This window comes from Takifugu rubripes, chromosome 10 (assembly GCF_901000725.2).
Source record: "Takifugu rubripes chromosome 10, fTakRub1.2, whole genome shotgun sequence".
In the NCBI taxonomy this organism is placed as follows: domain Eukaryota; kingdom Metazoa; phylum Chordata; class Actinopteri; order Tetraodontiformes; family Tetraodontidae; genus Takifugu; species Takifugu rubripes.
Window position 1 is genome coordinate 10,287,613 of NC_042294.1, and position 144,179 is coordinate 10,431,791.

General features: G+C 46.5%; 2 protein-coding genes and 1 long non-coding RNA gene across 4 annotated transcripts in view; 1 reads left to right on the plus strand and 2 right to left on the minus strand.

The window, feature by feature from the left end:
- Positions 1-12,886: 12,886 nt before the first annotated feature.
- Positions 12,887-77,264, minus strand: LOC101065437 (cadherin-12). The gene is made up of 12 exons (XM_003968174.2): positions 76,735-77,264; positions 58,732-59,173; positions 45,509-45,803; positions 42,600-42,719; positions 40,582-40,749; positions 38,171-38,358; positions 25,478-25,731; positions 22,480-22,616; positions 19,901-20,022; positions 17,678-17,795; positions 16,023-16,274; positions 12,887-14,105 (listed from the first exon to the last, which is right to left on the minus strand). Exons 2-12 carry the CDS (start codon positions 58,975-58,977, stop codon positions 13,600-13,602), a joined length of 2,406 nt encoding a protein of 801 aa, XP_003968223.1. The 5' UTR covers positions 58,978-59,173; positions 76,735-77,264; the 3' UTR covers positions 12,887-13,599.
- On the plus strand, positions 47,601-97,013 carry LOC115251234 (uncharacterized). Of its 2 annotated transcripts, none has more exons than XR_003889807.1 (3): positions 47,601-47,905; positions 51,196-51,288; positions 95,254-97,013. It is a non-coding gene; the product is annotated as an uncharacterized lncRNA (long non-coding RNA). The 2 variants fall into 2 exon arrangements; XR_003889808.1 differs by lacking the exon at positions 95,254-97,013 and adding an exon at positions 66,815-67,673.
- A 42,651-nt stretch (positions 97,014-139,664) lies between these two features.
- cdh10a (cadherin 10, type 2a (T2-cadherin)) overlaps positions 139,665-144,179 on the minus strand; it is a 17,857-nt gene continuing 13,342 nt past the window's right edge. Inside the window, exons 8-12 of the mRNA XM_003968173.3 lie at positions 144,063-144,179; positions 143,865-143,986; positions 142,859-142,967; positions 142,525-142,776; positions 139,665-140,899 (exon numbers count right to left, since the gene is read on the minus strand). The exon at positions 144,063-144,179 is cut by the window's right edge and continues 20 nt beyond it. Of these exons, the coding sequence (XP_003968222.1) occupies positions 140,409-140,899; positions 142,525-142,776; positions 142,859-142,967; positions 143,865-143,986; positions 144,063-144,179 (1,091 nt within the window). The 3' untranslated portion in view covers positions 139,665-140,408. The remainder of the gene's footprint in view (positions 140,900-142,524; positions 142,777-142,858; positions 142,968-143,864; positions 143,987-144,062) is intronic.

Sequence of the window (144,179 nt, forward strand, 5' to 3'; positions counted from 1 at the left end):
TAGTTAGTTCCTCCATCTGCCGGCAGATCACTTCTCCGGTAAACCAAGCCATTCGTCTTCTGCTTCCAGAGCTCTGACCTGACCTCTGGGGTGAGTTTGTGCTAATCTAGAATGTCGACTGTGAAAACCCTCACAGAATAGAGGACCAGCTGAGGTAATGTCCTGAAAGCAGTTATAAGTGCTGCATTTAAAGGAGAAGAGGAGGCAGTCAATAATGGATTCCAGCTAACAAAGAGGAGGAAGGGAACATTGACATGCATGTTTGCCATCAATTTATTAGCCCAGGAGTGTAGACTCGCGGTGACTCGCCTTGAGTTACCATAATTAGCTGTTTAAAAGCGAATGCAGAAGGCAGCAGCTGCTTCAGACCTTCTGTAGCATCAGACAGGTTGCAGGCTGTACGGAGAAGCTTGTGCAAAATGGTCCCAACATGACAAATTCAACATGAGCGCTCCAAACCTTCTTTCTCGCATCGTTTGGAATCGTTCAGATCGGTTAATCTACGGGCCTGAACTGTTGAGCGGGATCTCGGCAGCGACTGCATGAATATTTAAATGTCATCACAGATGGGAACAAGGTTGGGAGCAGTACCCAAAGAAAGAGAGGCGATTCCTCCTACTGCATTTGTCTCAGAGCTTATTCATTCAAAGACAGTGGTAACTTGTCCAAAGATGAAAAATTGTCGTCTTTGCTCTTTTCTTCAAATCGCAAAGCTGCCGCAGCCCCTTCTTTTTTAACTTTCCATTTTGTTGCGTAAGAAAGTGCTGAGGTCGGTCTGCTTTGTACTGTTGCCTGAGTGGACTTCACAGAAGAGACCCACTGCCCTTGGCACACACTTCCGTCTATAATTACCCCATTTAAAAAGGGCTTTTTTTGGAAAGCAAAGCATGGGGGAGACTGCTGGTAATTGTATCCTTCGCGAGGAGGCCGTCCGTGGGTGGCCTGTGGTGAGTTTCACTGCGATGAGGTGGCTTCCACACAAGACTAATAAGGGGTGACACCGGGTGAAGGTTTTGGAGAGGACGATGATGACACATCAGAAAACGGCTTTACAGTTGGACGAGGCAGCTTTGTTTTGGCTTTCAGCTCCATTCCAAAGCCTTTTCCGTGTTTTCCCTGGCTACTTGTGAGTGTTTGGCAGGGAGACGCACTTAATCACGTTACACCATGAGCCAATATTGGAGACGGATGAAAACTCCACTTTCAGACACAGTCAGGTGGGTGAGGGGATCCCTTCATGACGTCTAAACTTTATTGAGACTCATCTGTGGGACGCCATGAGTGACTTTGCTCCAGCAAACTCTGACTGACAAAAAGATGCTTTTTATTGTCTCAATACAAGACCGGCGCATTGTTTTCTTTTTTCTTTTTTTTTTATTGTCTCCTTACTGCTCCCCAGCCTGTCTTGTCACCGAAATAGGGCAGCAGAAACAGACGCAGTTGCTTTGAACATTCTGACAGGATTTCAGGAGGCATCTTCAGGGAGCCGAAACATAAGAAATTATGTCTCAAGTGTTGGAAGAAAGAAAATCTGTTCAGGAGCGATGAAAGTTTATTGCTCTAGAGCCAGAATGTGACTATTTTCAGCATCTCAGCAGCTGAGTCTCAGTAGATAAATGACACACGGAGACCTTCCCACAAGCATAAACACGGCATCATCGCACTGAGACTGACAGTTTTGACTTAGTGATCATGGCAAGTCGGTGTCATATCAGCAAGTGAAAAACCACTTCCTACGTGCATGCTGTGTGACATCAGTGGTTCTAAACTGTAATTAAAAGCTCAAATTCTTCCTCTTAGAACAAGTCTTATACACAGTCCCAGGGTTGACCCCATTTGTTTCTTGCATGTCATGGTCCTGGGTTTCTGGTATCTTGTTTTTTGTCTCCTTTACTGCTCTCTCTTGTTCTCTCTTCTTCTGTCACTCTCTTTAGGCTCACCCAGGCAGGAAACTGGTGGGAGCGTCTGAACCAGCAGTGGCCAATCTCTAGTCAGCTCTCTTTAAAAGGGCCATCACCAGATTGCTCTGCATGTTTCTGGCTTCCCTGAGAGACCAAGTTACCTGCCCTGGCAGCCCTTTTGTTTTTTTTCCTTCTCCCCTGGAGTTTCCAGTGATCTTTGTTGGCTTTTTGTTTGCCTTTTTTCTTTCCTTCTCCTGTATTTGTAATAAACTCACTTTTATTGACTTAAACACTGTGCGCTTCAGACTTCTTTATTTTGGGTCTGCCCCATTACTTCACGCACATTAAATATTAACAGTGTCAAGAAAACAGCTGAGAAGTGAATATAATTCAGAGTTGCTCAGTATATTTCCAATTGTACTGTTGCTATACGACTATGTTAACCCTCTTCCTGCTAGTGTTTACTGTGGAAATGCACAGTTCTGAAACCTATAGAAGCTCTCACATCTGTGCTTTTGATGCCTGAAACTAAAAGCATGTGATATTTAACGTTATCTTGAAACAAACCTGCCAGAATGAAGGAAGAAGAGGGTCTGTGGTCATTCCAGCATCCCCAGACCTTCATATATCTTTATTTGTTAAACAACTTCCTTAGCCTCGGTTCCTTGTTGGTAATTCTTAAGTGCTCTATTTCATGATGACTTTTGCTATAGTTGACGCAACTAATTGACATCAACTGAATAGTTATCGAGTACGTATCAGTGCCACAATCGTCATAAGTTTAATTGCTTGTTTGAAGCTTCATTGGGGTACGATACTGATTAGAATCCTTTAGATAGGTCAGTCTGTAGGGAGTGGAGAAACTGAGGGTTTCCGATTCAACCCCGGTGTGGGCACGACAAGGAAGGTGTTCTGGTAGTAGGAGGACACTGCAGAGGTACCCTTGAGGAACCCCCACATGCTCACATAGCGATGAGCCCACAACCCATTCAATGGTGTACCCCAGCTTTACCATATGTAGTTGGGATATGCTCCAACACCCCACACACCACTCAAAAGGGATAAATCAGACAAGTAAAGAGTTTTCGCTCGTTCTTTGGCAACTATCCAACTATGGATAGTTAGCTATGGATAATAAATGGATAAAAAAAAAAACCTCACCCAGGTGGAAAGTAAGGTATAAATGTTTTGTCAGGTGCAGGGAGCAGTGTGATCTGATTGGAAATGTTGGGAGGGCGGGAAGCTGGTATCGAAAGTAAAAGACTAGCGGTCACGGATGACCACACTGATCTCCGTATCTTCTAAAGGCAGCCTCGTTCTCTGGGGTCACCTTGTCCAACTGCGTCGCTGCTAGGGACATATATATAATCCGCCGTTTACTCCCATGGGTGCTCTTAAACCAGAGGCTTACAGACATGCAATGCTCAGGTTCCGAACACATGTTCCTGCCAATACACACCTCCAGTTGATGGAGCACAATATAGAACATGATTGTGAGCCAATAAATAAAGTCAAAAAACAAATGCAATCATAATGGCCTTTCTTTGTGCAATTTGTTTTACAGATAATTACACTGCAGCAGCTGACAGGAAGCAGTTGGCACGCTTGCCAACGCTGTGGTTGTATGTGTTTAAAATGAGCGCCTCTGGCACACAAGCAATTTCATTTACAATTGAACGTTTATGTGGAATATTTGTCAGAATAATGAAGTAAAAAATATCCATATTAATATCTGCTTGTTGTCACTGCATTACATTGAAGAAATAGAAGAAAAGCCTGAATAGATGAAGAAAACAAAACACTTTGCTTTAAAATTAGGACTTGGAGTAATTACTGCCGATTCCGCTGACAGGGCGAAACAAAGATCAGTGTTTCTCTCTGACCACTCTCAGGCGCTTGAGCATTAACACCCTCCATTCCTGAAATGTTCTACCCATTTTTTTTTTCCAAAGAATATTTAGCCTCATTTCATTTTCAAAGTTTTGTTTCCTTGGCAACAGCTTAAGCTGATCACGAGTCCCAGGAAGACTTCCATTACATTAAAGACATTTTATTTCATAAACTTGTTTGAAATTAGTTTCAAAGTTAGGTAATGAACTGAAATGACTTTTATATTCCCCCTGCCTTGCAATCACGCCACCACAAATCTCATATGTTGACATTAATGACACACCTTGATGGATTACCATATGTTTTGCATAAATTTGCGGTTCTTACCATAAATGAAATAACTTTGGGGAGACGGAGGTTTCCGCACGCTGGTCCTGGAGAAATATCTCTGCCAGCGTTGAATGATTGAAGTGTTTTTTTGGTTGTCGTCCTTTGATTTGGCTCCAGGATCCTCTAAAGAAGGTCGGGGAAACTTGTTGTCTTGGGAGTGAAACAGTAAAAAGATCACCCCCTCCGATGTGTTTCAAACAGGGTAATGGTGGCCGTTTGTTCACCATCTTCCATCAGAATTCTCCTGTGCAATTATTTGATGACTTGACTGTTGACACACTTCCGTCAACACCTGTAGGGAGGAAATAAGGGGTGAAATTGGTCAGAGTCTGAGCAAGTCGGAGCGACCGGACTGTAAACCGAGGTTGAATCCTTGACTTTATGAAAGTGCCATTGACGTCATCTGCTGCAGATGTTGAAGAACAAAAGTCATTAGAGTCGTCTAAGCGACTGAATGCAAATGTGTGATGCGCGTGGGTTGTTTGCAGAGCAGTCGCAGCCGTTTTTCAATGTAAATAAAATAAATCCCAGCTGTTTTTCCGCAGACATTTCTGAGTGAGAGCCTCGGAGGGTTGCTCCTTCTCCGAAGGAGAAGAGCGGCACGCTCCCTTCTCTTCCCCTTTTTCCTGCCAGGGGCACCGTGCTTGTCATGATATTGGATGATGTGGCTTATAGTGTATCTCCCGGCGAGATTCACTGCCTTTATGTTTGTGTTTCTCGGTTCTTTTACTCAACCTCATTTAGCATTCAAAAAATGTTTCTTTACCCCTTCTGAAGGCCGTGTATGCATGTGTGTGTGTTTAGGTAAGCATTCGTGCACGTTCTTTGCATGCTTTGATGATGGTCTGTCAGTTCTATCTTTCTTTAGCACACAAAAATAGCTTCCCCTCAATTCCTGGAAACAATAAAGCCTCCTTTGTATTTCTGCTTTTATAGCATTACGCTAAAGAAAAAAAAAATTCAATTTGTCATTCTTGCATTTAAACATCATACAAATTTAAAAAGAGGAGCTGCCAAACAGTCGGAGAAATCTGTGATATACTACTGCACTGAAATACTGAATAGAGCTCATAAACTCTTCAGGTTCCTCCTCGTCGTGTCCTTCTTGCCCACATCTGAGCCTGGTACTACTTAGGGTTTCTTCCTGTTATGAGGTAGTTTTTCCTCACCACTATTTCCTCTTGAAGGTCAGGCCTTGGGTTTCTGGATAGACAAATTTGATTGACAGATGCTATGATAAATACAGTGTGTGTGTGCGTGTGTGTGTGTGTGTGTGTGTGTGTGTGTGCATATATAGATGATTGAAAATGAATTGAGTTGAATTGAAGGTAAGATGGCCTTGATCATGCATTCCAAAGATACGGCATCATTAAGAGTCACTCAACCTCACTTTTTATTTTTTGTTGCCTAGAAACAGTGAATGGGTGATTTTCCAGACCTGCCTAACATCAAAGAGGAGATTTTATTTTGAAGTCCAACATCCAGCATTGAGTGGAGAATGAACCGCTAACAACAACACGCTCACGTGTACTCCATTCGAGCTTTACCTCTTGATGCCTCCTTGTTTTTACAGTGCTTTCGTGTCCAGGTTCACTTCAATTAGAATAATGGAGAAAAGTGCGCTGATATAAGAAGCAGATAAAGAATCTTGAACGTTTCAACCCTGTGGAAACCTGCGAGGGTTCTGTTTCTCTACTTTGGTTCTGTTTGTTTGCTGATTTTTCATCGTTGGTCCAGTTTGGAATTAAACGGAATTAAAACTGTTTACCGAGGCAACGCGCATGATTAAAAGTTAATGGTAGCCGGGCAAAGTTACACAGCTCTTCCAACCACCTCAGCGGAGAGAAGAACAGCGTTGTTTACCCAAATAATTCCAGGAGACACGATTCCTCATCCAGTGTGAGCTCGTGTTTCCAGACCTGTCCGCACGGTTCGATCTTTTTCACGTCCAGTAAGAAATGGATCCCACGCACATATTTGATTACACAGAACCTGATATGAATTCAGCTTATAAGTCAGTCTGTCAGAACAAAAATCTATGACTGAATCCAGGAAGGAATGTTCCTTATGTATCAGTCTTCCTCGCCGCCAGATGATTCCAGCTTTGGTGGGACGCTTCCAGGGAAGTGAAGCCCAAATGTTATTAATTTAGTTAAAGTTTGCTAAAATGTGGCAGCTGGGCCGGCTCTTCGTCTCTCCTCTCCCATCCTTCTCTTGGCACTGCTTCTGTTGATCGGTGCATCTCATCGCTGAGAAAATAAGACCCAAACTAATGATTTTCCTCATTTTCTCTCTGAGCCATGTGAGAGCCTGCCGGGCCTGCTTGCTGATGCGTTCTCCATCTTTCCTTGTGGTGCATCACGACGGGCCTTTCACCCATTTGCACCTTAAACAGGCAGTCAACATCACTCTTTATTTTACCTGCATGACTCAAAGTTTCAAATGTTTTAAATGAGTAGGTTTAACATAAAAGCCAAGCATGCAATTTCTCTCCTTTTTATAAAAGTAATTTATGTTGGCATATGTCCTTTCATGCACTATTTATTCCTCCATCTACAAAATATTTCACTTTATATATGAGAATGTAGTTAATCTTCCTCTCTGATGAGCAGATTCCTCTTATTTCGCTGACTCACAGCTGAGGTGGATGACTGGTGCAGAGATTAGCTGCGATATAAGCGCTCGGATTTATTTAGCTTTAACAGATAATTGAGCATAAAAGTTATGTATGATTTAAATTGAAATATATATCGTGGAAACATTTGTGATGGTTTCTGCTCCGTCCTCCCAGAGCTACGTGTCCCAGATGTCTGTCACCCGTCTCTGTCAGCCTTTAGGACCTATGGTTGGCTTGTGTGGATCTTCTGATCTGGCTCCTAAATGATGCTCTAAACTTATGAGCCAATCACTGCTGAGTCTGACTCCTTGTCCCTGGTCCATCGTGCTCAATTTCCACCCCCCTGTAATTGTGGAGCAGCTCTCATTGAACATGTGAGTGATGAATTCAGAGGTTCTTTTGTCCCAGAGCAGTACTAAAATTGGGGCCACGTGTGGCACCTCTCAGCAGTTTCCACGCCGACTGCTTATTTTAGCACTTTTTGAGACCACGGTGGCAAATGCAGAGATAAGCTGTCCAGCGATGAGGACCGAAGCTCTGCGGTGCACATCTTCGACTATGAAGGTCACGCAGATATCAGAACTACACAGGATTTAGATGGAATCATGCAGATCAGATCTAAATCTGCTGCGCTCTCACCTCAGGAGCGCACAGCTTATCGCTTCAGTGTCTGGATAACCCGTAGGTCGACGCGCACAAATTCCACCTGTCTCACACAACTGAAACGTCTGAGGAGACCTTTGCCACTAAAGCAGAACTGAGAGAGAGAAAATCAAGATGGATCAAGAGTCTCCAGTCCAAGAAGGTTGACAGCATCTGTCAGACAAAATGAATTTGATTTTCAAATCAACCCCAGTTGTTTCACTCGTTTTCCATCCGTCAATAACGCTGACAAAAGAGAAGAGATAATTACTATAATCAAACCAAACAATGGACGGCGGGACTCATGTCACTTTTCCACCATCCCGATTATCGGCGACCTCAAAAGCCGAAGCCTGTCCTCTTTAGAATAAATATTGAGGACGATTCATCGGGGTTGTACTACCTCAAACTTCTGTTATCTGTCTTCTTCCATTGAATATCTAATTGCTGAATGTTAAGTTTTATGCCTTTTGAAATGTGAGTCATCACATGTGTGTGGGAAGCAAAAAAAGAGCTCCAAGGAGATTTACAGGGCATATTTGTATAGTAACAGGATCAATGTAGAGTTTGTGAGTATATAAGGCTCAAATTAGAACCACACACACACACACCTTTGCCTGTTTGAGTCTTGTCAGCTGCTCGCCTGAGATGACCCAATTGCCCAATAGCAAAGCAGCACATTTCACTTGTTCCCCACTCATCTTGCTGCTGTCTAATGATTTCCTCTGTCTTTCTTTGTTAACGCTCTTCTCAAGTGGACCCTCGTTCTGGTTTATCAGACCCATCGGCAGCAGTGCTGGAGCTAGGGGGGTATTTAGTTCTGCTCTTTAGACTCACAAAGTCTCCAACGCTGGCATCCAAACGCCTTCAAAGCCCCATCAACTGCTCAGCCTTCAGTGCGTCACACTGAGGAGGATGTGCACATGACGTGGAATTAAAACCGCAACCGAGAGCAAACTCGCTTGTCTTGGTTTCCGCGCGTCGCGTCGCGTCGCTGCAGGTGCTTCAGATAAAACAGCAATTCACATTTTCTTTGACGTGGAAGAGGGGGAAAAAACGACCCAAAAAAGGCGAGTTTGGCTTTGCGGTTCCTTCTGGAAGATAAATCAAAAATCCTCAACTCGCTTTTTTAATCTGGCTATTTTTAGCCTAATTGGGATTTCATTTCCCAGTCTATGGAACAGTGAGATGTCAGGTGATAAGACTCATTTTCCCACCATTTCCAGCAACCAGAGACTGCTACATTTAATAAAATGCTGGAGTTTTTTTATTCGTCAGTGTGCCCAAAACAAATATGTTGCTATCGACAGCGCCAACAATAGCAGGAGAGTGGGGGAAAGAGATTCCCATTCCTGAAATTCTCTAATATATTGATCAAAAGACCAGTTTAATTCCTGCACCCTCTATTAGTGCATTCGAGTGTTGTAATTTGTTTAACTTTACAGATCTGCAGTCAAATCTTCCAGAGAAACCAGGCGGTTTCAGCCTGAATCACTGACGGTGCAGCGATGGAGTGCTGCAGGCAGGAATGCTCTGTTAAATTCAATACTCTCCACACTCTCGCTCTCTGTAGATCCAGATACAAATTAGATGCCACGGCAATGGTTCAAATTTGCGCAGGCGTACCGAGCCCGGATAATAAAACAAACTTTCTCACAGCAGTCCAGGCTCGGAATTTCCCATGGTGAATTTCCCAGTCTCTTGGATCAACATCCACGTGTTTGTCTTTTTTCTGTCCGCTCAGAAGATGCACACAGACGAGGAGCAGTTCGACAGGGTTGAAACCCACCCTTAAAGGAGTGGAATAAGTATAAAACTTACCTGGAATTTCAGCCCGGCGGGAATTAGACTGCAAATGTTTGAAGTCCTTCAACTGCACATTTGATTCTCATGAGGTCGTTTAACCTGTTTTTTAGCGGCTTTAATCGCAGCACTGGGCGTCTCCTGGGACAGCTGGTTTGTGCCTGAGCAAAGCAACGGCAGCCACCACTGGATACACAGGACCCGCTTCTCCGCCGTTAATGAAATGCAGAATCGGATTGTTCTTGGGTTCCTGATTTTATTGTTGGATTTTCCCGTCTTTCATGTCGGCGTCAACATCTCAACATTCGTCTTCAACTCCACCGGATCGTTTCCACAGTCCGCGTGGAAGCTTCCGGTCTGGCACAGTCCGCTCGGAGCGAATTGAAGGGCAGGAATGGTTCATCATTTGTTCCGCTTGGTGGAAGAGAGTTCGGAGAGGTTTCTGTCACGCAGCAACACACGTCTGAAAACCTGCACCCGGTGGAATCCTCAGGTTCGCTATCCACGTGGGCACACGGAAGGGCAGGTCTGTTCTGCTAAAACCCAAAACTGATGCAATCCTGGATTTTAAATTGATTGTGATGGGTTTATTTGCAGCGCAAGGGAATGAGTGACGGCTGCATTGTGCTACAACCCAGCTTATTGTTTCATTCAATGTTTTATGCATCTCTTTCCACTCTCCCGGTTATTGCCTGGAGCAAAAACATCCAGGCCCTTCCTCACTGCACCAGAGTCGGGGAGGATTAATGTCAAGATCAAAACTCATGGCTGAGCATATTCCATTTTGATGCGATCGCAAAAACAGTTAATGTGCTTTTAGAGGAAAGACGTGAGAGCAATGTTCCTACAAATTCTGCTTTATTTGTTCTAATCTATAGATATTGTCCCTCTTCCTCTTGGCTTCAGCTCCTTTTTGTGTTTTTGCTTCATTTTTTTTACAACTTGCCTTTTGGGGAAAACTCCAAAATGCAGTAATGCAGGAAGCGTCTCCCAAAAACATTTGCCTAAGATATTTATAACCCTCTGATCTAGGATGTTTCTGCATTTGTTGAAATCCGGTCCATTTGCTCCCCGGTAGCTCCAGCCCAGGACAGAGGGATTGCGTATTATCGCGAGGATAATTTTTTTGGGGAGGTGGGGGATTTTCACGCATGCTTTTGAAAACTGGACGGATTAAAGTGAAAAAAAGACTCACTTTGCGGCTTAAATTTTATGTAACACCTTCAAAGGCAAAAAGCGGTGTTTTTATTTGTTTGCTGACTTTTTCACCCTGCGTCTCTCCAGCCCGTCTCTGGTGTAACAGTACAGACAGGGTTGGATTTGGAAGCGGGGGCTTTTTGAAAACGTCACTCACCCGTTTGTACCATCGTAGCGACGCACAATACATTTAAAAAGCAATGAAATCGTGGTCGCTAATCCCTTTTGACTGAAACCTGTTTTGACTTTTCTTCCTTACGACCATAAAAAGAGGAGATTAAAGGGTTTGTGTGTGTGTGTGTGTGTGTGTGTGTGTGTGTGTGTCTTCAGCACTGTTTAACACAATGTTGTGTTTACTTACACGAGCCCCCACGGGATTTTTCTCAGCCCTGGCCCCATAATTAGAGTAACAAAGTTTAGTGGTCACAATCTTGCGCACAAAGATCGGCAAATTCTCGCAGCCCAAAAACCTGTCAGCTTAGAGATCAGCTGTGACGGCTTTACACGCGTATAAATGCTCAGAATAATACAAAGTGACTAGTTTTAATTAAAGTGCCCGGATGTGCTTCGCTGTAATCCCAACTTCAGTAGAGAGCAGGACAAGGGTTCATTACAAAGAGGCACAAATATTTGGCTTAAATCCTGGACTGAAAGTCTCCACAACGTGTTTTTTTGAACAGGCGGATGGAGACATCCGAAAAAGAATGAAACAAATTACAGTTGCGGGAGATGACCTGGGAGCCGACACGGGCGAATCAGCGCTGGTGGTGGTTGATCTTTGGCGCATGACCTGACCAATTGGGAACTCCAATATATATACACAGAGTCCAATGAAATAAAAATGCATCATATACTGTATATTGATCTCAGTGTTAGAGGATGCCTCAAAACATCAGGCGATGCTGCATTATAGCATGAAATATTCATTAAACTTTAGGAGGCCTGTATGTTTAGTATCAACAGTAACCTCCCTTTGAGGACTTTCGAGACAGATTACTAACGTTGCTCGCAGGATAACGCCGGATGAACACCTCCACTCCTCCAGGGTCGGATTCAGGCCTGGTTTACTGTCCTATCCTATTTCTGCACATTCAGACACGAAACCCGGCTTGAATCTGGCCCTGGAGGACTGAGGTTGCCCATAAGGTATCCGTCCTGGCTGATCCAGGCATTTAGGATGTGCTTTGTAATCAATCTGCAATAATATTGGGCTGGATGGAATATGTCCAGCGTTACTGATGAGAGAATGTTGCATTTTTACGCAGCGACTGTCGTCGTGTTGCAGGGCTCAGGCGTCGCAATGGCGCCGGACAATGAGGCAGCAGAGAGCTGAAAGCGGTCCAACACAAACACTACCGATACCATCGCCCCCTCTCGCACGTTGGCTCGTGCTGGCGGTTTCCTGTGGGCCGAGATGGTGCCAGTTCTCTCATGTTTATGCATGGGATGTGCCGCTGCTGCTTCGTTCTCACTCAAGTCTCCGTTTGGTCTGTTTCAACCAGCCGACGCGGTGAGTCATGAGCAGCGTAAATGGTTTGTTGTGAAGAGTGCGCGGAAACGTGCCGGACGTCGCTGCTGTGACGGCTATTGCCTCCTCTTACTGAAGATTTCTTCTCTCGACCATCTGTTTTTCATGGAAAAGGGTAAAAAACAAGTTCAACGGTGGAGTTTGCTATTGGTCACTGAAGCAACAATCATGATTCAAAGCGGTTAGCTTAACAATAAAAACGGTGAATAAAAGCGTTTGGAGGAGCGCTCTGCAGAGACGCTGAAAGGGTGTGATATAAAACTGGAATCATAAAAGGGGTTGTTATTAATAGTCAACACAGGTTGCTCCCCCCCCGGAACAAATATATCCCTGTTCTGACCTCCTGCACAGCATCAATGTTTCATGCAGCAGTTTTCTTATCCTCCACCTTTGTGGCTTCAATCGAAACCGCTGGCACATAAACATCACTCAGAGGAAAACATAAATATGGGTCACTTTACTTGAACTCAACCTTTTTTTTCATGTTTTCACGCTGTAATTAGACAACTGGAGACTGCAGGCACGGGCATCAAACAGAGTTTCAGTTCTAGGACTGGTCCAAGTTTGATTGAAAACATCCCTTTTAGTGATCAAACGGCTCGTCGTCTTTCTAATTTCTTCTAATTTCTCCTTTCATGTCAATTCAAAGCCGTTCCCAAGCATCCGCTCCAGCCACGTTGTGAGATACTCAGAGACAGGAAGTGGAACTTTGCGCCCATCCACTGTACATCACTGGTGTTGGCTGAGATCCAGACCTTCCATTATGCCGTCACCAGACCGTGGCGAGGACAGTCTAAGCCTCGCCATTCAACGGCTTGGAAAATTGGCCGTTTTGATCACATACCCCAGTAGGTGCGTGCGATTCTTACATCACAGCCGCCACAAAAGGGAAGTTCCGCCTTCATGAAGTTTCATTTTTCAGGTTTTCGTTCTATGGATTCTACGCCTCCCCAATCAAACTCGCTTCTCTTTTTTTTTGTCCAAGTGTGGTTTATTTAACAAAACCGTGTTTATTACATGAACCAACTGCATTATTTAGCCCTAATGTTTTTACAACTCTAGTACAAGTCTATTCACAGGACCCACCTAACAGAAACTTACATTATCATGTGGGCCTTGATTAATTACAAAATTCATCGAGTGTCTCCAAAAAACAAAAAAAAATCCCATCAAAATAAAAAAATACACATTGATGTCAGAGTGATAAATAGATAAATAGACCAAAAAGAAAGAAACCCCAAACAAATCAGTCAATAAATAGAATAAATAACATTCAAAACATCTTTGGCCAGACTGAGGCCGCTTCTTTGTCTCTGAAGTGTTGACACGGGTCCGCAGGGCTCTGAGGTCGCCCCACCTCCGGGTGCCGGACGGCGGATATGTGGCATGAAACAGCAATTAAAAGTAATTATATTGAGGCACTTTTAAGGATATTATGGGAAATGACATTTCCGTGTGTCTTTCTGAAAGGAAACAGTCGGCGGCGTTCAATTAGATGGCGGCTGATCGGCTGTTTCCTCCTAAACCGTTCGACCTGTAGGCTCCCACGTCTCGTTATTAGGATTTTGGAAAGATGATGAGAAGGATCACGTAAAATTAAAATTATGCATAAACAGAGATGTGCGTGTGTGTTATGGGGGGGGTACCAAGAGTGTTACATATTTGCTTGTTTTTTAGTCTCTGGAAAAACATCAATGCGTCTTGGAGGAGTTTGAGTCTGATTGAGTTTCGGACTCTCCGAAAATCCCTGCCAGGGTCTTAAAGCGGGGCCCCCACTCACTGAGGTAATCATAGCCCTCCTCCACGTCTACGGCGGGGGAGTCGATGGAGCTTAGCGAGTCGGCCACAGAGCCGTTGCCCTCGTAAGCGTAGGTGGCCAAGGAGTCATAGGGCGGGGCCGAGTTGTCCGTGTCGTGCTCTCGCAGGCGCTGGTTGATGAAATCCCGGATGTCGGCGCTGTCCTGAGAAACCGGCGGCCGGGGGCCTCTCTTTATTTCAGGTTTGACATCCCTGCGGTACAGCTTCTCTTCGGCGACCTTGGGGTTGCGGAGCGTCCCCATGTCGAAGGCGTGAGTGTCTTCCTCTCCGCCCCCCTCGTCATCATAGTGGATCACGTTATCTCGGATGTCTTCTTTAGATGACATGAGGGTTTCCTTCTTCTTCTGCCGCCTCAGGCCCACGTAGAGGACCACGATTACTGCGGAGGGAGTCGTGACAGGTCCAGATTAAATCACATTAATCACAAACTCATTTCCATTTAGTCGTGCAGTCCGACTGAGGACTGTTTTTTTGGTCATTAAGATTTAATGAAACGCAGTTCAGTGAAAAAGTTACTGAAACTGTTTGGTGCGACTTCCGGACAAACATCTGATGGGGCATAGACATTTGACACGGATAATTAAGTTCCTTTCAGCAATAATTGGAAAGATTTTGCAGAGTTTTAGATAAAGTTAAAGTCTGAAATGCCAAATAATCTTTTCTTTAACACTTTGGTTGGTTCCATAATGTGTCGCTGCTAACAGTTTCATGCCTGTTCTTTATTTGTATCCATAAAATGCATTTTTTTTAAAGTGTATGTGTCCTTTTTGGAAATTGGAAAGGAGGAACGCCAACAGTCTTTGCAGCGGCATGCATCTTTGTGTTAAAAACAAAGAATTGCACGATCAGGCCCTCCTGAAACTGATTCTGGGTTTTGGTTTCGAGTTCTGTCGGGGGCCACAAACAGCAGCTAAGCCGGCAGTTTCAGCAGCATTTGTGTATTTCGAAGCTGCGCTGGTGAAATGTAGCTGTCCTCCACGTGCCGTGGACACGAAGGGGGCTGCAGAGGCAGCTGGGTACAAACGTGCCGCCGAGAACAAACGCGACGCTGCGGCTCTGCTCCAGCACCAACCACATCGCCGACAGGTTCTTAACCTCTCCATCACTCCCGTATCACGGTGTGATTTTCAACACATTACCATAAATTTCCTCCTCTCCCTTTCCTCCTGCCAGAGCAATCTGTCTCTCCTTGCGTCCCCTCTCTGTCTCCATCGTGAAAAATGCGGCAAGATATTATTTTCCTCCGTATTGAATGCAGGAGGCTGAGTGATGGTCAGGATGAAGCTGAAATCATTCAACGTGAAAGAATCATATAAATATATTCAGGCAGGATGGAGGGAAAGTCTTAAGTAGGTCTCTTCCTCCCATCTTCCCCCCTCCACTCACACGTGATTGTGCCAGCTGATCTACAGAGTGTCAGCTCCCCCTAGTGGCCGAAGCGGTGCCTTTTCTCAGGGCTTCTTCTCCACGGTTTGTCACAGGGTGCAGCCAATCGGTCGCACACAAAGTCTCTGCACTGCTCTGTTTAATTTACCTAATTATCTGTCCTCACAGGGTCATCCTGCCAGCGGCTCCCTGGAAATGCTCCCCATGCTTGTTCTCGCCCTCACAGGGGCGCTGTGACAGTCTGGCATCAGCCTTTGGAGGGTTGATCCAGCTTTGAAGACATTCCCTCCAGATGAGGCGAGTGCACAGCTCTACAGCAGACCGTGACACGCCACTGTATTCATTTTCGTGTCGGCTCAAACGTTCAACAATTGAATTAACTTGACATCAGTAAATTCCTATCAGCATTTGGGAATGAACCTATTGAAAAACAATGAAACTACACTGGACAGAAATGTAAATGAACATCAATTCTCAAGTCCTGGATGCATTTTGAGAGAGGTGATATTTCTTTTACTGCCTGGCATTCATGATCCCGCCGTAAATCTACATTTACGCGCTCGTATCTGCTTAGATGGATTTGAGATTAACGGCAGAGAATTAAAGAGGACTATTGCAGCCGTGACCTTGCATGGAATCATAAAGTCATGGCCACAGCACAGCGAGATTGGATTGAGTTTATAGAGCTAAATGTCATTAAAGCAGAACGTCTCGCTAAATGCTGCGTGCGTACGGGTGCCGTAATGAAATGACAGGAAGTAGACCTGACGCCAGCAGGGGGCGGACCACCTTGTAAGGAGTCAGGGCTCCTGTCGCTAAGGAAGCCGCCGCGGTCTCAATCAGAACCCACATAGGAGCCAGCAAGGACAGTACCACTACCTTTGGCAAGCAAGACAACCTCAGCCCTTACCCAACAGGATGACAATGCAGAGAAGGATGGCGATCAGAGCCCCCGTGCTGAGACCCACGGGGAGAAATATGGCCTCGGCGCTGCAGGTCAGCAGCGCGCCGTCCGATTCACAGCCGCATACTCGGATGGTCAGGGTGCCAGTGCTGCTCTTGGGCGGGTAGCCGTTATCTTCAATGACCACGGGGAGTAAATAGATCTCCTGCAGGCGGCGTCTGAAGCCGCCCCGCTTCGTCACGATTCCGGCTGTGTTGTCTGGAATTTTAAAAAGGAGAAACGCAATCAAAAGGAATCTTTAAAACACAGATTTGAGTTTTTATTATTTCATTTTTCCAGGCGCGAAGATTAAAAGGCTCTTTTAACGTGCACCAGGCCTGTGTAGTTCCTTCATCTATGAAGGTCAGATGCTTTTGTAGCCCCTGGAAGTCTATGAAAGCTTGCATCACTTGGACCATCCTCTTGACTACCCGACGCAGAGCTGGAAGCCAGCCTGCCCAAGCGGGAGCCGTGATCCCGCTACTCGGAACCGGACCACTCCCTGTGCAAAAAAAAAGCACCTGGAAACGCCGCAAAGTGTTTTGTGTCCACCTGCGCCGCGACGCACTGCTATTTGCGTTATCTCTCTCTGTGCAGGCAAGAGGAACAGATTAGCAACGCGAGATAAGGAAGGAAAACAAGCCCCCGCGCGAGGGAAGACAGCGGAAGGTGTCGAGGCGGGGAGCAGAATGGAGGTCGACAGTGTAACGGCCGGAGAGGGGATGTGTCGTGTTGGACTCGCGCGGCCCTGTCCGCTGCAGCGAGACTGTCTGACCCCTGTCAAGCCCAGTTTGCTCCGCCGTCCGCGCAGCGCTGCTTCGTTTTGACAGGTGGGGGTCAGGCGATTTAGCACACCTTGCGTGTTGCGCAACTCCCCCTTCACCCAACCCCCCCCCCCCCCCCCCGATTGTGTCCCCCCTCCTTCTCCCTGCTGTCCGAGACGCCGGCGGCCTGTTTTTTTTTCTTTGTTTTTTTCCTGTCCTGTCTGATCTGACTCTGCATCTGCTGCAGGGGCCCCCGGCCCACAAGCGGATTCAAACTGGGGGCTCACGAATTCATTCATCTCCCTGGACGTCATTCGGCCACGTCCCACTTTTCTCTCAGGTTGGACTTCAAAGAGGCGTCATGTCCTCATAACAACAATATGTATGTGTGTGTGTGTGTGTGTGTGTGTGTGTGTGGAGGGGGGGGGGGGGGGGTGCCCGTGGTTGGCCGACAGGTTGTTTCTGCCCCTGAATCACGCTGGGATTAACCACTTCATTTGATCTGTGTGGTCCCAGCTGTTGACCCTCAGCAGCAGAACGTGACCACACACCTGCGGCTACACGCACAGGCTGAAACAGGCAGCAGAGCCCGTGCACGTGGGCGAGGGGACGGACGTTTGCTCACCCTCGGATTGCTTCAAAACCCTGGTGTGGTCAAAAAATGCAGGGTGTTTTGGTCATAGGTGGGGGAGCCGGGATGCCCTCGGAGTACTGCCATGGTACCATTGAGCAAGGTACCGACGCTCATGAGCTACCAACTCCTCCTGTAACCTGCCTCTGCCCTCATGTTCGATAGTGAGGATTATTATCTCTAACATCTATGCGGGTCTCGTACCCTGTTTAACAAATTTCACTCACTTCCAAAGTCTCGGATTGTGAAATTCCTGTTTTTCCCATCTTCTTTGGGTGATTTGAAGGCGAACTGCTGTCCGGCCGAAGGCAGATCCTGGTCCTTCGCCCCAAATGTCTGAATCACCTGTTGAAATTCAGCAAAAACAAAATGAATGTTGGGGCTGCCGAGGTGAAACACACGCAGCAGCGCATGTGGTCCTGTCAGGAATAAAATAATTGTTCCTGACAGGACCATCTCGAGGAACTGAAGATGTTTGGACATCGACTATTGACACACTTCTCAAACTAATCTACAAAGTGCTTCATTTCCATTTTCTCTTTTCTACAGACCGTCAGCTGGGTTAGCAATGATTAAGCTCGGAGCTTCTTGTCATTGTTCAGAATAAGAGCAGACACAACTGTGATCTATGCTCATTATACCTCAGCTAAGAACCAATCAGAGAATTTCCGTGAATTCGTTTGAAACGAAAGCCTCTGCAGGCGAAGCTCTTCTACCCAAACGTGTGCAATTATCCCCCATTGACCCGAGGGCGTCAACTAATCCGGAAGCGACTGGGCGTTCCGGCTAAAGCGAGGCTGGGAGCTGTCTCTCGGTCGTCCTGGATGCAGCTGCCGAGCACAGGACTGACGGCTTGTTGAAATCGTCCACAGCAGCTCAGCGCGCGGCCTGATGGATGGCGTGTGCCGGAGCTTGTTCAGCAGTCATGAAGAGAAATGGCTTGTTTTACAGCGCAAGGTGCTAAACCTTCCCAACAGCAACAGGCCCCATTTACACCGAATCTCACACTGAACAACTCCCTTTGACCAGAAGGTTGTTAACATTGTCCTGCTGTGTTGGCCCCTAACCAGCGTCTGAGCGATTTGATCCCAGTCACAGATGAACCTCAAATCAGACCTCCTGCGCCCCCCTTGAAGTATTTGAATAAAACTCCCAGACGTGCTGCCATGTTCCCTGCAACAGCTGTGCCTATTGATTTTTCAGCGGCCCAGCTATGGCGGCAGAGAATAAATCAAAAGCTGCACTTGTCAGGAATAACACCCGTGTCCTCACAGAGATGCATGTTTACAAACCAGGCCGGTGTGTGTGTGTGTGTGTGTGTGTGTGTGTGTGTGTGTGTGTGTGTGTGTGTGTGTTGGCAGAATGGAATTACAATATAAATAGTTCCCTTTTTGTCCCTGTCAGGCTTAAACGTCCACATTAATCAGTGCAAACTAGAACAGTGGACTTGATCACAGGCTTAAGAACTGTGGGCTCATTTTTCTATTTCTTCCTCCTATTTTTGAGGTCTTAAAGGCTTCGATTCAAGTGGACCTTTTTGCTGCTCTAAGTGTCCATTAGTGAGAGCTATTATGTCTTCAAATGTCTCTAAGATGCTATCAGCCATATTCTACATGAGGCTGGATAACTGGCGGCTAAATGTAAAGGTAATTATCCCAGCTGGATGTTTTTTTTAAAAAGCAGTTAATAAGACACACACACATACACACACACAAAATTGTCTTGAATGCTCACCGGCTCGTGTCACGACATAAGATGTGACCATGACCTGTGAATTCATTTTAGCCCCCAGATTTCAGCTTTAACTAACTGAGGCTCTGGTTCGGCGTAAAGGGCCTCCCGATTCTCAAAATGAGCCATTTTCAGTGACCTCAGTGGAAGCAGACTCAGGTCGGACCCCGCTGAAATAAACTGGGACTCAAACTAACTTCTTCTTGTCTTGTTGCGGCGGGACGGCCGGTAAATACCACCGGAATTTAGTCAGGAAGACCATGACGCCTTCAAACGTGACACAGACTCCTTGTTTTGATTGGGGGGGGGGGGCTGAGTACCAGCGAGACATCGTCACTGTGATGAGAGCTCTGCAGCCATTTGATCGACTGCCACAGGAGCCGGTCCCTCTCAAACGCCGACTGCATATAGATGCTAGTTAATGGGCTAATTTACAGGCGCAGGTGGTTTACAACACGCGCAGGCAAATTCGCCGCTGCATCTCTAATACATCATCTCAGAGGCTCTTGGTGGCCGATATGCAGAGCAGTGCTGCGTTCCATGATATGGATTTGTTTTCTGTAAAGACACACAGGCACACACACACACACACACACACACTGCGCTCTGAGAAGATACAGAATACATGTTTCGGGTTCAGTTCAGGGTGGCAGTTATCATCTCAACCCATGACGTCATTTAAAATCCTCATTTTAAAAGGGCAAACCTCCCAGTCATACCTGGCCCACTTTGGCGTTTTCACACACGAAGGCTTCGTAAGGATTGGCGAGTTCAGGGGGGAACTCGTTGATGTCCAGCACGTGGATGGTTACGGCCACCCGACTGGTCAGGACTGGACTGTCTGCAGAAGAAAGAGCAGCAGAGAAGGTTCTGTAAATCAACTGGTCCGCTTCCTCCCACCACTGACACCATGCGGACATCGAGAGTACTGCTGGTTTTAGACCCATGAAGGCAGAGGGGTGAAAGCCCTGGTTAGACAGAATTCTGATCAAGCATGTGGGTGCATTAAAAGCACAGGTCACAGGATTTAAGATGCGTTCACTGGTCATAAAAAAGAGGGATCAAGTAAAAAAAAAAAAAAATTTTTAATTAAATAAATAAAAATTTAAAAAAAATATATATATATATTTTATATATGTATGTAGGATGTGAAGCCCATCGGAATTATGACACAAAAGCCCCCGCATTGAGAGCGATGACCAAGATTAGGTGATAGGTGTTTTCAGGAATACAGTCGGAAATGTCTTTCAGAGCCCCAGCAAGGCAAACATTATGGATTTAATGTGAACACACGTGTGTGTGTGTGTGTGTGTGTGTGTGTGTGTGTGTGTGTGTCGCGCGCAAAGGCCGGTGGTTGAAAGGAATACAGGTGAGGGGGCTCATAGAGTCTTTACAGGGGGATTTGGGATAGGCAGCCACAGCTGAGTTAGCAACCATCTCTGACCTTGATGGAAAACACACACACACACACACACACACACACACACACACACACACACACACACACACCAAGGTAAAAGCATGGGATTTGGTGTTTTGCACCAACTGAAAAACAAACACCAACACTCACACTGATTTATTTACTTATTTATTAGGAAATCTAAATGAGTGAGGGCTGGGATTAGGTTTAAACCTTCCGTAAACACCCCGTCTCAGCACAGCTAGACGGACTTTATGAGGAGCGTGTACCTTCTGCGGCCACTAGATGGCGCAACGGCACAGAGGTTGCGCTGAGTGAGCGCGCTCCCTAGCAACTGCTGCTGTGTTTTTTATCATTGAAACAGAAACCTCTGTTGCAACAAATTGCTTGCTTGGTCAGCCAGAAAGTTCCATATCCATTACTGTTTTCTAACTGGATCTTATTTTCTATATACAATTAAACTCATCGTAATAATAATAATAATAATAAAAAAAGGTCCAATCTTTGCAAGCAATTTACAAGAAAACAATAAAATGAGCTACAAAAGAGAGGCAGAAACATTCCTTGTGGAGTTTAATCAACTAAAAAGTGCAAGTGCTGACGGAATAATCAACAAACTCATAAAACAGACTGAATGAGACTGTGGGGCTGTATTGAATTGCTATAAGAAGCAACTGTCATATCCTTCTGCCAAGGTTATTATTGCATTTAATAGATCTCCCCTTTTTTTTCCCAGCAAAGAACAGAAACTGCCAAAAGCAAAGTGTTAATCTAGCCCCGGCTCTCGGTTAGCTCGCCTGCTGCTCTCTACTCCGTCTCAGGAGAGCCGCTCTGATTCTGCTGCATGACTGCAGAGTCTTCCGATGACCGGACGAAGCTCTGAGGTTTCGTGAGTCGTCTGCCACTCAAGTCGGAGCAGAACACACCATGATCTTCGATGTGCTCCATGGAATCGATGGGGAGGGGCGTACAAATGCAAGCCAACAGCAGTGTTACGTGGGACTTCCGTCCCTTCACGCCGACTCATTCGCAATTCAAGAACGTTGGGGTTGTTGCGTTCATGTTCATGATTCTGATTATCAGCAGTCGTAGCTTGGAAGCGAACCAGAGATGGCAGGCCAAAATGGTTAACGCCCCTTTTTCTACTCCCATCATCCTCCTCCCACTCTGCATCCTTTCAGCCCACGCCGCATCATCCTCCACTTCCTTGACATGTCTGCACAAAGGCCACATGCGGAAACACGCGTGCAGGCATTCATTGGAAAGCCAAATTTACATGTCACTGCTTTGACCTTGAGGGGAAGTGAGTAATATCAGTTTCCAAGGCAACAATGAGTCAAGTTTTAACAGCCCATATTTCACAGTCTGTCCTAATGAATATACGGCGTGGGTAATTTTGATTGAGCACCAGCGCGCCTCTGGGATAATGACTTTGACGGTTTTTAGCAGATTTGATGACTTGATGACGATGGATTTGCTTATTTATCCGGAAATCCGCTCCATTTTCCTCATGAACACGTAATTAGCCCGATGACATGTCTTAAAGCCACAGATCTCCACATCCATCCCGCTCTTTCCCCGCTCTGCCCGATGCCCTCTTTGCTTCCGGCGCGACCGATGCATAAAAAATAAACAAATAAATCATCAAATGTGCTAAAAGAGACAGTTAAAATGGAGTCTCAGGGGTTGGGGGAGACACTTTCCTAAAAGCCCCCCCCCCCCTTCTGGAGAGCCCTCATTGTTTATTGTCCCCTGTAAACCGTCCCTACTGAATTGGATTGAGTATTGACTTGAGTAAAAGCATTTTAAATCCTTCACAGGGATTATGAGGACGGTGCCACTGGCGTGAATCAAGATCGATCGCGTCGTCATACTTACTCAGCTTTGTTGCCACGATGGAGATATTATGTTGGGCGATGCTCTCTCTGTCCAGAAGTTCGTTGGTGGAAATGGTCCCCTCCACTGGATCAATGTCAAAGTAGTTGTCCAAGTCGCTCTTCCAGTCAATGGAATACCTAAAAGAAAATGATTGTTGACGAGCACCAGCTGTAAAAATCAGAGGAATAAATCCGCCATCCTCCCTCTGAGCTCACATATACGACTTTGGCGTAAATATGAGTCGCCGTGGCGCTCATTACTCATTTGGAATGGTCATTTCCAGAGAATGTGCTGAGGATGGCATGTGCATTCCAATCCGGGAACGGGCCATGTGTACTCCAGCCGTGCTGAGCCGACGCTTTTCTTGGCCACAAATGGATTTTAGGCACCATTGGAATCGTATCAATCTCTCGCAGCCGATGAACACCGCTGGCGTGGGGGGGGCGTCTGGGGACGGAGGGCACGTCGTGTCTTCGGAAAATCACATCTGCGGCCTCGCAGACATCCCGGCGTTGGGGAGATCTGAGACCAAGCTAGGGGCCGGCGACGGCGCCATTGGACGCCATCTGATCTTAATAAATTTGTGATCTTCAGGGGCAAAACAAAAAATCTGTGTTTTGCTTCTGCTCATTTCCCCGGGAGGGGGGTCAGGGGCTGGGGAGGGCGGGGTTAGTGCCATGCTCGCGGGCGCTTCCGCAGAGCAGATGCTTCGCTTCTCATGGGGCTTGAGTTTGGACATGAACTGTTTCTCCGGGCCACTGTTCTGTTCCGCTATTTGATCTTTAAAGGCAATTTCTCATGAATATTTAGTCGGCTTGTTTTTCGGAGCCTCAGAGTGGACTTGACGGTCTCATTAACAAAATTAAGTCGTTTAAACCCTGAAGTCCCAGAAATATGATGACTTTTGAATCAAATATGTTGCTTGATATGTGTACAGTGTGAAGTCTTTAGTTCCATCCCGCTCCGCTCTCAGATTTGTTGGCTTCTGCCTTTAATGTGGTGTACGACTCGGCCTTGGGGCTGAGCATGATCACATGAATGCAGTTAAATGAGACCCTCATGAAAGTTACAGCCGGACCTCATCAACAATTCAGAGGCAACAGCTCTTGCATTTTTCCTTTTTAATTGGACGTGGTGTTTGAGCATTGCTGTCCTTCAATCTGATGCTGGAGAAACTAGCACGTCTTAAGGAACAAGATAAAAAAAAACAACCCCCGGTAAGCGCAAGTGTAATCTCCAGAAACCGCATCACTGCATTCCAGGGAGAGGGAGAACATCGGAAAATGCTCGCCTCCGGATTGATGCTAAGCTATCAGCGGGAACCACAGATCTAAAGGGTCTTCATCAGCTCAACTTGGGGAACAGCAGATATAAATTTAATTACGCCGCTATCTCTGAACTTTATTCTGTCCAACTGAAGGAAATTTGGCCTCACAGCTGTCTCAAAGCTCGTGCCCGCTCTCATCACGTGCGGGACCATTTTAGGCAGAGACCACCACTTTGTGCATTAAAACTAATTTTAGGGCACTCTATCAAATTGATCATCACTGCAATATTCATGAAGCCCTTTTGTTTCCACGGCTACAGATACGACGGCACTATCTGGAATCGGTTGAGTCTAAAAGTCTAAAAGCATTATTCCCTATGCATGATGGGTCATTGGGTCTATTGTTCTGACGTGAAGAATTCAAGGCAGCTCTCTGAAGGCACACAAATGAACAATGTCAGCCCTGGCGTTGATGAATATTTAAAATGCGTGAGACAAAGTGGAGATCCGGGCGCATAAGCTTTTTTGTTGTACAAATCTCTGCGTCTCCCATTTCGGTTTTCTGCTGGAATAAAATATTCATAATGAAGCAACATCAACCTATACGTGAGGCATTTTTGCCGTGACGATCGGCGCCGGTTCTGTGGAAAGAAGCAGAGATCCCAACGAAGGGCTGCTCATCTATTTTTCAAGAGGTGCTTCTTTTGTCGCTAGCGCCCCCAATAGGTAGCAAATGTGGGGGGTAGCTTTAAAGATGAAAACGGGAGTGAATTAGTAGCATAAACAACTCCTAGATTCACATCTGTGAGAATATTTCATCGACAATTTTGGGACTTCAATGCGCTAAACTCTGCTTCTAGGACGCGTTTGTTGCAGATATCACAGCGCAGATTAAATGCCTGAGAAATGTCTGCAGCGCTGTAGCCCGATGAGATTATGTTTTCACAATAATGAGATTTCTGATCCCAGTCTCTTTGTAAGAGTTTTAAATATACCCACACGTGGCCATTAATAAACCTGGAGTCTCACGACACGATGCTAACAGGATCTTACACCGGGACATCAAACGCGTCATAAAGATTGATTAATTTTCAAACTGATAAGTAAAACTGACAATGGCCACGAGATTAAAGTCAAGATGACGCTGATGAATGGAGACTGGTGATTGATGAATGGATTAGGCTTCTAAAACCTTCAATCACCACCAGGATCACGGACGCTCTCCCTTGAGCTGCTTTATCCTTGCAGGAGTGAGAATGGAGATTTGGTGAAAGCCTCTGAAGATGAAGAGGGCATTCACTTCCTGGTTTGTGTCATTCATTTCTGGTTATACTGAATCACCCCGAAAAGTCAACAAAGAAAAAAAAAAGATTTACATAATTCGTCTTTTAAGGACAGGGATTTCTGAACCCGGGAGTCGAGATCTTACACGGATCCCTTTCGATCCCTTTGTTTCGCCATGAAAGCCCAACTGGCCTTTTCAACAAAGCATAACTGGATCTTCCTGGACGTGTCTCTCAGGGAAGAGAAGTGGGGGGAAAAGGGAGTTTCACAACCTAAACATCCAGAGTAAATAATGTAAATGCTTGCGCCTCTTTTTGGTTTGACTAAAATAGCGCGTTTATGCTTTTATTAGAAAACTGGTTGCTCAGCGGGACAAATACATGTTGACAAACGGCCAAAATAAAACTTGGCTGCAAAGTGGTTCTAGTTCTACAATGAGTATCTCACCTGACAGGGCTGCTGCCGGCATCTAGGTCCTGCGCGGTGACTGCGCCGATGATGGTGCCCACAGGCGTGTCCTCGTACACATCCATCACGTACGAGGGCTTATTGAACACCGGGGGCTCGTCCACATCCAAAACGTTAATCTTCACCGTTGCCGTGTCTTTGAAAGCCCCAAAGCTCTGAAAGCGCGGGTCCAGATGTGCATTGGTGGCATCTACCTTGAAGGTGTACGCCTTCTTGCTTTCATAGTCCAACCCCTGAAACAGAGCAGAGAAATCAACAGGGAAAGGGTTTGAACTCATGTCATTGCTGAAAGTCCCCGCACGAGCTGGTCAGTGGACATGGACATCGGCCATGAATGTCACCCAGCACACTTGAGCATGGAGAGATAAAGCACACCAACGCCCACAGTGGCGTGGATTTCTGATTCCAGTTTCAACGTGGTCATTCAAAAGTACACTCAAATTGCACGTTTGCATATGCTGTGAGGTCTTAGATAAAGAGAGGAAAGGGCACAGGAAGTGCATTAAAGTGCGCCCATACCGAATGCGAATCAGTCAAAGCACCACGATGAAAAGCTGCCATCGTCACTCTAGACTGGACATTAGAATCAGAAGCTCCATCCCAGATCTGAACACAAACGCTGCACAATTAGTGAAGAATGACTCTGACATTCTCACCCTATAATTTGACATGTGCCACATTAAATCCCCGGCCCCTGAAACATCTGTCAGGGATTTGGGATTACAGTTTGAAGCATGTGTGAAATGTTCTGGCAGACTGGATTTTGGGCTGTTTTTGCGAACGTGATGAAGGGCGATTCCCTCTAAATCATTGTTTTTGCCTGTTTTAATGCAGATGTGACAACATTAGAACCCAACGACGTTACCTGGGCCTGGGCTGAGAGGACCTGGACATACTTAAGGGGTGGTGGTGCCTGCGGAGGAGGGAGAAATCCACAACAATCCAGTTTACATGGACTTTAATGTGGAGGTACACCCAGTTTCAACAGCTCTTGACCTGAATAACGTCACATAAAAAGTCAAACTGCACTTACACGGTTCAGCACTACAGCGTTCTCCCCCCTGAACGGTTCGCGTTCTGCCTCACACCTTTGACACATGAGCCCGGACTCAATTAGAAAACTGCGGGGAGGAATCTGCATCCTCACTGCGTTGACTGCCGAGGTGCACGCCTTCGAGAGCATCGACACCCGTGTTCGTACTCCTGCCTGTCTCCTGCTCGCTCATGTGTGACCGACTATACTTGGCGAGCTTGCGGTTGTTTACGCTCTGCTGGACTGGAGTCACGTGAGAGTGAGATTCCTTTTGGTGTATTTTGAAATTGACTAACATGTGTTCACCCCGGCACCAATACTATCTTCCTGCCCCAGGCCTTGTGCTTCCCTGCATGTTACTTGAAAAGGCACCAGTAAAAGTAGCTAGTAAAAGCCTGGCTGAGTGTGAAAGAACCCGGCGAGGTGCGGTGAAGATTGAAGAAGCACCTTTTTTTTGTGAAGCGTTCTTTTTAATCTGTGCAAATTAACTACCTTGGAGTCGAACCAGAAGCGACCAGAGACCGTCCAATCAGGATTTCACAGTTACAGCGGATGCTTCTCAAGCCCTCCGCCTCACCTCCGCGGCTTCACCGCGGGGCTGCTGCAGCAGGTGTAGGCAGGGGCAGAAAAGAAGGGAGCGGTGCGAAGTCAAGCCAATCTGAAAGCAATCATTGACCATCAAGCGCTGTGATTGGGTTGATTACTGCATGCCAGGTGCAACTGGCAGGACACTGCTATACGATTCTTAAACAGGAAATACATCCTGTCCCTTTCCATCTCCTTCAAGGACTGACACCCCTGAAGGCAGTTCCCCAAAGCAACAGCCTGGCATAGGATCTAAATTCACCACAGCCATCAGGCAGAAGCCGGCTCTGGTTACGGTAAGTAGCACAGCGTTGATGCCGGCAAATCAAGAGGCAATCTAAGAACTTCTCAGAGGCCAATTTTGTTTTATTTTTCTCAAACTGTACCTAAATCAGTCTGGGGAGCTGTGCAACGCTGAGCTGGACTGTGCACGTGGGTTCTGGAGGAGGAGGAGAAGGAGGAGGAGGGGGCAATAATCTGGAGGTGGACAGCAGGAGGTGCACACCAGGCCTCATTAGGCAGAGCCTCACTGGGATCAGAAGCACAGCTTTCTGTCTCAACGTGTTCTATCACCATAGCGTGGATGTAATGTAATCCTCTGCAAGGAGAAGACAGGGACGCGTGGCCAGTGGTTGGGGTTAGAGCGATGGCTCAGATCTGGCGTGCACAGCTGGCTCCCCGTGGAGCCAATAAAGGAACGACACGCATAGCTTTCTAAATTTATCACAGATAAACGTGACAAATCTCCAACACGGACTAAAGAAAGTAACTAAAGAGATCACCTATTTATGCTTGTTTACGTTTAGCCTCATTGCTCTGGGTGCGTAATGTGGCGTGACCTTGAAAGCACAAGCAGCAGCGAAATGAAGCTAAAACTAGTGCGTTTCTCTCAAAACTACCACATTTGCAGCCGTCGGCGAATTAGACAGCTGAATCTTGACAGGTATTTCCGCTGAAAACTCACTTCAGAGATAAACGGCTGTCCTTCGCTCGCTGAATCTACTTACTGGATGCTCCTTTGCAGCTGTAATTAGAGAAGACGTGGGGATGAACCATTCTCCTTCATTCTGTCATTCCACACAACAGCAGGGAGATGTTTAAACACCCGATCATATTACTTTAAGACCGTGAGCTCAGGGGATGATGCATTAATAGTATGACAATCGAAGGTCATTAAGCATTTTACTGCACACCATCAACACAGAGTTTTATGCAGTAAATTAACACTGAAGGTGACGTTACATCAATTGTTGTCATGTGACATGAGCTGGACTGCAGCTTGGCCAACTGTTCGTTGAATTCTGCAGGTAACAAGTTGAATTCCCTAGTTAGCTTGAATTATAGACCTTTGGTTTTTTACGCTTTAAAATCCTGGTAACTTCTCATCCACTTTATCCCATTTGGGGTCACGGGGAGCCTATCCCAGCTGCTGGGTGAAGGCAGGGTGCAGATGATTTGCCAGCTACCAGAAGACCTCCCACACCGTGGCTTGAACCGAGAACCCGCCGCCTCTCAGCCCCTACAGACTAAGCTACCGCCACCTGGTAACTTCTGCTCGAGTAATTACTCAAGCACTTCATTCAGAGCCCTTTGATTAACTGTCCGGTAAATCCCATGGAACAATTTACATATTCTGGCTTGGATGGAACAAAAAGGGCAGAAAGTTTGGCTGCCATTGTTCTGGGTCTAAGAAGCATGATGTTTCAAGAATGGCTGGGATATCTTTTGTTAAACAGGAATAAGATGGGGCCAGGAGGGCCTAATGAGAAATCCAAAGTTAATGAGAAGACGGGCTAATGTGTCAATGCTTGACTTGGGGAGAAGCAAATCAGATCAGGGCGCCATGGGGAAATATTGCGCGTGTATCATTAGTATTTTCCCCCTTTTCTCGAGGATGACCTACTTTTACACTCAGGATCAGTGCTGTTGGAGTACCTATTACTCATCTTCATGCATGCATTTGTTCAATGGTGCTCGCGCCAACGCATGTTGAATTACCTTCTCAAAGTGTCTCATTATAATGTCGGTTGTTGCGCGTCTTTATATGAGTTACTGCGGACACAACCGGGAAGCGTATCAACGCAGGAATTTGTAAAAAGGACAGACCTAGTTCCTCTCATGTCAGCGTTGCTGCTCTTCAACATCACAACAGAGCACACTTTAAATTCTAGACATGGGGCTGTGCCCTTTGATATGTAAATGTGCACCTTCTTTGCACTGGTAGTGATGCTGAATGGAGGAACTTTTCTCTCTTCCAATTGAAAACATTGTGTTTCAGGGGAATTTGTTCATTTAAAACCGAGGACTAATCAAGCCAAGCCTGCCTCGGAGGTACTGAAAAACGGCTGACATCATCACATTGATGTGTGTGGATAAAAAACAATGGATGTTTCGGATTTTGTGAGGTCTAATCTGAGCGTCTATGGCAATATTTCCGCCTGCCAGCTACGGGACAAACTGTTGTTTGTAGCAGTTTTCCCAACTTGTGGGGAGAAACAGCAAAAGCTCGCGAGTCTCAGTGAGGCGTTAACTAATACGACAGCAGAATTCGATATCCTTCCCTTACCGCGGCAGGTCTAATTCACTGACAAGGATGAATCTCAGTTTTCCGCCAGGAAAAAAAATCATTACCGCGCCTCAGCTGGTCATTAGCAGCCCCCGTGTCATTTGTTTGCGTTGAGCACATGTAGCACCTTAACTGGCTATAGATGAAATAGTCTGCGAAATGCTGCAAAGGCTCTTTCATCTATGATATGTGGAGCGGCCTTGAATCCATTTAACCACAATATTGTACATCTACAAAAAGATTATGAATCATTACAGCACACACACACCCCACACCCCCACCCCCATGTCTTATCCTCTGAGAGTAAAGGAAAGCAAATCTAAATACACCTAAAATGTTGCATATTTCTAAATGTAGCCGCCTGAGCCAATACTATAGGTCAATAGGTCATGTCTAGGAGTGTCCATCAATCCAAAGCTAAATATTTAGCAACCCTTGGTTTCTGCAAATCTGCTCCAGGACGAAAATTCCACCCAAAGTTATTAAATGAACAATTATGCTTCGGAACGTTTTCAGGCTTTTGCTTGATATTGGTGTGGATGGCTGACTCCTTCATAAGGGCAGCACAGGCACTCTCTGACAGTTTGGCGATGGTCTGCCATGCGGAAGAATGCTAAAGACTTCTAGCATCTATGAGCAGTTGACCGCCAAGCACAATGAGCTTATCATCACTGGACAAAAGCTTTCATGCCCCAGAGAGCCATTTGATGTGTCTGAGAATACCACAGGGCTCTAACGCTGCAGAGAGGAGATGCACACTTTATTGTGCTGCCATCAGTCACATCAGTTTGTCTCCTTGGCTGCCTCAAAGCATCTCCAACTCCCCCATGCCTGCTCCACGGTGGAGTGCCATGTGAGAGTCTGGCCAGCAGCCCTGTTGACACCGCAGAGGAGTCACACTTAATAGGACAAGGTTTGCCATGGGAAGAGCTTGGGGATGCTACCTTAATCTATTACACCCACACCTCATAAGGCCACCGGAGAAAAGGCATTCTATTGACTCCGAGTATCACCTCACTTCTCTCTTTCTCTTTCGCCCCTTCTTTCTCCTCGCTCACACATGCCTAATGCATACACAAAGACACGGTGCTCCCTCTTTGGCCGTTCAGTGAGGTTTTATTCATCTGTGTCTGGCACCTGGGCCTCCTGTTGTTCTGTATTGTTTCCTTTCTTTTGACTTCTTTCACACCAGGCTCTAAATGACTCATTTCACCTCCCACTGGAGAACTTGGCACTATAATCAATAGATTAGCTTCAACACCTGCATCAGGCCCCAGTCTGTGTCTGCCTGTGCTTTTATGCTATAAGTTTTAAGCAGTAATGTTCTGTGATTACCCTGTGGCAGCATCAGCCTTGTCCTTCAGGCTCAAGGTAAGGACACTTTTTCACACTGGTGGGTTTTAAGTGTTAAAATACCATATTTTCAAATGCTTTTCAATGCTCCCTACAGCGTTCGCCGCTGATTACTTTTGTCAGGTGACAGTTAAGTCTCATTTGCTGCTGAGCTGTGTCACATGGAGCCAATGTTTTTGAACTGAAATGACTGAATGTTCAAGCAGTATTTCTGAATTCTCTCTAATTTCGGAGAAATTAGGCTGCCGTCACCATCTGCCACCGATGAAAGTGCCTCTTTAATTGATGGCAGGAAGCGTGGAAAGGATTCTTGTCCTAATACCGCTGATGGTTACGACTTTAGAAAAGTAAAAATAAGGCGAGCTTTAGATAAGGTAATGTGTGCAATTAGTGGCATTTGTCAAATCTGTGCGTTAACGTCCCCCCCTCGCCCTCTTTTGATGACAAGCCCTTTCTTTAAATGTCACACAACGCTTACATTAATCACTCAAAGACCTGGTTCTTTGAGGAGAAAAAAGGTCACCCGATGTAAACTATATGAATTTTCAGCACTGGCACGAAACCTTTTGCAAGGAACATTTGCTCGTGTTCACGGCGGCCGAGCTGCTCCAGAATCCTTGTGCACGAGTTAGAGAGCTGATGGATAATGACCCGTACTGCGCAACCAAATGTGACGTTCCTCGGTGACCAAATCGATTACTTGATCTCAACCAAGCAGAGGTGCCTTTCAGGCAGAAGAAAGACGAGCAAGAAGCAACTAAAGCCATCAGGGCTTCCAACGCCTTTAAAGGGACACAATACGATCAATGTGTTTTTTTCTTCTTCTTGACCGCTGCCCCATCATCGCCCATTCGCAAAACTAACGAAGAGGTTCGGATTATGTTTTCAACAGCCGGCTTTTTACGCCCCGTGCAGGTTCTGATCGACTTCCTGAAAATGACACGCGCAGCGTGAGTTCCTGTACTCATGAGTCAACGGTGTGTGCTCTTACCCCTGTCTTTGTGTTCTTGCATTCATAAAATTGGAGCACGGCTGCAGGAAAAACAAGCTGGAGCTGATTGATTTACCCGCTGAAATTAATTAAGAGGGCGGGTCAGAATCATTGTGGAAATGTGCGTCGTGTTTAAAGGCTTAAATCGAATTTTAATTACCTATTTGATGTTGTGAAAGTTACTGAGAGGCGATGGTTGACTGTGATTGAGGCAGTCGGCATGCAGGTGCCTAGACAATCACCAACACAGGTCAAAAAGCAGCTTATTAAATCCCGAATCCAATACCGTACTTGATGGCATCTGCGGCTCAACCCTCACAACAACAGTTGCAGCAGCTTATCAACTTCAACCCAGGTAACCAGGAAAAACATCATTTTAGTATTAACCCTGCACAACACTAATATACTCACACCAGGGAAATCTGATTCATAACTCAGAATAATGTTCCAATAAACAAGCATCTCACTAATGAACTAAACAAAGCTCTCTTAAATACAGAACACTGGATAAAAGCTGTGGTTCTGATGTGTCGACACTGACGGTTAATGGATTCGGAGGCCACGCCAGAGTTTTACAGCACAAATTCTTTATTCAGTGTCCCAGTGCTAAAATGGATGGAGTGAAGTTTGAGCTGGCAGATCTTATCCCAAACAGGCTGCCATAACCCAGAGCGGCTGTTCCAGGCTCACACTTGAACGCTTCGGTTTGTCCAAGTTGGGAAGAGTTAAGCAAACATGCAAACAGATGCAGTTAGTCTAAGTAAAATGAAGTGTGCCAGCACCTCCCCAAAGTTATGATACTAATGGTCTTCGTGTGACAAATACCAAGGAATAGTTTTGTGTTCTGCCCCCAATTTATGAATTCTAAAAGTGTTTGAAATTGCTTATGCACCTTCAGAGCTTCAGCCTCTTGGAAGTTCAGCTTTGTACCTATTTTCTTCATCGACATGAAACTAATGATATCAAACATCAAAATTCTGTTGGCTGAAATGACACTGCAGCACTTTTTGGTGATACAGCTAATATTCAACTACCGTTGTGATCACCGTTAAAGGGCTACCGACAGCGTCACTTCCTGCCCTGGAGGGATCTCAACAGGATTGACGATTTGCCAAGATTGGAGTGAGAACTGACTCAGTTTGGTGACGGAGCCACGGTGTGGACACTCAATCACCTGATTTTTAGAGAAAAACAACAGAGCAAACACGTGGGCATTCATTAGATAAAAGGGACGAGGAAGAGCAACTTGAACGTAAAACGATCAGTTTTGATCGTAGGGTGGTGTGTTCCGAGAATCTCAACCCAGCACATTCACCGCAGATCAAGGATCTCGTCCTTCAAGCCCAAAATCCCATGTGATCACACATGATCTCATAAAAACGAACATGAATAAACAGCAGAAGACAGAAAATACAACACGCAACGTGAACGAGAACCTAAAAGAAGTGGGGATGATCTTGGGATGGTGTTCTCGGGCCTGTTTTTGAAATAAAAGACTGTGAAGATAATCCCGGAGGAAGCGCAAACATGCCTGTTTTCATTTACGACCACTTCCTCGTTCGTCAGGCTTGATTGGCTACGTTCCATTCAACGCCACGATTCACGGAGTCCTGACTCGGGAGTTGTCCCCTTCCAACACACAAGAAGATTTTGGGTTGTAAATACTTTAGTTTTATCTTTTTGACTGCTTTGAGGTCATGGGGGCGGTGCGAATAAATGTTGAACAAGTTTAACAATAGTAATATATATAATAATTGTCAGGAAAAATTCACGTTAACAGTGAATTTTACCTCAGACCGCAGTAAACTCTTGTCAGACAGTCTTAAAAGACATAAGATATTCGGACATTTGCCGAAGGGGGAAAATCGGGACAAAAACCGCTTAAGGCGGGTGGTATTTTTGAGCCATCCTGCAGCCGGTAACTTGGGGGTTTATTTTGGCATCACTTGTGTGAAGCTCTCATGTGGTACATCTTTGTATAAAGTCAATGGTGTGCGCACATTTTCTCTGCACATTTCCCTGGGAATTCATTGTAGGATTGATCCATTGTCTCCCGTAATCCTATGTTCTGCCGATGGGTGTGCCAACCCCCGCCGTGCCTCCATGCCTGCTTTCTCCTCTTCTTCTGTATCGGCAAACCAGGAAACAGAAGAGCGTCCTTTGAACCCATTACTCAGTTTGATCCTCTTATCATAACCAACCTTTCAGAGTCTCTAATTTGGAGTCTGCCAAACTCCGCTCTCTCTGCGCACAAGGTTGGTTTTCGTCTCAAAGCAGAAGGAAGGAGACAGAGCGGGGGAGAGGAGGTAGAGAGAGGATCATCTGTACACATTTGCACACCTGTCTCTGGGGATCTCAACCCAATCTGAAATAAGACGGCTCTGTGGGCGGGTCAGTATTCTGGGAATGCAGTGATGGACTCATAAAGGCTTCATCTCCAGCGACCTACTCTCTACAGCTTTCAGATGTATTCCTTCTCTTCCTCTGTTCCATGCTAATATCACAGTCCCACACAAGTACAGACACATGTTGCTGCTTCAGATTGCATGGCTGGGTGGGGGCCGAGTGAAAGACAAATCAGAATATGCCCCACCAACAACGCCTCTGTAGAGGTATCTTTACCACTGTGGGGAATTCGCCGCGTCGCCTCATTGTTATCGAGCACGCAGCATCTGTTCAAAGAGATGCGACATAAAGAAACAAGTCTTTGACCGATAGCTGCGCCATTTGTTTGGTTTCTTTCTCTGTTATTGCCTCAGGCAACGTTGCTCTTTAGCTCAGATCCACAACCAAGTTTCTTGGCCAGATGGATCGTTAGCAGAGCAGTCACAGCCCCTGGTTGGAACTGGGGATTAAACCCATGACCCTCTTGCTGTGAGGCAATCGTGCTAACCCCTAGAGCTAACACTAGAGCTAACCACCAGGGTGAACCACTTTGCTGCCTAGTATGTGTGACATGGTTAAGGTTGGGCTCTCTTTGAGGGTTAGCGCAACTGATAACTCATAGAAATTCATGGAAATCCATCATTGCAGGCTACTTTTAATGCAGTGCAGCAATTATTGTGGAGCCCAGGCAGCACCCACCCAATGTGAAGAGTGAACAGAGTGAACGCGACACCTGTGCAGGGAATCAATTACTCGCTCAGTCTCCTGCATATTTTGGGGATCAAAGGACCTCACCTTTGCGCTGGGGCATGTGCTAAAAATGTCCCAGTTAACTGGGTCTGAAACGTCAGAAAAACAAAGGTAGATTTCCATCCTACCAAAGTGCATTTGAGACAGTTACATCAGAAGTACCCCACAAGGCACATAACAGACTTTTTCATAATACTTTTGCAATGAAATGAAATAGTGCCTGAAATGATGAAATGATGTTTTACAACTCTCTAAAAGTGTTTTATTGCACTGAGCCCCCCCACCTCACAAAAGAGGCAGTTTTTTATTTTTTTAATCCAGCAGATGTGAATTTTCATGCAAATCATTGTTGCAGGACTTTAATGGATTCTTTGAGAAATTAAGTTTTGGACAGAAGATTCTTCATTCTTCATCGTAGCCTCACAGGCTTTTTTCTGTTTGGTTCCCAGAGAATAGCTTAAATTCCAAAGATGGATAATGACGATAACTCGTCTCAACAGTGCTGTTGTACAAGCGGCTGTTATTCCTTCGCTCATGTCATTGATTTTATCCTCATATGACCCGTTTGGTCTCGCTTTATGATAATGTGATTTGCCAAAGGAGCTGTTTTTTCCTCCTCTCTGCAACTCAAGAGTTCATTCAGTGTTACCGTAAACACTGTTTAGGCTTATTTTCTTCACCCTTGAGTCACTGGAGCAATAAAACCACTGTCAGTGCAGTCGGACTCAAATGGATGAAGCAGTTCTGTCTTTACAGCCTGGAATTCCTGTTTGCTTTACTCTCATCTGTTTGTGTTGTTTATTCCAGGTTATAAAATGTCAAAATTTCGTTTTAGCTCAAGGCTCAAAGTATATGTGGACATGCCTCCCAAGCTGTTCTGAATTGTGTCATCTTTGGGTCATTTTTACAGATATTAAAGGCCACCACAGTCTAGTCATGTGATCAGAATTTAAATTTGGGACCAACTTGGTCAGCCACTCATCACCAGCACATTCCTTGTGAAATTTCATTTAAGAAACAACCCAGCTAACAATTCCAGCCTTTTTTGTTGACTGATCACTGTGTTTTCTCTGGCAGGCGTTCACATTAGTTTTCCGGTTTAGCCGCTATGGTTTTAGCTACAGTTGGCATTTAAAGTCACCACAGGGGGCTTCAGCATCCTGCCAAAGGGCAACACAACAGAGAATGAGGGAATCAATGAGCAAGGCCTTGTGTGATTCTGTATGGAGGAAAATGGGCAGCATACAATAGCGAACGTCGCCCGTATAGATTCTGCAAGTACATTCGTGTACTTTAACATGTCGCCCAGATCTATTTATGTTCCTCTGTGTTAAAAAACACAAGTAATGAGCCTGAACATTTTCTAGCTGCCAAACCATACTGACAGGGTGTATTTTGATCAGTGAGCTGCCAGAGGAGTGGAAGAGCAAGTGCTTCTCTTCTATCATTCGCAGTTGTGAATGGCAGCGAGAGGTATTTTTGTCTTTGCAGGTTGTTGTTGTTGTTGTTTATTTTACCTGCTAACAGTTCATGATGTGCCAAAGAGGTTGAACCAACATTGACTAAATGGCTGTAGAGTATGGACATGCAAGTAAAAATACATCTTTTCCTATATTAAAGCCCGCAGATATTTAGAAAAATAAACTAAAAAAAGAACCACTTCTTTGAAAGAGTTGCTCTTTGAATGAGCCCAAACTGAAATTTTGTTCTGTTTACGAAAGGCCCATTAATGCAAAAGATGCTCTGAGGCTGGAAACAGCACAGAAGAAAGAAAATTAGGAAGGATATTATGCTTCTGCTTTCCAGTACACACCCGCTTGTGGGTGGAATATTACGTCTGTTTGGTTTGGCTGGACTTTGGGAATTTTCATTTCTTTAACTAGGCGTGCCCTGAGGAGATACATAGAAGAAAATGAGAAAGGAGTTTTACTGGGGAGAGTTTTCGCTCATAAAATAAACCAAGAAAGACGCAACTAATGCCAACCACACCAATGGGCGCTTTTTAAGTAAAGCTGTTCTAAAAGCCCCTAATGAATGTCACATTAATTAGAAATGAAGTGACCATTGTCAATGGAATTCTGGAGTGAAAACTGTAAAATTACATCAAATATCAACTAAAACCCAGCTTTTTATTATTTTTTATTGCATAACATTTTAACTTAAGATGACATATAATTTTTGGGAGAATTGTTACAGGTTTGGAGCTCTGTTTCTAATTTTAGTCCTTGGCTACAGCACATCCCCTCGCAGTTGTGGGTTGGCGAGATAATGGACCTGATGGGTTTTTTCCTATACATTACTCTCCACCAGTGTTTTCCCTTTACCCTGCAGGCCTTTAGCACTGTGGGTAAATGAAAGTGCAACCAGGTCTCCAACTCGGGGTCACCATCCATTGGCTGATGCAATCCATTTAGCAAAAAGAGCATAGAGTAAATGAGCCCTGGTGTGATGAGTGAACGCTTCGTAGAACACAAAGAAGAACTCCGCTATAATGGTGTGGACAGAAACTAGAGAAAGGACCAAATTCACACGACGTGATCACATATTCACTCGTTTCACCAAGGTTTGATTCGTTCTAATAATCGGTTGTTTTGTGACCTAAATTCAGTGCAGTTTGTAGTTCTGAGCATGTAAAGTTAATGGTCGATACAATACTCCAGGTTTAAAGTGCACCAGTTACAGCATGAAAGCTGCGAAGGTTTCAGACTTTAATACAAGACAAACTGGCACAAATGGTGCCGTAACTTCAGCCGCAGAGAGGAAGGAAGCACATCTCAAGATGGTTTTTTTTGTTTCTTTGGGTGCTATCTTTGCTATTGCCTGTCACCCGTGAAATATTTTATGGTGTGTTCTTCCTTGTGATTTTATATAGTGTCTGGTGTTGATGTATTTTCTCTGCCTCTTGCTAGAAAGAAGCACAGTTCCAATTCAATATTCACCCAGCTCTGTGCAATACTTCACACCAGCATATGATAAGACCCTGGTGTAGCTACTACTAGAACGCCGTACCCTTTTGAGGATAATGATGCCCTCTTGAGTGTGCTCGTTGGTTGTGATGTCAAACATGTTGCCTCCATCCCCTGGCACGATGGTATACTCTACTTCGGCGTTCCTCCCGATGTCTAAGTCGTGGGCTTTGATTCTGCCAACAGCCGATCCCACTGCCGAGGACTCGGGGACTCGTAGGTGAAAGAAGCCTGGAAACACACACATATCAGGCTGAAGGCAGGCTCATTTATTATCAGCACTTGACTTGCGGTCTCAAGCCTCCTCTGCACCTGCAGAGGAGCATCTGATAAGGGGAGTTGCATCGCTATAGGCGCGGCATTAGTCAATTTTGACTTGTTAGGACATGAAGACTGCTCATCTCCTTGTAATTGGCTCGGTCGACCTGTGTGATTGGCAAACACAAGCGCTCAGAGGCCTTTAGTGCTCCCGCCAGCAGAAAGCACGGCTGAGAAAATCATGTTCAAATCCCTCTCGGAAAAAAGGCAGTAATGAATTTGTTTCTTCCCGACTCTGAGACAAGAAGCTGTTCTAACAATAGCATCTGAGTGCGTCAGTGAAAGAATCATTACAATAGCATTTCTAGCGCAAATGTCAGACGGTGACATGGAGCTGCCATGGGCAAGTCAACAAATCTGCTACATCTAAATATCCAAACCATTCAGTGCATTTCTGTGTTTGATTTTTATTTTCTTAATGTTTCGCTGCATCACCGTCATGTTTGCAAAGAAATGTCAGATCACAACCCCCATTTTGTTATTAGGAGAAACGTCTCTGTGACTGAAAGCAACTTTCTCCACTGACTCCACCGTTTTCCTCAACACGTTCCTCCATCTGATTAAACAAATACCTCATCGATTTCTCGGCCGCGAGTGGCTCCTTCTGAGGGAAAATGACAGGCCTGAGACAAAGGGGGGAATGCAGTCCCTTGGAAGTGTCTTCCGAGGATACTGCTGTTTGACACATGATCGCATCAAACTGGAGAGACTCACTTGAACATAAATGTCGGCAGTGAGTGGTGAAAGAGCGAGCTGTTTGGCAGAGGCTCTTTCTTTTGTTCTTGACAGAGAGCTAAAGTAAAACTAAAAAGAAAATGACCTTTTCCTCTCAGGCTACTGAAAAATGTTGCATTAAATATTCACATTTAAATGCCGTCTGTTTGCTTGCATTGCACTGGCATTCCACAATATTGCAGAGGTGCTCTTCTTTTTCTTTTTTTTTTCTTTCTCGATAGAAATCCCAGGATTGAGCCATGGATGATTTGGGGGCTGTAATTCAATAAATAATCAAGTACTTTTGATCACATGCATTCATTTTAAAAGCCTTTAGGGCGTCGTGTCCTTTTAAGGATGGAAAAAGACGGTTTCCTTCCACATATTAGCACAAAATGAGAGGGAGCTGTCTGAGAAGGTAACCAGCAGATGCTTCATGGCACCCCCCACTGCAAGCTTTAAGGATAATTCTGCAAAGCTATATGCACTGCGATTAGTCATGACCATTGCAGGCTCTGCCGTTGCGACCACATCTGGCGCCATTATCACAGCGGTTCATTTAGAAGATGAATGGCTTGAGAATGTTTAATCTATAATAATAACTAGGGAGAGGAGGAATCATTTCTGTAAGACAAATGTGCAATTGATTCATGCGGCATTGTGATACTGAATCAGTTTCCGGAAGGTTTTCAAAATCAGCCTTTTTGCTTTCGGACGAATGGAAGAGTAGTAGACAAAGAGGGGCTTTGGAACGGGGCGGAGGAGGTGCCGGACTGACCCGGACCTCTGTGCTGTGACAGCATTATGGAAATATCAGCTTTTCCTCACAGCCAAAGGAGCTTCACCATCTGACTGTTCATATTTACATTCAGAGGAGAGTGTTCCGTGTCACCACAAAACACACAAAGTGACTGCGGCAGTGGAGAGCGACTGTTTTCCTTTCCTGTCAAACACTTGCTGTTGGGAATGGAATCTGCTTTGCATCCACTTAATATTAATGGTTGGTATACGCAGATAGGCTTTCAGAGATCATTGTGGTGTCAGGATGAGTCCCCCCCTTTGCTCAGGCTGGCTCTTTACGCGACCTTATGAACGGTACAATCGAATTAATCTGGTTCAGCAGCTTATACAAAATACCGGATAAAATGTAGTGTTTAAATACACCGAGTCAATCCCTGGTGCAGCACCATCATCAGCTCAATCCAGGTCTAAATATAGAAGGATGCCCCGTGTGCCCCAGAGAAGCACCAATCCTGCTTTATTAGTTGGGATTGTAGCTGCCATTTCAATCCCGCTAAATAAACAAGCCGGAGTGTTCGACGAGACGCGATCAACTATTCGATAAACCGTTGCCCAGCATTCATTGGTCACCTCTTTAAACCGGCACAAGTTAAGATGGAAGTTCAAAGTTCAGCCGCTCACTTTTGGAGAACCTCGGTGGATTATCGTTGACGTCACTGAGGGTGATGTTGACGGTGGTTGTCCCAGCAAGGCCCCCCAGCTGCCCTCCCATATCCTTGGCCTGGATTAGTACCTGGTACTGTTCTTTCACCTCTCTGTCCATATTGGGCAAGGCTGTCTTTATAACCCCTGGTGTACGACAAAACAGACAGTGAAGGGGGGGGAGGAGAAAAAGAGAGGTTAATGGTATTGTACAACTCAAGATACATAGGCAAGAAGAAAGGAAATATCCTAAAAGCAGACCATGAGCCAGAGGCAGCACACAGGCGTGTACTCAAGGCTAAAATAGAGGTCTGGAAGACGCTTGACATTCAAAAGCGAACTCTGGTGAGACCATATAATGATTCACTTGAGGATCAGAGACCCTGAGATCAGAGAGCGTTTTCTGCAGCAGAATAATCGCTGGGCCAGTGGGTGGCTGGCAGGCTAAAAGGAACCTGGAAGCGTAGGTGTGTCTCCACTTTTTTCCTCCTCTTATTCTATTTAACTTTGTACGGACGTTCGGATTGATTCACGGACCCCTGAGACCTAAATCAAAGCTTTTCTTGAAGGGTCTGTCCTAGTTCTTCAGCGATAGTGTTCGATAAATACTGAGATTTGTTGTCATCGTCCCATTGCTTGGCTTATTTCCTTTCAGGATTTCCTTTTCATCTTTCTCATGCAGCTGAGAGAGAGAGAGAGAGAGAGAGAGAGAGAGAGAGAGAGAGAGAGAGACAGAGAGAGAGCCCTTCAACAGTCTAATTTTTCCCAGCATTATTTTTGAAATAGTCGTGGCGTGTCATGCACTGTGGGTGCACTGCGAAGCTGAGAGAATCAGAAAACGGTCCCACTCCTCATGTATGATATTCATGAATCTATTTCCATGTCATTCCAACTGTCCCAGATAGGAAGCTAACGTCCTTCTCCTAGAACGCTGCTCACATGAAGGCATACCTGACTATTTTTCCTGTAATATTTCCAGGTCTTTCCATTTCGTCCATAGACCCGTCTGGCCCAGGGTCAGCAGAAAGGGAAAGCTTCGATGGCAGCAAGAATAGAGAGTCGTCGTGTGATAGTTTTTTCTTCGAGGACATCGCGGGAAGTCGCTAACTGCACAAAATTCCGATGACTCACTTGCAGTTAAAAAAATCATTAGGATAGTTTGGGGAACACAGTTCATTTCCTCACACTGGGAGTGTCTGTTTGTCAGTTCACCTGACAGTTTGAAACGTTGGGGTGTGTTACACTGATAGCATTCCTGCACCGCGACTTCTATATTTAAAGATGCTGACATTCAGGAATATTGTGCAGTCGCTTCTCTTAACCTGCTTCTCTTTTTTACACGATGTGAGCATCTCTTTGTGCAGTGTTTGTGTAGTGCCCCAGGTGTCATTTCTTGAGCCTGTTTGAATGGCATGATGCAGTATACGGATGCATCGATCTACACTGTCGCGCGGACTCCGTCTCCTATTGCCGCATTCCATTCACCTCAGAATTCAGACCTGGGAATGACATCACGGGCCATTTTTCAGCATTCCAGTTACAAAGTTGGAAAACAAGATGGCAACCTCTATGAAAGTGATTCTCCTCTTTGTCTTTTCCGAATATAAACAACTTCTGGACAAACATATGGTCCCTCTGCAACGTTCAAGATGTTCACTGTTTACACTCGGGCAGCCATCTTTGTGAGGAATCTCTGACATTTCGAGTAGAAAATCCGACCTCAGGGGGCGTTCCAGCAGAAACTTCCAACTCGGAACTCGGAAATTCCCACTTCTTGTGGCTGCTACAATAGAAAGGCCGAGTCACGTAAAACAGTAAAATTCAGAATTAGAATGCAATGCCTTTGGTGGAGCTGTGTGGGGCATTTTAGAAATGCATCACCAAGCATTACTGATCCATTTAAATCCTCTCAGACGTTGCACCAAAATGTTTCTACATTACTGCAAAGTTTTCTTTTTAAAGCAAAATGGAAATGATAGATCCGGGTGTTCTCTCACCTGTCTTGGGGTCGACAGAAAAGTATGGCTGGCCATGGAGGATACTGTACACCACTCGAGCACTGTTGCCATAGGTGGGGTCATCCGCATCTGTGGCCGTCACTTGTGTCACGTACGTCCCTGAGGATGGGGAAGGGAAGGCGAGCTGATGTTACTGGTTTTCTCATGAGACTCAAGTCCAAATGCTTTGGGGTTCATCCCTTTGCACAGCCGTTGCACTGGACACTAATGAATGATGAATCACGACCGATAGGGCCGCAGCCAATACCCAGCGGAGTCCCTAGTGAGAGAACAGGACTTCAGAGGATGATTGGAAGCGATTTTTTTCCCCCCGCTTGTCTGTTTTGATTTAGCAAATTTAAGCAATACTAGATGGGCAACCACTGAGTGAACAATGCCATTATTAAGGAAACAAAGAGCCATGGCTGGGAGACTATTAGGGTGGCACTATTCCAGACTCCTCCTGGAAGAGGCACAGAATAATTACATGTTGGGGCTTTGACTCATCCAGTTTAACTAGCATGAATTGGAAGCACCATTCCATTAGGGGCAACCTTGTTTACTGTGTATTTAAACTGAAAAGATTCAATCTAAAGTTTCCAGTTTAGGAGAGTAGCCAGCCGAAATTGCCCTGTCGGGCTGATTATTTTATTACCGTGGAACACTAGGCTGCACTTTCTGAAGGAGATGGCCAGATTCTTTATTGGCAGACAGTTTGATGATACCTTGACAAGACAGTTTCAGGCGTAGTCGCTCAGCTGTACATGTATCGTCTAGCTGACAATATGAAATGTTTGCAGGTGACAGATGGAGATGAAAGTATGCGTAACGTCGGCCTTCCGGTCCAATCAGATTGAAACATTAGGAGGTAGAAGTTTCTAATAAAAAAAAAACAAACAGCCATAAGTTTTTAACACCAATGTTCAGGAGAGGATATAATCAATCAACACCTTTACATCGGTGTAGGAAGCTTGGTGCTGAATGCAGATGAGAAAAAAGGTGGAACGCTAATAGTCACTGACACCATATTGTATGTGTGACGCTGTCACTGTGAAAAAACACTTTATGTGTAATTGTGCATAATCAGTTGTGTACTTAATGCCTACACAGTTGCTATAAAGGTCACTGCTGTTCATTTAAATGCAGGAATAATTAAATACCATTTAAGCAGGGTTTTTTTCTACTGTATTAGAACCATAAATTACTAATTATGCTCAAACACATTACTGCGAGACAAGATATGTGCATTAGAATATAAGAAGGAATCGAGACTGGTCCAATCCGAGCAAACTTTGGCTGAAAATGAAATCCACAGTTTGCAGCAGAATTAAAAATGAGACCAACATTTTGTGGTAATTACAGTTTTTTTATGCAAATCTGTCACTTCCCCTTAAATATTCAGGGATAAGCGGATTGGCCGCAACTCTGAGGGTGTCTCAAGATTAGCGCTGTGATTGATTTTGTGTTTGTCTATAGATTATTAACAGCCAATATTGCATATTTATGCTCAGCGTATCCCTTTGTTTTGTCTGCCTGCATAAATCCACGGGAGGGTCTCAATCGGCAGCAGGTCTTTGTTGTGTAATGTTGATGAAACCTTTATGTTTATTTAATATTTGCATCCCAGGCCGTGAATAATCCAAATTATTTTTGCGTCCGTGATGACGGTGAGTGCACACCCAAACAGGATGTGCAGGCTGGTTGCAACATCTCCTGCTTCAAGGAGGTTATTTGTTAAGCACGCAGGATTTCTCACTTTCTCCCAGTGCTACTCTCCTTTACCACGACAACTGTTCACTTCAGGCATCCTTGAAAAATAAAAATTGAGGTTGGTAAATAGTCATTCTGACGACAAAAATAGAAACCATTAAACCATTAAACCATTATTGCAAGAGCGATAAATTCCGATTAGAGGTTTTGAAACAGAATTAAATGAATGGGAATTATTTGGAGCAGCTGTTGTGCTGAGGGAATCGTATGAAATATACCTAAACATCTGCCTGGACTGGAAACCAGTGTCAGTGTTCCACAGGCAGACCAAATTGCGACACATTCTCTTCAAGGGGAATGTTTTCATGTTACCGACTGCTGCTCAAGGGGGCGGTGGAGTCGATCACCGCATCACATTTGACAGCATTAAACTGGGCGTGCACTTCAGGACAGGATTGTAAAAATTGGGAGCTTATCAATATTCATTCACAGAGGATTCGATGAGCTTTGGCGGCCGGCTGTTGCATTAGCACAGATAATGAGAGGACCTCCTGACAGTGCAGCCGAAGATAAAGTGATATTTTACAAATGCATCTGTAAATTCCCCATGAAACTGAAATGAGAAATTCATAATAAACAAACCAGGCGTGTTCTGACAAGTAGGCCTCGGTTTGGTACGATCTTCCCTATCTAATCACTAAAAGATGCTCTGTTTTCTACTTCCTGATTCTTTATGTGTCCAACGAAAAGCCTCAGCGTCTCGCTAAACAGCTGCTGCGACGCCGATGACAGCGAAGATTCAAGCCTACGTTATTCCTGCTTTGCCTTCTACCAGCCCTCTGGAGATAAATGATTTATAGGTTCTAAAGTCTTCATTGCCATTCAGATCAAGAGGAACCATTCTGCCAGTGAATTACCTTGATCTGTTCTCCTGGGGGGGGGTGTCGAGGGATGGGGATAAAGACAACCCTGACTGCAATACAGGCAGAGCACACCAAGAAAGAAAGGAAGGGAAAAAAAGTCCCTTTGAAATGTCAAAATCAGTTGGAGGTGGAACAGATTCGCCCTCCTCGTTCTTCCCGGTCACGCTTCTGTATTCTGAAGCTACGAAGCGTTCGCTGCCGCTAAACCTGAGCAATTAGTAAAAGCCGTTAAGTGTCTTCAGTGGACATAGCGTGTCACTGCATGTGGTCACATACCTACTGGCGACATCTCAGGGACACTGGCCCTGTATGGTCCCTCCAGGAACTTTGGCTCGTTGTCATTGATGTCTTGAACCTTGATTACGAATTCCGATTCGGGCTCTAAGGGTCTATTGGTGTTGATGTCAACAGCTTGAGCACGCAGGGTGTAGTAAGGCTTCTCCTCCCTGTCGAGGCTCCTTAAGGCGTGGATGTCCCCTGTTGTTTGGTCGATCGTGAAAATGGAGCCAGCCCCGTCCCCGGAGAGAGTGTACTTCACCGCACTGTCCCCCTTATCAAGGTCAGTGTGCAGCTGGAAGACAAAAGAGGAGCAGAAACGGCAGGTTGAGAACAAACTTCGGCACAGATAACGATTCCCAGAAAGTGCAGGTCTGAGCTCTCCCTGAATACAATTACACAGAGAGAGCAGGGGAGCTGACTGTGCATCAAAGAGCAAATTTACGTCTGAAAGGATCAGCAAACCCCCTCTTTAGCGATGAGAAAAAGAATGTAATTTTGCTTTCAAAATGTTTCACAGATTAATGAGTCCATACCTCTCATAAATAATGTATTTTCTGAGTGTAATTATGCTGCAATGATAGCTCCTCTACACTCTGATCCCATTTTTATTCAACCGTGAGTCTGGCAACTTCTCTTATGTGGGAGAACAGAGAGTTGGGAGGTTTTAGATCATTTTTACAGGACCTGAGGTAAATCGTCTAACTCTGGAATCGTTTCAGCCATCAGCGCCATAGAACGTCTTTTTTGGGGGCCGATCCAGGACCAGCTCTCTGTACAAGACAAACACATTCTGGGCTGCTGGTGGAAAGCCTATTGACACAGTTTAGTTTACCTTCCCGGGGAGCTCATGCACACAATTCAAAGCTTTTTAAATATTTAGAAGCTCTAACGCAACGTGAGCGTCAGCATGCATGAATATGGATTTTTTTTTACCCTCAGATCAGTTACGCGGAATTTCCACCCACAGTGCTGAGCACCACTGTCATTCCACGTGACGGGAAAACATATTTCAAAGAAATGAAACTGAGCTGCACAAGCCTGTGCATTGATAATGGGAGTGGGATTCACTGTTTTAGTTTACCATGACAGAGCACACACAGGAAACCCCTTTTCCCTTGGACATTTGCCTTGCCACAAACCAGAAAGATTAATATAAGCAGTAACAATGAAGCATTTTTCCGAATGTAAATGCTTTAATTGCCGTGGTCCAACCATCTTATGCTCATTTTATGGGCCGTGCACAGCTCTTCACTAACTTTTACTACTATGCGCTACAAGCCATTGACTGAACAAATCCACGCCACTTTTTCTGCGTATTTAGTTGGTCCCTCTCATCCTTTTGCTGAATTTTAAGATGTCATTTTCACCAATTCTCCACTGAACCTCCATGACAGTGGAAGAAATGGAAATATGAGCTGCAGCTATAAATTTGCTTCCATTTAATGTTCAAAACAACGTCAGACATGCAAACCCATGCATAAACACACTGGAGTTTGTCTAATTGCGGATTCAGTGCAAATTGCACAGTTCACAGAAGCAAAGCTGGGCATTATAAACATTTCAACCATGGATTATTATTCATTGCTATTTAAATGAGTGAGAATTGTATGTAGGACTAACCGCAGTCCTTGCCAACAAGGGTCACACAACAATTTGCTGGGCACCTCTGAAAAGATTGGTTCCGATCTACTAAAGGTATTAAATAATGTGAACATCAAAACCTGTAGGAGTGTCCAACCCATTTTATGTATAAGACTAATAAACTGGAAGTTTTTTTTATTGTCATTATTACATAATCTTATGAACTTTCTTTTTATATAATTTATGTTGTTTTATGGCAATTCGTACCTCTAACCTTGACAAGTTAGTTTATATTCAAAACTTGTCTGACTCCATTATTTTTTTTAGAATTAATAATAATGTTTTTTAATTGCGTTGTAATTACTTTAACGGGTTGGAGACAAGTTTATTAGTTTAACATGTGTCGTACAAGCGTCCATTAGCTGCTACACAACCGAATTTAATAATAGCTGCGCAACAGAATTGTCGGAACAGGTGCACCTGATAGGCACCAGGAAAAAGCACCACCTGAACTTGATCTTGATTTAAGCGCTGAAGCCAAGGTGAAGCACACAAAATCGATGATCTGGCTTGAACTCAACCCGGAAACGTCTTGATATTGGTAAAAACCTGGCCGGATATCGACAAACCTCCCTGATCAATAACCATCGGCGCGTTATCTGAACCCCGGTAATAACCCGGCTCTGAAGAGACCGTCAACAAATTGCGACAAGAAAAATCTCCCGAAAGAGGCCACAGTGAACAAATTTAGCCACCTCAGAACCAGCAGCGTGGGATCAGCTCATCTCAGCTGACACTAGTTCCATTACACTGGTAAATATATATATATTTATGTATATTTCAAAGTTTTTAATCAAATGTGATTCGGTTGGGTGTAGCACTTAATTGTACCGGATCCCTTCGCTCCGGGGAGCAGCGTTTCAATTTATTTTTTTTTAAAAAGGTGTGTTGTTCTACATTGTTTGCTCAGCTATCGTTGCACGACGTTCATATTTACATGTTGTTAAGTGTACAACAAAGACAAAACCCAAATCATGTTGAAGAACTATTGCATAAAAGACTGTTTGTTGCCTAAAGATTGATGGTGGTGGATCCCTCCAAAAGTATAGGCCCCAGGCTCTTCTTTATGAGCTAAACTTTAAAGAAGCCATCTCAAGTGTGTTTAAGGGACTTTTAACTGGAGCATGTTATAGAAAGTTTACAACTTTCCTCCCCTGTTGTCCTCTGCTGTTCCGTCTGAGCTGATTTGCTCTTTCTTGCTGTTTGCTTTCATGATGTGTTGCATCTCGTGTGAATTGAGTTGCCTTCTGTCGCGACAAACCTTGTTTTACACTGAAAAACGGTGTGAAATTCTTTCCTGCTACGCTCACACACCAAACACCATAAATCATTTGACACCAACAACATTTGGCATATTTGTACAGATGATATTATGGACCGGAGATCAGATTTGACGCACATCTGAGGCCAAGAGTGGCTGCAGCAGGTAGAGGATAACTACATTCCCTCCTATGCTGTTTGGCTGCTGTTCTGCTGCTCTTGGTGGTACCACCTTGTTTCCTTTGTCTGGGCACAATGTCGTTGGTGTGCTGCTTCCGTGTGTCTTGTAAATTATTGAGTTTTATCTCAAGCAAATTGTGAATTGGAATGAATTTGTGACACTGTTGCTGTGTGAAGCTGTTCCACAGGTTCCTCCATGGCCTCTGTTCAGGGATGATAAATAGTGACTTGTGGAATATCTTTAACCTCGGTTTGTAGCAAAGAAAGTTTGATTGCAATTTTGGAACGAAACAGCACTTTAAACCGGGTTTCCTTCCATGCGCAGTTTGTATTTTATTCCCGGCTCCTCTCTCCTGTGCCGAGCTTCGTTCTTGGCATTTGAACGTGCGTTTGTAGCGTTCCTCAACTGTTTGCACTTCTTTCGGAAGAAATCCACATCTCTACCTGTCTTTAAAGGAAATTCCCCTCTGTCTTTCATGAGATGTCGGAGCATAGTGAGCGTGCACATGGCAAATAAACCCAGAAGAACTGAAGGTAAATGTCTGGCAAAAGGAAATCTCTGCTGGGAACTGTTATATTGACTCATTGGATACATTAAGGATAGAGTTAGGATCATGTGTGCTTATTATGTGCATGTAAGTATTTCATTTTCAGGTAACATTCACAGGTCAGTGCGGCATTTTTGCCGACGGGCGCTTCTAAGGTCCATTCTGGAACCATTTAAGAACAACATTTAGAGATTGCTAGCATGAAAACAGGCTTCTGCTTGCCTTCATTCCTACACTAAAATGCGTTGACAGCTAAGGCCTGGGATGGTATCTGTGAAGCTGTTGTAGCAGCTCCAGCTCGCGGGAGTGTTCGTTAATGTGCACCGTGGACGTGCATAAATGGTCTAAAACTAAAAAGTGCAACGGGGCATTTTTAATAAACATGAGAGCGCTGTGTTACGTGTTCTTTAAAACATCCCTGCACATAAATTGACTCCGACAGCCTCCTATGTAATTGAATCCATATTTACGACGGCTCTAATGTGGGAATTAATCCTCCCACCTGTCTAGCGTTCAGCCACATTAGAGGTTGACTGTCCGGATCAGGTTTTTTTTTTTTCAGATGAATGTTATCCGCCTTTTTTGGTCATTTCCAGTTTGGGCCGAGGCTTTTTAGCTTCCATTGCTGCTGCACGGCTAATCGCTCTTACGTGCTGTCAACAATTCTAAGAGAATATGTCGAATTCACGGCAGAGTCGGGCTGGTCACGGCTGTTTTGTTGTTTGAGCTGTCATGAAACTTGAGCTGTTTTTAATTAACACCCCCCCCCCCCCACACACACACACACACACACACACATTTTCTGTTTTAGCCCAATAGAGTAGTAGTTTTGTGTCGCTCTTCATTTATTATCCATCTTGTTTCCTATTGTTTTGTAATCCCATAATCTTTTTGTAATCCATTCACCCAGCATCATTTGGAGTAGATTAACTCAAGATGCATTGTTGCAGCTTAACACTTTGTGAGTCGGATGAAACGACGGCACGAGCGACACGCTCGCTCTTTTGGAGGGTAACACTCGATGCTCTGTGGGATTAAAGCTGCAGATGGACCGGTGACACTGTGTAGTCACCGTAATGGCAGCAATTGATTACCAGTCGCCTCTACACTGAGAGAGGGATGCAGCGGTGCATGCAGGGCCACATTCACACCTGTGGTCTGATGGAGTGGGAATCGCCTGCAGCCTGACGTTTAAATACAGCATCGATGGCTCAAATGTTGGGCGTTTATTACAGCGAGATCATCTCCAGCACCAACGGCTCTGTTCCAGTGACGCAGCAGCAGATATGGCGTCAACAGAACCTGAATCACGGCCTATTGACTGTTCCTGACTTACCGAAAGGGGACACAACATCTGGTTTGGTTTCTCAACTCGACATAAAGGTCATCTTGATAATTCCCAGCATGTTTATTGGAGCATCCCGTTCATTTCCAACAACCATCAATGCAAAATCCATTGACTTGGGATAGTGTTCTATCCCTCCTTCAGTCGTGGAGTCTGACTTTAATTTTTTTCATACTTTCTTTTGCTCGTTCGATGTAATAATGCTAATAAATATGCTATTGTCCACATTCTCAGTTTATTCAATAAGCTCAGCACGATTGGAGATGAAAAAGGAAATGCAAATGCCTCCGGAATAAAGAAAAGGTGTCCAACCCCATTAATTGTAACAGGGAACGGTGACTGGCATTAATTAAAAATTCCATTACACGAACAATGGTAATCAATTATATTAAAACATTTACTAATAGGAAAGCAGGCATAGAAAAGGCTAGAAAAGGCCCACAGGTGCATGAATGCAGTCCAAATTTTATGGTCATTTCATTTTAAAAGAAAATAACAGGAATATTGAAAACACTTTTGCTTTTCAGATTCAATGGGTCACCTCAAAAAGAGCTTGTGAACGGTCCCGGTGATACTCTAGTTTACACAATGGCGATCGTTGGAGACTCTTAGCTCAGGACACCTGTCGCCATGGCGGCTGTGAAAAATGGATTCAGACTCCCAAGAGTCCAGATTCACACTCTAATTTAATCCTTATTTTTCTCTTCGAGGTTTCGCAGGTGATCTCAGGGTTTTCATCGACGGTGAGGACAGCTTATGCACGCGTCAGTCCCGAGGAAGACCTGGCTTCACCTCCTGCCAAGGTGGGTTAACGTGCGTCGGGGTTCATGTTTGCAGCTGCCTCCGGTTGTGGCAATGCACGGGCCCGCTAGTGCATGTGTGCTGTTGTCAAAACTAGCATTGGCAGGCTCATTACTCACAGCTTATCAGGACAAAGCACTATTGACGGGAGCTACTCAACTACTGTTACAAAATGGGAAAAGTGGGGCCCATCTGTAGAGGCTGTAAGCAACATTCACATCCTTAGCCTTGTGGCTGTGCTTTTCTGGACTGTTGTTCTTTTTTACTTTGAGGATTTGCAGCATGTGGTCCGCTCATTGGCTATGCAGCAAACCCTCGTATTGATTCATTTGAGCGATTTCAGAGGAGAATGTAACCAAACTCTGTAGAAAATGCTGTAATTGGATTTCTGCAACCGGGATTATATGGCGCGTCCCCCTGGAATGCGTGCGGAAGCCACCACTCGTGGCTGATAGCGAGCGCAGCATCGTCCTGTGAATGGCCCAGCAGCCGCCGCAGAGTGCGTTTCCAAATTGAGTAAACAGTCTGAAAGTGTGAAGTGTGCACTCGCCATTCCTTCTTTTATGTAATCATATTCTCACATGTGTCGGGTTTATTCTTCTACCCTTCTCCTTCTGCATTAGCTCTATTTCAACACAGCTAATTAAAAGGGAGAAACTTTAGGAAGGCCAAGTGGTCGGAGGAGATATTGTAGCAACAATATTCTTTACACAAAAGGACAGACACTGAATAATGTATCCTCCTGCCAGAGCTAAAACATGCACGAGTGTGGGTTCGTGGACCAACAAATGCTCCAAACTAAATTAAAGTGTTTTCCTGCACACAATGTTAATATAGCGCAGCTTTATGTAAATGAATTTCAAAGTACTAAATCTACAAGGAGAGAGCCCAGTATGGCTGCGTGCTTCGACATTTTAATGTACCTTTCTGCTAAAAGTCATTTCCATATCCACAAAATCCACATGGAGCCAGATTATTGCCAAAGGCTCATTACTGTATGCACACTTTATGCACTTTTCTTCTTAGATTTGCATCTACTTTGTGGGTTCTCAAAACCACGTTGCAAAGCTACTCAAATGTAGGCACTGGTTCTATCCTGTTGCCATTATTTCCATTAATATTCCAAAAATTCCTTTCATCCTTTTGTAGCATTCAATAGAAATCTGCAAATTCCTGACGACGGAGAAATGGGTCGGATTCTTTTTGTGTCAGTGTTACTGGCCTACTTTTAGCCTCTTTACAGTCTTAAATATCAACGAACGCTAGTTCTATTAATCCTGAGCATCCCCACTCGATCTACAATGCGACCACTTAGTGCTGTCACAGTTTCACTCTGGATATGGGAAAAAAGAATTGCTTGAATTTGTTTAATGGCGCATTGCTCTCCAGAAGTGACAGATATTTCCCGCCAAATTCACCCAGCTTGAGGTTGATCATTCCCCGTTGCCACGTGTCCATTTTGAATCGCTTTGCATCCCTGACCTGCCGCTGCCTGAGATTTATTTTTATGGCATATCTCATTATTATACCTGAAAGTGGCCTTCAGTCTAATGCCTGTTAGGTCGTTGCTCTATCAGCGTCGGCATTAGCGCCGAGATGACATGCTGTTGTCGTGGAGATACGGCGTAAGTGTCGTCAAGCCTGTCGTACCAAATCAGAAGTGGTGGTCGCATGTTTAGCATCGTAGGCAATCTGATGCTGGGGGGAAAATGCTGTCGACCGCTGCAGGCTTATTATAGCTGATCGATATCAGCCCCGGAGCATTTTTTCTTTCTTTTTTTTGTCTCGTGACAGCCAGGAGCTTGCTACCCTGATTGTGTCATGCCTCGGTGAGTTAATAAGGATGGGGTTTGGGTTTCACACTATAGTGGAAGACATGCAACTACTAAAAAACACATAGCTAGCAAGGGAGGGGCGCGGGAAAGAAAAAGTTGAATGCACTGACGGATATCGCCTCAGGTTTGTCAGAGCAGAACAGTTTTAGATTTAAAGTAATGCATCGTGGATGCTATTCTTGTGCTCCTACGCTGTGTTTGTCTCTGGGTTTTGAACCCTTACAACTACATTTTTCATTTTTTGATCTGTAAAATCTAAGGTTGTAGTGCTTGTTGAGCTTCTACCAGGAAGTGGCAGAATGTAGCATCTAATCGCATTATCATAGCTCATATCCTTGTATAATGTTGTTTTTTTTCTCTCTCTCTTTCTTCCTGTGACATGTCACCGTAATGTACAAGATTGTTATTGATCTTGGAGACTGGGGTTTTGGCTCGGATCCCTTTTCTCATATCACACTTGATTAAATGGTATAGTCATCTTGATACAATGCGTGGAATGCAATTTTCTACCAGGAACCACAATATTGGCCATCAGTGTCAAAGAACAAATGGAAAATGTTGATCGTAGTCTTAAGTGATACTGATTGGGATATAGGATCCCGGCAATTCATGGGAGGGGGGGGGGTAGCATTACCCATAAGGATGAAACACAGGAAATATATGACTTTAGTAGGATGGATTTATGGCACCATTAGTTTTCATTTCATCTGTTCTTTGCGGAATTTCTTTTCAGCGGTATATATTACGGCTATAAATGTCCCCAACCTCTTAATATGAACCAATGAACAGCTGAGGCGGTGGCACACCTCATGAATAATCTACAGTGGAGCAACGCACATTTTACATACCTGTGCTATACATTTGGCACCTGATTTACCAGCGTCTGTCTTCAAGAGCAAGAGGTATCATTAAACATCAACAAGGGTAGTCTGATTACTGTCCCCAATTGCATTATTTCCATGTCAAACACTTATGGCGTCATGTCTTCTACACAGAGGTGACTGAGTGGCTCTGGGCTCAAGCTCCGCGTGTAGAGACCACGTTAGCAGGTCACTGAACAGACCTCTGCCAAGCAATCAAGTGATTCAGGTCGTGATTTTTGCATCGACGGTAATTAACTGCCGGCGTGCATTAAGCTTCGATTGGGTGTTTAATGTCATGTCATCATCTGTAGTGTATGAAGAGGTTTGCTGCATTTTATACGGTCATCCATCAAGCCTTTCACGGCTAGATTCCAAAGCCTTTAAACTGAGCCCCGCTTAATGACGCGGAACGCACTATAAGGCTGGTGGGTTTCATATGGTCAGGTGACGGAAGCTGCTGGTTGCTGTGCCTGGCGCATAAGTCTCGTTGGAAAGGTCTTTATGTCCTTCTCATAGAGCCTCATTGAAAGATTAAATTGCGGGCTTCACATTGGTAATAAATCTCATCCAGGTGTTGGGTGGGACTACAAGGAAGAGCCATCAATAAAAGGGATGGTCACTCCCTGTCATGAGCAAGGAGGGAAATAAACAAGTTGTAGGAGAAGACCGGGATGCCCTTTCAGGAGCTAGTTGCCTATTGACTTGTATTCAAATGAGCGACCTTTTGTGCGAGTGAAACGGTGCATCGGAGCGTGCCGTTTGGTACGCTGCATGCACTTTACCACGGTGAATGGCACTGGGAGACATTTCTGCTTCCCTTTTCCTAGCTCCAAAGTGTGACTCTATCTAAGTTGATTAATTTTGTCTTTAACCTTCAGAGCATCCAAGGAGACAAAACTCTTGGAGCTGCTATCTGCTTTGTAGGGGCTTATTGCAATGAAAAGATCAGATTGGTGTTCCTGCTTTAAAGTGAGGCAAAGGTTGGTCTGGGTGTTCAGTGTGAGGATCGTTAACAATTAAAGTTATTACTGATACAGATTTAACATTCATTCTTTTAAAGAGATCAGTGCTGCCAAGCAATAGTAATAAAGACACCGACTTGATTAAATTCTCAGTTCATCCACCTGAACTATTAGATTCTTTTGCTGTGCACAGCCGTCCTCAGCCCTCCCTGTGCATCCTATCTGCTGTGGGAAGTCGAAGCCTCGAGCACTCGGTCTCAAACCGTTGCCGTCAAACATTGTCGACAACCGAGTTATTTAAAAAAAATAAGATTCCAAAGGAGAGTCTGAGCTAAATGTTGTGGGATTTGCTGCTGAGCTCCGCCGAGACAGCGGTGAGGGACAGCAGGCGGCTTGGCTTGATCTACAGCCGCGCCGCTAATGGCAGATTTTCCTTGCAGATAATCGCGCCGCTGCATAGGAGCAGCGCGGCCTTATCTAATTGTGCGAGCGCGGGGCTGTTCCACCAGCCCTCTTAGGTCCCCTGGGCTTTAATTGCTAAATTGCAATAATGTGATTGTTGTCAGGAGTCGAAGGCTTTTATGAAGATTGTAATCTTTGCACTCAATGTTTCAAATCATTTATTTGGTTGTGGTTTCTAATCCTGGTTTTACTAGAAATAAATGGAATTCCAAGTGGAATTCTCTTCGCAGGCGTGTCTCTCCACAATAATAATAATAATAAATGTTGTTTAACATGATAATTTTAGACCGTAAATGGGTTCTTGGGTTTTTACTAATGCGATGGGGAGTTTTGACTTGGAAGTTTTACTGAACCGTCTTCGATTTGAAGCTGAACATTTGGTGGCCGAGGATGAGAACAACCTGGAGGATTGAAGCTAATTTTGGCCGGATGTCTTCCGTTTTGCTCTCCTCCCTCTGCTTGACACCTCGTCTGATGTGTTTGGCTGCCTCTGTTTGCAGTCAGACCTTTTCGGCATCGGCCGCCGTCTCGCTGCGACTGTTCATTAGATGTCAGACTAGGAGGAGCTCCAAAGGCGCCTGCTGCACGGGCGCTCATTAACAACACTGCAGACATTGTGAGTGTGGAAGGCGTGATGGACTGAGGACACAGATAAGCTGCTTTGTCCTGTCTGTAAACACAGCAAAGACCTCCATCACTCACTGGAGAATCTCCCCGAACCACCCCTGCCCCCATAGCCAAACCAGAACCACTGAGGGAAACCAGTACCTGGTACCTCCACTGTAACCACATCATTGTTCTTTTCGTTCACCGGTGCAGCAGTTGTTTTTTTTTTCCATGTTTTCTCCTGAAGACGGATGGCCCTGACATCCATGAGGAGGCACGATCCCGTGTAAGGAACGGGAATGTTGATTTTTCTCAACGACTGCCGCCATGTTGCCCTTAAGCAAGCATGTTTTATCGCTAACAGTGGTTCTAACAGCCTGTTCAAATTAACTTCATGCATTCAATTTTCCTTTTTTTCCCTCCTTTGTTGACAAATTCAGATGGAGTCTGTTTTTCTTGTGATCTCACGGATGAGGGATTTTATTGCCGGCTCCCATTAATCTTAAATAACCGAGTTGTTCGGAAACACTATGGAAACACTCGGATAGTGGGCAGTGCACGCCTGAATGATCCATATAAATCACGTAATTGGTATTATCCTTAGTGCTCAAAGAATACATTACACGATGCAGAAATATCATCGAAATCTCAATATAACTATCATTATTAATACCGATCAGGATAGCGAGGTCCTGTGAGTTCACTTCCCGACATTTTTTAGAGGATGTTAAATGTAAAAATACAAGTAACTAATTACTATAAAGTAATGTTGGCCCCATTGACCTCCTCCTGTATCACTCCAGTTAGTCTTTTCTTCTTCCCGTCTGCTCTAAAAGCTGATGTAATTACTCCATCTTGTTAGCAATGTGAATTAGCTAATTAGCAACGATTTGGCTGCTGCAGTTTAAGCCGGCAGTGATGCATTTAATGCAAAGTTTGAAATGGATGGACTCTTGCTGATCGAGTCAGATTTCACGTGTTCGGGCACTTGTTTGTTGTAATGCCATCAACAACAGACAAATGCTGATGTTCCGAGCTGGGTGTACCGGCCAAAAAGTGCCTTTTTTTTAATTAAAAAATGGTAATTATGAATTCTATGCAAACTATATCCCCTTGCAGAGGACAGAACGCCGTTAGTCCGGCTGGACATGCGATCGAACCGTAATAGAGTTGATTAGATGGTTCGGCTGTGTGCTCCGTCCACCATTGGCGTGCGCGTCACCTCTCCTGCAGAGTAGTTGACAGGCGCCAACAGGGGCTACGAGCTGTAACTGGACCTGAAGCTTTGGCATGGATTCCTTTATTCTCATCAGAAGCCAACCAGGACTCTTCCATCCTCCAGACCCAGCTTCAGAGGCACACAGACGCCACGCGTGGTGCCGTCTGTGCTAATTAACTGATAACGGAGAGATGCAAGACCAAAGAGTCCTCAGATTTTAGAAAGCCGTCAAACGCTTTTGAAAGAAAAAGATTTTCCTCCAAGCCTTGATTGTTATTGCTATTATTGAACCCACGTCCCTCCTTGAGCTGCTACAGCGCTCTGCACAAGTCCTGTTTACGCCGCGGACGGAGTAAATATTCACAGGTGACGTATGGAACAAGCATCCGTTGCATTGAGATGCAGAGTCCATTAGAGTTCATTTACAGGAAGCGGGAACTAAGCTGCCTCCTCTTACGGGCCTCTGATGGTGACGGTTAATGAACGCCGCACGCTCGTCCCGCTGCTTTCTCGGCCTCGCAGGCGTCGTGTATTTATCTTTAAAGCCAGCGCCGTTTAAAGGCAGGACTGTTGCTTTGTCTGGACTGGTTTCATCTCCGAATGCATTCCGTACGGCAAAGAATCGGTCAATTATTTTCAGGCAGGATTAAGTGACTTAGCGGTGCAGCGGACAGCAGCTCCCACTGCGTTCAGCCTCAGACTCGCACAAACAGCGCGGCTTGTCAGGGCTGATTGCAGTGACACTGGGGCAGATAAGTCAGTCTTACTATTATCCTGTATAAGCCAGGAGTGCCAAATTACAACTTAACCCGCACAGAGTTTACTTGCGGACGTCTTAAGCCATTGCAGAGAATAAAACTCATCTGCTGAAGTCAGAAGTGACAGATTTAAACCGAGGTGGGAGGAAAGTGTCTTTTAGTGGTGCGCGTCTGTATTCAGTTACGAATATTGAGCCTCGATCACTGTTCCCGTCTTCCCTAGCTTATAAATATGTTGCCCCAGCAGGTTTACAGGGCCTGTAATCTAAATTTATTTCCTCTGTGCTATCCATCCTCTCCGTGCAGTGATGTGTGTGTGTGTGTGTGTGTGTGTCATAGAACAGCCTCACATAAACCCGCCCACGATCTATTGGCATGTAGATTTTCTCTTAATTAATGCTATTATACTTGAAACCACAAACGGACACCGTTTTACAGCCGATAAGACTAACTGGTGGCGGTTTGCCTTATTGGAAGCAAAACTTTCCTTGGATATTAAAGTTCATATAGTGGCATCAATAATAGATCTCACAGTGTTTTACTTCCATGGTGAGTCAGGTCCGGACTAGATTTAGAATTCTCTTAAACATTTGCTAATGTCCTTTTCTTTCATCCATTTACTCTCCTTCACGGTTTTATTTGTGGCCTCCATTTACCGCCGAAGCAGTTTTCCCAAGCTCCCTACTCTGATGTATGACTCCACCACACCCCATTAACGCAGACAAATAAGCCTTCTTTACCTTGCCCACGTACTGTGGGTCTGACCCCATGTATTCCTCCAGCACAAAGAACTGGTTCCACACCCAGCCCCTTTTGACCCGTTGAAATCTATTCGCCCCATTCCTCATCGGGCCCGCGGAGCTCCTGGCGTGCTCCCTCCCCTTCCTGCTCTGTCCCAGAGGCAGCAAAGGCGGACGCGAGGAGAAGGCGGAGCCTTCGTCGACAAGAATCCAAAGGAACAGCAGCAGGCAGTTCCTTGTTAGCATTGGCGGTCTGTGAAGTTTTGGTCCACGAGTTAAAGTCCAGTGACGAGAGCTGAGCCACGCTGAAACGACTTGCGGAGGTTAGTTCCGGGGATCGGGTAAGGCCGGAGGGGGGGGCTCTGCCAGGAGAGGCAAACCCAGAGAGCGGTCTTCCCTGGAACTGTCAACACCCGACTCAGAGACTGATGGGGCTCATCACCTGCGGGGCAGAAACAAATCCAGCATTTAAAGTGTTTCACGGTTTGCTGACACATCTGTAATAATATAGACACATGATGTCATTGGACAGCTGGGGCGGGACCCTAATAGTGTGATGAATGTCTCAAAAAGAATTCATCTGGAATAAAAAGAAAAAGTTTCACAATTATTAGCCTGCTAATGGATTAGCCCCACACACCTCTGTTGGATCATTAATCACGTTACTTTTGGGACGCTCTGTCTGGAATATTTCAGCTCTTTCCTCTCCATAGAACCCCCCCCCCCCCCCAAATCCCTCAACTTCTCTGCAACGGCCGCCTGTCGAGACCGAACGTCAGGTTTAGATCTTTGACAGCCTAATGAGAGGCTGCTGATGAGCGTTCGTTTTGCTTGACAAACCTCGTCTTTGCAGTTTTAATCAAAACCCTCAGCAACACTCCCCCCATCACACACACACACACACACACACACACACACACACAAAAACCCCAAAAACATGCACTTGCCCAGGCTGTGTAGCATGACATATTTGCAATTGGCCTCACACTGACACATGTGCTGAGCAAAATGTCAGCACAAATCAGCATGGCCATGATGCTGATGCTCCGCGTTCCGATGCTGCTCCTGTTAAGAGCTCCACATATTTGATAAGCCACAGCCACGGGAGATTATTCCGCTTGTCATGTCGCGCGTCATGTGGCAGACGCGGGTGCTGTGATAGACGCTGGTCCTACAACGGATTAGTGACATATCCCGTATATCTTCAGGTGTTCTCCCAGGTTCGGTTTCCTCTCCTCATACATCAGCGGACACAAATTAGCTTAATGCACCAGCGGCTTGCGACGTGTTGGAGCGTCGCCATCGTCGGCGCTTGTGTTGCCCGTTGTCGGGAAATCAAATACGTGGGTTTAACACATGTAAACAGGTTTTTTAAACAACCAACTTACGGGTTGTTTGGCATCCTTTTGTATAACAAGCAGATTAAAAGGGGCTTATTTAGGTCCAATGCGACAGTCACACCCATGTTCAAGCAACCGAATCATCCTTTGTGTGCATAATTTGTCATTATTTTCCACAATATTTGTTTTCTTACAAATGGAACTAGTTATTCTTAGTGTTTTAAAAGATCCTCTGGTGCCCTTTTGGGCACAAAAGAGCAACTCTGGATGCTTCTACTTGGGCAGATATTTAGCCTGATGTTTTAATTGAAATATTAGTTATTACATGAGCTGAAGCATAGATGAAAACAAATATAAGAGAATCGGCTTAATTCGCCCAGCCTCATTCATTATGTGCTAAATTGTTTGTTACCATATCGACGCTCGAGCGTTCATGGCCGTATTAGCAGACACTTAATTGTGCTGAAAACAAGAGACGAGAAGCACGAAAAAGCGGCATGAAAAATTGAGCTAACGACTTCTGCACCTGCTATTTTGTTCTTGTCTCCCTGCTAATGTGCTTATAAGCTCTACAGTAATGGAAGCCAATGTAGCTCTCGCTGACTCAGTCTTTGATTAATTAGGCTGTGGAATCCAGCTCCAGGAGTGGGTTAAAGCACGCTCCCGGATCCATTCGTTCTCCATCACCACACTTCCTTAAAAGTCAAAAGTATCGCTAAAGTTCTCGGTGCAAAATCATCAGGAGCTGCTCTGACACGGGTCAGACATGCGCCTCCCTCAGGTCGCTACTCATTTAGCGTTGACATAATGGAAAATGACTCGCACCCGTAATTTCTGCGAAACTCGCACCTCCGCCGAAGTCTCCGCTCGGCGAGGCCTGATACATATTTAATGAGATAACTTCATTAGCATGTGTCAAGCTCCGGTTGTGTGCCTTGACCCCTCGTGTCTGCTTCAGAAGGCACGACGCAGCGGGCTGACAGCAGTCTCGCACGTCACCTTCAATAATCAAAGACCATATGGCCAAACGATCTGCTGGTGCAGATTAGCAGCCACGAGAGAGCACCACACAGGGTTATTGGTTGTCAAGGCCGCCATAAACATGATGTATAGGTTTGTAGGCATTTACTCAGGGCGGAAGACGAGAAGTTGCTCATCCGAATGAGATACTCGGTTCAGTTCTTTCTTTCGACAAAATCTGAGCAGAGGCGAGGGGTCACGTTAAGAGGAACCATAACGATAGAAGGAAATAAGCCTCGCCCACCACCACAGTTCGACGGGGAATAAAATCCCTGCATTTGCTTTGTTTGAAAAAGAAAAAAACTTTGACCATCCGTGTCATCCAAAGTGGACCAGAACTCTCCAGCCTCCGCGTCCATTTACAGTGGGTGTCAGTCAGCATGGTGCTATGCATTATCTTATGTAAAACCTCAAATGAGTTATATTTCAAGCACCCAGCTCAGGCTGACGTTTGATCATGCTAATCACTGCCAAAAGCCAAGCAGAGCTGCAACTAACACAGGCAGGGAAATGAATGGAAATGATCATGACAATATAAACAGACAGATTAGTGCATGTTAATTAAATTGGCTCTCTCTTGATTGGGTTTGCCGCTACGACAACATCAGAAGCGGTCTTTTAGATGGCTTAAGCAGGAAAATGGGTGGAAAGATTCAGTTGTAAGCCAGAGTTTGGAAGAACCTGACAATAAACCTTCAGGCCACTGAAAAAATAATCACTGTGCGACTCTATCGAGGTTCCTCCCCAAACCCATGAAAGGAGCTGCATGTTGGTGAAGGTTACGCATCTCTGCGTCATCCCTCTTTAAAGTCTCTCCCAGTTTGCCATTCTGCTCGGCTATCAAAACGCTGACCTCGACTGAACCGCAGCTCCATCCCGTGAAAAAGATGTGTGTGCCGAGTTCAAGGAGATGAAGGAAAAGGGGCATTATTCAGGGAAATCGCTGTGAAAGACCGTGTTTCTGCAACGCCGGGGCTGGAAATCACGGTAATATCGCTGAAACCCTTCAGGGGACGCGTGGGAAGACAGAAGTGTAGGTGAAAGCACTGTAATGAAAATGGGAATAACAACACAGCTGGCCAGCCAAGTTGAATTATAGGCAAACGCCTCACATGTACGTTCTAATATGAAGTCATGAATAACAAGTGTTTCAAAGTTCCTCAACTTCCACGGGGCTTTAATTTTGACCTGTTCGGCCTGGAAAAGACACCCTCCCAGTCGCTTATTGACTTCTCCGCCGCAGAAATTGTGTTGTTGTTTCCAGACACAATGCGCTTAATTTTCTTGATGATTTTTATCGGAGTTTTCCTGCACGCGAGGCTTTTAATCAAAGCTTTCACACATTCCCGTTGCCACCACGCTGGAAACGCTAATATGTTTTGGTGAGTCACCCTCCCCGTTTTTCCCTTCCCTCCCACACAAATTATGCATGAGGAGGCCTCAAAGAAGGCCTTCTTTTCATATTATGTCTGTTCACTTGTTTAACTTGGTTGCGGGTATCAAGCGTGAGGCCATCCTCCAACTAAAGACCGGGGGTGGTGTGTGCCAGCCGCTGTCGTGGCCGCGACCATGAAGTGAGCCCGCTGGTAGCCGCTAGCCTTGTCGCGTGCAAAACCCCGGCAGGTTACGTGGGTTCCTGGCACCTAAAATAGGTTTACGTGGGGTGGAAGATGTTGCTGATTAAATGGGGTGCGTTACACTTAAAAATCACATCTGCTTACTAACCATAAATAAATAAATAAATATAAAGATTCCTCTGGGTCATTGATAGCAGCTTCTGTTACTCCAACTACTCCATTTGTTCAGAACAGACTGGTGCAAAGCTGAAGGAAACAGGTCGATAATCCTGCTCCGACCACGAATCACCACAAATTGAATGTTGACTCAAACGCCAGTTTCGACGACACCGATTTGCCACATTGCAGAACACCTGCATCTTTTATTAACGCCGTTAAAATATGAGCGGGAGCTGTTTCTTTTAATGGTGACAAATGGCAGCTCTCCGACGTGCCCAGGCTCCGTCTGTGATAAATGCGTTTGAATTCTTATTTCACAAAAGTGTCCCGTCAGCACAAGCTGGTTGGTTCCTGTCAGGAAACGGCTTTGGCAAAGTCTCCCAGAATCGAATTCACACACGGATGCAGCCTCAGTGGGAACATTGAGTGGTTAAAGGTGATATTATTGGTTATTTGATGGCAGGTTAATTTGTTCTGTTCGACCTGCTATAGTAGATAGTTTCCCTTTCGTTTTCCTCTGCTTTTCTCTTCCTCGTGCCTCCTTCTCTTTACATCTTTACACCCGGGTCTCCCATACTGCCATTATGCTCCCTTCCAAGGTGAATTTATGGAAATATGCAAGGAAAATCAATCCGGTGGACGCGCACTGACATGAAAGGAAGCTGTCCTTTCTTCTGATGACAGCTGCTCTCCAATCAGGCGATAACAGCCGCGTTGTCCTTTGAATGCTGAATTATGGTTTTAGCCGAACCTCTCAGATGTTTTTTCTTCTAATATCTCCAGCATTTTTTTTTTCATCGACTGTCCGGTAGTCCTGACAACCGGAGCTCTGAAAGACAGAAAACTTCACCTCCAGGTGATGTGCCTGAACTTATTTTCAGAAGGCTGGAAAACAATCAGCCGGGGAGATGAAGTGGAGCAGCCCCGGAGCCGCGGGGGTTGGGAGCGCCATCGCCGCGCAGTGCTCCGAGATGCTTTTCTTTTGCCCTTGGACTTGGAAAAACGGTTAGCACGTCTCCGTTTTCAAGCGTCAAGCTGTCCAGGTTTGGATTTGCGTTGGGTCAGAAAGGTCGAAGCAAATACACAAGTTGTGTTTTATGTCACAACTGGCCTCCAAATGGAAGATAAACATGTCGTCAGTGAAAATGGCCCCAGCGACCGTTGAAGGGTGTAATTTAAGACGAAGATGATGATGATGGATATTCTTGCTGATCATCATTAGCATCACACACGGCCTCTACTGACAAGAAACCGCTTCATTAGCTCGGTTGAGCGTCTTTACCGACCCGCCTTCCTCTTGCAGGGCATGCGATACATAAATATCATCCAGAGCCGATCAAAAATATGCTTTATGTTGGGGTGAACGAAGGGGCCCGTCTCTCTTTTCGGAAGGGAACTTTTCCACCCTAACGATATGGAAGGTTTAGCTGTGGAGACAAAACGGGCCCGAGGCAATAACGCAGCACCACACTGACTCACACATCCCCTGTGTGCAGAACATGTCTGATTCTGCTGCCTGAGTCTCTGAAGAAACGGATCACATCCAATGGAAGGTTATGATGGTTTGAACATAAAAAAGATGGATTTTCCCACCCTGCAGTCGAGGCTATCAGAAATCTGCATACTCTCCCGCGCACACATCCAAAAACAGTTAAATAGCCCCTAAAGATAGAACAACTCAGAACTCTTCCACCCAGATCTGACCCGAATGACTGCGCATTAAAATGAAAGGTGAGCGTGTGAAGACGTGTCAATGCGAATATCAGCCCACGAGCCATGTTGTCTGCAGGAGGGGTCGCGCTTTACCTGGACCTGCAGTTCAAACACAGATTGCCCCCGCTGCTTCGTTTTGAACTCGGAACAAGCTCCGAGGCAGGTGTCGAAATCTGTTGTTGTGATTCAATGTGTGCCATTAAATTCTGCTGAAGGATATGTTGTCTGTTGAGGAGGTTACGGTACAAGTGGGCCACTGGTCAAGTGCCTGCTCTGTTCTTAACCGGAGCATAATTGTACCCCCCCACCCCCACCCTCAACCTTGTGTGGGGTAGGGGTAGATCGTTACCTGACACAGGTGGAAGAATTTGTTGTTGGCTGCTCAGAATAAACGTGCGTAGGTGGTTGGATGTCGGCTTTAAATAAACGGACACCTGACAGCCGGGGTTAGCCGACCATTAAAGCTGCGCAGGAGCAGTTTGGATTCAATTGCTGCCTGTAATGAGCATTTCATGTTAGCGTTGCAATGAAAAGAGCGATCCCGAGATTCTCTGGGGTGTGCGTCATTGACTTTTAGGGTTCTGGCTGGTTTCTCATACCTGGACACAGCATGTTGGATTGATTCTGTGTGGTTTCCGCTTGCTTTGACTGAGGTTGGTACAGAACGCCAAAAGGTCAGCAAATAAGCGTTTAAATCAAGGGCCGCCTTAGACCACATGACATTAAACATAATATCTAGGAAGGAGGGATGCACCGATTTAAAACATTTTAGCCAAATCTGACATTAATACTCAAGTTATGGTTTTTCGAAACAAGGCTACCAACATTGTTTCTTTTTAGCAACAATAGTTGTAACTGTGTAGAAAATGTAAGTGGCTTGGCTCAATATAACTAACAAAACAAAGTTACCTTATCAAACTTGACAGGTTAAAATACACTGACACTCTGAATGCAGGTTTGAGAGCCCCGAATGCAGCACCTGCTGCTTTCCTTTTTTCCTGCTGGTCACCGTTAGCAGTGTTAGCTTCCGGTAACTCGATCAGCCAGCAACGCTCATTAAAAAAATGCCCAACATTGGCCGATACATCGTGATATATCGTGAATCCCTACTGATCATGTTCTTTATCTGACTTCAGTGTTTCCAAGTTCGACTCTTGTCTTTTTGATAATTAAACTTGCCAACAGTGTGAACAGATAAAGCTTGTTAGCAAGTCAGTCAAAGTTTACACTCGGGGGGGAGCAGATGGTGATAGATTAACCACGGGAGTGTGAGCGTGTCATGACACAAGAACCTCCCTCCAGCATTCTATTCTAATTGACAGTTGAGCAGTTTAAGAAACCTCCATTTGAGACGGCTGAATTGTTGAGTACCCACCGACCAACGTCCCCGCCTGCCCTGCAGGGCACTTCTGTAAAATCCTCCATGGCAATTGGAAAAAAAACTCCTCCTCATTTGTGCAGCTTCGATCCTGGTCTGTGGACGCAGTCGGCGTGACTACTGTCCAAATCATGCCCGTGCATGCTAATCCTGCGCGGGTGCTTCTTTCATTGACATTTTCTACGCCACATTAGCAACTATGGAGACGGGGGAATGTCCACCCTGATGATTCGGCTATTGTTTGATTGCTTTGGACAACTTGTAATTATGTGCATTTAGCTCAGCCTTGACTGTGCTTAATTAAGAGGCTCCGAGGATGTGGAAACATCAGTTTTCTGCTGGGACTAACTGAGATATTTGGAGACAAAATCAACTCTTTTTGTTGGGCAAACTGTGTGTGTGTGTGAGTTTTCTGGCATTTAATTAAAATTGTTCAGTGTTTTGTGTTTAATGAGCAGTTTTAGTTTGAAGCACTTATCATCTCCTTTTTCTCTGGTTCTTCTGGGCCATTCCACAACTCTGGATGAACTCACTGGCTCTGTTTTAGATTATTTATTATTTTCTTCACGGGAAGATTTTCTGTTAACTCGAACAATCTGAACGTTTGCATTTCACTGTATAACCTGTCCTGCATCGTCATGAACGTTAGAGACTCTTTATAGACGCCTCTCATGGCAACGGCTTAACAAGAAATTTCATTAAAAGTGGCATTGACATATCATCCCATAATAACCTCCAAATGCTCCACATGCGCAGCAGGTGTATTTCCAGTCATTATCCAACGTCTTCATGGTTCTCACCTGATAAGTGAGGGTTATTATTGGTTATCTTTGGATCTAAAGATTCTCTTTATATAGATTTTATTTAAGAGGCGACCATGTTAATCTCTTTTTCAGAACAAGACTCATCACCATGGTTTTCTATTACCATGGTAATCTAAATGCAAATTTTACCCATCCTCTTTTCACTGGGATGATGCTCCTGGCACAGCATCTGACCATGAATTGAGATGTTTTGCCCCCCCCCAATCCTGCTCTACCTCTCACATCCACGATGGAGCGGAAGCCACCGATCGTCTCCTCATGGTGGAGGAGGGAAAAAAACAGCGGCTAATTGAGCAAAATGAAAGTCCTGCTGGTAAACGGTGACGCCGTCCGACCGGAGAACCAGGCAGAACATGTCAACAAACCGTTCTGTCACCAGCACCAGGAATAAGTGGAAATGCCAAACACAGACAAAACATCCTAACTTGAAGGCGCTGCTCCAGATTGTTGGCTCTGAGAGACGTCATCACTCCTGCCGTCATCTTCCCTGTGTGGATCCAGTCCTGGGCGGCATCTGGTGAGAAGCTTTCCGCCGCAGCACTGCAAATACTTCCACGGAACATTGGCCATCTGGGTCTGTTCTCGGGGAGCTTCAAACTGGGGCATTGTTGGACTGACACCAATCATCCCCTCGTGAGGGTGGCCACATCGGCGCCGCTCGACATCATCGTTGTGGTCACGGGGCGTCTGCCCTTGTCTTTTTTTCTTAAATCTATTTACCAGAGCAGTGGAAGCTGATGGATATGGGTTCCTGTCGTCATACAGGAGACATTGGAGACATTTCTTAGCTTTTTTTAATTCCATATTGTATAAATTTCTTCCTTCTGTGTCAATCTGCCGAGAACTTCAGCTTCTTCAGATAACAGTAGTTATTTCTGGAATAATGCTGTTTGACACGCACGCAACCTTTACCACTTCTCTCTGCAGTTATTATAATGTTGGATTTTAGAACATTTAACTCTTCGAATAATAAACTTTGGACAATTTTTGGATTTGTGAAAAGGAAAAAATGGGTCTACCTGGATAATAAAGTAAATTCATTTGAAATGTTGCGTAAGAGGGCTGTCACGATGCTTCAAGAAGCATTTAAAATTGAAGATGGAGAAATTTCACAGTGAGGTCTGCTTGATTATTTAAAATCTCAAATGAATCTGGTGGAGAAACATCAAATATGGAAAGATCAAAAAGAGGACGAGAGAACTAATTGTCCACAGAAAATCCAGGCAACATGAACCTGAGCTGACTGCTCAGGCCATCAAAGGTCAGTCAGGTCACACATCACGTTTGTAAGTCCGAGTTTACAGTTCGGAGGCAGAATAAACGCAAGAGTTAAAAATAACTAATGCCTGTCTTGGAGTCGTTTGCACTTTCCACCTGTACGCGAGCCTGTTATTGTGTGTCTGGTGTTAATAAAGCAGCTGACGCGCCGGGGGACGGTGTAGCACCGTATGTCAGTGGGTATTTTACGACATTTACCACGTCTCCCGCTGATCCTGGAAGTACCCAACATTCCTGCTATTTTCTGTACCGCTGCCTGCATTGGCATTCATCAATTCACAGTTCAAAGCAGTAACGTAGTCTGTAGGTTTGCTCCCTCACAGATGGATATAGAAACATTGTGGTGACGTTGAACTAGCAAGTTTATTTCACATTAGGGACATAACTGACAGGTGTGAGCCCAGAGACCCTCAGTGGGATGTCGGAGCAAACTCGGAATGCCAAAATCAACACGGTTATCCCGACCACAGCCACTGGAGCTGATCAGGATCGTTGAGGTGATCATTCTGCTTCATGGAGAATCTATATCTGGAGTCAGGCTGTGCCCAGAACATCAGTCCAGACATCACAAGTCCATGGACTTAACAGGAAAAACAATACAACAATATAAGATGGTTTAAAATGGAAAAAAGGGAAACTATAAAGTGAAATAAAGACAGAAAATCAGCCAAACTGCACCACTGAGCACTCTGCAAATGGAATCTAGAGGTGCAGCTGTCATTTCAGGTCTGGTTGGAGGTACGAGCTGAAGGTTCCAACACATTGGACAACCGCAGGACGGCAGAAATGATACCAGCAATTTAAGGTGTTTCCGCCGACCTGTTTTTACGCGGCCATTTTTCACTTTCAAAGCTTTCTGCCGCCAGTTACCCAACTTTCATCCCATCTGGGAGTGGCGGCTGTAAAAACAGTCATTTGGAAGTGTTTGATGCCCCCATGTGCAGTTTGCTGCACCTGCTGTGCCCCCACATTACACTGTGAAACCGATATTAGCGGTTGTCTGCTCGCACCGCCTGAATGGGGACACAAATGTCCTCACCAGGTGTAAAACTACGCCGTCCTCGTCCTCTTTAACTGGTATTGGTGGCGGAAAAACAAATCACGCAATTTCGTGAGATTAATGCAAAGTGACTAAGAGAAAGCTGAGGCTGTTTCTGTACGACGCTGTTGTGCTTGAGCAAGATGTTTGGCTTTTATGAGGCACAACGCGGCGAAAAGCAGAGGGACCCTTCATGACGAGAGCTTCAACACCCATCTCACGGTCGCGATTCGGCGCATTTTCCTCTGAATGGAAAGAAAGGAGGCAAGAGCGGAGGCGGAAGTGTGCAGAAACCGGGCCGATTTCCCCTTTATTGCGATTCAGAGCTTGAAATGAATCCTCCTGACGACGCGTTCGGGACCTGATTTCATTAAAGGGGGGATTTTGCCAAGTCGGTGAACCTAAATTGATGCAGTTGAACGCTCGGGTCTCCAGTTTCTGTCAAGAGGTAGTGTTTTTGGGAGGGAGGAGGAGAGGGAATGAACCTCTGGCTCGGATGCACCTCTGTCGACCTCGGTCTGAATTCATTCTCGGCTGCCGTCTTATAGATCTGCTGTTATCTCTTCCAGTCCCTCCTGTGTTTCCCATTTTCCCTTAGTTGTGTTGCAATATGAAGTGCAAAGATAAAGACTAAACAAATATATTTTTCCCAATGTATTATGGGTTATTAGGCACACACTGAGGCTCATTATCTGAGTGAATGTAAACTCAAAAAGCATTAAGGACAGAACTCACTGATGTATGATCATCACATTGGTTATGCTAATGTTCCTTTGTTTTGTTTTTTCAGCGTGTGGGAGCGCGTTAATGGTCATGTTCATCAGTGTGCACGTGTGGCTGCGAGTGTGAGCGATCGGTGCCATGGTGTGCACAAATGTGGTAATGTAAGGAGAGACAAACGTAGCCTCTCATGACAAACTCGGTCTCATCTCACGATCTCTGAATAATGTGCAAAGCAAGAAAAATTCACCTCATTAATTGGTGCGTGTCAGGGGATTCTAAGCAGCTTGGAATCAGTCACGGGTTTCACCTTAGGCAGGAAGTGGATGTAAATAAAGGGCCTCAACTGCCTCTTAAAAAATAAAAAAGCCATCAGACTCGACGCGGTTGGCATTTTCCAGCATGCTCGCTAATGCTAAGCTAAGTGCTGAAACAAACATAAGGTAAAAATATAGGAATAAAGAGGGTCAACTGGGACCCGTGATAGAGTTTTTCCACTGTTTCAAGAGCCTCTTGTGAGGTGTTTGTGGATTTTCTAGGGGATCATCTGTTACAAAGACCTCACTGTAGGAAAACCAAATGTAGACAGGAGATGGCAGCGGCTGAGGAATTTTCAATTAAAGTGGACGGGAGTGGGGGCAACAATCTGATATTCGTAAAACGGGCTTCCAGTAAATAAGCTTTTACAGCCGTTGCTATTGATTGGCCTCCAGATCCTGCTCCCCCATGACGGAAAACTCACCGTTAGCCTGCCACAAAGCCTTGCTGTCCCGGGAGTCCTTATTCAGGCTGTCAAGACTCCATTTCAAATCATAGATAATCTAATGGGTCCTCGACTGAGCCTCACTATTAACATGGATTGGTTTGACCTCGGAGGCACTCGGAAAGATACTTAACCACTCGTGTCTTCAGCACTTAATTAAAGTGACACTGGTTGTATTCCCGGACTGTCTAATCAAAGCATTCATATCAAGGATGCCTTTATTTCACCGTCACGGCCTTCTCATGGACCCAAATTCCGTCCTTTTTTAGGTTTGCAGGTATTTTGTCGCAACTATGTTGGCACAGGTTGTGTAATCTTCATGAACTTTAGTGTGTTATAGCAGCTTTTGATGTGATCAGTCAGTATATGAACAGAGTGAGTTAATCCCCCCCCACCACAACTTTATTAAGATGTTGTTTGGGAGGGGGGGGCAAACTGATTATCCCACTAAGCAATAAACAACTTAGCCTTACTGGTGTTGGGATTCAAGAGAGGTTTTAAATCAAATGCGAATGGAAGTCGGGCACGGTTGATGTTGTTTGGCCGGGAAGGAAGAAAAAACCCAGAATAATTAATTTACATTGTTTATTGATTAATATTGGAGGGTTGTGGAGACGGATATGTCACAGAGGGCTCATCAGCATTTGTAATCAAGCTTTGCATTTCTGCATCATTAGCCTCAAGCAGTGGCGCCATAATCAGACAGCCAGGTAATATTAAATGGTGGGCACTTACAGCCTCTCAAGTGGCATAACTGCCTTAATCAAACAGTTATCACACTGGAGGCCAAGGGGAGAAGGAATAATGGGAAAGCAATATCCTAGATTAGAAATTAGTCTTCTCCGCTAAAGCGCAGCCTTGCTCGGTCAACGGTGCATAATGATGTGGCGGACAGAATTAGGGTTGGGTTCGGGGGACGAAGCGACCAGGACTTCCGTTCCTGCCAAGAAACACAAACCCGACGTGGTCGATTAGAGGTCGTACGACCGCCGCGGCCGGGTTTGGAATCAACCCTTTCAAACGTCTGGCGTCCCCCTCGGAGGCTTCAGAGTGGTTTCTTTTGTGCAACACGCCGGGACGGAGCGGCATCAACCCTGGCCTCAGAAGTCCCCACGGAGGACTTTTGTCATTCTCTCCAGTTTAACGCCGCGCTGAAATATTGAATTGATGGCGTCTGATGCTGACAAAAGCCGAAGAAGGCTTATGAATAACGGCACATCCTGCCGCCTTTATTCCACTCCTCTGCATTATTCAGTTTGTCAGTAAACTTTTAGATGTTCTTTCCAAGTCCTCTGCAAAAATAGGAGAAGCCATTTCTTTGTAACACTAAGAACTAAAGTGAATTGAAAATACATTCCAGGAAAAGCTCTTTTCTTTTTAAAGTTCTCTCTCCAGTTAGAGTTCAGATCCTCCCGATCTTTCAGGATTAACCCAATAGAAATCCTTACTAGAAACAATAAAACGTTCAGCAGATGTTGGAAAACTAAAAGCCACAGCAAAGGGGAAATGATATCTAAAAAGACTAGCAGTGGTAAAAATGGCTCTCGCCTGCGCGCTATCTTTAATCCCGGCTGTCCGCAGCCTCTATTTACCAGTGAGCACAATACATTATCCCAAATATTCACCCCCGCGTCTGACTTCCTCTCCCCTCACACCACATCCAATTCATCATCGGATGCTGCACGCTGAGCAAAACACCATCCCGCTGACCTTGAGGAAGTTGCCCATAAGAAGACTGGCCCAGGCCAAGACGGAGCGTCTGTCAGGATGATTTCTTATTCTATTTAATGGAACAAATGCAATGGTTTATCACCCCGGGGCTCACAGTTTAGGAGAACGTGGCGCATCGCCAGAATCCATGTAAAAGTCCTTTTAAATGTGTACATTTAGAGTAATAACAATGAACAGATTCTATTTTGGGTCTTTTGGGGGGCATTGAAGGTGAGAACACCCGTTCCAACAGATCCAACAGAGATTAAAGTTCTGGGGTCCTAACTTCTCAGGGACATTGGTGCAACAACAGCGGGAACAGCGAGGCGTTCCGTTTGATCTTTTTATCCTAATCACCTGGTTGTAGTTCTCGCCTTTCTCGCCGTGGCCCAATTCTGCAGCTAGCTCCCGTCCTCCCGTTCCCGGTGCCGTGCTAGCTCGGCCTCTGTTCCACTCCGGTAAGTTATGATGTCGTTTTCTGCTCTGCCCCGATAGCGATAAGGCGAGATTGGAGGACGGGGGACTTTTAGGCATAAATATCCAAAATTAAACTTCAGCACCGCGTTAGCGGTCTTGCGCGCACGGACCTTGAATTAGAACCCGGATGATGTAAATCACGCAGAGCAGCTTCCCAACCCTCTCCACTGCTTGTCAGGCTGTAGAAATAATGTCAGAGTTAAGGAGTTCACATTTTATTGTATTCGTCTCGTATCCAACACTGAAGTTACTCTTTACAGGAATTTAGATTTAGAGTTACAGAGCGGGGGGGCAAAAATGCGCCGGCTGCATTTAAAGTAGGCTGCGCGCTCATGAGGAGCGCCTGCTCAAGTGTGTTAAGCAAAATGTGAGATGTTATAGTTTTTGAGAGGCGTTTTCACAGCAAGGAGGGGCTGCCTGTGCTGGGAGATGATGGTTTAGATGAGTTTTGATGGAGATGAATAAAAATGAAAATGTTATGCGGCATGTTGCACAGCACCGTATGACCCGCGGTAGCTTTAGCCCATGTATATGCGGCTATGCAAGCATTTAATATCACTTAAAAAAAAAAGAAGAGAAAAAGATCCTTGAGAGTAAGAATGAGAGGGCGACTTTGAATGTTGTTTTACAAGGGGAGTTTTTCAGGGCCGAATGTAAATTGAAATGTATCATTTTCAACAACAGGATAGGCAACAGGCGCTGCAGGCTAGTGACCATTTTCCAGTAAATGTGCAGCATAGTCCATCCTGATATGCAGCCGCTCACTATCCTCATTTCCTTCGGAGGCGCACTTTCCTCTGCCGGGTGGGGAAAAAAATCAACGTTTGGCCCTGGCTGTCATCCAGGATGCAGAATAAAATGGACTTTTTGGATAAAGGCCAGGTGTTCCTGCAATCTATTATTAATTGTTAAAAAAACAAACAATTTCTTTAAAAGGAGCATTCTAGCAGCCTTGAATAGCGTTGAATCAGCCAGCAGAATGGAGTATTTTTCTTTACCTTTACACTTCCCTGCAGTGCTCCTGCCCTGCTTAGTTCCTAATGAAAGGCCCCCCAGCACCTTCTCCAGAAATCATTACAATCTCTCTCTACCTCTAGGGTTGGTAAACTAATAGTCATTCACCTATGTGACAGGAAATCTTTCCCAAGTTGCCATCGGGGGCCAGTGAGGTTGTTTTTAAGGTTATAAAGTACAGCCCAGCCAGTAATGACAATTTATTGTTTGGATGTGACCTGAGGTGTATTTATCAAGCCAAAAGTGTTCCTTCTTAAAGCCAAAGGAGGGGGTTACGTTCTTATAAATCAGCCAGGTGTTCATCCAGGTATTAAACAACGCACTGGCCTTTTTGAGCAGTAAATATAAGTAAAGGAGATAAAAACAACAACAAACCACTTTTTAAAAAAAGGAAATTGTGCTGCTGTGAAGGTTCAAGACCATTTAAAAATGTTAGATTCATTTAAGGACATGATTTCCCCGGTGTTCCTTTCAGGCTGTACTTCGCTTTCTCGCCAACATTTAGAGGACATCACATCCCGAAATGAAAGAAAAATGATAAAAAAAAAATAAAAGACATGATGAATGTTTGATTATTTTTAATAAAATTTCCAAGAGGAAGAAAAATAGCATTTGATGCTCTGTCACTGTCCTTTCCAATTCACCAGGTAGCTTCCTGTTCCCTCCCTTCCTTCCTTCCTTCCTTCCTTGTGCCATGGGAAAGGACATATTTGTTGCTTTATTGAGAGTATCCTGAGAATAGTGAGTCTCTAAGAATTGCCAGGCTGCATCTCTGTGGGGTATTTCTGCCACAGAGGGGAACAAACAACATGTCCACACACGGCTAACAAATGAACAGAGACAAATCTATATAAATAATTGCCGAGTGGAGCGAAGATTTCTTCCCCCCCCATCATTCAGAGAAGTGTGGGCAATATCTCCTGGAGGTTGAGAGTCATCCATCACGGCAAGACTTTAATTTGAGCTGTTTAGGGCTGTGTCTGAGAGCGGGGGGCTGCAGTCAGGCCGGACTCTGCAGCCATAGCAAACCCCTTCCACGTCTAATTAGCAGTCAGGTGCTTTAAACTGTGCCGGGACATTCCCGACAGCTAGGTTGCGTCTTACCGCAGAAATGCCCGCGGGGGAACAGATACGGGGGCCCAGACGTACCCCGTCGCAGCGCGATCGTGCCAAAATGAGCAACAAAGACTCTCAATGCTAAATGGGCGATCTCTCCCTCTTTTCCCTGTCATTTTAAATAGCAGTGACAGGTGCCAGGTCCACACCACGGGTACCTCTAAACGCTGCTCCGTCTAATCATGGCGTGGATATGAAGACGCCTCAGTGGACGCCGGCGCTAAATCAAAGAAGCGGCGCTTGACCTTTCCGTTGGATCTTAATGGCAACTCAAATGAGGAGCGGCCGCCGTTCCAGCCCGCCCGTTAGCCTCTCACAATGCTTCCTTCGGGAAGGTCGTGTTCAGTCTGAGTGTTTCGGACGCCCACGAGGTGATCAACAAGTTGGCCGCCATTAGATCCACCTCGCTGCACCAAAAGATGGTGCGCGCCGTCGCGGCATCGCTGTGAAGCAGGTGGTCTGCCGCCGCTCCGAGGACTGCAAGTATACCGCATTCGTTTTCATTTAGTCTGCTCTAATGCATTTGTAATACCTGAGTGGTCGGCCGCCGCATGTCCTGAATGCTTATTCGCTGCACAGGAGATTCTCTGTGCTCGGAGAGGCCAGCTCCCCTTCTTCTGTGGAAGTGGTCGCCTTTGGAGTGTAATTTGATTATTCCGAAGCAGGTGTACGAGCAGAATGCTGATAAGGGGGCAGCGGGGCCACTCGCATTAGATGCTTTTAACGTGCTGAAAGATGAAGCCCATCATTACTTGTATTCGTTACCGAGCGATAATGAGCCGACGCGAGCTGGAACACGTGAGGAAGATTTCGGAGCAGGACAATACCTGCGCTCCCACTTCTCCCCACAGGAATGATGACCTTTGCTCCCCAAAGTGGCGGTTGTCATCGCATTATCATCTTTAGCGACAGCCAGCTGCTTGGCTTCCCCGTGCTATAATTACGCCTTGAAAGGTTCGGGGGATGCAACTGTAATGACGGGACAACTTCCAGCGCGCCCGCTCATGTGGCAGTCAAATTTAAGTTCACGACAGATGGAGTGCAGCTCCGCTCAAGGGTATGATTCTAAGTTGTTTTTTTTTTTTTTTTGGAGGGGGGGGTTCTTCATCCCAACGAGCATCTGCTGCCTCTGAACCGGAGCAGCGTTGCATCTCTGATCCCGTGTTTCCCAGCAAATTACACTCTGTCAAGCCTCTCACATTGTTTCCTCTAATCTCCCAGCATGACAGAAGAATTATTTTGGGCTACTAATAACATTGCTCATATGCCCTGTGTGCAAACAGCTGGATCGAGCTCCAGCTGAGGAGGGATGATGATGTTTCCAGCTGCAGACCTGTGGCTGTTTCTCGGCGCTCACTCCGTTCCTCAATCTGCTGTTTTGTGAAGAAGCAGCTTCCAGTCGCCTCTCCGTGCAATCCGCAAAAACTTGTTGTGCGGATTCAGTCTCCAACTATGCCGACTCCAAACGCACCGCAGCCTTTTATCCCGAGATTGTTGCTATAGACGTGCTTCAGTCGGCTTTAATTAAGACTTGGCGCGTTCGGGCTTTATTCCCCGCGTCTCCGACCGAAAGCACCAGAGACGCGCGGCGGCTTTCCTGTGGGCTGCGACTTCAAACCACAACTGGAACTGGAAACATTTTAAAGGGCACGACTGGAGCGCCTTTGATTTCACTTCACCGGCTGTTAAGATAATTGGCACAACTGTGTTGAGCTGAGGCGGCGACACGGGTAACACGACACAAGCATCATCAACAAGCTGCAACCAAGGTCTGCGCACGGACCGAACAGAGGAGTTGCTGAGAGTCCATTTATAATTAGGAATATGTGTCAAATGCTGGCAGGTGGACGGAAAAGAAAAACAACCCACTCTTACCTTCAGGGGAGGACTTTGGATCAGTGATGAAGCCAGTAAAATCCAAATATGCACTGAATCAAACTGTCCTGCCGCCTTTTATTTCAACTGCTTCACAACCTTGTTCTTCTTTTTTTACTCTCTCGCTCAACCTGCTTTTGTCCTCAGTGCCTTTCAGTCATCGTCCCGCCGTCTGTGTGTTGTGTGAGCCCACGCCGTTACAGAGCCGATGCCTGTGCGACTTAACGGAGCTGAGACCTTGAGACGAGCTGCAGAATGCACGGAGCCGCGCCAAAGTGGAGTGTGGCCGCTCCGTTACAGAAATGACGACCGAGAAGGGGGGAGAGAGAGAGAGAGAGAGAGAAAGAGAGAGAGAGAGAGAGCTGCAAAGTGAAAGAAAGAAGCCTGTGTGCACGCATCAGAGTGCGGGAGGAAGTGCATGTGAGTGAGGGAGAGGGAAAGGGAGAGCGAGGGCAAAGTCATGTGAGAGAGGTGTGCGAGCGCTGCTGGCTCCGCAGTGAGCAGTTGTGATTGCAGCAGCGGGAACCCCCCCGAACCCGCTCAGCAGGTCCCCAGAGCCCTGGAAGAGCTTCATCGTCAAGCAGCTTAACAACTGGCCCGACCCCCAACACCACCCTCACCCCCCCCCCCCCCCGCCCAGCCCCCTGAAGACATCATGCGTGTCCGCAGTGGTCACATGGGGGGTGTTTGACTCGGAGACACCCACAGATGTGTCCTTTGTTCAGAGCTCATAAAGTCTGAAAACAGGGTCAGTGATAGCTCTGCTAGCTTCTGTATGGGGCTGGGCTGAGAAAACAAGGGTTCACGGTTCAAACCCCAGTGTGGACAAAACATGGACAGTGCTCTGGTAACGGGACAGTGCTAAGACACCTTCAGACTACCACCAAGGTACCTTTGAGCAAGGTACCAAACACACATAGGGCCCTGGGATCCATCCTCATCCAGGGTTGGATCCTGCCTTCAACCAGCTAGGGCAGGCAGCTAGGATAGGTTCCAGCACCCTCCCCATGACCCTGATAGGGATAAAGCAGTCCAGAAAAAAAAAGGATTTTGACAGCAAGGAATGTGGCCAAAAGGGTCAGTTGATGGAAACTACAGACAGCGAGCCCCCAGCTCAAGGATTCTTCTTTTATGATAACATGATGCCCAATATCAGGTATTTGGGAGCCACCAGAGAGAAACTAGCCCAAACAATCCATGATGTGGGCTGGAAATAAACAGTACAGTGTCCAATTTCTAAAATACATCTCACTGAATGCCATTCAGAAAGGAAATGGGGAAGAAGATGAAGAAAGTGTTCGCATATTTGTTGGGGGGGGGTGGGGGTCGGGTGGTGGGACGACAGTTGCATGAGGCATCAGCTGGTTCCTGCTAATACCCATTCCATCTCACTGAGAGAGCGAGCTAATAAAAGGAACGCAGCGCCCCCTCCCCTCCCCTCCCCTCGGAGATCAGCTCACAGAAAGAATTACATCATCGAAACATCCAACTTTTCTCTGAAGTCGAGCAGTTGTCACTTACGTTGACCCAAATTCTCCTGTTGTCAGACTGCGTGTGGTTCCACGTACAGGTGCTTTCCACCTCAGATGGAAGACGGATCCCAGCAACCCCCCCCCCCCCCCTCAAACCTTTAACCTTTGAAATTAAACCTTAGATATGAGGGGGGGGAATCAAAGGTGGCACACATCAGTCTAGGGAAAGGTTATTGAGGCATTAACATTTAGTTGTTTTTAGCTCGCCTTAAGATGGACGGGCATCCCAGCCAAGCTCCTGGGCTTTGCAGCAGCCCCTTCATTTAAGCTGTCTCAAACTATGCTCTTTCTCCAGTCAAATGAGACTATTGATCAGACAAAAGCACTCGTAGGTTATGTTTAAAAGTACGTTTCTGCACTTCTCAGTCACTTCTTTCATCAAGGGAACACGGGAAAGCAAACATTACGTAACGGTGATGTTTTGAAGCATATGAATCTCAGAAGCTGAAAGTTGTGTTTTTAGCGTTGTTATTGAGCTTTTCTAGACTCAGCGGCTCTGGCTGGCTGTGCTGCTCCCAGATCAGCCGTGTCCAGATGGCATGGCGTGGCCCTACAGGACTCCAATTTTAATCCTCTTGGCACAGGCTTTGCAAAGCAAGAGGTGGAAGCGAATGCTCAGAGTCAGACGTCAATCAGGGCATTTCGGATTGGGCCACCGTTGAATGGCACAGAGCACTCCCAGCGCACGCACATGCACACGTATGTGTGTTTCTACACTTACTATACGTTCACAAGAACCCGGAAGCAGAAAGTCAGATAGACAAGAAAATGATATTGGTTAGCTTATAGCAATTCCCGACGTGGCAGAACGAACAATCAATAAACACTGAAGCTATTTTGGCTTGTGGCGAATGAGAACTTACCGGGGTCGCACGCCGTCTTGTTTTTAGTTCCTTTGATTTCCGTTTCCGGGTCTTACAGCTCTCGGCAGATACAGACGTGAAAAGTCATTTAATGAGATCAGCCAGGCTAATAAAGGGCCATGTAGGCACACTGAGTATCAACCAAAGTTAGTCGTCTTACATCCGCGTGGCGCCACGGCTTTATGGCTGCATGTTGCACATATCGAAGGTCTTTTTCAGACTTCCACCATCCGATCGGATCAACAAAGGTTTGGCCCCATCTCTTCTGTCTTTGTGTGTGGATGCCGATAACTTATCTGTGGAGTCCAGTGGGATATCTGGCTGTGTGGGAGAGAATTCCAGTGTGTGAACTAGCAGAAAATGGAGAAAACTCTAATTGTTGTGTATATATGAATATTATCCTTCATTTACTGAGTGTTATACTCAACTGTGGAAAGTTTTTGTCTGTTTTTTTTTTGGGTTTTTTTACATTAATTTCACTACAAGCAGAGTAAATAAAGCTAAACTTAGCTGTAACTTCTTTCCACAACTTGCTGCGACAGGAGCAACCTATGGATCGTAACATTCAAAGAATGCTCAAACCTACATGATCAGAAGACAACAGCGGAGTTCTGTGAAATGTTAATAAGCTATGGGAGCAAGTATACTGTAAAACTAATGCACAGTAATCATTCCGAATAATCGCCTTTGGTTTTAATTGGCCACTGGAGGAGCACAAACGCTCCTTCCTTCTTTCCTCCGAATCTCTTTGGCAACCGTACTGAAAATCAAAACAGCAGGAAAATGTATTTCTTTGCTGAACAATGACCCTCTGATCTACAAAGATGTGTTCACAGTGGGTAAAGGAGGTGAAAAATGTGGCACTTAGTTGTGTATATTTAGCTAAGGGATGCACAATAAAATGCCAATCTCTTGGCACGATCATGGGTTGATTTTAGGTTGGTTTGTCTCCTGTGATCTTGTGGTGCACAGAGGTGGTGCATCTCAGCTTTCCCTCTCCCTGGTCATCCTTTGCGTGGTGCAAAAAGTAGTGAATGGATGACCCAGGTGCTCCGCTCATTAGCCGCTAAGCTAATGCAATCATCGCTCTGTGCACATCGCACAGCTCAGGACAGTTTGCCCTGAGGGATTTCTTACCCAGAAGAAGGCATCTGGTGCTGTGATCCATCTGCTTCTTCCTCCCCTACAAGCTGAACATACCAGCAGGAAGGGCATAAATGTCGTCTAGACACACCATTGCTCGCTTCCGAATGACCTTAAAAGACAGGATTCTGGTGAGGATTTGGGTAAACAGCTCTATATTTATAGGGTAAACCCAGCCTTCACCTGACTGCCTGATTACCAATCGCACTGCTTCTGTTACCAATATTTCTCCCAGTTTCCTCCACTGCTGAATAAATAATGAGCAGGTGTTGTTTTATACATTGTTACTGCATTTTAAAGCATTTCTTCGCATAAATACATTATTTGTTTGGGTGGAGACCCCTTCCCACACAACGTTTTGGAGAGCTGTCACGTTTCAGCCTCCAACGTAAACTCGCTTCCAAACAACAGCGGTTTCCGTTCCAGTCCAAGACGAGCTTCGCTTTGTGGAGGCCGTGTTCCAGGAGCACTCGTGAAATCATTCCCTAAACCTGCCCAGATTCACACTCGCACAATCTGAGGTGAGACTCTCATGCTGAAGGCCAGGCCCTCTGTCAGAAATAGAGGTGACGATTCACAGCCCAGGGCATTTGCAGAAAACCTTTGGAATGGAACACACCCGATCCAAATCATCGCGGGCTGAACTGTACAAGGTGCTTTGGGGAACTCTTTGCACCTGAGGCGAAATAAAAACCCAAGCGAGGTCGGCATTTTTGCATGGAAGGTGTGAAAAATGTTGCAAAGTTTGGGCAATTTGACAATTTAATCAGCAATTTTAGGGAGTAATTCATCCCGGCAGACACGCGGTGGCCCGCGTCGGTGCCTCTGGCTGCCACAAAATGAGCCCATATTGTCTGCTGCGGAGCCTGAGAAATGTGATGTCAGGCGAGCATTTGGCAGGTTTGGAGTGGAGCTCAGAAGGAGCAAACACATTAAATACTGTGGAGAAATGAAGCAGCTAGTTTATGGGCTTTCGCCTGCAGACGGGGAGGTATATTGAATGAGTGAATGAGGACGAGCTGAAGGACCAGGAGGGCTGCAGAGGCCGCCTCAGACCACCGCGGGCTGCGAATTGCCGTCTGCAGCTACAGTATATTACCTCTATGCTGTCCACCTGCATGCAGCCCACGGCTTTGTTTCCCAACCTAATGTGACCATTTCACTCAAGACGGAAAATAGCACCTCAAGTTTGCTGTTGCTAAAACGGCCCTTCGTGTTATTTCCTCATTTGTAAAGGCGAACATGCGACACGTTAAAGAGCCCTGTGTGGCGGACACATTTGCCCCACTGCGGCGGTGCAATGTGATGGGATAAGTACTGAGGTCTGTCCTATTAACGGTAGCGAGCCAACTTGGATGTTATGATGAAAACGCGAGACATGTAATCTCCGAGGGCAGGGTGATGCCAGGGAAACGGCTTTTCTGTTTGTCCACATCGTGGATTTAGGTCCCTTTATCCCAGCTCTCTCCCGCCGCCCTCGCTGCGTTATTATTTTGTGAATTCCCACAGTGTGGCCAATCAACAGATGTGTTTAAACCAAATTTGTCTTCTCTCGCAGTAAGCTTCCCCCCATGGACAGTGGGGTTCTATCGTGTAACAGAACCTTGCAATATTGTCGCCATTGCCAAAGCATTGTTTGCAAATGAAGCAGGGCTGACATTGAGCGGATGCTTTGTCCTTCACATAGCGTTTAGTCCAAATATTTAGCTTTGGTTTTTATTTAGTTGCTGCAATATCCCGCAAACGCTGAAAGAATTTGATACTCGATTACACCTTGTAGCTGTGAACTGTCAGTTTTGTGCTATACCTTAAGGTGTCTGTGTAAATTCTCAGTCATCCAGGTCATTGTATCCAAGGTAGTTTTCTCTGTCAACTGGACTGGGTTTCTTCTCTTGAAGACGTTTCGCCTTCTATCCAGAAGGCTTCTCAGAACGTCTCAGAACTGAAGAAGCCTTCACCTTGCAATGCAGCACTCAGTACAATGGAGCTGATTTTTCCCCCTCAGATTATGTCTATAAAGGCTTGTTCACTCGTCACAGAGGTCTATTTGTAAGAGTGAGAAGTATTAACAAAAGAATAAAATGCCCATGAAAGGCTCTCAGGTGCGGTGAAATGGCCCTTCTCATGGAAGGTCACAGGGGTTTCAATCAACAAAAGCCTTTAAAAACCACCAAAAACATGTTGCTAACAGAAGAAAGCAACAACAGGCATCCTTGTTTTGCTTCCCCCTTCACGAGTGTGATCATTTGCACTTATCTTCCTGTCATTCCTATCTTCCTGTGATGAACTGACTTGGAATTGGGAACTTTACAGGATCCATTAATTAATGTTGATTAACTTTTAATATAGTTGGAAAAGCAAGTACAAGCCCTGTATCGCTTTTCTTGGGCTTTTTTTCTATTCACATTGACATGGTGAGAGGGAAAAAAAACTTCATTATTTATGCAGAGTTGAAAACTCTGTCACGAACTGTTACCTCCGGAATGTGCCAGGTTAAACTGATGATGCGAGAAAGACATCTACCGCCATCGGCAAGCATCGTCCCCTGACAGGCTAATATAGTCGTCAACAAGTGATCTATGTGTTCAGCGACTTTCCTGAGCAACGCAGGTAAATTGTGCATAGCGCTGGATGAAAACACAAACACCTGGTCATTGTTTTAGTTCACGCTTGATGTCAATTTCCACCTTTCTTCATATCTGGAGGCTACATTTCCATTCGGCTCTGATGAGCTCTGCATGTTAATCGTCCTGATGCCAAAGAGCAGCTCTTCACTGAAGATGAGGACAGCATGAGGATGAGCTCCGTAGGAGCTGCACAAACACGGCGAGACGGAGATAAAATGTTACACCGCTTCATATCCGTCCTGATTTTGAGCACTGTCACTATCCGAGTACCTCCAGCAGCAGAGGAGTCGCCCTTCAGTTCAGAAATTAACTGATTGTTGGTGGAAAGCAGTTAAAAATGACATTAAAAGACACAACGCTGCCGCAGCTGCTAATCCGGACAAAGTGAACGCCCAGCCAGATCCGAGTGCAGCCGTTCACACGCGCCTGTTCAGTAAGGAATGGATAAATATTGTAGGGAGAGGCGATTATTTTAAAATATAGTAGCAATAAATGCACATTTGAGCTCTCCTCCTCCCCTGGGAACATGAATAATGAGGCCTTCGAAACTTTTGGAAATAAACGCCGAGGCTGGAAAAGTTAAATCACCTGTTGTGTTTCATCAACGCGTCCCATAAAGGCGTCGGAGAACCTGCAGCTCATACTTTTATTGTCGGGATCCACCAACTATTCCTTTCCTTATTTCCCTCCCACCCATAAAACACAGGTGCCCGCTGATGAAGGTCCCTGAACATATTTTATTCACGAATGCAGCAAAAAGGGGCCGTGTTTCGCTTATCCCTATTTTTCATGTAGCAGAGCGTATCGTGGATTGGAGGAGTTGTTCGGCCAGATGTGGCTAGGCGCCGGTCAACATGTGTGGAAAACGAAGAGGACTTTTCCTTGTTTAGGTCATTCCTGCAGGGTAATCTGATGCCGTGCTATAAATGGGGGTGGCATCTTGCCCAAAGTGCCAACCTGTTGTGTTCTGTAATCCTCATCAAAGGCTTCTGGGATTGTTTAAAAGTAGACCACGATATTTGACGTGGTCCTGTTTTTGTTTTTTTTTGGGGGGGGGGGGGGGCGTACAATTGTGCAAAAAAGCACATGGTTTGGAAAATTGGCTCTTGGTGTCTGTTTTCACACACACGGCAATTTTTGATTTAACCAAACGTGTTTTTGCATTTTATTTCCAGCAGCGTCTTCTATCATCCTCAGACTTGTACAGGCTGTTAAATTTTTCCTGCCTGGCCTGGTTTTATTCTGAATGTGCTTTAACGCCTAAATAAGTCTGGATGTGAGGGGGAAACGCATGCAGCGAGCTTCTGAAATCAACACATTAAATGAGAGCTGTTGAGAATACTCTGTGCCTCTGCGGGGGGCTTATTATGTGGCATTGCGGAACACCGTGGCGTAGGTTTGATGCACGGTTGCCGTTTCAGCTCCTACATTTACGTGACCTGTTATGTAGAGGTCTAGCTGGCGTGGCAAGGGGTCTGTTCATTATTGGACTGAGCTCACGGTGATGTCGAGTGTGGGGACATTATCAAATGGATCCATCCAACAGGCACTAAAAAGAAGTGCAGCCTCGGGGTCTCAAGCTGTTCAACCTTACACTCGCTAATTGCTCTCTGTCACGAAGGCCAGAATGTGTCAGCTCAACAGTATTCAAGGTTCAGTGAGAAACTCTTCTAATGAAACAAACTGAAGAAGTCTGAAAAAGTGGACACGGAAAGCAGAAAAATGTCACAAGCCAGTAAATAATGATTGTTCTGTGAACCGCTGTTGTAAACCAGGACGTTTGGCTCTTAAATAGAATGTATTTTCACATTGAAAGCAGTCAGAAAAATGTGTCTGGAAGCAAATTAGCACCTTCTGTTTCATACAGATGCTCAAAGGTTACCTTCTGCTTCCTGATGAAATAAAACGCGGGGAAAATGTTGACATCGCCAAATGAATGCCAGTTGGCTATAAATGCACTGCAGTGTTGTATCGGCACCCTAAAATTGGTCGACGTAGCTGTTCAGTTCTGTTCGTGAACCTGACGAAAGCACCAAAGGAACGAGAAGTGTCTTTTCTTTCTGAAATGCCAACGCTGGCGAACGCCGAACAGCTTACTTCGGTGGTGGATGTCTGATATCGGCGCTGCTGACTGATTGGCGTCTGATTGCGTTGCTCCTCATGCCAGAGCTGATCCACACCCACAAGGTGTGACCTCCCCAGGCAGACAGAGGGAGACACAAGAGGAAAATAATTTAGTGAAAGCAACGTAAACAGAGAGCAGCGACCTAACCTTGTATAATAGTGGTCGACAACAAAGCAGGAAATGATGTAAATCCCATCGAAGCGTTGGCCAGTGGTGAACACACGGACGTGCTTATTATAATCACCAGAGAGTGAGCTGGGGTCAGCAACCTCGGGCACATGTGCCCTGATTGGTACACTGCTGCATAATTGTTGGCCTTAATTTATAGCTGTAATCACACGTGTTGCTTTGGGTGAGTATGCTACGTGTTTATGGGATGGTGGAAAGTCATTATTAATTCTGTGATGTTGTCGAGACCCAACAGAGTTCAATGGTGAGCCGAGGGATGTGACTCCGTGACTGCTCAACAAATGCAAGCTTGAGCTGCAACGTGAGGGACCAACAGTTTCAGAGATTTTTGATGTTCAGATACTTTTATTTGACAATAAGACAGCAATTCCCATAAGTGACATCATTTCGCTCACCTTCAGGACTGTGGCAAATGCTTAGAGATGTGGCAGACGTAGCCGACCAGAGAACTTGGGCCTTTACGTCCGGCTCGGTCAGCTTGCATGAAACATCTGATTACACAGTAAAAGAATGGTTATCAGGTGTGCTGACATGGTCCGAGCTGCAGAGTTGTGTCTTTTAAATAAAAATAGCATTTTTTGTATTAATGAGCAGTGGTAAAATTGGCTTCCTTTGATCAGTCCCTCTTTAGTCCTGGGACCAAATATCAAAGGTATTTTTTACTGTTTTGACAGCTTCTGCTTTATTAAAGAATGTGTCTCTTTTCTTGGTGTTCAACTTGCTGACCGATGAGGGCGATATAAAAACCTTTCATTTGTAAATAATGTACTACCAGTCTATTTTTAATGTGGAAAATGTCCAGCTTGGATGCATTTGTGAAGGTTCTTCCCTTTCACCTTGTCTGAAACAGGTCCGCTAGCATAAAAGAAGATGGTTGTGTACAGAGAGAATAAAAAGATGAGTGTGTGTTCACTTATTTATGTGGCACGCATTTACTCTTCTCCGACTGAGTTCAGGGGAAGTGCACGACGGACATCTGCACCTCGGACAATGCTTTTTTCCCAGACTAATAAGTCTTGTTTGCCTGCAGACACTTCGGGACTCCTCAGAGTTCCAAGTTTCCTTTCTGGGGCTTCACGGCTGAAAGCTGGAGCTTGTTTCAGATTATAAACCTGAATCATTGATGAGCATAGGCCCTCATCATAAATTGGTTAAAAAAAAAAATCGTGATCTCGATTCACACACACACTGCCAAACTCATTTTTAGACACAATTCTAATTTAGCATTATATTTTAGAAGCTTGATCACAGGCAAACACGTCTTTCTTCTTGCCAAGTTAGTTGAAGCGTGAGTTGAGCGTTAGCGTGATTGAGTCGAGCATTAGCAATGAGTGAGGGCATGAAAGCGGAGGAAAGTTGGAGGAAAGCCTTGGCGGAGGGAAGGAGAGTTAAGGATAGCCACCCAAACCCAAGTGATAAGTCGCCCGCCCGAACCGAACTCGTGCCCGAAAAAGGTTTCGCTTTCAACATTGTGGAACAGCTTCACATCTCAGCCAGACAATGACGGTCTAAGGTGCGTTGCAAAGTAGTGACTTTACCTGGTGTACTGATGCTTTGAAATGTGTCGAGTAAACAGGAAGTCATTCCAAAAAACGGCACGGATTTCATGGTTTGTGTTGCTTCATATGGTGACTTAGTCGATGTCATCCGTAGCCTTGCTGCCCAACTTTTATTGCTTAATAAAATAGTAATATTACCCAGCTGGCCATATTCTTTTCCCATATTACAGCTCGATGTCTGTGTAGAGTCTCAATCATCCAGGTCATAGTTCTCCAAATAAGATCTCTGCTCGACTTCTGGAGAGAAGAAGGCCCTAACAATTCCAGTCAACGCAGAGATCTTATTTGCATATTATAGCTCGCAATTGATTCCACATCATATCAAGAAAGGGCTTCCGACCTCATTAACACGCATCTGTACTTGAGAAATGACGAGTTTGTGTGTGAAACGGCTCCACGTGTTCACTTGAATCAGTATCAGGTCACGTCTATATTCAAAAGTTTCACATTTGTTCACAACTAGCCCCTCTGCTGACGACCCTCCTGCTCTGTGGTGGAGGGAAATCTCATTGCTTCTAACTCTAGATGACCTTTTAACTGTTCCTTTTCAATAGGTCAGTAAACGTTACGTGGGGAGGAAAAAAAGAGTCATAATCTCAATTCTAAGCACCCCCCCACAATCGCGATTTGTATTTTCTGCAGAATTGTGCAGCCTTAGATGACCGAGGAACCTTTCTGAAGATTAGGGAGGACACCAGAGTTTCTGAAGGCGGGTTCTCAGATTTAGAGATTTAAACGTTGGCGCCTCTGTAAAAAAAAGTACCGGTATATTATTCCATGGGATTTACAAAGCAGAAAGGTTTTTGGAAGTTCATTAATAACCCGCGGCCCCCACATAATGAAGGTCCCGTGAGACCCCGCAGCTTGAGGACGACTTCTGCTCCTGACGTTCATTCATGCACTCGTGGATGAGCAGAGGAAATCCCGAACCGGGCTCGTGTCTTTGTGTTGAATAATTGCTTTGTTTTTCTATTGAAGGATGGATGTGTGATGGCGATTGTATCATCGGCCGTTTCCCTGCTTCTGCTCTCAGCAGTTAAATTAATCGAATTGGTGATAATCCAACAAACAGAACTGAGATTTGCTCCAGGCTCCATTCATACGATCGTAGATCAACCTTTTCTGTGTTTTCGGGGGGGTTTGAGGGAAATGTTGCCTGTGAAATCACGTTATTAAAACGCTATATTTTAAATAACTGATGCCCACTGGACTCAAGGTTCTGCCAGAGAAAGAGTTGCTCTGCTCCTTGTTATTTTATTCCGGATTAATTCCAGCTCTGTCTGCGTGTGCTGGAATAAATCTGTTCATATCAATAATACAGGAGTGGATGAAGAGTCAGAGTTACTCCATTTCCTCTTGGAGCAGATCGCACAGGTCTCTGGATTGTGGATTCCTCAACAGTTCCACCTTCTGTGCCGCTCCAGCCAATCAATATTTGATCAAGCCCCCGTCATTACAGTCCCTGCCTCCCTGTTTTAACTTTTCCCTCCCTCCCTCCCTGTATAATTCTCCTTGGCAGCCTTTGCCAATATTTGATTTTCCTAGTGTGTAACCACAATCGGTGCCCTTTGAACTGTGCAATTTCAAGCACCAGTGGCTGGCATGTACCTTAAATCGACCAAACTCTGCTGGCCATAGATGCATTTAAGACATCAGTACATGCACTTGGCAAGTAAAGAAATGCACCGATCAAAGAGACCGCCACCCCACAGCAAAGGAAAAACCTGCACCAGATAACTGTGATGCATTACAACAGATGGCAGCCTTATTATAGGGGTGTATTCACAGAAGCGTTAGTAAGGTGCTAATGAGAAATGTCAAATCATCACCTGTCGTTTCTCATCCACATGAACTGGTTTAAAGTTATTTAAATTAGAATCGATATTAATATCTGGGTGGGAGTGTCTGCATTTGCGATGGACTGGAGTGAAATCAGTCACTTCTGAAGGTTTTTTATTTAATTCTTCAGAGTCGCGTGCGATAAACGCTGGCTGTTCTACTTTGATGACATTTGGAACGGACAGCAATTAAAATCACATTTGCATAATGCCCCTCTAAAGTTTTATGGCTGGCAAATTTAATTAAACAACCACACTCACCCACCGCGACCTTCAATTAACCTAAAGAAAAAAAAAGAACTAAGCATTTTTAACGTGATTATATGATTTCAAAGTCTTTTGCTGCTCCTGCTAAGTTTCTAACGTTACTTCCATGTCTCTCCAGGGGGCCTTGGAAATCTGGGTTTGTCACTTTGAGCTCAAATGCGTGTGGAGGATACTTAGAGAGACCTCTGTGGCAAATGTTAAGGTGCAAGTGACTCAAATGAGGGATTAATTACTTAAAACGTTCTGCCTAATTCCCTTGACTGGACTTCAAAGTAAAGTTATTTTGGCAAAGTGGCTTATTAAAAATGGGCCCGTTTTATCCATGACCCTGTTGTGCCACTCCTTGATTACTTGAAGGAAGTTTGAACCCTATAGGAAGAACATGGTCGGCGGAATCTGTGGATTCCTCCCGAGGACAAATCTGCATTGTTCCGCAAACCCGAACGACTCGCCGCTTTTGCTTGGACCGATCCAAGTCAAAGGTAACCGATAATTACGTGAAAACTGAGAAGAGTTTCAGCAGCTGTCACACAATGACAGTTTTTTGGGGGTTTTTTTGGTCAAAAAAATGAACATTTTTCTCTGGCCGCCATTTTATTAAAAGTGTAAATGCTGAGGATATTGGTCCATGATAACGGAAAACTTTTAAACCGAAGTTCCGTTCACACTTTATCTGAAAACTCGTTAAAAAAAGAAGCCTCCCGAGCTGTGAAAGTCCACCAACGCCTTGTAGATGAGACATTTCTTATTATTCTCTAGTCAGGCTAGTTTGAAAGTGTCATTCTGCTAATTTATTAGCTGCATTCATACTCTGAAGTGTCTCGTCCCTCCGTCGGGTTACCTGTTCATACACTTGAGAATCTGATTACAATAAGAAAACCTCAAGAATAAACTTTCTTTGAAGCAGGAGTGTTCCGATTTTAATTATATATGACGGATAATGAGGCTTCGCTGGTGGCGAGGTTTTGTTTCCGACGTTCAAGGTCGGCCATAACCGCGTCTTTATACTCACGTGGGAGAGTCGGAGGACTTGAAGGCAAGGTGGTGGAGAAAAGAGCCACCAGCAGGTCGCCAAGGAGTTACAAACTTTCACCTTTTATCGCATTTCTCAGCCGGGATTCCAAATGTGAGCGCGAGGATCTGTTAATTCTCGAAGAACAGCAGCTCGTATGGCAGGGGAGGAGTCTCGGCTACAGTGGAGATTAAAGAGTCTCTTGCACTTCTGTACAGTAGGCTCCTCTGCTGGAGATCTAATTTCAGTAATTAGTGCCATAAAGGAAGTGGAATCTCATCAGTTAGAAGATCAGATCGGACACATCTAAGACTGCTTCAGATCTTCTATTGAGCGCCTTTAGACAAAAGCGTGGTGGATAATTAAGTCCGGGAACCCCAGTGGCTTTGGCTGATTCACCATTATTAGCTGGGCCTGCAAGAGGACGCTGACTGGAATGATAAAAGTCCTGCCCTGATTATTCAACCATATTTTAAGCCTTTAGAAAGAAAATTAAGCAGAGGGCTGGATGTGCCCTAATACATCAGCTTTTACACGCTTCATTAGCCACACAGCCTAACGAATATTTCAGGAATATATTATGTGTGCTGTTAAATCAATAAGTAAGGCCAGTGCTGTTTTTTCTTCGTTCATTGATTAGTAATGCAGACATTATGAGGAAAAAATAAAACAGGACTTTTCTCTCAACGCCCAGGAAACAACAGCCGAACCTTCTGACTTTCGGAGCGCAGCCTGTTCTCCCCCGATTCCTTGGAAATATATGACTGCAGCATGTTCAACTTTTCAGACATTCATAATTGAGCAGCACATGATGAATAGCACCGGGGTGTTCCATTTCTGGCCGGCTTGAAAACAATGTCAGGATCTGCAATGAGCCGCTGCTTTCCACACTGTACATCTCAATACCGGAATCAATTTGCAGCCGTCTGTTCTGGAGAAGGAATAGATGTTCATGGAACTCCGCGGCCATTCAGTTTGCCATTAAGTTTGTGAAGTTTTTTTAATTGAGTTTAGAGAAAAGTCCAGATTTGAATACTTGCTTAAACATAGACGTATTGGAATATTGAAGTTAAATGTGCTGGAACTTCTCATGACATTTGAACTGGAATCAGACAACGAAAATAAAGCCTAAAGATAAAGCTATATTTGGTAAATCTATCTACTAGAGCAGGGGTGGCGGAAACCAAGGAATCTGTAATCCAACTGGGTTTTCTGACCGACCGAGCAGACAATTCGGAGGACTGCCCCCCCAAGGTCAGATTTCCGACTGGATATTCCTCATTAGGAAGCTGGCTTTCAAAGATGGCTGCCCCCAGTGTAAACAGAGTGCTCGCCTTTCCAAACTGTCAACAACGAAATATGCAGGGAAAAAAATAAAAAAGGGCTACATTCAGCGTTTTGTGTTTTCTCTTCATCCAACATGTTTGTCCGGAAGTTGTTTGTATTTGAACCAGGCAAGCCCAAGAATTGCCTTTGGGGAGGTCGCCGTCTTGTTTTCCGACTTTGTAACTGCTGCGCTGAAAAGTCGCCCGTGATGTCATTCCCAGGTCCGAAGTAAATGGAAGCTGACGTTTCACCAGGGCTCCCACTTGCCTTGGCGAGAGCCGTTTTCCGGTAGGACCCAGCTGGACTGCAGTCCTCTAGGACGGGGTTCCGACACCCCTCTGCTAGCACCGTTACCCTTATGATGAAGAGCGTTAGCAGCGTACGGCCTTCATTAGCTGTCAGCGATATCATTTCTCAGGTGTGTTTTTAATTCAAATGTATTTATAGTTGCAGCGTCTGCATTCAACCTGTTGAATGGGAAGCTGTAAGTGGCCGATGTGAGGGGTGTCGGAGCCGCGGCTGCTGCTTGCATGGGTTGAATCGGCTCCACAACAGGGAGGAAAACAGGCGTGCTCCTTTCTCTTGTTACTGCAGCTCTTTGCAAGCAGGCAGTGAATTGAATTGCTAACATCGCTGTAGCCGAGCCTTTGTGTCTCACAAGACCTTTCTTTACAGTATTAACGTTCTTCTTCATCATATTTTCAGAACAGCTCCTGATATTTCACAGGACATGAAACAAACAAAGGATAATTGGAGATGTTTTAAACAATTTATTAAGAAACAGGCGTGACTTGATTCCAGCTACAGAGTAACGTGGACACAGCTTGACACAAAGGTATTCATTCATGCAAATTTATGGGGAGCTATTGATTTGTCATTAATCCTGCATGTGTTGCCTCAGCTGAGCCCCGTTCTCGCGGCTGAATTTTCAGTTTTTTCATTTTCCCGTGGTTGTAAAAAGCCGTCTGGTCCAGTTCGGCGACAGTTTAGGAACCGTTTGAAACCAGGTTCCCAACACCCAAGCTTAACCAAGCAATTATAGGGGATTGGTCAAAAGACGGTGCTTAAATAAAACGATACATCAGCCAAGGTCACCCACAATCCTCCACTCCGCACACGTGTTTATTGCAGGATTAAGGCTACTCTCTTGATTGGAAAAAATGATTTAGCTTTGGTACTGAAATGAGAACCATTTGGCTTGGTTCATTATTTCTATATGACATAATGGGAGCCATTAAAGCATTAAGGTCCTATAGAAAATGAGATTACTCGCTACACATCAGGTTATGTTAGAAATTACCCTCATGTTGAGGATTTTATCGCTCGCATATCTTTCATCGGTGCGGCGTCATCGTATTGCTTTGGTGCACTTGTCATTTTCTGGTATACTTTTCTATCAGCGGGTGCAGAAAGACGTCTCAATAAGGTCTCCACTGACGTGGAACGAGTGGTTCGCTTTCAGCATGACGGTTCCCTCTCTTAGATAAAAAACACAACATCAATCACTTCTAAAAGTTTAGTTCTTGATACGGGGAAAATCGAACTTGGCCGTGCGGTTGGAGGATCCAGCGCTGGCTGAAGCGCCGTGGCTGCATCTGAAACTTTTGGACAGTTGACATTTGTTGAATTGGAAAAACAAAAAACTCCAACATCCTCTTTCCATCTCATCTTGTCAAACAGCCCTTTGACCCTGTCTGGAAATGCCCAGATGCCCCCAACTTTCACAAATGTCCCGACTTTTCCGTTTAATTGTGTATAATTGTCCTCCGCTCGGTAGCATGTACAGGAAAAGACACAACGCGGCAGCAAGAACCCTCCACATTACTCAGCGTTTATTCCCATTTATCAGTGAAATTAATCAAGAATATTACTTGCAACAAAGAACAATAATTAAGTCTGACACTGGTCTGATGGATCCCTATTTGGGATGGGGTGTCAGTCCATCGAGCGCTGGTATCTACTGTACGAGCCTGTGGGACTCAATCATGCTTGCTTCACCTGCTCAGGTGTTGATTCAGCAGACCTGTATTCCCCAAAATTGGGGTCAGCTGACACCAGAATATACTAAATTATATTTTTTTTCCCATTAATGGATTTCTTCTCCGCAAGATGAAAATGCCAGGATTCATCGGGCTCAAAGTGTGACGAGAGGTTGAGGGAGCCTGAGACATCATTTTCAGACGTGGACTCAGGACTCCAGACATCAACCCTCGTCGAGGGTCTGTAATAGTGGCGAGCAAACTTTGGGAGGAGAAGAAAATCTGAGCGACCACTGCGGTGGCGCAAAGCTGCTCAGAAAACCGCCGCTGTGCTGTTGTGAGTTTTGTGTGTTGGCTGGAGGTCACAGGAAAAATGCACAGCTCTGCACTCTGTGATCCTGCCACTCTATGTTGCCGGGCATTCCATGTTGCCTAGGTGACGAGCTTTGTGTTTTGCAGCTTTTTTCTGCGGGGGGCGGGGGGTTCAGAGGAGAGTGAAAGTGGACATGAATGGTAGGAGGAGGAGGAGGAGGAGCCCTAAAGCTATCACCGTTACCTTTTCCCAGCGACCCTTCTTACTTTCAGACTACGGCCATCGTTAAAGATGAGCGTTTCTCCCTGTGCCTTGATTACCATGAAAACCAGACCATCGTTTTCATCTTCATCAAAAATTAGCGGTTAGGAGCATATATGTATGTGTGTGTGTGTGTGTGTGTATATATATTTTTATATATATATATATATATATATATATATATAATGAAATCAATCCACTGGCTTTGCAGTGAAACCAGCCTCGCTCTGCAGCGACAGATTAATCAATACTAATCTATCAGCAGCAATTGGCGATTGATATTTTTCTCTGCGAGCAGCACATACCATACTAAGCTAATTAAGACGTATGATGTTGGAATTTCTGCCCCCCCTCGCGGTGCTGCGATTGGTTCAGTGAACGTAAAGCTGGATACATTTCCCACAAGATGAGACCTTTAATTAACTGTCTCGTGCCATTAGCAGGAATGGCCTAAAATCCTGATGACTTAGCAGGACGCCCACAGCCAGGCGGCAGCTTCAGCCATTAGCAGCCCTGCCCCGAACATCCAGAGCCAGAAAAACAAATGAGAGCACCAAGACGAGAGTAAGCAGAGCCGGCCGATGTCGTGCATATTAAACCTTTTGGCTCTCCGGTGTCCGCTCCTTTCACTCAGAACTAATGAGTTACCCTTGGAGGTGATTGTTCCACCACTGCTTCGTACCAGGTAAGAGGGCTAATGTATTACAATAATAACTAGATTACATTAACCTGCGATATGCTAATTTACTGGAAGCATTAGTGTTCATCCATGCTTGCTATCCCACTAGTGCCAGTGACATGTTTTCTAAGTCTTCTGAGTACATAAGTGTTTACACACGTATGTAGCGTGATATTAATGAATACAGAGGGCTCCTGGCCCCACATTGATCACTTGTGGTGTGAAACACGACCCACCTTGGCTACCATCTCCAGCCTCCACGTCACGGTCCTTTACATTGCTAATGAAGGCAAACAGGAGGGAAAGGCGTGGGGGGCACAGAGGATGAAATCACGTTCTAGTTGTTCCGTGTCAGTGCGAGCATCTTCCCGGGTCTGACAGATCGGCCAATTAACCTTATTTACCGCGTCTCCCCTCGTCCTCTAACGAGCTCCACTGGGCTTCTTTCTAATAATGAGCTGCTGAGGTTGGGGACCGCTGGAGCATTGGTTCCAATCGTGTTCATCCTGCAATTATTAAGGTGACAACATGGCATTCATGTCGCTGTTTTTGTGGCTTTTTAGAATCACAGAGTCGCTCGGGCCTAAATTTGAGTTACTAATATTAGCCTGGCTGTCCAATGACTCTGGTTTACACTGGTACACCTGATTATTGAGCCACTGTCACTGGATTTATCCAAGGAAAAGCAAATCCCAATTTAATATTGGAACATTTTTAGCTCCCTGATTATCTTTTGGCACGACTCTCGACGCAGGTTTTGCACAGCATGGAGCATCCCCGCGCTCACTTGTTATTCATCTGTTCAGGTACGCTGCCCGGGATCCCTTCTCCCCGCCGTGACCTTCGCTGGACAAGCGCCGGCTCCAGAGCTGTCAGGTTCAGGTCCACGCTGTTGGAGCCGCTGATACGGTCTGCGGTGCAGAACTTTAGCATGGTTCTCTGAGCAGCCCTCAGGTTTCAGGAGCTCTTGAAATGATAAGACTGTACATTAACGTGTGTGTGTGTGTGTGTGTGATACTCATCTGACCATATATGTCTAGTTACCATAGCTACCACATTATTTAGATATGTTTCATGATTGTGTGATTTTTTTTTTTTTATAATCTACCCAGTTCTATCTTGTTTACTTATTTATTTTTTGCTTCTTGACTGATATTGGAGGTGTTTTGACAGCTTTGCCACACTGTTTCCAACATGAAACAGTGTGTAAACATGCTGGTTGGGGGGGGGGTATTTTGAATTGGTGCCACCAGCAAGAGTTTATCGTGAATTACAGCACGACAGCGCTTTGTTCTGCTCCTCACCCAAGAAGCTACCAGAGGTCTGACTAACTGAGATGTGGGCAGTGATAAACAGGCCTGTCAGTAAATTTCCAATTAAAATTGAACTACACATCTTTGGATTTAATGGAATCGGTGAGGTGAATGTGATATTTCAGAGGTTGGAGCAGGATTCTGTCAGGTTCGCATTTTACTTTGAGGTAAATGCTAGCATTTTTAGCCGCCGACAGACTGCGCTGCATAATCGTACCTCGCCATGTAGCGACAAACAACAATAGCAGTGGTAGCCTGGCGGTGCGGAGCCATCAGGGAAAATGTAGTGTGTCATCTCCTCTAATGCAGCAGAAGCCATCTAATAATCTAGCTGGCAAGCTGCACGCACGTTTGCTTGGACCGTGCAAGTTGATGAATGCAGCCTCTGACCTCCCCGCCCTCCTCTCTATTGTCATTTTCTTCTAGATTTCTGCGTCTCAACCATCTTATTACAGCAAAGTACCCTCTGCCCATCCCAACGTGCCCGATCCCCAATGCGGGATCTTGTCCGCCAGCTCCAGTCACTAAGAATGAAAATTCATCTGTGCTCCAGGGTTACCTTTGCATTCCACTTTTGAAACGTGCAAGCTGCTGCGGCTCACGGCGTCGGCGAGCTTCACTTCCAGTCTGCAGCGCTGGTCAAAGTTAAATCGGGAAAAGGATAGCCACCGGGAGCTGTCAGGCATGCACGAGCATCCTCTTTCCTTCTGTCTAATGATAGCCAAAGTTGGTTCCCATTTTATTCCTCCTTTTCTAAAGAGCATGACCTTTGAATTGTAATTGTTGCCCCCCTGCCCCTTCTTCTGTAGTAGGAGGAATATAAAATTCATGTTTGTCTAATAACAAAAGAGCTGAAGATCCCACAGGTCCTATTTTTGGACTAAACCAGTTTGGATCACGCTGGCGTTCCGCCTCAGGTACAGAACATGTGGAGATGCAAGTTTAACAAAGTAGACTTGTTTTCTTCCTGTCAAATAAATGTGCTTATTTCTGAGCCAAAAAACTAAGTAAAGTCATGTGAAGGCTTCCGGAGGAAATGTGATCGATGGGGTGCGCAGCGCCGTGGGTGGAGGCCTATTCGCTGATCCAGCTGGTATAATTACTCCTATTACAGGGTCAGCAAGCGATTCGGTTCAATACATCAACCAAGGAAATGTTGGCTATAATATTCAGCTCGCAAAGCGTGGCTCAGTTTTTCTTTTTGTCCAGAGATGTTTTTTTAAAGGCTCAAATGTGAATAAAAGCACCACATTTAAAAAAATAAATGAATAAATCTGGCGCTTACAATCATGCACAATGAAGACGCACGCAGGCCGCAATCACATAATCCCCCCCCGCACTTATAAAATAGACCAGATTTGGGGGCTTTAGTCATGGTGCATCCCGCAAATAAATCCATACCATCTGGAACGCATGTCCACCTACAGCCGACGGTGGGAGAGCGCGTGACGCGCCATCCGATTGGGTTTTCTTTGCTTCGCAAGGACGCAGCGCCGCCGCCGCGTTGTTGTTTTGTTTTATTTTGCTCTTTTCTTTTTTCCGGCGTGCACTTTGCCGCCAGCAGGAGGGACGCGGCCGTCATGTTTGGCAGGTGACAACAAAGCAGAGGGGCTGACGCGCGGCTGTCGCGTCTTAGCTGTGCGGTTGAGCCGCTTCACGCCGCATCAGCCATCCACTGACAGGACATATGTTCCCACCGCACACCCGTGCAAAGGGAATGGCGATTTATGGCACACGAGCACAGGCCTGTCCGTCCCCAACTGGTTTCAATACCAGTGAATGGATGGATGGATAAAGAGGTGACTGGGATTTCTGAGGCGGTGTGTCTTTGAAACCATCCTAGCTTGTAGGCAGCCACAGGCGGCCCGCTGCGCTCGGCCGTTTCCTTTGTTCTAATTTCTATTTCTATCCTCTGGACATGATCCCCATTGTCAGTCGTCAGCCTCGGCAATTGAATGGCCTCGTCAAGCCTCCCTGGAGGACAGCGCTCCGCAGCAGGCTTGGCGGGGGCGGCGGTTGTCTGTCTCTCTCCCGTGCTGGCACTTTTCAGTCTTTCCTTTCCATTACATTGATTGATTTTCCTCGTTGACGGTTTGATTTGTAGGCGCGCTCGCAGAGGCCAGGATGGTTAAGTCATCGTTGCGCCATCGCGGTCCCCGCCACTTGCCGTGATGTGATCCCGCGTTTCAGATTCAGATGACATCCTGGTGTTTGACGTCTCTGTGCAGCGTGTCGTTATCCTCCCCCCAGCCCCTGTGGGTGGTCACTTCTTGCACTTGTGTGACATGTAAAACGGGACCATGAAACGGTTATCAGATGTCCGTGTGAGGGATTGAGATTAAAGCCCAGCTGGCGCCGGACTGTCACTCACTCTGGGTTTCTGCTTCACCAGATGTTTGAATCACACATTTCAATGGGATAAAAGCTATTGTTTTGATCTACTGTGGGGAGTCCTCTGGACATTAAACGCCTGCGCGCGCCCGTGTGCGTGTGTGTGTGTGTGTGTGTGTGTGTGTGTGAGAGAGCAGGCCTGCCAGTGCTGTGGTCAGTGTTCACTAGGGCTGCTGGGATTTCTCCTGTGCAGCTCAGCACTCTTTAAGAACACGGAGCTCTCACCGTTCCTTTGTAAGTACACAGGTGGGCAGTTTGCACCTCGCCTGCCTGTGGCCTTTTGTTTCAAGTCCCCTTTGGACGTCCATCACGTGACAGGCCCCCGTGTTGGGGTGGAACCCCCGCTGAGCACCCTGCTAGCAGGTTAAGTGCTCCTGCGCATCGCCAAGGGGAGCGAAGACAGACGGGCGACTCCAAAGTCTGTTTCCGTCTTTCTCTTAATGGTTGTTGATATGAGCAGTGGACCGCCGCGTTCTCCTGCAGGCGGGCTTTCTGCTGTTGTGTTGATCTCACTTCTGTCTCTACACTAATTGACACACAGAATCACCCGCAGGTTTGCGCAACACAGCCCCTTTTCTGACTAATTATCTAATTGTCTTTTCCACAATTGTCGAACGGAAATCAAATGAAATCCCAGGTTTCTACCTGAGGCGCACCCCTTCTGTTGTCACTGGAGCCCCAGTAAGCCTCCATGAAACGCCGTGTGAGACGCTTTCATATTAGCCTGCTGGGGTGTTTTTATTGCGTGGCGTTATTTAAAGCAAAGACACAGTCGTCGCGCCCACCAGCGCTTCCAAGTACCGTTATTGAGCCGTGTAAGCGAACGTGCTGCGAGGATGGCGGCCACCCTTGGTGAGATCAGTGGTCATGGATGATGTCGTCAGTCAGCTGAACCATTGACCACGTTCTTTAATGGTTGGGTTTTGAGGCTGCGGATGTCGGCCTACCTGCCGGTCGGCGCTCCGCCTCTGTTGTGTCCTCTGCTCAGCGGCGTACCAAGGAGATGCATCTCTTCTCCCGTTTCTAACCCTAACCCTAACTACGGTGCAGAGGATTGAGAGGCAATAAACCCAAATTCCGTAATTGCCCATAATAACTGCAGCATGTTCACGAGTGGATATTTCCATGTCTTATCCTTTTGTTCATCAGTATCAGTGTAGACAGAGAATCTAGAATCTGGCGAGGGTCTGTGTGTCATTCACACCTCCATTTTTCTTTTTTTAGATTCCATTTTCATCCCTCCATAGATTTTATAGTCTCGGTTACAAGGAGGCGTCTTCACTGCCCTCAGCTTAATATAGCGAGGTGCAGATTTTCCTCAGCTTCCTAAAATGGGAAGAAAATATTTTTTTCCCTCTCTGGAACATTTTATTCCTTTCAGGGGCGACAGTGAGGGTGTTGGAGGCTATCCCAGCTGCATATGGGCAAAGTCAGGACCCTGTGCGAGCAGGGGGGGGGGTCGCTAGCTTGCTCAAGGGTACCTTGACAGTGCTCTGAATGCGTCCTGGCACCTCCCCCTACTTCCAGAACAACTCCCAAGTTTTGTCTGCACCTGGACTCAAACCGAGAATCCTCCTCTTCTCATCACACTCACGTAATCAGAAACTCACATAATCTATAAATATACTGTAACAAACCAGTGATTCTGTGTTGCTGAGTGACAGTTTGTGTCTATTGAACCTATCAAACCTCTTACTGGTGTTGTTAGCTGCAGTTTGACTGCTGCCATCAGAAAGAAATGCATTATAAGCCCATATTGACATTTGGTCGTCGTGCACGTCTCGTGTTTGCCTTGTTTTGTTCTGCTTGAGGCGTTCACTGAGCGCCGCTTCCCCTCTGCCAATTTCTCGACTGCTTAAGGACTGAAAGCATCAACACAAATGTTTCCTTGAGATAATTCCCAGAGAGCACCGCTTTAATTAAGTGCGCCTGGTTTGATTTCGGGATCTTCTGTTCAACGGCGCGTTGGCGCGCGGCTGAAAACGCCCCTGCCTCCATTGTGTGCGGGCCCTCCCCCTTTTATTGGCGTCGTTAAGTGCTCATTATTCATCAGAATCGCAAACATTTGGATGTGTCACGGTGGGGGTTGAGTGGAACACTTGTACTCAGAGATTTTGAGAGGGATGCCAAAGGCAGTCTGCATGAAAGTGACCCTCTCTGGATGCTCTTCATTTACTATTCCATCACCGTTTCCACTCTGTTTGCAGTTTTTCACCAGTGTCACTTGTTCCTCGCACTATTACAGATACTCAGCCGTGAACACCTTGAAGACGTCGATAACCTTGAGTCGCCGCCTCACACGCCGATCCCAACTTGTGCGTGATGCTTCTGACTCATTTTCGCTTTGTTTTTCTCCAACAATCAGCTTTGGGACGCGGTGCCGGTTGTGACTGATGCGTTTCTTATGGAAAGACTCCCCCCACCCCCTTCCCAATTACCTCCTCCAACATGTGAACACGTGACAGGGAGGATCTGAGGGAATTCACCTGCAGCTCAAACGCCCACTTGGTTTTTTCCTTCTTCGGCGTTGATGGCATGAACGCATCCCCGCTGACCTTATTAGGAGAGCGTGAGCGACAGGGCACTTGTGGCGGTGCTGGTGGCGTGGAGAAAGAAAATGGGTCGGCTTCATTCTCCTCTGCAGGTTTTCTGTCTCGCCAACACAGAAGCGAGCGGCGATGTGACTAATGCCGTAAATGGGCTGGCGTGCTTACAATCTGGGCTGCTTGAGCGAGCCGGGCCAGTCAGTTTGCTGCCCACCTCCCCTCCGACGCGTCGCCGAGACTCACCCCGAGAAGCAATTTAAACTTTTGTCTCACTTGGTTTCTCATCTCCACTCACGGCCGATGGCGCCCGTGCGCCGCTCAGCCGGGAGCCGGCGTGAGACCAAGGTAGCAAAGCCAAATACAATCGGCGTAAATGTTAGCCTTTTAAGGGTACTCCGGCATCACGGGGATTTCGTTCTCACCGCACATCGGCTCATTTGAGGCTCTTCTCTTCCACGTTTTCCTCCTGTCATATTTCGAGCGGCGTTCCATTTTATTTATTTATTTTGAAAAATGAATTGGACAAGCCACCACCCTTGACTGCAGCTCTCGCCGGGGTTATAAAGACTTTTAGCGCGCAGCACCAGTTTGGTGGCGTGCCCCCGATGTCAGATACACTTACATCAAACTGCCCATGCGTGGCCAAACTTAGCGGTCTGGAAAACGTTTTTGTCATTGTCCTGCTAACCGCACCCGCTGCCTCAAGAATAACTGCGAGCGTTAGCGGGAGATTAATGTCCCCTAACAAATCGTGTCCAAATGATACTGAGTCAAGAAAAAAAATATAGATATAAATATAATGAGTAATTTTATTAGACCCATTCCTGAGTGATTTAAAGGGACTCTTGTGAGTGGAATCATGCTAAATGGCATAGCACATCTGTAACCTTTGTTGGCCAAGATTTCCAGTCGGGAGAGAATCCTCATCTACTGCACAGTAGATGAGGATTTTATTTTATTTTTTTTTACATTAAATCAAGTCAGTTAAATTTTGGGGGGGGGCTGGAGCCACTTTAACCCCACATAACTGATCTTTTTGATCTTCCCGGCACTTTATTCCATGCATTTGTCCCCTTCAATTTTACACTGCGCTTCACACAACCTTTCCTTTGCAGAGGTCATGGTCATTGCGTGGCTCTACAGCTGGGGCTTGAAAATGCATTCATCCCATTACTGCACACGTGTGCGTTTAAACCCTGCGGCCTTCTGTGGCAGGGTAGTGTGTGTGTGTGTGGGGGGGGGTTCATCTATGTCCAGAAACATGCATAATTTAGTCTTTTTGAGAGCACAAAAGTGTTTTTAGTGATGCTGGGCAATATCAAAATGGATTCATAGAGTGCATCCCAGCTTCTTTGCTCACTTCACAGCATCCTGTCACTGTACATTTATTTAAAGAGACACATTGGTCCCTTTGTGGCAATTATTGCTTCATCCGTTTGTTAAGCTACAGTGTCAACCCCAGCCTGATAAATGACGGGGTGTAACCGCTTCTCACAAACTGCAATCTTCTAATTTACCTCAGTACTCATGTGTTAATAAGAGTGTTTTTATTGTTTATGTGGCACAAACCAAATGCAAATGTTACCTGAGCAGCACATAAATGATCCGATTTGACTCCCATTTGCTGCCCACGACTGCTGTTCTCCTCATTCATCAACAGTCCACCAAGTCCACGGGGCCTCTAAAGCATATTTTCTCCACATTTTCAGAGGGTGTGCCAGGCAGAATCATACCCTGCAGTTTCCCATCTGCTGCTCAAAAATGATGAAAAATGGGTCAAACGGTAAAATATTTCTGAATCACAAGCGACCTTGTGCAACATTGGGGTGCACGGTGGCTCTCCGTTATGGTTCTGACGACCGTATATTTGTTTAATTCAGCATCCAGAGGTAGATTTTCAGCGGAAACCTGCACCTTCCCTTAGGATTCATCCGGTGTTTTTAGCCTTTAGTCCGCCGGCCGCTCCTGCGCTCCTGCACTCCGATTTGACGTCGACAGTGCAAACATCAGTGTACATAGAGGCGGCGTCCGGGGGGTCTCGCCCCGACTTTGGATGGAACTGAAGTTGTGGAAAAGCTGCAGCCGAGGACGGACATGCAGCTTGTGCAGCACTTGGTCGACGTTGACGCGATTCAAAATGGCGGAAGCATCTCTCAACGTTCAATTCACTGACTTCTCCATAGTTTTTCCTGCCAGTCATGGACAGCAGCTTTACGTCCTTTTGATGTGTTTATCTCTTTAAGGGTTCGACCCGGCGGTGAAGAGGATCCTCCAGTCTGCTTTTTCATGCAAGTGTTTTAAGTGTTGGCTTCTTCACTTATTCCCTAAATATCCAGAGGCGTGTTTTTTTCCATCTTATCCTGCAGTGGTTTTCAGAAAACTGCTGTTTTAATTGACGGATAACGGGCTCGCCGTATCCGCAGTGAGGGGAATATTAAAAGTGGGGACCCGGCGACATCGTGGCATACATAATTCATGCGTGGCCCGTGGTATGGATCTACCTTTTCTTTGTCCACACTGTGTCTCACTTTTTAAGGTTCATATGCAAACAGATATTGTCCGCAGGCATATTTCCTTCAACGTGACAAATTGCAGTAATTACCCTGATGAAGCTCAGAGATGACACCATTATGATGATGTAATAATGGGCCCAGCCCACCTGACAGCTTCTAATAGGAAAGAGCCGGAGGACATTGCTGTGATGGATGAGCGTAGCACCTCGCCTGTTGCCTTTTTCTCAAACTCTGCCATAACCTGGATCTAAATAAACCTCCCTTCTGTGTAGAAACGGTTCAAAAAGTTCATGTATGTGATGGAAAACGTGCGACTGTAATATCCTGTCAGGATCTACCTTCCGATGCTCAGAAGAGATTGTTGGGGCAGACCTGCTAAATTGGATTCGAAGTATTTAAACTTTGATTTCCTAACAGTCAGATTGATGGAGATTGACTCAGCAAGTCGTGCAATTACACTGATTTAATAACATTTAGGCGCCTCCTCTGTCATAGACGTAGACGTTCGGAGATTATCACAACAAATTCCGCCGGCACAGATCTGGCTTCAGCTGAGGTGCTAAAGTCCTGAAGTTGCTCTTTACTCTTCCCACCTTATTTTCCCGGCCCACAGTTGTTTTCATTAGACAAGCGAAGGCGATGGGCTCCTGGTGGCACAGACTTAGAACAAAAGCAAAGCCGTTGCCGGAGTTTCCCTCACAATAACATTTATGTCTGAAGTCCATTAGCCTGAAAGGTTTGATGCAATTATATTTGGAATATTGGAGAACCCCCGCCGTGGAGGGGCCTGAAGAAAGAGCTGACGGCGTGAGCGTGGCAGCTGGTCGACAACCTACAGCCCCCTGACTGTGTTTCTAATGGCACCGTCAGACGCGCCGCAGTTAAAACAGCCTCCCAGGGGAAGAGAGGCCACTGTAATCAGACCAGAGCGAGCGCCAGCCAGCGACAGCACATCAAATATGAATGGTCTGCCGACCAGCCTGCTAATGTGTTTGTTCATAAGTAAGCACATTAAGGCTGGATGTGCAGCGCCGCGAACGGCCTCGGGATTTTACTCTCTCGCAGTGAATAATGATTGGACATCTGAAACGATTATGATGCAGTTTTCATAGCATTTAACAGTCTGGGCTTATATTTAAGAACTATTTAAAAATGTATTTAGCACAGCGGCCTGTTGGCGATAATGGACTTCAGTTCATTTGTGTTTTCGGTCAGTTGAGCGAGTGTGAGCAGCATTTTCTTTTATTTTGTTTTAACTGCAAAGAGCAACGGTTTTATTCTTTGTTGACTTTCATGGAATGAGCCTTAATGAAGCGTTCGGAGAATTCCCATTGGGTCCCTGTTGAGGACCCCGTCTTCTATCAGAGAATGATGTTTGCTCCGGTGCCGCGCAGATATCAAACATCCGAGGCGCTGGGTTGCTCTAAAGTGGTATTTTCAAACATGAAAAACATGAACAAATGTGACACATCCGTCACTGGAGCCCTAACCTCGGCCATGTAGGGAATGATGTCGGTGATTGTTCTCCAAAGGTGACCCAGAGAGGGAATTCTGATTGATCCATATCAGTGTGCCTCGCAAGTTTTAGCTAATTAAACCAACCAAAGACACATTTCAGTGAGTAAAAATGTGTATTTCCCGCAGAAGAAATGAAGCGGGAGCCAAAGATAGGTTGGAAATGGTCGGTCGTTCATGCAGAGAGAACATCCCCGCTGCTCTGCAGCGATAACTTCCTCTTTTAGGAGGAGATGAGCTGAGCATGGAGACTTTGTGTCGGACGGCGACACCAAAGGACCCCGACACGTGTGTCTCTGGATAAGCCTCAGAGGGCTGAGATGAGACCAAACTCGGTCAGAATTCTCCACAACAGTTGGGACTGTGATCCTCACGCCAGCATCTTCAGAAGCAGATGTTGTTTCACATCACGCTTCAGAGGAACGGGGCCTCTCGCTGGTGGTAAAGCACATTCCTTCCTCCCCTCGCTCACGGTGATCCGGTCCCAGCGTTTATGTTGAAGTCGGAACGTGGCGACGCGCAGAAGTAAGTGTTTAAAATGCTCGCGGCGGTTCTGCTGCTTAACCTTGACATGAATGTTTAACTCTAAATCATGTTCACGCCACGGTTTTGTCTGCTTACATCGTAATTACGTGACATCATTTAAAGATGACACAGCACACACACACACACACACACGGGATCGCAGCATAGCAACCGAAGGATTGTGCTGTCAGCAGAACTTCCTCTTCCACCTCATTGCTTCCATCTGTCCACGAACTCAAACGTTGGGCTCCAGATGCCAAAATTATTGCTGGACTGTCGTTTCCACCTGCCGAAAGAACATTTTTTATCATGCACATCTACTTTTATCCACGTGAAACTGACAGGTTGTGTCAGTTCGCAGGCTGAAATTCAGCTTCTCAACACAGACCCAAATTAGAAATGATCGTAGCAGCGAGGTGAATTCGGCGCTACGCTGCCGCGTTTTCCTGAAATCCCACACAGACGTTCACTCCTGTTTACAATCATGCTGTGGAAAACCTGACGTGGAGGCGTCGGGATGAGCAGCTTCAGTCTTTTTTATAGTTTCCCATGTAAATGTGATGCGTTTCTACCTCGAGTGTTGAAGAAAAAAGGAATTCAAAATTTGTGTTGTGATATTACAAGAATAGAGTTGTAAATTTAGTGACTAAGAACACATCGCTAATGTTAGCCTAGGGTTATCTAGAGGTTAGTTAGAGCCAAACCAAGAGCTAATGCTTGGAGACTGTTGTAGGAACCCGAGGGGACCAACAAACATCACCTCATTGTCCATAAAGCTCCTATATTGAGGCACGCCTTCACAATAATCTTCACGTCCCTCATTTTAACCACATTTGCACCTTTATTCTCATAATTTTGAAATATTTGTATCCTTCATGGCAGCACTAATGGTCCGTCATAGCAAACTACTCTAACTAACAAAGATATTAGAATATAACGGAATACAAATGAGGGATATTTTTAACAATTAAAAGGAAATGTGTCATTTTTCATTCAAAGGAAAGTGTTGAAATACAGACTGCACTTGGATATTCTTCATTTAATCCCATTCAGACCTCAATTTTTTGTGCGGCGGGCTTTAAACATAGGGGATATCTGGTGTTATGCAAAATATATCAAAGCATAATCTGGTCTCAGCTTTATGTATTATTTATCCGTCGGATATGTCAGTCTGAATTCTCATTTTACAAGCTGTACACTTGAAATAGAAATATGTGCTTTAGCCTTTTGGTGTTATCTCCAAAGGCTTTGAGTCAACACAGTTGGGAATAGGAGGAAGTGCTGTCCCTGGAGTGAGCTCGGCGCTGCGGGGGCTTCAGTCGATCGCTGGGATTTTTATCTCACCGCGATATTCATCACCTGCTTAGACATGATAAACCGTCTGTACTCGATACGCAACATCCTTCCTTGTTTATTTTTGCTTCATCAATCTGCATCGAATAAGAGGCAAACATGTTCTTCCACGTGCGTATTTTCTGACTGCCTCGGTAAATATTTCCCTCTGTGCAGGAGCGAGGGAAGCGCTTCTGTGTTTAGCACCGTGTTATTAAAGCTATCGGAATCGGCCTCATTATTTCGATTTCGTAACTCCTGTACTTAAGTGGTGTAAGTGCGGCTAAATGCCCGACAGGTAGTGCTTCTCCTCTAATTGGAGGCTTTTTAAAGTTGACTTCTTTTTTTAACTGCTGGTGCTGATTACAAGCAAACTCTGCCCTAATCTAGTGACTTTACAATGTAAGGGGGGGGGACTGATGTTTATTGCCTGTAATCTCTGACTGCGACAAGTGAGTGCAGCCATTTCCTCGGATTTTACCAAAAATGGTGCGTGTAAACTGCCGCCCGGCATGCTGGTGTGATCACACCTCCCCCTCCCCTTCCATAATAGTTGTCAGGCGTTTTTGCCATTGTAAAATATTTCTTGTGTCGGCACTGACACCCTCTTAGAGGAGCATCAAGGCTGTGTCCGGGTTAGCTGTCACCGGAGTCTAACGGATGTCGCCGTAATCCATTTAGATCCACACTACATGGCTCTGTTACACAAAATGGCTGAGCGCACTGTACGTATTTCACTCCATACAAATTGCATGTCGTGATTTACCGAGGCCCGTGAGACGCTGCCATCTAAATCACCCCGGGACACGTCTTACTCCAGCACGGAGAGTCCAGCACCGCCACTTCCGGACTCCGACCAAACTGTGAATCAATCTGCTGGACACGTAAACATGGAGAAAGGCTTCCGTCACAGAACTGTAAAGTAGTCCAACTCGTGTCCTGGCCGTCCTTCATCACCCACTCGTCAGCTCAAACCTCAAACCTGCGACGTTTAAGATCATAATGAGATACTGGAAGGAAAAAGGTGATATTCCTAATGGTTCCACAGAGGAAAATAAGGAACCACACCAAGTTTTCCTTGTTTCCTCTTAGCCTCTCATCATGCTCTACAGCCGAGTGCAGGCGGTCAGTGAAGCTCCCGGTTTTCTTCGTCCAGCGCCGCCAATCATGCCCCCTTTGTTCCAGCTTGTCCCAACGATGGACTTTCATTAGCGGTGACATTAGCCGGTGTGATGGGCCTTTTGGCCGTCGTTAAGGAGCTTCCCTCGGTTCTTTTTTTGACCCCACCAACTGTTAAATGTGGGAACATGTCAAACTGCACACTGGCTGCCTGAGTCCTCATTTCATGCGGTTGATTGAACTTGTAACACTTTGATTTGGTCCTGAACCCATTACAGTGGTTCAGTTGCTGCGGTTGCCCGGCCAACAGCCGCTCATCGGCTTCTGTCTGGCGGTTCTTATAAGCGTGACTCATTTGCAACGCTCCTTTGTCTGTTTCGGATGATTCCCGCCCTCCTATTGCTATTCACACGCGTAGTACTTCATCCCCCTTTGTTAACCAATATTTTTCTGCCAGACAAGCTGAGACGGCAGCGATTCACATTCTAACTTTAGAACCTGCTGCCCAGTAAAGACCAGAGAAAACACCTCGAGTGTTTTTCAGAGCTTCTTATGCTGCGTTTTGACACTGTGCACTAAATGAGTTTCCTGGAGGAGGTTTTCACCCGGTCAAGGACGTTTTACTATTATTTAATCACTTGGCGCAGGCAGGAACGATGATGAACACGGCGACGGCAGCTGAAGTTTGACCCGCCACCTTTCAAGGTCCTGCCGACGTGCTGTTAGCCGGGTCTTTGTTTGATACCCCTGGGGTCAGCGTGCTGCTAGATGCTAATTATTGCGTCGTGCGGGTCTGAGAAGTTCACATCAGGTTTGGCCAAATTTGCTGCCGCTTTCAATGCTCCGCCTGGAACCGCGTTGGCGCCTCGTCGGCTTTGCGCTCTCATCGGCGTCTCCTTGGAATCCGCCCTCGTTTGACACATTCAGACGCCCACTAACTACGTGCTAATGGTGTGTTAATGTGCTCCAGGCCTGGTTTCACGTGTGAGGGTAGCGTGTGTCAATTGGAGCCGGACGGCTGAAGGATCGACGTCAGAACTACTCAGTAGGTTTAGTGTTTGTTTGCTCCATCCGAGTGCTCCCTGTCACGTGCATTAGACAATAAAACTGACAAGCTATGTCATGTCAAGGAAACATACGTGAAATTCAATGGAAATAAGTCCATATGTCGCTCATCTCCATCCACGACATCTACGACAGCAGCCTTTGAAGTTACGTTCCATTGTGTTGAAGGAAGCCCTTGTTGATTCTGATCTGGAGACCCTTCGAGACCCAGCAATGGTCATTATTCAGGCATCCGACAGTGTTTTAATTGTATGCAAGAGTCTCTTTGCATGTGAGAACGGCCGCGTGCCGGTTGCGTGTCAGCAAAGTCTGTTTTTCATTGAACGCTGCGTGGAACTATTTCCATGCAAATCAGGGGCATTAAATCCCCCGTAAAGTATGCTGTGTGTTACTGGGAATAAAGGTAGTCCTGTAAGATGAACGAGGATTTCGGCTTGAATGGGACAAGTGACAGCATAAATGAAGTGTTATTGTGGCATCTTGCAGGCACAAGTGTGAAATTTCTCTGCTTTGATTAAAGTGGCACGCAACAGCCGTGCAAATCCATCACTTCACAGCATCTCTGCCCTCTTTCCCGCTCACAGCAAATGTGAAGCCGCCGCCACCTTTCGCTGAATCTCAACCCATTTTTATTCTGACACCAGATAAGAATAAACAAGGCTCATTAGCACCAATTTAATTAGAGCTCTGCTGAGCCTCTGTAATTAGCTCAAAAAGCACTTCTCAGATCATCAAAAGGAAATTCTTCTGCGTTAAAATTTCCACTTCCATGTAGTAGCTCTTTCCTTTGTTTACCTCTCCGGAAGAATAGTCTCCCAATGATATAGTAGTTGACAGCTTGCATCCATAAGATTTCCATATTTCACCGCTCTGATGAGTTGATCTCGGCCTTTCTGGGACACACTTTCATGCGGGACAACGGAAGCGAAACGAGAGGAAAACGAGGCTCCGGTGATAAATATTAGTGTTGGATCCGGGCTGGAGGTTGTCTCTGTGTGTGTTTAGTGGAAATCGATACGACGAGGCATTGACCGTGCTTTGTATTTATGTATTTTACTGGTACCACTACTACTCATCGTGCAGTGGATTAAAAAAGACCTTGGCTGACTGATTAATGTGGCTCCGTCTGCGTCTGTCTCTGGGATTATTGACCCGGCCGGTTATCAGGGCCGATTTTCAGCTTTTTTGTCAATTATCTTTATTGGCATTTTATTTCAAAGGTCAGCCATTAAATCAATTAAAAGTGGCCCTGCTTTAGCCTCTCTGCAGTCGTTCCTCCCTCGGTCCTTCCCCTCAGCGATTTATCCAAACCCCGCCCACCCGGCCATCTGATTGGCCAGACGGCAAATGACAAACAGCCAATCGTTTAGCCGTTTGGATCGAAATAGTCTCAAGCATAAACGACTCCGTTAGCTATGTCTTCAGAGAGGGATGGAAGTCTGAAATCAATGAATCTAACAGAACATTTAGGAGTTATTGGCTGATTGAACGTATTTCTAAATCCAAATGAGCTTCGATGCCTCAGACACATCCAAACATCCTTGAGTGTTTGGATGTGCGAGTTTTTCCACAGCTGTCAGCTTCCAGCTTTTATTCCAACTCATACAGGTCATTTACATTGATCTGCCAACATGGATGAATTAATCAGCTATTTTCTTGCTGAATGTTGCCAGATGGTAAAAATAAATGTGTTTTTGTTTTATTCAGCATAGAAGAGCTGTGCGTAACCTGACAACTAGATCCTATTATGTATTCCCTTAGATGTCAGTCGCAGGTAGCTTTTGTTTTTGTCGGAACGCTGAAATGATCTACAGATCAGCTGTTTAGCTTCGGTTTGCTGTTAATTGCAGCGTGAAACCACTTTTATTAAAAGAGCAGCTGTGGATCAGATGCGTTCATTCTCTCCTCTGAATTGCCACTAATGTGCTTGATAAATTCAATATTCAGCCGCATTCCTGTTCGCGCGCTTCCGAAGAGAATCTTCAGTTGATGTTTTGAGTCGCTGGCAGCTCGTTTATTCCAGATTGGCAGCGGTTTTCTGTTGTTTGGTGAGAATTTGACTTCACAAAAGTGAGAAACAAGGGTATACATATTTTGCAAATTGACAATAATAGCAGAGATGACGTCGGGGCCCATCCCCAATCATTAAATGCTAATAAACACACTTATGCCTGGAAACCCAAGAGCCACTCTGGCCATTCCTTTTACCCCGGCTGCCTCTCCGTGCCGCTTGATATCTGTACACTACATTGATTTCCCTGTGAAGCTGAGGCACTCCATTAACGGAGAATTATTCCGTCAGTCAAGTCTTCGCCTTTTCATAGACATGTCACGCCTTTCTGATGCTTCTCAGAGGGCAAACGCTAAAACCTGTCAGGCAGTGATTTGTTGAGCGAGGCCTTTTAAATATGAAATGCCCGGCAACACTGAAGGCTGCGGCTCATCATTTAGTGACATATTGCACAAAGTGGAAGGTTGCAACACTTGACGTGTCTCTGATAGCTTTTCCATTGTTGCTCGCCTTTCGGGGAGGCTGTGGGGAATCCGGCGCCATCAAAGCGATGGTCAGTTAATCTGTTTTCCACCCCATGTGACAGGTGTCCCTTCATTTTGGTGTAATAGACAGCTATTTGTGTTATCGCTGCAGAACTGGGGAGTCTATCAGAGTGACCCATCTGCACCAGCCGCCGTTTCCTTCCAGTGCTGAGGTGGAAGCGTGTGTAGACAGTCCAACTGTTAGAGGTTCTCATCCTCTGCAGGATGCTAACGCGACTCTGCAGCAGGTGCGGCTTCTTCTCTCCCTGGCTCTCACAAAGCTTAGTTCAGTGTTGCCACCATCCAGTCGCCTACTGTTGTGTAACTACCCCGAGTGCTTCCTCCCTCCACCGCTGCACACCTTCCTGCAACGCATCAGCTGTTCTCCTCCCATCTGGCGGGTTGCTAAAATACCCACCAGCCCTCCTGGCGGCGCTGGCTCCTCTCGGCCGACTCCCACAAACCTGGAACAATCATCCCATTCTGGATCAACTTTCCCAAACGCCCCCGCTCGCTCCCCAACTCCTCAAAGACCGACAGCGTGCCAGCGTTTTTGTTTGAAGTCGTCCCAGTCGCCACCCGTTTCCACCAGTTTAAGCTCGAGCACCACGCTAACTCTGCTCCTTTTACCTGGTCGCCGTCCCGCCCCCGTACCCGCGGCGGGGACGACGGCGCCAGTTTGAGAGACGGGTGAGCGACACGCTCCAAGAGGCTGCTAAAAGCCCTAGCTCAACATTTCTGACATTATTCTTGTCAGTACATTCACTTGAAGTGTTTCCTGGTCACCCTTTCAGGAAAGACTTCCCCGTGTGACTCGCCCACCTGTCAATCACCCGGGGGCGCGCTGTGTCAAATAAAATAAATTGCCTGAGCCAAAGCGAGCAGGATTTGATGAAAATGACAGCGAGACACATTTATGGGCGGCTATATACATAATCTATACCTCTGTTGGAGAGTGTCATGCTTCGCTGCCCTGTCCATTTCCAGTGTGGCAAATTTAATCAGATTTAATGATGAGAATAGATGTGATATTAATATCTCATCGTACTCCCTGTCTATTCACCACTCCAATTAATTTTTCAAGGGTTTAGGGTCAGGATGGAAAAATTAAAAGGGAAAAAGTGTGAACCGGAAAGCAAATGGCTAGCATGGCTAGCATGGCTAGCATGGTGACCAGTTCCAGGTTCCTCTCTAACTTCTGGGAGTTTATTTGACAGAGTGTGTGAAAGTGCTGATTGCCCTTCAGGGGGGTTAAATGAAGATTTATTCACCCCAGCCAGAACTAATCGACCCCTATTAACCTAAAATCAATATCTTAAATTGTATGGCAAATTGTATGCTTGTTGGAAAAATTAATGTTTTTTTTAAATTTTCTAAATGTGAAATGCCAAAAAGTTTTGGGGGGTTACCACCATGATGGGAGAATTAATCAGCTTTTTCCAACAATTTTAATCTTGAAAATGAGTAAATATGGTCCACCTGCTGCTCCCTAATCTGCATTATCACGCGTGTACCTGCAAATAAATATTATAGAAATATTATAATTGATTGTTCCTGGGCATGATTACACAAAATGGAATGCAATGCATTGTTTTGCCCCTGCTATGCAATAAGTGTATCCACATAGTTATTGCATTTATTAATTATAGACTCTTTATTACTATTTCTGTGTGTTTGAGATGAGAACAACAACTCCATCACCACCGAGACCAAAGAGCAACCAGGCAACCAAACAGCCGACACCACCAAGCCACAGAAATTCTAATTAAGAGACTTTTGTTAATGGGAAAATGTTCTTTGTCACAATGCTCCCCCAAAGCTGGCGGGGGTTCATTTATCACCAGTGTTATTTTTCTCCATCCAATTAGAAACCCCCCACCTCTGTGTCTGGAGTGCTGACTTCAGATCTGAGCGATAAAGAGTGAAATAATTAGATGCTAAAGGTTGGGAATATCGGCCCCATCGCTAAACCTTTTAAAATTAAACTTGAGCACATCGCCGCATAATCCGTGGATTAATACCTCCGAGATAACGGACACAAATAACATGGAACACTTTTTGCTCCGATTTAAAGAACCAACACGTGTTGACAACATTTCGGAATGACCATCCGGAGTGTCTGGACTGTTTTCCGTGAGTCGAGTCGGAGCCACAAAGGCGGAGCCGAGTTCATGAGGAATGTCGCGCACACCCCATATGGCATAAAATCATTTGCAACTCCCACCAACAAGATGTCAGCGTTCAAGAGCTGCTTGTGCTTGGATATATTAGCAGCCCGCGGCTACGCGGGACTGTTAGCTTTGCTTTGTGATTTTGCTGTTGATCTGAGGTAACAAAGCTGTCACCCAACACACACACACACATACACACACACACGCACACAGGAAATAACAAAGAGAACGCCGGCAGGAGCCGGTAGCCTAATGTGCAGAGCTGTCGGAACATGCCCAGCACGCTGTTTCGCCTGAGGCCGAGGCCGATATTCCCGTTATTTAAATCCCGCAGCCACTGGTCGAAGCAGCCCTCCGAGGTGTCCGTTAGGGGACGGAAGACGACGCGGACGCACGTCCCACACGCAGGGTTGATCAGAGATCACTGACAGCTAACCGTCCACCACCGAGCGGGACATTGATCAGGTAATTAGCCAAACGTTCCTGGCTGCCGGGGCGCCCCCGCCCTCGTCGGCAGACGTCTTCCGTCTCCGTCACTTACGTCTCGCCGGAGGCAGCTGCCTGTTTCTTTTCCGCCGATAGCCAAAGTAACCGAATCGCAGCCGGATCATCTGTCAAAACCGTCATCATCGGGATAATTAACGGCATCAGACACCCGCCAGTGACCGCCCAGACGGGGAATCGCTGCTCCTCTTCTGTCAGAAGTGTAAATGAGTTGGCCGACGTAAGATAAACAAATGAATAAATGAACTGCTTTTCAAGAGGGGCTGAATCGCTGTGAGGACAGTTTTCTGCCGTCTTGTCATCGGAGCGGGGGCCATTAGCCTTGGAACCGCGGCCGCCGTTCATGCGTCCTCGTCCCGATTGCGTGCTGCAGAAGTATTCCTTTCAGCACGTTCGGAATTTTGAATGAAACACGGGGACCGTGACTCTGATAAATCAGCCATCTCGGTGCGTCAGGAACATCAAAACCATAAAAAAAAACGATTTAAAAGGCTTTCAAGGCCTTTTAAATAGTTTTTTTTTTTTTTAAAGTTTGGGTCGGATTTGCCACATGATTAGATTTTCTCCAGAAGGGAGGAGAGGAGGAGGAGGGAAGGAAGAACTGAACGACGAGGCGCCGCTCATCATCTTGCTAGCAAGTGGATCCGCTGCTCTCTGACTTCCATCTCATTAGCTGGACAACTTTCATCAAGGGCACCCTTAAGTCACACCATTAAAGGAACTGGTTTTAATTGAATTACCTTATACGACAAGTCCTGCGTGAGCGCTGGTTTGTCTAGGGAAAAAGTGATGAATGAATTATAAATCTGTCTGTAGGAGCAGTCCGGTGGTGATACTGCATTTAAGTCTTTGGTATAATGAGCTTAGGTTTAAGAGCAACGGGCCAGACATTAGTGGAGTGACACTCTTGGAAGAGTCCAGGACACTCCTGGGACACAACTTCCTAAATCCTCCTCTCTTTTATGTCTGAACTTTACTCACGCTTGAAGCGGATACAAGCGCGGAAGCGGGGAGACGTTTTAAATGGGACGTTTGCGATTTACCACACTTTGAAAGTAAAGTTTGAAAGAATTGTCGGCTGCTTCCTGCATCTCTGCGGGACCGCTGAGGGCTGAGCTTGTGTTGTGCAGGTTTATTGACCCGTTCTCCGGAGTGGCTGCCAGGAAGGCCCTTCAATCCCGCTTTGCTCGTGGAGAATCCAAAGATTCTTCTCTGTGGTCCTCCCCACAATGCAGGAATAATGGAGCAGACGGATAATCTCTTAGGCGGTATTTATCCCGGGTACTTTCTGTAGCCCGTCGCGAGGAGGCATAAAAATGATGAGAATTTTTCGGAGTATTAAACTTTTTGAGGACATCTGCCTCTTTCTATCAACAGATGTTTGCTCTAATCCCCTCTGTGTTCAGTCCACCGCCCTCCGACTTTCAGCCCCTGAAGATTTAATGGAGTAACGGTCAGACTGTATTTCATGAATTAAATGTTCACATCGAAAGGCTGTTGTTCTCCATCCATATATAAAAAAACAATTAACCCTCTCCACGAGATCAGGGGAAAGAAAAGTTCTAGATTAATGCGGGAGAGGAGCATTAAAATTAGTTGCAGGCAACGTCTGCTGCTGTTGCCACGGCGGCGGCCCTCCGGGAAGCCGTAATAAAAGCACATTTCATCTTTCAGCCCTCTCTGGCAGCTAATGCTATTCTAGTTCCTTCTGAAATGGCATCAACAAGAACCACGGGGGCGCGGAGCAACGTACCTATGTTAATGAAGCAACTTGTGTTTTTTTTTTTTCTTTCCTTCCCCAGCAGAGCCCACTAATGAGTCTTGGGCTGGCGGAGGGGATGGTCGTGTGATTGAAATGCTAATTCAATTTTTAGAAGCCAAATTACAGTTGGGTCGCATGGCAATAGCAGGATGGTACAGTCACGAGTCTGCCAGGATAAATAGTTAAAGAAGGGCTGTGAAGTGAGCGGCGCACATTGCTGAGGGATTTTTGAATTCTTCAGAAGGGGAGGGGGGGGGTCAAAGTTCATGTCGGCGATAAGCGCAGCGAAGACGAGAGCAGATTTTAAGTTTAAATTGGATGGTTGGCGGGTCGCCGATGAAGGGCTCTGAGTCAAGAGATAAACACTAAAGAGATCACGGGAGTCTGTAACGGTGAATCCATTAAAGCCTATTTTAAACCCGCCGCCACCGCCCGTTCGTCCGCCCGCGGCCTTTATTGGCAGTTAGCTCCAGCGTGTCTGCGCGGGTGCACGTTGCGCCTTACTCGGTCAAACATCTGCTTGAGTGTTAGCGTTAGCACCAACCACATCTGCCAGGTTTCCCGGGATTTCAAATGTTTTCCTTGGATCCCAAAGCAAATACGAAATGACACGATCTTCCTGTCCTCCTTAAACGAGGGGACGTGGTCCACGTGGGTCCGATTGAAAGTTGAGTTATTAATAAACGGAAGCCCACCAGCTTCTAAACACACGTCTGGGACCTTCACCACATGTTGACTCCAGCGTCTAAAAGCTTCTAGCGGAGCTAAATGAGCCTCTAAACCAGCTCGACCAGTACTGATTACAGATGTAGAGGTCAAATCCGCTCGCGACAGCTTCGCTAGCTGGAAGCGCGGCGTGAATCCGAGTTGTTGGACAACGATGATGCAGCACAAAAAGCCGGAATTGGACGGCTGCTTGTTCACAGCTTCGGATCAGTGGGACGTCACAGATTTAACATTCCTGCTTTTTGTTGAAGGATTTAAAAAAAAAAAAGAAATCATCTGATGCAATCTCTGCGTATCGGTAATCACAGTGATCCAGCAGAGTTGGACGCTGCACCAGCTGGGATCCAGTATGGAACCATTTGAGCAGCTATTACCAGCTATCACGTGAGCGGTTATTAGAGGTCTGCACCTCCCCTTACAGGGAGAAACGGACGAAGGCTCCAAATGGATGACAGCGGTAATCTCGGAAATGACGGCCTCGGATCCGAGACCCTGTGCAGCGCGGCGCTAACAGCCTCTGGTCCTGTCTGACGGCGTTTGATGAAAGATGTTGCGGTCCTGTCAAATTAGTCTGGAAAGTCCGTCGCCAGGTTTTGATGCCGCCACTTTTCGAGCCCCACGGCTTTTAAATGCTCTCAGAAATTCAGTATTATGGCCTCGAGGCTACGGGACGGATGTGGTCTAAGCTACGGGACTTTGCAATACACGGACAGAACTGCGCAAAGGTCCGATTTTGTTGCTCGCTACCAGGCGTTCGCAGCTAACAGAAGCTAACCGCTTGCGTGGAAGCAGGTTGTTGCTAACTAAAGTCCCTGCGTCCGTTTCAGGAACACAGCTGAGCTCAGCAGGGGCCTTAAAACTGTTCCGTTTTCGCCGCTCCAGTTGACACCAGAACAGTCGCCGCCGTCTCAACCTTCCTGACTCCGAGATCGAACTTTTCAGCCGACTTGCAGATTAAATAATAAGGAATTTGTGTCCCCAGATGGGGGGTAAACAGAGTTGCGTCCTGCAGAAGTGCTGCGTGTCCTCCGGAGAGACGAGGACTCCGCAGCGGTGGAAGCGCCGGAGCCTGTGACACGGCGCGTCTCTGCTCGCTCCTCGTAACGAGAAGAAGCAGCTACCTGCCATTTTAATTGCGTTTCTCACTTTTGACTAATCGCGGCAGACACGGAGGCCCTCCAGGCAGCCAGCCAGCTGGAGCAGAGGGACGCCGCGTGTCAAATATATTCCCTGGCAACAAAAAAAAGGGACGGGAACATCAGCGAAAGCCCCGATACATGATGTGTTAATTCTGTCGCAGTGTTACGCTGTGATTTGATTTTGAGGGAGCGCTATTTCGGGGGCGGACATTACGGATTCATTCAGGATAACACAGCTGTGTCCTCGTTTCCTTTTTTTTATTGTGACGAATAAACCAGTAAATGTCATGGCGTTGAAATGGCGCGGCGTGGACGTGACGGCGTGACCTGAGCTGCTCTGCGTTTATAGCTGTGATACAAATTAGACGAGGGAATGAGAGTGGCGTCGGACACGGTTGGTAGGATCCACCGGCTGCCCGTACGTCTGTGGAAAAGCCCCCGTTTAAAGCCGACTCATTTTGGGGCTTCCTGTCGACAGTTTTCAACGGGAAAAGGGAAAGAATGAATAAAATGGGAGGAATGAATCACCAAAGGGGTTTAATTTGGAAAAGCCATGATTTCATTTTGGCCTGGGGGAGCACAGCAAGCAATCAAGCCCCCCCTCCTTCCCACCGGGCCTGAATTAAAAAAGCAAAACCCGAAAAGAAATGACCCGGCCACCTGATCGATGTCCTCTGACACGCGTGTCCATCCGGGGCTCCGCACAGCTCCGTGTATTAATGGAGTCTGTTTGCCTCGCAGCACTTTTTCATTTTCCAGCTGTGATGGTCACACGCTTGTGTTGCTGTGCGTCTGCGATGTGCTGATAGGACAGATCGGTAACTGATACCCCCCCCCCACAACTCCACGCTTCGTGGACCTGATCCAGGAGGGGGCTCACCCCGGCCACCTCATAAACGCTGGCCTTGCAGAGGCATCATGGATGCAGTAATCTCTGCTGAAAATACTGAGATGGACCAGATCGCCTCAGTCAAAGGATGGTTGGGGGGGGGCAGCCGCTCCTCTTCTCTTCTGTGTGTAATTACATTCTGCTCTATTTCTCTGCTCTGGGACGTCTGTACAGCAATTATGTGTCCAAACAAGACCCCCGCTTTTGCATTATTGTGAGCAGATACTTGTACGACGATACAGCAGCTTAGTAAATTAATTGGATGGACACCAGCGAGAAGAAATGTGGCTCATGTCTGGAAAATGCTGGTATCTCCCGGCCGCGGTAATTAACCTTCAAGGAATACTTCTGCTGCTCGATTCCGGACGCGTTATTTGGCTCACCCAAGGTGAAACCACCGACGGACTCGTGGTCGGGGTGTCATCAGGTTCGCTTCCTTGCTCGGGGGGGCGTTAGCATTAGCATTAGCATCCGGGCCTTTTTAGTCTTGTATCGTCACCGGAGATCATAGCGTTAGCCGGCACATTACCTGAAACACATTTTAGATTAAAGTGCTGCTTAGCTCAGCTGTTTTACTGATTTATTTAAAAAGCGAGCGTAGGTGGGCGCTCACTTTGATCCTTTTGGAGTACCGCGCCGTACAGACTGACAGCACTTTCATAATTAAAGCCTCAAATTCAAGCTCACCCACATTTCACAATGGCGAGAAGATGAGTAGCTACCAGAGCAAGAGCCCTCTTCCATTATTCTCACATTCAGGTTCATTTGATTTTCCAACCATTTGCTTTCTTTGTTCCTATTTTTGCCTGAGAGTTCTGCCGAACACACCCTCCAACATTTTACAGGAGTGGGTTTAAGATCGAGTGTTAAAAGCAGTGGCAGAGGAAACTGGACTTTTCCATTTGATCCAGAGCCCACAATATGTTTTCTCTTGATCGGGTCACAGTCACGTTGTTGTAACGTGAAAACAGGAAGTTGTTTTACAAAATATTCCCAACATATTCCGCTAACTCGACTTCATCATCCGGAATTTACAGATACGTTCACCTTTTCCGCGAACAGGTGTGCTGCCCGTCACATATAGCTCAAACAACCGAATTTCTGAGGAGGATCCGAGAATCACGACGCAAAAAGCCGCCCCGGATCGCCTACTTTGGACAGGCAGGTTTGGCTCCGATGATCCGGGGCGGCTAGCAACAGCGGAGTGCAGCTGGCGCGGTATTATTGGCACGCTGCTTTCATGGCAGCCGTGCAACGGCAACAAGATTGCATGCGGGGGTGGGGGCAGGGGGTGCGTGAGGTGGGGGGGGGCATATCTATCAGCAAGCCTCAGAGTCTTGCAGTCTCACAGCAGGAAGTAGAAAAATAAAACCCAAAGATTTCTGCGTAACAGGATTTGTTTTAATTTGGCACCGGGGACGGAGCGCCACGTGCACAAAGGCAGCATTTGCGAGCTATATAAAAAGGTTCATTTTGAAAATTACAATAGCCTATATAACAATTTTATGAGTGGCTTAGCATGAAATTAGATCCTACTCAAGCCCTAAAACTGCATTATTGAATTTCATCTGCTCCGGCCCTAATGCCGCTGTACGGGCAGATGTGATAGGAATGTAACCGATATGGTACCGCGCCGCAGACAGAGATTAACAAATTTAATCTAGATAATCAAATGATGTCAAATAAAGCCAGCGCTGGTCAGATGTACGAGGCGGGCGTTGCTGGACGGCCAACGCCGACCTCTCTCACCTTTAACTCGTGCCTCCATCTCTCCGTCTTCAGGGTGGTTTGGTTTCATCAGTATGCCGGGTCATGCGCCTCTCTCCCACTCCGCCATCTGCCATAACAATCCAGTTTCAAACTGGGTGAGCGGAGCAGTCATATTTGTCCTCGCAATTGGTCACTTTGCTGTTCCAAGGTGCACGGGTTCGTGGTTCGGGCTGGTGGGGGGGGAGGGGGAGCGGATGTGTAACCGGTGCAGATTGATGCACAATGAGTACCCATATTATGCAAATGAGCCGCAACAGCCGCTTTCATATGTTCCGCAGAATAAATTGTGGTTAGCATTAATGGCTAAATTTTGCATAAGTTAATGGAAAGGTTCAGTGTGGATTTTGCACTGCAGGAATGTGAAGCTATTAACGAAGCTGCAAGTTTGGGTTTTGTGCTCCAGCGACGTCGGCATCCTTGGAAAACCTCGTGTCGGTGGAGGCTGAGCAGATGCAGGTGTCACCACTTTATCATAAATCATCTCTTAGGTGCAGATGTGTGCCGGTGTGTCAGCTTGTCCTTCAAGGATTCTGCTCGATATTCCGAACTGGCCTCTCGCTAATTGTTTTACTTGAGGAAAAGGAGCGCCTCTGTCCGATTCTCAGTCCTGGAGGGTCTTTTCTGGCGCCGAGGCAGTAGACCAGTTTGAACTCTGCTCATCTACCGTTGTGTTTTTAGTCCGGCTCCCACCTCCACTGCCCAGACTGCTGAGGAACCAGGTTTTCCTGCCAAAGGGGGGCCTGACTCAGGGCGCCAGCTCACCCGATAACAGCGATGCGCCCCAAAATACACAAGCTTAGCCAACCAGGGGTTCTTGATCTCCTTCAGTATGAAGCGGGCCGGGATCAAACCAGCAACCTGCGAATCGCCAGAGAGACAGAGTCACCCCGAGCAAACTGAGTCACGGCTGCACTACAGGACGCGTCTGACGGGTGGAAGGAAACGGCGCCATTTAAGATGGAGCTCGCGCGGAATGAACATTTTTGCATTTCTAGGAAATCATAAATAATAATGGCGAGAAAATACCAGAGCCATCAGTTGTTCGAGATGTCGTAAAAACAGTGGGTTCCACAGTCAAGAGCAAATACAAGCAGACGGCATCTTTCTTACCTGAGAAAGTAACAACAACATCTCTCCTGTATGCTCCTCAGACAAAAGAGGCTCCCTGTTGTTGCTCCATCGTATTGTGGTCTACTTATGCACCATTTTCCATCCAGCTTCTGCCCATTTCATAGCCCCTCAACTATACGTATTTGTGTGGGGCTGCATGGAAACCTGCTCAGAGATGACATCCAGATTGGATCTAATGATCTCCTGCTATAGGAAGAGTCACTCCAGTCTCCTCCGGTGAGATGAATGCGGTGGCTCGTTGGCCAATAATGAGCCGGGTGCGTGTTTACACATTCCCTCCTCTTCCTTCTCGGCTTTTTGTTACTTTTCAGGGGCTGTTGTGATGAAACATGCCTCCTCCTGTATGTTGGTGGCCCCGGAACAATGACGGCTAGCGGCTCTATATGAAAGAACAGCAACTATTTCATGTCACTCTTCCAATTTCTTTAAATTGGAGCTTTGGCAGATAAGATGTGTCTCACAGAGACCCATAAAACCCACTGAATGATGTAGTCCCAACGTGCTATACATGCTGAAATATAGTTAAAACCCAACATTATTAATCAAAGCTTGCAACAAAAGGTCCTGGTAAGTAGGTGGAAGCTGCTATTGTAGTAGCATCTCAATGGAAATCCCACACAGCATTACCTGATGTTTATCCAGCTGAAACCAAAGTTCTTCATACGTGAGCTGGAGCAGAGTGAAATATCGACCTGCGTTTCCTGTTTAAACCTGACTGCGAGCGGGACTGGGAGGTTTAAGACAGGAGGGACTCCAGCAAGCGCTTACATAAGACACGCAGGTGGGTGTTTATCTGACAGGAGGAGAGATGTGAGTACCTGGTTCGAGTGGCGGTTGTGTAGGAAGTTTAGCAACGTTTCACTTCTTCGCAACGATTTTTTACAGTCGTCCACTTCCGTGTTCATTTTTCTGCTAATACTTGGCGTCCACGCGGGATAAAGTGTTGCTCAATTACCGATTTCTCCTGGCAAAACAGCCACAGACATCCCGGATAGCGGTTTAAAGAGCGGCAGGGCCGGATTTATTATCAAATCGCTGGATTTGGCTGGATTTATTATCAAATGACTTCACGCATTGGCGAAGGAGCCGCTAACAGCAGCTGACGCTCCCATAATGATTTGGCTAGCTGATCATCTCGAGCATCTCAACACGATCAGGGGCTCAGCTTCTCGTTTGACTACCTGTTCATCTGTTCCTCACAAAATATAGCGAGGAGAAACTTGCAAATTAACTTTTTACATTTTTTTAAACACATATTTCGTCAACAGTCAGCAACGTCTATGACCGAGCGAAGAACTTTAGCCCAACGTCCTGCGGGAATTATTAGCAACCGCGGTGAAAACGAGGTGCAGAACGACATCAGTCCAGCCGGCATCCGTCACGGAGCTGCGTCGGGTTGTCGAGAACTGAACGTGTCCAGAATAATACCGACGCGGGCCCACCTCCTGGGCTCTCCTCTGGGGAGGGGGGGTGCAGAGACGACACTGTTGCCTGTAGTGGAGGGAAAAAAAGTTCCTCCCCTACTTAAGTATTAATAGGAACCCTCTAAATATGCAGAGGCGGGTCGTGTTCCATTTCACACTGAATGTGAATCTGACTAGCTGATGTGGCGCGTTAGCGCGCGGCGGTTTGATAAAGTAACATTTGGTGCATTTTGACACGCAAAGTCGAGACATTTCACGTTAGCGCCCCGGCGCCCTTTGGAAGGACCGCATCTGCTGCAGCCTATTACTTTTCCTATTCCTCCGAACTTTTGGCAGCGCCTCGCTCTGTCTCGCTCTCCCGGCCCGGACGCTGACATTCAGCAGCGGGGCAGCAGATAACTCCTATCCTGAATGTTAAACAGATATGACATGGTGCTTTGATTGTAAATAATTTGGCCCGGCCTCCGAGGTCAGCCGACCGTAGAACATCCACTTTCTCCTCGTATGAAGGCCTTCTGTTCAGCCAGCTGCCGGGCCGCCCGCCTTTGAGACAGGTGTCACCGCAGCAACGCGGAACACCTTTATTCCTGATACAATTATCCCCCTGGCTCAGTAACTTAACCTACAACGCAAGTGGAATGCATCCCAGTGCTTCCAGGAAGACTCGCCCTCGGAGCCGGAATTCTCTGACATGAATGATTACACGGACGTGATGAGCTGACCCACAGTAATGTGGTTCTCTTTGAAAAGTGCACCGTCCACTGCGGCTCTGTAATGCATCACAGCGTCTCTCTGCACCAGGAAGGTAGCGTCGGAACGTTAACAGCGGCCGATTAAACACTAACAATGATTTATCCAACCGCGCTCGTTTAACCTGCTTCTTTTGCTTGAAAACTTTGGTTTATTACGGTTCAGAACGGACGTTCCCTGACTGTTCTGAGCTGCGAATTTGGATGGGTAGTGTTCAGATGCGGGTCGTTATTCGAGGAGTTGGGAATGACAACATATGGTGTGCTGTCTTCCCGCTCCAACGAGACCGTTCCAAGCGCGGGTTGGAAGTGAACGGCAGCCACGTTTTCTTGGCAACTGGCTTTTGTTTTGGTTCTCCTGTGATTCTTGGAATCAAGTTTTTTTTAGCATGCTATATTTCTTTAAAACTTGCCTATTCAGCAGTGGATGGGAGGGTTTAGTGCAACTGTACGAAGGTCCTGGGGTTGATTTCCCATCAGTTGGCGCACATGAGCGAATAAAGAGGAGGCGTCTCCTGCCGAGCACCTCCGTGTTGACCCTGGTGGATGAGGAGCATCCTCAGAGCTTTATCAGCCTCCCAGTGTCTGGGTGGGTTTCCCAGCCTCCTCATATGGTGGCTAATTAGCTAACACCTTTACAGCGTTGGTGCCACCCTTCTTCAGGGAGGATAAGCGGTGCTGTGTTCGGGGATGGGCAGAACATTCTGTTCCGCTCAAGAGATGTGTCTGTCTCTTCTGGCGGTGAAGCCATCATGCCAGTCCTGGTCTGGCTCCTGTGGCGAGAGCGTGAAGAGGATCTTCTGCTCTTCAGGCTCAAACATGTCTACAGTTCAGCATCTATTTTTGGGCTGAAGCCTCCGATCTGGCCGCAGCAGGGAGACGGCCTCCAGGATGACGTTAAAAGCGTCGGTAACACACCTGAGGTGGAACGCCACAGCAGCCGGGCCGTAAATACCGTTCCGAGAGTAGAAGTCAGGACGGTCCTTCCCTACAGAGAGACGGGAACACGTGTTTTTGTGTTAATTAAAACCAGGATCGGGCCGGCGCTGCATGATTAATTACCTCCGCTGCCCACAAACATTGATGGTCCTCTGCTTGTGTGTCATGGGTCGGGCATCCACCATTCATCACCGGCTCTAAGGTCACACTCAAACCAGCAGTGTGCTCTGCAATTAAAAGTTCCTTCCTTCCTTTCGCCATGTTCACCGTTTCGCCCAAACAGTCGTCACGGATGTCCACGGCATTAAAATGAACCCGCCGGTGCCTTCGCCTGTGCGTGGAGGAGGAACGCCTCTCCACACCTTTTTGGCTTTGGAGAATGCCACTGAGCAAATGTGTCCCTCCCGACACCTTGAGTTAATGATCAGCTGGCTTCCAGAGGCTAGATGTATTTTGAGTCGCCAGCGAAGCGTGACAATAACCTTTAACATTATCATTTACACACATATTATACCACAGGACAGATTGTCCAGAGGCTGCCTGGCAGCAATAAGTCACCCGCCTCTGACGGGGCACCATCCTCATTTTATCACGCTGGGATGTGTGACTTTGAGGTAGTTCTGGCTGGGATCGTCCATCTTCTGGAATTTCATTTTTGTCTTTTTTTTTTCCCTCCTTGGATGCATCTTTCAAGGTGAAATATGGTGATATTGCCAGGAGCATAATGTTCAGAGATTAAAACGAGGGGTAAAAGCGCGGGGGATGAAATACGGCGGATCTTATCCATGCGACGCTGTCAAACAACATGAGTTTACGCGGAGATTTGAGTGAGGCTGTTTCTGTGGCGGCGGGTTAACAGTATCGTTGTGCCGCAGCTGGGGGGGGGGGGGGATCTGACAGGAAGTTCAGACCGACGTGGAAAGAAACACCGTTGGAATCGCTGCGAATCATCCGGGCGGATGAGAGGCGAGCTCACTGGGCTTCTGGTTCCTGTCGGCTCTGAGACGACAGGCCGCGGTGCTAAAGTCCTGTTGGGGGGGGGGGGGGGATATGAAGCTGCATTTTTAAGCTTACTTATAGCTGAACCCTCTAAAGATTACCTTCAATCCATAAACCAATGCCCTTTGTTTTTAAAGACAGCAGCAACAGCTGGACCTAACAAGCAGTGATCCATGGAGGAAGGTTTTGTCAGTGTCACAGCTCTGCCCCCCCCACCCCCACCCCCAGGCCTCCAGACCCATCACAGATAATCACTGACTGCCTGCACAGTCAACTCTGCACGCCACAGATGCACCTAATTAATCCCGTCCCACCAAAACACACTTGGAGGGGAAGCAGGAGACGGAGCTACAATTAAAAGTTGCCCTTCCCCTGAAAAATACCCTCAAGATGCCCGCGTTCCCCAGGCAGCGTTCAAGAGCTGCACGTTCAGACTGTTACGCACCCCTCCAGGAAGCATGGCACCGAGGCACCTGTTGCTACAAAGGTTTCCTCTTGAAGGGGCGGCCACTTTGGACGCGTTATATTAATATTTTACTTGTCTTTTACTTTTTTATGCAACACGCCCCTCCAAAAAATGCACTTTGACAATTTCTGCTCAGCTATATTTTGTGTTTTATGTAACTCGGAAGGATTATGAGATCAGCCTTTTGCACTGAGAACCATTTCAGAATCCCCTCCCACACACACACACACACACACACACACACACACACACACACACAGGCTGCAGTGAGATGGATGTGCGACGGACGGGTGATTGGGCAGTGGGACATTAGGAATCATTTGAAAATATATTCCCGCTTGTGTCCTTTCCATCCTTCCGGGTCTGCTATCGCAGGTGTAGCAATAACTTTTTCACTTCATGTCCAATATTATTAAGCCCCCCCCCCCCCCCCCACACACACACTCATCAGCTAGATGCAGCTAGCAGGTGTTGTAGTTCTAGAGGGGGGAACTATTCTCAGCGGAGCCTTAAAGGCGTCCAATGCGGCTCCTTTTCAACACATCGGGGGACGATTCCTCCGATTGGTTAAGAGCAACTTAAAAACGGGATAAAAGTGGGACACTTTTGGCTCCAGCCCCCAAATCTGAAACTGTTTCCCACAGAGAGACCGAAACTGTTGGGGAAATAAAGCAAATGCAGCGACTGAAGTGTCAGCCGATATAAACTATCGGACATTTAAGTGCTTGTGACAACAGCAGCGGTAACATAATGATGCTGGAGCTGGCCGAGCCACACCAGCAACATCATGGAATAAATAAAGGGCTGCTGCCTGGAGGGGATATTCACACCCAGAAGATATTGTGAAGCCATGCAAGCAGAAATTTGGGCCCCCGGTACGGTTACGGAGTCACCCATGACAGATGGGTTTGCGCAACTGGAAGGGTTGATAATTAGAAAGACTGTTGTGAAATGGAAAGGTCATGGGTTTAAATCTCCGTGCAGATGGTGTCTTCAGATGCTTTTCGCCGCATTTCTGCTCCATTCTGAGGAGTCGCCGGCGGCCACTGGCTTCATCCACCGTCAAGAGTCGGAGGTACCCTAGAATGAAGAGCGCGGTGGAGTTATTTTTATTAAAAACCTACATTTGTCTCGGTTAATCTTTGCCACGGTGACGGAGGACGAGCAGCCGCGAGCCGAGCGGTGACATTTCAACAGTGCTTCTGCCTGAACTTCAGACTTCATTCCCAACTAATGTCGTCTTTCTGGAGGGAAATTCATCTTGACGTGCGGAGAGATGATCAAAGTCCACAAAAGCGTGTGTGTGTGTAGGGGGGGTATTACCGTTGAATAACTCCCATAAACAAACATCCTAATGAAGATGGCTGATTCACTGTTCTCCTTTTAATGACCCGATGCTGGTTATAAAGAGGCAGTTTAAGAGCCGTGCGATGTTGAATTGATTAGCAAAGCATGTCGATGCTCCTTCCTCACCTCTGCAGGTCGTCACATATCCCTGATTAAATTATTTCCTTCTCTGACATCGAGCTGCAGCCAGCGGCCGGGATGCCAAATAAACAGGAAGCCGATGAGGTTTTATTATCTTTTATTAATAAGCGGATGGAAGAGATCCGTCAAGTGTGGGGTTATATTTAACAATGTTTCCCAGCATTCCGGGAAGCAGCAGGAGCAGTGAAACGTGGCTGCGGCAGCTTGTGGTGAGTTAACGCAGACTTCAGCAGGTTCTCCATCGCCTCCAGAAAACTCTGCCGAGATGGGACGAAGTCGCCCGTTTTTCCTTTGAGTCCCACGCAGATGCAAAATTCCGCTCCTCTTTCGTCAAACTTTCCAAAACCCGACTCGGGGTCTGATTTAACTCGCACGCGTTGCTGGGAAATGAGGATTTGGGACTGAAGGATGAGCTGAATTATGACAAAACAGAGCTCGGAACATCCAATTTAAGTCCTTCCTCCACGCCGTTCTGCAGGTTTTCCTGTAACTTTCCAAATCTTTGTTAGCTTAAATAACCTCTCTCCCTGTGTGGAACTCTGACAGCCACAGAAGAGAATAATCTGTACTTTCTAATTTAATTACAAAGGCCAATTACTATCTTTATTGTTCTTGGCGTGTGCTATATTAATTCTCATTACATTACTGGGGGCTGTTTAAAGCTGCCTCGTGTTTACATAAAGGCAATCATGGATGAAATGTATTATGGCCTCTGAGCCGTTTTTTTACCCAGCAAATAAGATCGTAAAGATGACGTACAGTAGCGGGTCGTAGCTCTGTCAGCCCCACGCTTGCCTGTAGCGGCTGGTGTAATAAAATGATTCCGCGGCGCCACCAAATTAAACATGACCCGCGGTCTGCAGAGTGGATCGTTGCAGAACAGATGAGCAAAACAATCTTTGACGTGTCTCCGGGCTGATTCAAGTCAAAATTAGCGGCGCTCAGAACTCAGGACACATTATCGTCGTTATTTCCGCAACTGCACCTTCGCTCGTTACTTCCTTGCGTTAATCTTTGCACCAACAAGACGCACGGGGAGTCTTCCGGACCTTCCGTAGCCCTGCTCTGGTAGTGGCTAATAAAAAAGAATTAGCCTCCCGTGTGATGCAGCTCAGCCAGGACTTCATATCTTTCTGTCAGTGGATTCACGGTGAAGGAGCCGCGCTCCTCTAAGAGCTTTTCATTATGATAATTGCTCCCTCTGTCCATCACACCAGCCCGGCCCATTATTAGCTCACATCGGCAGGAAAAGCTGCACTTTCCGCATTCTGCGGGAGGTTTATGGGCTCAGATCTGAGGTCGGATTGGCTGCAGGTTTAATCCTCGCCATGAAACCCCGTCAGCCCAAGTTGAGTTCGTGTGACGGGGAGAAACTGTCGGGGAAGAACTCTGCTGCTCCTGGAAAGTACGACAAAATAAATACAGCCAAAGTTTCCACGGCTAAATCTGTCTGTTCTGAAGGTAGTTACAGGAGCCGTGAGGATGAAAGACTCCATTCTGCTGTAGCTCAGAACACCGAACACATTGTTTTGTGCCTCCATAACCTCTCGCAGCGGACGCAGTAACGGCACGATGATGAGTTCCGTCCCCAGCAGCAAGCAGAAAAGATATGGGAAATAGCTGGAAATGCTTTAAAAGGATCACCAATCGATAGGAGCTAATTATCTAAAGCAGGTGCTGAAGCATTTGTCAATGACAGTTAAAGCTGCTGTGAGGTGACGCCAGGTCTCCGGGGTTGTCAAACACTGCCACTCTGCATTAACCCCCCCCCAACCCAGAGCATCAATATTTGCAACCTTCAGCTATCTCACACAACAGCATCTCTGGTTTCTACAATTGATACAGTTTCTCATCAATTGGGTCATATTTCCAACAGGAACGTCTGAGGGCAGAAGTGTGACCTTCCTGGTTAATGCTAGTGCTATTTATACACGTTAATGATGATCAGATATTACTAAAATTGTAAAAGGGGGCTCTTACGCCCACAACCGCTGGGACGAGTCGCACAGCTGACAGAAAATTCTGAATCAGAGCTGTGAAAAGCTTTAAAAATGCCTCTATTTATGTCAGCGACTCAAAGCTGCTACGCCACGTGAGCTAGCATCTCATGAAAGCTGTGTTTTTTTGCTTCTACGATCTTCCCCAATCAGCCGCGATGAGTTCAGGGTGAGCGTGACTTTTGGCGTCCGCAGCGTTTTCCACCAGCACACCGACGGAAGTCTCCTCGGGAGTGTTCCGTGCATTTGAATGCAACACGGATCACTTCTGGGCGCCTAAAATTCAATACGACGCGGTGCATTTTCAACAGAGTAACGCGTTTCTCCTTGATGGGATGGCCTAATTAATGGCAAGGATAATTAACCGAGTCCCATTTCATCGAGCGCAAAGTGCACGGCAGCGGCCCCATTATCCTGTTGATAACTGGAGTGTCCTTCCCTTCATCTCCATTCTTAATGCCATCAAATGCCATTACTGATTGTCCAATTTACCAAGTGCTCTGGGATCTGGCCGCTTATTGAGGCAAGCAAGTGCATCGCAAACACGAGGTGAATGCTCAGTGAGGTGCAGTCAGCGTTGGGGATCGCATCACACGCTCACGTTCTCGCTCTCTCGGCGACGCCCCCCCCCACCGCCTCCCCGACCTCAGACGAGCATCCGAAGAGCATGAAATCCGAAGGAGGTTATTTTGCTCAGCTAGCGCCGCGGGAGATATCCGGATGTTGGGGATAGCGGGAACGGAGGTTGGGGGTTGCGTAATTTCGGGGACGGTTTACGTACGTCTGCACGCTGGCAAACGTGTTGCTTCACGCCGCGAGATTCCGGCGTTTTCTGAGGGTCTAGGAGAAACCGTAAACTCTCAGGAGCCTCAGTTCCCCTTGCCCCAGGCCCGTGTGGGGAGCGCCCCCTCCTATGTGGCCGTAGGGCTTCTGTCGGCTGGTCTAGTCCAGCCAGGGCTGCAGCTGAATCCTCATCAGAAAGAAGAAGAAGAGTTTCACTCAGCCCACAGTTGATTTGGTGCTTTAACGAACCTGGGAGAAGTCCAGGGCCGCAGTATCGACGGCTCCTATCATTTCCGATGTTATTTAAAAGTCTGAGCGCTACCTGGACGCGAGACTCCAACTCCAGCTTTGACATCCAAATTAAATTTTGCATCTTTTGTGCAGCATTTCAACCTTGAATGCTTTAATTCTCTTTGTTGGTGAAAATGACTTGTCCTCTGGTACCCCGTATTCTAGCATAATTTTCTCTTTGAGATTCAGGAAGCTGAAAAAAAACGATCGTATTGATCAACCTGAACACGCAGAGTCGCTCACATCCTTCCTTTTGTGCCTGATTCACGGATCTTGACTTGAACAACGCATGTTTTCTATTAAAATTGAGCTGCGAGGCAGAACCTTCGCGCCGCTGTGGGGACTCCAAAGCCGACGCCCAAAGGCAGGAAAACGAAACAGGATCGGAGACAAGTGTTTGTCGTTCTGCCGCTGATGAACCACTTCTGACAGTTATAGCAACATTAGCATGGCTTCATATTCGCTGGGGATTATGGGGAATCAACACAGCTGTAGCGAAGGTGGCGTTAACACCAGCAGATGGTATTTGTTTTTAGACCGCTCGTGATGTTTAGCGTGCGCGCTTCCGTGCTGCCTTAATGCCATGTCAACGTTAACACTCCTTGGTAAACACACAAACACACTCAGGAAAGTGTTTAGATTCAGTAAAGGTTTGCATTTGCATAGATTAGGGGCGCCGCACTTTGTTTTCCGGGTTGGTTGGTTGTTTGTATGTATAGAATCGGAATAATTACTCAGCTAACCTGCCCTCGGGCAGCGGTGACGGTCTGATTGGACGCCGGCTTCATCTTAAACGGCCCTTTTATTGGAAGCAGCGAAGCAACCTGAGCAGTCGCGTGGGGGTTGTTGCAAATCTCCCATCTGAATTTAGCAGGATTTAAATCTCCTTTTTAGTCCGCGCGTCGGCAGACGTCAAGCTTCAAGCATAAACACATGACATAACATTAGCATTCACCATCTCACCGCGTCTCTGGGAATGACTCGAGAGTCCAGCTGGAGACTTAATCTCATCTCCGTGAATGTGAAGGTAAGCAGACCGCACAAGTGCTGATTACCTGAGGAGATAACGTGCGCATTAAAGGAGCACACGCTGAAATTTAACCAAGGTGAAACCTGGAACGGATCTTCATATTGCTGCTGCAGTTTAATATCGGAGGAGGGGAGGAGATAACGGATGATGTATAGCAGGTGCCGCGCCGCGTCGTCTGTCTTATTAGCTGCGCAACCTTTAAAAATCATGTTTTGGATAAAGCTCATCTTGGCGTCACCTTATCGTCGCCGACATCAACGTCCTCTTAGAGGAGACAACAACCCGCTGGGTCTTCAGGTCCGGAGACCCGCTTCAAAAAGTGCTGATCTGGATGTAATATTGACAGGAGCTGAGCCAGGCGAAGCCTCCGGGTCTGACACGCTAAGGTCAGATTACCGCTCCAACCTCGCCGCCTCGGACCGAGCAGGGCGCTAAAGATAGCGTGCGGCCAGCGCGGGAGCCCAACAGTAGCCGCGTCGGCCATTAAAAATTCATCGGCCTTTAATGTTAAACACGACGAAGGACAACGAGACGACGGTTGGAAGCGGCGCGATCTTCCACGAAGAGTCCGTCGATAGCGGCGCGCGCCATTATGTGAAATGGAAATCCAGCGGAGGTCGGGATGATCACAAACAGATTGGATGATTAAACGAAGAAGCCCTCTTGAGTTGATTTTATCTTACTAAAGTGTCGGGGCAAAAGTCAATATACTGTATTGTCTTGGCAGCATAAATAATGCATCACGGGCTCTTAGGGCAAAAAGGAGAGGGGGGGTTATAAATATGAAACATATGAGCGGTATTGACAGGGCCTAGCCAAGCCGGCACCCGTCATCAGGCGCGGAGCTGAGGAGTGTAACAACAGACAAGCGTCCTTTACCGTCTCTGACCTTACTCAGACCTTCAGGTGGGGTGGACGCAGATGGGGGGGGGAAGGGGGGGGCGCTCCTGTTGGGCCGACTGGCTTTGACGTCCTGTCTCTGTACAACAAGCAAACACATCATCCAGCTCTAACCTCAGCGTGTTTAGGCTGTGCCCGCCGAGGTCGTATTTCCTTAGAAGGGCTGTCAGAGGACACGTTACAGACTCTGGAGAGACTCACACACACATACACACACACACACACACACACACACATCTGTTCTGAGATAGCAAACAAATGTTTTTAAATGCTGGCGTCAAAGTGAGACAAAGAGCTCTTATGCACCACAATTCCATTATTCCCTAATATGCTTCCTCGTGCAGGATGTAAAGTTAGCACGTTGCTAAAGTGCTGCCTCTTTGATGAGCCTCTGTTGTGGCTCCAGCTCGGGGATTAATCAGATGAGCCCTTTGACCCCGACGTCCTCCTGATGTGCAACGTGTCTGCAGATGCTTCCCTCGTCCGCACGGCGCTCCTCCAGAGACCAGTCCTCATAATTACACCATAGTTTCTGTTTAATGTGGGAAATTTACCGCATGCAAACGGACACTTTACACACAAACACGCACCTGGACGTCTAAGTGACAGCCGCCGCCCCGGCTCGCTTCTGTTTCATCCTCGATAGCCAATAAAAACATAGCTTGAGACTTGCTGAATGGCTTTTATCATGTTAAATAACTGCTGACCTTTGGTTTCTGAATCTGAGTTATAGTGCGGCGTTCTCGACAGCTAATTATAACTAGCATTTACGGCTCTGCTAACTGACAGCTGAGAGTCGCATCATCCTAATTGCGTCGCCTGCTGAATAAATCTGGCGCTTTGCAGCGGCTGTACCGGGCCTCGCTGCTGCTGTGGTCACGTGGTCGTGCCGTCAGAGGTTGTCGTCAGCGGCTAACGTTGCATGAACGCGGTGAGAAGGCGCCCAAACAGCTTAGGGGCGTCCTGGTCCCGACAGGACAACCGACGGCGTCCTTGCATGAATGCAGACATTAGTAAACCCCAGTCTTTGGTCCTAGCGGGACAGGCGTCATTCCCAGCAGGCTAAAATGAATTTGAGGATTCTCGTTGAAACGATTCGATAAGAAAGTCGATTGTTGAACGTGACGTGGGCGGAGTTTGTGCTCGGAGGTGCTCTCTTAGAGCAGGTCAGCGCAGTTCCACAGTTTTACTGCAGGTTTAACCTGGAAATGATGACAGAAGACGGCGCAAAAGTTATTTCAGCGTGTTTAATGAGGGAAAGTTCCCATCTCTCCCTCCCCCCGTCTCTCTAAATGTTCATGGGTGATGAATTGATGAAGTCATCATCTTGTGAGGCTCTAGGGAAGGACCGTCCCATCCTAATCTAATCAGGGAAAAGCCCATTTTGTCCCAGTAGTAAAATGGCCTCAGACATTAGAATTCTGTGTTTTTTTTCCCAACCCCCTTTTTTTTTAAACTGCTGGGCGAGATTAATGCTCAGATCTTTCTCTCTCCTCCTCACGTTCATCGCCGTGAAGAGCGATGTTGGAGGAAGCCAGTTAGCACGACCAGCCTGATGTATTATGGGATATCTGTTGAGCTACGGGCGACCCGCTGAGCATTTTATCTGGCTGTGCAACCTGGCCGGATGACATTCTCTTGGCAGTCCATCCTTGTGACTGGCCGCTTGGCGTGCCGCCCAAGGATATTTGGCTCCTGGTGAACAGCAGAATCACCCATTCCCTCTTTTTTTGGGGGGCTAATCTCTCGCTCCCTCTCCTTCACTGGCCGCATGCCTCAGGACAACTGCAGTGCTTTGTGTGGCCCGCCGTGTCTCTTTATACTGGCGCCGTGGCCGTGGCCGGTCGGAAGTCGGTGCCATGATCGCCGCAGACAACTGCATAATTATTCCGCGCAGCCAGTCCGTCACTGCGAGGCGGCTTTTTGCAATGCATGAGGCCCTATCAGCTGTGACTTACCACGGCGCCGGTGTAATTCAATTGCAGGGATGGCCTTGGGTGGTGCAGAATCAGGGGACGTACGACAGCCTATTATCCACCTCCGTGACTGTCTATCAAACTGATAGCTCACTCTCAGCGCCGTCTCATTGACATTGTATCGAATGTCCTGTGTCTGCACTGCTTAATTGAACACAGAATTACCCAATTCGGACACGCTTAGCAGGACGGAGCCGAACGAACACGGAAAATACAGATGAGATCAGAGCTGACCTCTGGAACGCTCTTGCTGCGCAGACGCCCCAGGCTGAAGTTGGAGATTATAAAATAAAAGGTCGGGGTGGGGGTGGGGGTGGCGCGAACGGGTTCTAATCCGTCAAATGGTGGAATGGCTAAATATAAACAGAGATGCCCGAGCAGGTTGCCGCTGGTGCTCGACGCTGTGGCCGCGTTCTGGTGGTGACGGGAACGTTCCGCCGGGTTGTTTTCAGCGGATTGTTGGATGTGTTGGAGGAAAGTTGTGGCGAAATACGCAGGCGTCTCGGCGGCTTCATCACACCGGGAGAGCTTTCATCATTAACTCCACCGTGACCTGTGATGGAGCGCTACTTCGCAGAGGTGTGGGTGAAATCACTGGCAGGTGCGACGCCATGGAAGCTTTTGTCTTTTAAATGGCTCCAACTTGGATCTTTGTTAGGGACAGAATTCGGAGCGAGGAATCAATTCTCCTGCTACCCAGAGACGTTAGTTCTGTGGAAGGGAGGGGTTGATTTTGTGATGATCTGTCATCAGAAATTAAACACACGGGACCACAGGTGCCGCACCGCTGAACCGCCGTCTTCCTACTGTAGCCCTGAGGGGACATTTTGGTAGAAAGCTGAGGTGTTTATTGACATTTGCCCAGGCAGAAGCATCGGGAAGTGTTGCATCTCCATTCTGCTGTCTCATTTTTCCCCTTTATATGAGCTTTTTCCCACTTGAGCCGGTTGCAACGACGATCTGCAGACGAGCTGGCTGGTCTCACATCCTGGAGGTGAAGATGCCCGTGTGGAGGTCCTGGGCTGGTGTGGGGACACGAGGGCTGATTAACTCGGCCCTCATCACAGATTTAGACAGATTTGTGAACAATCAGCTCATCGGTAACGGGAGCGCTGCGTTGATATTTTTGCCATCTGTTGAGGAAATAAACCCCCATTTTGCTGTTGAAATATGGTTCAGTAGAGTCAAAGAAAGGGGCCCAGACCAAGAACGCTGAGAGCCTGAACATTTGGAGGTAATCACTGGGATGAAAGGATCCCTGTCAGTGTCAGTGAGGCTTCTGCACCAGCCACCAGGTGCTTTGGGCCGCTCCTCGTGAGCAAACCGCTCCAGTTGTCTCAGGGTTGTGGAGGGTGTCCTACAGGAGTTAGAGGACTCACAGCAGGCTTCTTCAGAATGGAACAGCGATTTGCTCCTCCTCTGCTTCCTTCCTCTAACTTGGATGGGTTTAGGACCTCCTTAATGGGCCCAAACTGAATGGGAGGATTGACTGGTTAGCTGTTTCCTCATTAATCCATCATGAGATAAGGAGGTAAAAGGTCGAGTGATTCCACTTCCATCTGGAAGCTGTGAACCCTCAACATGCAGTCAAGGGAGCTCTCAGTGGAAGTGAAACCGATCATCCCGAGGCTGGAAAAAAAAAAGAAATCCATCAGAGAGACAGAGAGGGAGAGACAGAGAGAGAGGATTCAACCAGATGCAGCAAAGCTGAATGGACGTGTCTTCCCAGTACACTTGGACATGACCCAAAATACACTGCAGCAATTGAATTCTTTATTTATGGGGCATCTGTTACAGTCAAAATTTAAAATAACTACACCAGAAAGTGTTTGCAACGGGCAAAGAAGTGGAATATTGTGGACTCATTTGATCTCGAAGGCCTCACGTCTGTGGCTTTCAGGCTTCAGGCGGCCATTTTCCGCTCAACATTCTCAACAGAGTCTTAAAATGGAACATTTCATTGCGTTCTTGGTACGACCGATGGCTCTAAAGCTACTGGAAGTTCTGTTGCTTTTCCTAAAGGTGCGTCTCCCTCTGCAATAAAGCAGACTGGCAGAGAAGCGTTTGGCTCGCTTCCTGTTTCTGTTCGCAGATCGCTGCTGCCCTCTGTTGGTGATCAGGGAGAAACAGATTAAAAATTACGTTTTTACTTTAAGGCGAAACAATAGCTAATATATGAATCGACATGATTGTTCTCAGTCAGCTACATTAAATTCCTGTCCTGCTGCACAGCTAATCATCATATTAGTGAATAAAAACATGTATTTTATCATGTAGATGTTATTTCGCAGAAATACTTGTATGCTATCATCAATGTAACAGGCATATAACTTTAATGGAACCTCCCCTCAGTTTAATAGAAATTATCAGAAATCTTTCAGAAATAAAATCACATGGCAGCATCGTGCTGTGACTGCAGGTAACCACTAGATGGCGGTGCAGACTCACTAAAGAACCGCTGAATAGGAGCTTTCATTTAAATATTTCTCTGCATGAGCCAAACATCCTCTCCCTGCTTTCAATTTGACGAAAAATAGCATTAATAAAAGCAGCAGCGTTGAAGAATTCCAGGTAAAAATGCGGAAACAGATGGCAGTCACACACACACACACACACACACCCACCCTCTTTATATGACAGCAAACAGAATAGGAATCAAGCCGAAGCCACATTATGCTTCATCCCTGCTGCCGTTTATGTGCATTTGTGTGGGAACAGTCGCAGCACAGATAGCTTTCACCATTTCTAAGCAGCAATTAGAGTTTCCCTAAGAAAATTATCCAGATGGGTTTGAAATATGCAACAATTTGTTTGGTCATTAAGACGCCTATTCAGAACTGCTTTTGCTTATAATTATAACAAACCAGGCAGTATGCCATGCTACTGATGCATTCCCTTTGTGCTCAGAAGTAATTTTCTTTCCCTCTGGGGAGAAAAAGCCGCCTTGTGTCTTTTAATGTTCAGCCCACGTCCATAACTACTCCACGGCGGCGCGGCGCCGCAATCGCTTCTTACCTGGAAGAGTGCCTCCAGGACTGCAAGGGCTGCTAAATAAAAGCTCCGACTATTCAAGCATGAAAAATACACTTAATTTCCAAGAAAATGACATTTTTAAACGCCTTTTTGGGCGTAAAAACTGCTGTGATGCTGATGGTGCCTGTTCAAAAAGTCCCACATCGATGTATCATGTCTCCACCTTATCGCCATCAAAATATAAAACCCATACCCTTGGCAACAGTAACCTGGCTTTTCTGGGCAGGGAGGATTTGCTTTGATTCCCACGTCTTAGATGTTCCCACTTCCTGTTTTTGGTGTAACCGATAAAGAATCACTGCAGCCGCCGCACGTGGCAGAAAAGAATCATAAGCATAAGAATCCTAAGCATAAACGGCACTAGCGTATCTTCTGACCAACAACGCCACCGGTGGACCCTGAGATCCAGCTGGACCAGCCTACAGCCTGTGGAAGGGAACCACAGATCTGCTGTGGCGTCCTGCTGGTCCTCAATCCACCACCAGGCTGAAGGAGAGCAGGCGCCGCCGCAGGACTGGACCCCAGGAACCATCTAAGCCTGTGGCTCCTCTGCTCTGCTCACGGGCCCCACCTGGCCCCGCTGGGCCTGGCTCACAAACGAGACCGCCGGTGCACCTTTAGAACTGTCATTAGTTTCATATCACATTTCTGAACGGGCAACGCGGCTGGACGGGTGGATCAGTGGGTGGAGATAAAACTGGAGGAAACAAGACTGGGGACTTGGAAGGATTTAACGTTTTATTATGTCCGTAAATAACCTCCGGTTGGGCTCCGGCGGTAAATATAGCGTTGGGTTTCCAGCTCCGTGGAACGGCGCTGGCGTTGCGTGAAGCCATTAATGAACGTTTATTGCGCACTTTACTGTAAAATGTGTGTTGCCATGTGGGCTTTTTCGCTCTCTAAAGGTCAGTTAATGGATAAATCAATTCTGCTCTCCAGCTGGGTTCGGGAGGCTTTACGAGCCCCCAAATGGACAGTTTAGTCGTCGATAAGAGCTCAAAATAAAAACAGCGGTTACATTTCAGCCGCGCTGAGGTGACGAGGGGGTGGCGTTCGCACCTTTTGGGTGGAATCGCTGAGGGATCCTTACTGGAGTCAACCAGAACATTTAATAAATAAAGGTTGTGATGGTCCCGGATATTCCGCTGACCTCTAAAGATCACCGTCGTCTGACCCCGGGTGGCCCTCTCTGTCCAGCACGGAGCGAGATCTGATCGATACCTCAAGTCCGCGCCCACTCGCTTGGATTTGATTTGTTTCCACGGCGACGCCGGCGTCAACGAAGCGAAAATCGAAGCGAAAGCGATGATGTAAAGTTGATGTAAAGTTGCTTTTAGCATCGGGGACTCGAGCCTGCGTCATGCTTTATTCCCCACGATATCGAATGAGGGGTCGGGCTCTAATCCTGCAGGTCACATGATGTCCATGATGTCACAGCAGACGGCGGTAAAGAACGTAACGACATAAACCAGCATTTGTACCAAGGGGCCTTGAGCTGGACGCCGTCCGCTGTCTTCTGTAGCACGAGAACAATAATAGCAATATTAATGCTATCAGCTGACAGGGAGTCATCACTGCCCACCTCTCCTATGGTAATCCGGTAACTCTGACACGTACAAGCGGTGCCAGGTGACAGGAACCGGCTGGGTCACACTGAGTAATGTTGGAACCGACGGCGCCGCTGTGCACCCTCATTTTTACATCCACCGTGTGGGGAACACGGAGCAGCGGCTCCTGCCTGTCACCATGAAAGATGGCTGGATCACCACTCCCGGCACTGACATCTCGCCATATTAGCGGTTAGCATGTTGCTTCGCTTGAAATTGGGGACTTTTCACGTAGACACATACGATGCATTGGGTAGAAGTGTTACGTATCTTGCCCTGTTAAACTAATTTACGCTGTAAATTTCTTTTTGGGAGGGTGGTAATGAAAGCGCAGAGTAAAATAAGACCGCTATTAGCAAGAGAAAACAGAAATGAAAAGTTAAAACCCTTAAAGAAAACAAATCAAAAAATGCTTTTAATCCATTAAATATCCGAGTGGGTTCTAGAGGAGTGGCCCGGCATGTTGTGTTTATTGCATTACTGGGAAAACAAAAGGTGCATTAAGAGATCATTTGCCCCACTTTAGCGCTTATGTTGCTAAAACAACACAAGCGACTGCTAACTTACCGAAATCAAACCACGGACCGGCTCACATTGGTGTGTCATTTTATTAAGAAAATAAGTATAAAAATATAAATATAAAACAATATGACTCAGCATTCAAACAGCATGAACTCAGTGTATGACAGTTTTCCTACAACATACACTTTCCATAACATATTACACCTATATGATGAAATGAGTTCACAGTTTGACAAATTAACTGCACCAACCACTCACATGAACATTGCTCGTCAAACAAATATAGCAAATAGTATATATGATGTCCATTATTTAAAAACGGTTTGTACAGTTACAGTATTTAATGGAGGTGGCTGGAAAAACCACTCGGCTCCATTCCTGCCCCGCCCCGATCCAGTGTCGTGTACAATACTACTATCGCTCAAGTCACTTACAAAACACATTGTTCACATGTTTGTTCACAAAAAAAAAAACCCTAAGATTCAAAGGCATCTTTACTGATTATGACCAAAAAACATCAAAACTTTAAGAATTATGCTCCGCCCCCACGCTGTCGAGGATTACGCCGCCGCTCGGCATCCACGGGAAGAAACTTTAGCTCGAATGTTTGTGGCGCGCACGTTAGAGAATTAAATAGGCCACTAGTCAACTAGCAAGCTAGCAAACTAGACGGAAAAGAGATAGCTTGATAGATAGGCAAACAGACAATCGACTAGCTGGCTAGCTAACTAACTAGACAAACAACTGCCTGGCTAGCTAGCTAGAGAAACAGACAGAAAAAAAGGAACAGCAGAGAGCATCAGGGCTCAGTCTAGGTCTCTCTATCAGGACTCTTTCCTATGTACATCTCTGCCAGCTTTTTGAACTGCGGTCCCCAGTTGCTGAGGTAATCGTAATCGTGGTCCCCCTCAGTGGCGGCAGACTCCAGCGAGCTGAGGGACTCTGCCAGCGACCCGTTGCCCTCGTAAGCATACGTGGCCAGGGAGTCGTAGGGCGGCGCCGTGGGGTCGGAATCATTCTCCTGCAGCCTCCCGTTTATGAAGTCCCTGACATCCGTGTTATCCTTTATAGGTGACGTCCTCCGAAATGGAAAGAGCATTTCAGGAATGATGTCCCTGCGCAGCTTGTTAGCATCCATCACCTCTGGATTGCGCAGCGTGCCGATATCAAAGGCCTGAGTGTCCTCCTCTCCGCCCCCTTCATCGTTGTAGCTGACAACGTTGTCTCTGACATCCTCTTTGGAGATGATCAGAGGCTCCTTCTTCCTCTGCCTCCTCAGGGCAGCAAACAGAACCACGATCACTGTACGAAAACAGGGGGGAGAGCAGAGGGAGAGAGAGCTGAGTGACTCCTTACATGTGTCAGGCATTAAAGAGTGCTGGGAAGCAAAAGCGTGAGGGGAAGCACATTTGCAACCCGTGAACGAACCCCCTCAAACCGCCCCGGGCGTTCACCTCCTTTTATTAAAGATTCACTCAAAAATGGCACATTCACTTGGTGGAGCGCTCAGTAGCTGGAGAGCCATCTTCTCCCTCCTGCTTCCCTCTTTTAGCAGCTGCAGATGATCAGAGATCGCAGACGGAGCGGGTTTCCAGCACTGCGGCAATTCCAGCAACTCCCGCGATTCCCCCAGCAAAACGGGAAGCGATCTTCCATTTAGGGCGAACCAAGCTCCCGCTTCTGTTCTTTCCCTGTCGCAGCAGCAGGAACCCGCGTCGCCTACCTGGCTCCCGCCTGGGTGTTAATTACAAAGCCTTCAATGTGACTCGACCGCGGGGGTGTGGGCGAGGGCTAAGAGCGAATCCTGACGGACGTTTGTGACTGACCGCCGCCGCCGCCGCGTCGACGGCTCGGCGGAGCTGTGATGAAGAAGAGCAGATAGGCCGAGCTGTTCCGGCTCAGCGCCCGCCTGTCGGAGTCAAACGGAGGTGAATGAGACAGTCTGTCAGGGGGGCCGAAGTGCGAAAAGCGTCAGATAATGAGCAGATGTCATGATATTTAGCTCAAGAGGAGGGAGCGGAGTTTAACCTTCGGTACTCTTGAAATCCGCGGCCTGGCTGACGCGGAATTGGGAAGAAACGGGGATCGTTAGAGTTGAGACGAGCAGATGGAATTAAAAGCTGCTCCGAGCTAATTCAGGGCGTGGATCAAATGGCAAACCCGAGTAGCTAACCAGCCTGTGACGGGCCGAGGAACTGGGTTCACGCTCGCCACATGGGCGGACTGGGGGGGGGCGTCCTGGAGGACATTTCTATTGATCTACCCTGCTTTTAAATTGCATTACACTGATTCCCCAGTGAGTCCAAACACCCGTCTGCACCAGGAACACAGAGGTTCAATGAAAGTTAAAACCATTACTCGTATGTATGTCCTTGATCACGAGCGCCGCGTATCTGCCTTTAAACGGCTCCAAAGATGGACGCGGCCTCGGCTCTGACCTCTGGGCTTTTACTCAATGCATTAGAAGGGCTGAAGTGGTGCTTTAGGACGTGGAGCGACCCGGTCTAGCGCACACGCAGCAGCGCCGTAAAGTGCATCTGTTTGTTTATGTGTTTCACCTAAAACCAGCGTCCGCCCGCGTGGACACGGATCATCCACATGCGTCCGCCCGCCGTGTTCGCTCGAGAGTCGGGCTAAGAGCGTTGGGCTCACCCTGTTTTTGTGGCCGTGACATCAAAAACACTTCCACTGGAAAAGGACAAGTGGTCCGGTCCATTTCAAGTAAGGATCACAGCAGTGTTCCACAACAACGGCTTCTGCTGAATACCAGCACTCCTGCTTTCGTTGGAGGGGTTCTGAGGTCGCCTCCTGGGTCGGCGTGGAAAAAAAAGCAGCTGACGTTGTTGCTAGCACCAGTAGCCGCGGACACGGATCACGCTAGCCACAGCCGAGCTCCGTTAGAGGCGATATGGTGTCTGACTACTTACTGAGGAGGATGATGACACAGAGCAGAATGGCCACCAGCGCTCCCGTCGTGAGGCCTTCAGAGAAGGGAAGAACCTCGGGGCTGCACGACTGCATGTTCCCGCGGCTGTCGCAGGCGCAGACGCGCACCACGAGCGTGCTGGTGCTGCTCTGAATGGGGTAGTCGTTGTCCGAGATCACCACGGGCAGGAAGTACATGCTCATCTCCCGGCGGCTGAACCCGCCCCTCCGCGTCAGGATGTTGGCCGTGTTGTCTGAGGAGGGAAAAAGCCGGAAAAGGGGCGGGAAGTGGATGAAAAGTCGGAGACTCCCGACGGACGGGCGTGCGGGTCTTACCTTCCCTGTCAACGACCGTGAAGTTGGGGTTGGTGGGACTGATGGTAAAGACGAACTTGTGTCCCACCTGAGGTTCGTCCGTGTCCACGGCGCTTATTGTCTGAATCAGCTGCACGGGGAAGAAGAGCAACCCTCACTATTCCAGCTGCATGTGCTCGGGAGGAGGCGGGAGCATCCCCGTCTCCATCCCAGCCAGGTTCCCGTCTGTCCCCACACAGTATATTCTGGTGATTATGCACATAAATATCATTTCCTGTCTGCCGAATCCCCTGAAGACGGGAGTCTGACTTTGACTGAAGGTTATTAAATGTCAGCCGCTCTACCTCACGTCGTCCTCGCCTTCCTTCACGCCCCGAACTGATTAATGCCAAATCGCTCTTGCTAATACCCGAATGTTCCCTCTACGTGCGCGTTCAATGCGTCGTCACCCCAGGTGATCGCAGACCGCCGTTTCCTCAGAAGAAATGTGCGTCGTTGCTCAAGGTCAACGGCGCTCGCGACTGCGAATTCTCCCTGTCTGGGAATCCTAAAAGACTGGCCAGGAGGCTCCGCCCATCTTAATTTTGCGATGTTTTCCCGTGTACGCTGCAGCGGCGTGAAGCCAGCGCACGTGTTCCTGTCGCTGACACCGAACGGCGCCTCTTGCATATGGATGAGACGGAGAAGGGCCTGACGAATCATCAATACCCGATAACGTGGTGATGCATTCGACGGGCAGAACCCTCTGATTAGCATCGGGGGTGTCATGGTACTGAGCATAGCAAATGGGCTGTTTATACCATCGCGGCGACGCTCCGTCAATTAACACGGGCTTGAGAATCTCTGATGTCACCAGTGGCTAACAGCCGGAGCGTTACTATAGAAACAGAAGGTGGCTCAAGGCGAATCCTGAATGCACTCAGTCGTGTTGATGGCCTTGCTAGCAGATATATAAGGTCAAGGACCGGTTGTGGGTTCTGATGAGGTCCCGGTCTCCAAAGGGACCCATTTCTAAGGCTTGACGTACCTGCCCAGCTTTGACATTCTCGCAGACGAAGGTGTCGTAGGACGTGGCGAACTCTGGCGCGTTGTCGTTGACGTCCAACACTTTGATGAACACGGGCACTCGAGTGGTCTGGCCCGGGTTATCTGAAGTGGGCGGGGTAAAAAGGCAGCGTGAGGCGGAGCCGAGAAACGCGCGCGGCGTGCGTAAAGGAGCCATTACTTATTTCGGTGGCCACCACGGAGATGTTGTGCCACTTGGACATCTCCCTGTCCAGGGCCTTCAGCGTGGTGATGGTGCCGTTGGTGGAGTCGATGTTGAACAGCCTCTCCAGATCCG

What these genes read in the sequence shown, in the direction of transcription:
- LOC101065437 (XM_003968174.2), bottom strand. Translation starts at nt 58,977, where the DNA reads ATGCTAACAAGGAACTGCCTGCTGCTGTTCCTTTGGATTCTTGTCGAC. An exon ending in ACCCACAGTACGTGGGCAAG is followed by an intron (nt 45,804 to 58,731) that starts GTAAAGAAGGCT and finishes TTTGTCTTCCAG; the next exon opens with CTGCACACTGACCTTGATAA. An exon ending in CTGCATTGTCATCCTGTTGG is followed by an intron (nt 14,106 to 16,022) that starts GTAAGGGCTGAG and finishes CTCCCTCCGCAG; the next exon opens with TAATCGTGGTCCTCTACGTG.